Genomic DNA, 144,179 nt, shown 5'->3' with positions numbered 1-144,179 from the left:
AATTAATTTATTATTTACTATCTATAATGCCGCAGTTTTGTCCGCGTGAATTAGTAAGTACATAAGGTATCCTATGTACTAAGTTAGGATATAACCTACCCCTGTACCAAATCCCATTGCATACAAAGAGTAACAAACAAACATCCGTCTATCCGTCGTTACAAACTGGCGCATTTATCATATTAATAGGATTTCGTTGCTTGGTTAGTAAACTGTATAAATTCTCCTTGTATACATCTCTTTTGTGCATAATAAAGAGTTTATTATTATTATTATCATCCATATTTCATTATTTGCGCCTTGCTATTACTATATTCCTGACGACAAAGAGGCATTAGGAAAGAAGGATTATTAGTAACTGGTGTCTAATGACTTCATAATAAATTGCTGTAATAAATAAATAACTAGCAATAAACTCTATCGGACTACCTAGCAGTTTCCCCTGGAAAACATCATGGTTATATACCAGATGGAGACTTTGTACAAATGTCGTTTGTTTGGGCACCTTTGACCAATTCGTGTTTCTACCGTAGAGCAGTTGTGCTTGCATGGCTGTGTTTCAGTTTGAAGGGTGGGATATGTGGCAGTGAATTTACAGGGCGTGTGAAGTATCATGGACGGAACAGTATATTCTGTTATGTCCATGGAACTGCTCATGTCTATAGGCGACGGTTACCACTTACCATCAGGTGGGTTGTCAGTTTGCCATTTTATGTGTCATAAAAAAAACCCTACCCACCGGGTGGTCCATCAACTCGTTTACTATGTCAAATCACATAAAATACTTGTTTTTCTTACCCTTTTTACTCTCAAAGTGATGGACAACAGTAATTTACGAATGCAAACACAAAATAATTTAACAAAACCATAAACAATTTGTAAATTAATAACTATAATGTACTCGTTATACCTTTGTGAGCATACTTTCGCTCTCAAGTGCAAGGTACGGCTTTCACTGGTGGTCGGCGCCCGCGCATCGCTGTGGGCAATTTTACTTTCAATTTTATCCATACACACGTAGGTACAATACATGTATCGACTTCCTGATCGCGATGTGGTGTCAATAAACTGTTTAATAATACTCATTATGTTGTTGACGACCTTGGTTTAGTGGTAAAACTAAAGCGTATTCCGATGGTAACGGATTCGATGCTCACGCAATACACACGTTTATATATATATATATATATATTTATATTTATATATATATATAAATATATTAAATTAATAACAAAAATTACAGTCAACTTAGAGTCATCTCTTACCACAAACAACATATATATATACTCACTTACCAGAGGGAGACTTTGTACAAAAGTCGATTGCTTGGGTACCTCTGTCCCATTCATGTTTCGACCGCGAAGCAGCTGTGTTTGCATAGCTGTGTTTCAGTTTGAAGATCATCTCTCACTGGTGCCTCGCCAGTGTATACCGATAGCGCAGGCGGGGTTACTATTCCATTATTATTATTCCATTATTGGATAAGGCGTTTAATGGATAATTATCAATTAAAAAAAAACCAATATATATAACCCAAGATGACCTTTTTTCCACCATCAATGTTTTTTTCTTTTTTATACCACTGAGGTGGCAAACAAGCATACGGCCCACCTGATGGTAAGTGGTTACCGTAGCCTATGAACACCTGCAATACCAGAGGTATTACGCGTGCGTTGCCGACCCTGAAGAAACCTCTTTACCCCTCTTTTGAAGAACCCCATGCTATAGTCTCTTGGGAAAATCTCGGCAGGGAGCTCATTCCACAACCTGAGTGAACTCAACCTGAGAGAGCTCTATATATAGATATGGGATCGGTATCTACATGTATATTACCCATGCCTATATTGCATGCTCTAAAAAGAACGGATTCAGACCGTCATTTCGTCACGTATAATTTTCTTGGAATGATAAACAATACAATGCGAATACGTTCTTTTAATGACTTGTTCTAAAAATGCACCCTTTCTATTTACCAAAGAGAAACTTTGTACAAAACTACTCTGCATGGGTACCACTGTCCCATTCGTGTTTATATCGTGAAACAGCTGTACTAGGATGGAAAGGAATTGTTAGTAATGAAAATATGACAACCGAATAGCTAGTAATATACCCTATCAGGTCGACCTCCACGCGGTTCCCCTGGAGAACATCTTCCGAACTGGGCGGTACTTTCTTAATAGAGAATAAATATTAAAAAGTGCTTATTATTAAGTTTACTTGAACAAAAATATTATTATTATTATTCTGTTATGTCCATGGTACTGCTCATGTCTATAGGCGACGGTTACCACTTTCCATCAGGTGGGCCGTCAGCTTGTTTGCCATTCTAAGTTGTATAGAAAAATAATGCAAAAAATATTCTTTGAAATGTTAACATTTCCAATTAGCTTTCTCGCGACGTATTTATTAATTTTAATATACTGGTAAATATTAAAATATTATTTTACATATGTATGATTATAATTCTGTTCAAATCCGAACTATTTGCTTACCGATTACGGATGTGGCACGCAGAAACGTATCGAGAATAAATTAAAAAAACGCAGACTGATTAATTCACTGTCATTCGTTCCTAAAAAAGTGATAAATAGTCGACCTTCAACTGTGATATTTAGAGATAACTATGTATCCATCTTTCGTCTAATATAATGTACGTAATCTAGATATTTTAAAATAAAATATGCTCTGTTTGTGTAGAATGAACCGTCTCTTCCTTTCCTGTGGGTGTCGTAAGACTACTGGCAAAAACACCCCAAGGCTTATATTCAACAGATTTTATTTAAAAAAATATTTATTTATTTATATATATACATATTTCTGGTGAGTATTACAGGTTTAACAATGCACTCACCAAAAACTAAAATATTAAAAATTTTAATGATACAATATTGAAATAATAATAATAAAAAATAATAATAAAAAGAGAAAATATCTCGACCTGGCTCACGAGGTGACCGAAATGTGGGGGGTGGCGTCCACCGAAATCATTCCAATCGTTTTGTCGGTGAACGGTCTTATCCCAACCAGTCTGGAACAACATCTCAGACGGTTGGGATTCTGAGGCGGCTCACTCCCGGAAAAGATGCAGAAAGCGGTGCTCTTAGATTCTGCCCGCATTGGACACCGGTTTCTTTCCCTGGGGCCCTGAACCCCGGCCGACTGTGCTTCTGTCGGGGATTAGTTTGCCATCTCCTCTCCTTAAGAGGGGAGATGTGAATTTTCTAGAAATCTAATTATGTTATCACTACATATTATAAAACAAAGTCACTGTCGCTGTCTGTCCGTCCCTATGTTTGCTTAAATCTTTAAAACTACACAACGGATTTTGAAGCGGTTTTTTTTTAATAGATAGAGTGATTCAAGAGGAAGGTTTATATGTATAATACATGCATAATATAGTAGAGGAACACTGATAATTTTAGAGGTTTCTAATGTGATGTGATGTAATGTGCACCCGTGCGAAGCAGGGGCGGGTCGCTAGTATAAAATGAATATTAAAACATAAATATAGATAAATAAAATAAATATAAAAAAATATATACATATATATCAGTTACTAAATAACTAAATTTTGACCTATATTTGACAACTCGATGCTCTATCTACATAATCTAAGTACATACGCAGTATGCTCACTAATTTTAGTACAGTTTTTATTCTCATACGCTCTTATTCATAAAAAACTAAAATATTCTACACACCTACTTTAACTATCACATTGTTGTTTTTTTTCTCTTTTATTGTCTCTTTCTCTCTACTTAGTAAACAAAACTTTTTTTCTCTTTTCCTTATTTTAGCACACAAAAGGAAAAAACAAAACAGTTCAATAATTATACCACTGAGGTGGCAATCAAGCATGCGGCCCGCCTTATAGTAAGTGGTTACCTTAGCCTATGAACGCTTGCAATACCAGGAATATTACGCGCACGTTGCCGAAACCTCTTTCCCCCCTTTTGAAGAAGCCTATGCTGTAGTTTCTTGAAAAGTCCTTGGCAGGGAGCTCATTCCATAACCTGAGTGTACGTGGGAGAAAACATCACCGAAACCGCGTCCATTTAAGCCGTAGGATATGAGGGTAAATTCCCTGTCAATGGCGAGCCGTACGATGGTAGAAAGTGGCCGTAGGCATCATATTGAACAATTCCTCTGAGCACAATCCGTTGTACAAGCGGTAGAACACGCAGAGTGGGGCAAAATCTCTCCTAAGACTTGAGGGTTCGATACCGCTTGTAAGCCTGGGATCACTGACAATTCTCATAGCTCATCGTTGCACTGAGTCGAAGGGTTCCAGCTGATAATTAGGTGCTCCCGCCCATAACGAACACCGATACTTCATTTGGGGCCGGATTTGCGATAGACAAGGTTTACATGAGGCTTGATATTTTTGTTTTTTTTTTTTATACAACTTAGAATGGCAAACAAGCTGACGGGCCACCTGATGGAAAGTGGTAACCGTCGCCTATAGACATGAGCAGTACCATGGACATAACAGAGTATACTGTTTCGCCCGTGATACCCCCCATGCGTTGCCATTCCTGAGGACTCAGGTGTTATTCCTCTGTACCCAGTAAATTCACGCAGGTAAGATTTTTTATTTAATATAATATTAAATTTTGTTAAATTAATACATGAAAATATATAGATCCCTTAAGGTTGTCTTGAAAAGATTGCTCTCGGCAATAAGACCGCCTTACTGTACTTATACAATTGTATCGTTGTGTTTGTAAATTGTCTTGCTTATTTCCTATAATGCAAATAAAGTATACTCATTCATTCATTCATTCATTCAACGCGATATTATTATAATGTATTTGTTCATGCACTTTATCTCATACACACATCGCCCGCTTCACATGTTTCACATAACATTTTTTTTTTTAATTTGATATCGTTTGAAATAATAACAATGGTTTACTGTGTACTCTCTCCATTGTTGCGAAAACAATACGATAAGCGAAAGGCTTCAGATTGTAAAGCTGCATGATACATAGTTTCTTTTTAAAATAGAAAATCAGATATTTTAATGCAATTTAAAATAAGGCTTTGGTAATATGGATCCGATATCTATATATTGGGTTTATATATAAAGTCATCACCTATTTCTTTTTTTTTTATACAACTTAGAATGGCAAACAAGCTGACGGCCCACCTGATGGAAAGTGGTAACCGTCGCCTATAGACATGAGCAGTGCCATGGACATAACAGAGTATACTGATTCGCCCATGATACCCCCCACGCGTTGCCATTCCTGAGGACTCGGGTGTTATTCCTCTGTACCCTGTAAATTCACGCCATATCCCACCCTTCAAACCGAAACACAGCCATGCAAACACAGCTGCTTCACGGTTGAAACACGAATGGGACAGAGGTACCCAAGCAAAACGACTTTTGTACAAACCCTCCCTCTATTTCGATATCGCCCATATCTATCGGATATCTGTTATCGAATATATTAAGTCTGTTATTCAATATAATTTTTTGGATAACGCACTTTTTATTGGTTGACGTATTCATTATTGGACGAATACATAGATATTGTAACTGAAATATATAGATATTACTACACCCCTACTTGGAACGGCAGACGAGTATACGCACGAATCATAATAGTTTTTTTTTTTTCTATAACCCGTCGTTTTATATGTACTAGTCCGTTAATATGACGCCCTTAGCGCGAGAGGCCTATTAAACTCCGGTGGGTTATACAGAACAAATCCTATTGATTTGTAAACTGTTTATATTTATTTGTCTAAAACAAATATGGCCGTATAATAATTCTGAATGCTCTACTCGTGAATAGCTCTGACATTATCTCTGTTGTATAAACGTAATACGCACTAAAAGAAGATGGACAAAATTTTACATACATACATACATACATATCTGTCACACCTGTCTCCCATTAGGGTAGGCAGAAACAATGGAACGCCAAATGCTTCGATTCAAACGAACCTCTTTCGCTTCCTCCACATTCATCAATCTTTTCATACACGCTCGCCGGTTACGGGCACTTTTAATTTGGCCCTTCTTCAGCACGTCGCCTATTAAAAAATTTTACCAAATTAATAATTCCCTTTAAACCTGATTCATCGTTGTGAGCAATATTCTAATTTAATTCGCGGATTTAGGATTTTTTAAACATTTTTTTGGTATCGGTTGTTAATATAATACCGTTATACTTACAGCGTACATTACAAAAATATTTTGTATAAACCCCGGTTCAACCACCTTAAGCAATGAAAACTTTTTAGCTCCCCTGCTCAGTAGTGACAACTGTTACCTATAAACATGAACAGCGTCATGGACACCGTACGCAAAAGGCAAATTTACCTTTTCTAAAGACTAAAGTCCCTCTTTACTCTGTAATTTCAACCCACAGTTCCATATGGTCCCGGCATAGAATGGGCCATCCCTTCTTTTCTCGTAGCTGTTGTAAGAAGCAACTAAGGGAACTTAATGATAGCGGGATGAATTTTTTTTTATGCAACTTAGAATGACAAACAAGCCGACGGTCCACCTGATGGAAAGTGGTAACCGTCACCTATAGACATGAGCAGTACCATGGGCATAATAGAGTATACTGTTTCGCCCATGATACCCACTCATGCGTTGCCACTTCTGAGGACTAGGGTGTTATTCCTCTGTACCCAGTAAATTTACGCCAAACTAAATTATAAGTAAATTTCTTCAAACCGAAACACAGCCATCCAAACACAACTGCTTCACGGAAGAAACACGAATGGGACAGAGGTACCCAAGCAATCGACTTTTGTACAAAGTCTCCTCCCTAGCAACGTCCCTCGTAATACATTATCAAAGACTAATTGCAATTGCCAGTCCGCATGCCAAGTGTGGCAACTACTGGCAAAACCTTCCAAGCGGGAGGCTTATGTTCAGCAGTGGACAGTTAAAGGCTGATATGACGATGATGATTACCTGTATGATAATCAAAATACCCCATACATTAAAAGAAATTAAATTGACATTATAAAATTTTCCTAATTTCATTTATTAACCTGTATACTCTTGCCTTTATAGATCAAGTAAAATAGATGTCCTTTAGTTTGGGAGCCTGGTGATCTGTAAGTCGGGTAATCATAGTACCGACACCAGGCTCTCACAAAGATTCTTTTTTTAAATTGTAACCTATATATAGCTGTAAATTTTATTATGTTGTCATATTGTGTGAGAAATAAATAAAAAAATAAAACATTTACAATCAGAATAATTAAAGGCAGACAGCTTTCTAGAATCTATCTGCGTACGGAGTTTCACATGGTTCTCGAGAGCGCGATATCGACGTTTCCAATTCCCACTATTGTGATTCTAAAAACATAACTAGGCTATGTTTTTTTTTGCATGTTTAGAAACTAAACACATGTTTAGTTTCCAATACAATTAAACAATCGTTGGCTGTAATCCTCAATGTTTACACCATATGCAGTAAAAAACATGTGACATAACCAACCCAATATGCCAGTACAAGACGGATTTGCCATTAGTACATTTTTTTTATACAACTTAGAATGGCAAACAAGCTGACGGCCCACCTGATGGAAAGTGGTAACCGTCGCCTACAGACATGAGCAGTACCGTGGACATAACAAAGTATACTGTTTCGCCCATGAGACCCCCTATGCGTTGCCATTCCTGAGGGCTCAGGTGTTATTCCTCTGTACCCTGTAACTTCACGCCATATCCCACCCTTCAAACTGAAACACAGCCATGCAAACACAACTGCTTTACGGTTGAAACACGAATGGGACAGAGGTACCCAAGCAAACGACTTTAGTACAAATTATTAAGTACAGTGCCCTGATATGTCGCTTACGTTGCTTACGTCATTGCATTGCATGCGTGACACGTGTGAAATCAATGTGCACTGTTAAATTCCGCTGTTGAATGCAACGAAGAATCTTGAACTCTACTCCTTGACAATAAGGCCAGGTTGATAAAATTCAAGCCACTTTTCTTGTTAATTAAACGTACCATTATTTTCCAGTAACAACAATTTCCCAGACGCTAGATCGAGGAAATAAGTTTTTCCTTTCTAGAGTAACTTTATTCCGCGATTATACAGGCTTGATTATTTTTTTTATACATAAAAATAGAACGGCATCCCCACCTGCTCCCCTGTAGTACTTTTAATGGATGATAGTGGAATGGTAACCCCGCCAGCATATACCACAAGCGCAAGCGGGGTTATCATTCCACCAGGGAGGAATGATAGGTGAAAATGAAACGGCAGGTCAGTTAGACTACCATGATGAATGTACCTAAAATTCAGCTTAATGGTTTCCAGTGGGGACCACGTGAAAGTCGACCTGACAGTATATTGCTAGCAATTGGACTAGTAGAACGCATTACAAATAATTCCTTACCTTCCTTCCTTCACTCCTTAGGGGGAGGCCCTGTAGTACTTTTTTTTAATGGATGATAATGGAATGGCATCCCCACCCGCGCTATCTGTATACACCGGCGGGGCACCAGTGAGGGATGTGGTGAAGTGAAGATAGGTGAGGATGAAGCTAGTTAGTTAACCAATCGTGACGAACTCAACAAGAATTGTTCACGATGGTTTCCAAGGGGAACCACGTGGAGGCCGACCCATTAGGGCCCATTGCTAGCAATGGGGCTGTCAAACTCCATTGATAACAATCCCTTTTGGCCCTGTAGTACTCTAACGGGATACCAGTTACCTGCCAGACATCAGGCAGGGAAAAAAGTTTCTTAATTAAAACGTCCCCGTACGGGCAAATGCAGTGTAGTAGTTTACCATCAGACGGGCTGTATGCTTGTTTACCACCTTTGTGGTATAAAAAAAAATCAGTTAGCTCATTATAACGAACGAACCAGAAATTAACGTATTACACAACAGGTTCTTCATAGTTTCATTCCTGAAGGTATAACTTAAAATATGGTGTATTTTCTATCTTGATACACCATCTAGAAATGATCCATTACATTGATTTTCCTACTTACAAACTTTAAAATGTGGTGCTGGAGAAGGATGCAGAAAATTAGCTGGAGGGATCGAATTAGCAATGAGGAGGTCCTGCTTGGGGTTAAGGAAAAAAGACAAATTATTAGAACTATTGAGAACAGAAGGGGAAAAATGTTGGGACACTTGATATGACACGACGAACTTATGAACATTATAATAGAAGGTAAGATAGAAGGAAGAAGGGGAAGAGGGAGACCGAGACATAGTTACATCAGACAGATCAAGAAAGGAGTTGGTGTCGTGTCGTATCAAGAGGTGAAGAGACTCGCTGAAAATCGTAGTGAGTGGCAAGAGCTCCACCGACAAGAGCGCAGCTCTTAAATAGGATAGACAGATAGACAAACTTTGGTGCTAAGTAAATACATTAAAAAAATCTCCACAAATTACAATCCCCTGCACTTTACTAACGTAAATTATACCTCTGTATAATAATAATAATAATATAGCCAGAGGTATTTATTACTCTATTAAAGAAAGTCAACGAACCCATAAAAGATAACTGGACCAAAAAAAAATTTAATAAGTCAATCCGTAATGCGATAATTACGGCGAGTCCGCGTCAGCGTCACGACGCACGCGTTCACGTTTACGTTAAGCATTGCGTAACACGTTAATAACGGAACCGAACGCTTATGACAACGAAATAATATACGACGGTAGCACAACGAGAGCTATCAATTGTATCCTACAGCTATTTTAGACACGAATTTTTAAAAAGATGTATAAATATATGTGTGTATATATATATATATATATATATATATATATATATATATATATATATATATATATATATATATATATATGTATGTTTATTTTTTATGTAGTTTATATTTCAATATTCACATGTTTACAGGGTTATGTATTTTGTGTAATTTATATGTGTAGTTTGTATTATTCTTTGTGTATACATATCTTATGAACGTGTTTATACAATGTATGCAGATTGCATGACTACCTATTTTTATTTTAAAATAAAAATCGGTAAAAAAACTTTTAAGTTAAACGGTTTTATTTTATGTGCACTGAAAACTACAAAATAAATAAATAGTTACTTACCTATCAACCTACGTAGGTGATCTCGGTCATTAATATCTCTGATGGTAGTGGTTGTCATAACATGAACCATGTCAGCGGCCGAAAGGCAGTTCACGAGAGAACACTAACACCAGGGTTTGCTTGGTAGGTAAACTAAGCAGCCCGCACTATAACAAGTAGGTATTTTGACCTTCTAGTTCAGAAATATTTTAGTACTAGGCAGAATAGCTTTTAGGCATATTAGACTAAAATAAAAACGTGGGGCCCATTAACTATTTCTGTATTACTTTCTACTATACTAAGTGTGGATTGCATCGACTTATTATAATCGTCATCATCATCATCCTAGCAGTTTATCCCGGTCGCATCCGAAACCTCGTAGCTCCGGAGTCCAGGGTCCGCTGAATCGACTTACTATAATCGTAACTGGAGGTTTTGACCATCAATAACCAGCCGTTACGGCTTCACCAGCGAACGCCGAGCTCATGATCTACCAAAGTATAAGATATGCTCTGCTATAGGTATGATTTCAGAGGGGCCCCACGTTTTTATTTTAGTCTAATATGCCTAAAAGCTATTCTGCCTAGTACTAAAATATTTCTGAACTAGAAGGTCAAAATACCTACTTGTTATAGTGCGGGCTGCTTAGTTTACCTACCAAGCAAACCCTGGTGTTAGTGTTCTCTCATGAACTGCCTTTCGGCCGCTGACATGGTTCATGTTATGACAACCACTACCATCAGAGATATTAATGACCGAGATCACCTACGTAGGTTGATAGGTAAGTAACTATTTATTTATTTTGTAGTTTTCAGTGCACATAAAATAAAACCGTTTAACTTAAAAGTTTTTTTACCGATTTTTATTTTCTTGTTTTTAGTATTTAGTGAAATTGTTTACCGAAAATTCCTCATTTTATTTAATTCATTCAGTGCATCATTATTACATGGTTTCTTACCTGATAATTTAGTACAATCTAATTCCTCAATACATAGCCCTTCCAGAGACTTGACTCGACTTAGAGCCACGTATGCTTGTCCTTCCTCAAACCATTTTGAGCTCAAATATACTACTGCATGGTCGACGGTGCTGCCCTGCATTTTATGGACGGTGAATGCTCATGACAAAACTAAGGGCAACATCCTTTTTTCAGCCGTACCATAATTGAATTTTGCTGGAAACTGTATGGCTTTAGGGTAAATAACGTGCATGCCGTCTGTGCCAAAGTCAATTAAAACTGATGATATATCTGTTTCGTACATTTGGGTTCGACGGAACTGAGGCCAAAAAGGTGTCTGAGTGTCAAGTGTCTGAGAGTCTAGTGTCTGAGTGTCTTGTATCCGAGTGTCCAGTGTCTGAGTGTCTAGTGTCTAGTGTTTAGTATCTGAGTGTCGAGTGTCGAGTGTCTAGTGTCTGAGTGTCGAGTGTCTGGGTGTCTGAGTGTCAAGTGTCTGAGAGTCTAGTGTCTGAGTGTCTTGTATCCGAGTGTCCAGTGTCTGAGTGTCTAGTGTCTGGATGTCTGAGTGTCTAGTGTCTAGTGTTTAGTATCTGAGTGTCGAGTGTCGAGTGTCTAGTGTCTGAGTGTCGAGTGTCTGAGTGTCTAGTGTCTAGTGTCTAGTGTTTAGTGTCTGAGTGTCGAGTGTCGAGTGTCGAGTGTCGAGTGTCGAGTGTCGAGTGTCGAGTGTCGAGTGTCGAGTGTCTAGTGACGAGTGTCTAGTGTCTAGTGTCTGAGTGTCGAGTGTCTGAGTGTCTTGTGTCTAAGTGTCGAGTGTCGAGTGTCTGTCGAGTGTCGAGTGTCGAGTGTCGAGTGTCGAGTGTCGAGTGTCGAGTGTCGAGTGTCAAGTGTCGAGTGTCGAGTTTCGAGTGTCTAGTGTCAGAGTGTCTAGTGTCTGAGTGTCTAGTGTCTGGGTGTCTGAGTGTCAAGTGTCTGAGAGTCTAGTGTCTGAGTGTCTTATATCCGAGTGTCGGAGTGTCTAGTGTCTAGTGTTTAGTATTTGAGTGTCGAGTGTCGAGTGTCTAGTGTCTGAGTGTCGAGTGTCTGAGTGTCTAGTGTCTAGTGTCTAGTGTTTAGTGTTTAGTGTCGAGTGTCGAGTGTCGAGTGTCGGGTGTCGAGTGTCGAGTGTCGAGTGTCGAGTGTCGAGCGTCGAGTGTCGAGTGTCGAGTGTCGAGTGTCGAGTGTCGAGTGACGTCGAGTGTCGAGTGTCTGAGTGTCTAGTGTCTGGTGTTTAGTGTCTGAGTGTTGAGTGTCGAGTGTCAGAGTGTCTAGTGTCTGGGTGTCTGAGTGTCAAGTGTCTGAGAGTCTAGTGTCTGAGTGTCTTATATCCGAGTGTCCAGTGTCTGAGTGTCTAGTGTCTGGATGTCTGAGTGTCTAGTGTCTAGTGTTTAGTATCTGAGTGTCGAGTGTCGAGTGTCGAGTGTCTAGTGTCTGAGTGTCGAGTGTCTGAGTGTCTAGTGTTTAGTGTCTGAGTGTCGAGTGTCGAGTGTCGAGTGTCGAGTGTCGAGTGTCGAGTGTCGAGTGTCGAGTGTCTAGTGACGAGTGTCTAGTGTCTAGTGTCTGAGTGTCGAGTGTCTGAGTGTCTTGTGTCTAAGTGTCGAGTGTCGACTATCGAGTGTCGAGTGTCAAGTGTCGAGTGTCGAGTTTCGACTGTCTAGTCTCTAGTGTCTGAGTGTCTAGTGTCTAGGTGCCTGAGTGTCAAGTGTCTGAGAGTCTAGTGTCTGAGTGTCTTATATCCGAGTGTCGGAGTGTCTAGTGTCTAGTGTTTAGTATTTGAGTGTCGAGTGTCGAGTGTCGAGTGTCGCGTGTCGAGTGTCGAGTGTCTAGTGTCTGAGTGTCGAGTGTCTGAGTGTCTAGTGTCTAGTGTCTAGTGTCTAGTGTCTAGTGTTTAGTGTCGAGTGTCGAGTGTCGAGTGTCGGGTGTCGAATGTCGAGTGTCGAGTGTCAAGCGTCGAGTGTCGAGTGTCGAGTGTCGAGTGTCGAGTGACGTCGAGTGTCGAGTGTCTGAGTGTCTAGTGTCTGGTGTTTAGTGTCTGAGTGTCGAGTGTCGAGTGTCAGAGTGTCTAGTGTCTGGGTGTCTGAGTGTCAAGTGTCTGAGAGTCTAGTGTCTGAGTGTCTTATATCCGAGTGTCCAGTGTCTGAGTGTCTAGTGTCTGGATGTCTGAGTGTCTAGTGTCTAGTGTTTAGTATCTGAGTGTCGAGTGTCGAGTGTCGAGTGTCGAGTGTCTAGTGTCTGAGTGTCGAGTGTCTGAGTGTCTAGTGTCTAGTGTTTAGTGTCTGAGTGTCGAGTGTCGAGTGTCGAGTGTCGAGTGTCGAGTGTCGAGTGTCGAGTGTCGAGTGTCGAGTGTCTAGTGACGAGTGTCTAGTGTCTAGTGTCTGAGTGTCGAGTGTCTGAGTGTCTTGTGTCTAAGTGTCGAGTGTCGACTATCGAGTGTCGAGTGTCAAGTGTCGAGTGTCGAGTTTCGACTGTCTAGTCTCTAGTGTCTGAGTGTCTAGTGTCTAGGTGCCTGAGTGTCAAGTGTCTGAGAGTCTAGTGTCTGAGTGTCTTATATCCGAGTGTCGGAGTGTCTAGTGTCTAGTGTTTAGTATTTGAGTGTCGAGTGTCGAGTGTCGAGTGTCGAGTGTCGAGTGTCTAGTGTCTGAGTGTCGAGTGTCTGAGTGTCTAGTGTCTAGTGTCTAGTGTTTAGTGTCGAGTGTCGAGTGTCGTGTGTCGAGTGTCGGGTGTGTGTCGAGTGTCGAGTGTCGAGTGTCGAGTGTCGAGTGTCGAGTGTCGAGTGTCGAGTGACGTCGAGTGTCGAGTGTCTGAGTGTCTTGTGTCTGGTGTTTAGTGTCTGAGTGTCGAGTGTCGAGTGTCTAGTGTCTGAGTGTCTAGTGTCCGAGTGTCTAGTGTCGAGTGTCGAGTATCAAGTGTCGAGTGTCGAGTTTCGAGTGTCTAGTGTCTGAGTGTCTAGTGTCTGAGTGTCTAGTGTCTGGGTGTCTGAGTGTCAAGTGTCTGAGAGTCTAGTATCTGAGTGTCTTATATCCGAGTATCGGAGTGTCTAGTGTCTAGTGTTTAGTATTTGAGTGTCGAGTGTCGAGTGTCTAGTGTCTGAGTGTCGAGTGTCTGTCTAGTGTCTAGTGTCTAGTGTTTAGTGTCTGAGTGTCGAGTGTCAAGTGTCGAGTGTCGGGTGTCGAGTGTCGAGTGTCGAGTGTCGAGTGTCGAGTGTCGAGTGTCGAGTGTCGAGTGACGTCGAGTGTCGAGTGTCTGAGTGTCTAGTGTCTGGTGTTTAGTGTCTGAGTGTCGAGTGTCGAGTGTCAGAGTGTCTAGTGTCTGGGTGTCTGAGTGTCAAGTGTCTAAGAGTCTAGTGTCTGAGTGTCTTGTATCCGAGTGTCCAGTGTCTGAGTGTCTAGTGTCTGGATGTCTGAGTGTCTAGTGTCTAGTGTTTAGTATCTGAGTGTCGAGTGTCGAGTGTCGAGTGTCTAGTGTCTGAGTGTCGAGTGTCTGAGTGTCTAGTGTCTAGTGTCTAGTGTTTAGTGTCTGAGTGTCGAGTGTCGAGTGTCGAGTGTCGAGTGTCGAGTGTCGAGTGTCTAGTGACGAGTGTCTAGTGTCTAGTGTCTGAGTGTCGAGTGTCTGAGTGTCTTGTGTCTGGTGTTTAGTGTCTGAGTGTCGAGTGTCGAGTGTCTAGTGTCTGAGTGTCTAGTGTCCGAGTGTCTAGTGTCTGAGTGTCTTGTATCCGAGTGTCTAGTGTCTGTGTGTCTAGGGTCTGAGTGTCTGAGTGTCTAGTGTCTGAGGGTCTAGTGTCTGAGTGTCTAGTGTCCGAGTGTCTAGTGTCTGGGTGTCTCAGTGTAGTCCTATTATTTGATACCCATATTGTGGTGGTTGTGGAAAAATATGTACCTAGTCCGCCATATTGGAACGGCGTCCATCTTGAATTTTAAATTTTGACATAATCATCGTGTTTTACTAGTGTAGCCCTTTCATTTGGTACCCATATTGCGGGGGTTAAGGAAAAATATGTAATCCGCCATTTTGTATCGGCGGCCATCTTAGATTTATAATGTTATTGATTTTATTATATTGTATTGTCATCTAAATTAAATGTGTGTACCAAATTTCAAATCAATCTGACAACGGGAAGGTGCTTAAATTCCAATTTTTAATTTTGACCCAAATAAATAAATACCGTACAGGTCGAGCTAAATAAAACCGTTTAAAAACCCTCCCTATTTCACATGAAAAAACCTTTTCATGTGAAATAGGGGGGGTTTTTTTCTGTCTGGAAGAAATCTCTTATTAGAGATAAGCTCGCCTTTGTACATTATGTTTAAAATGAATTGTTTAACTTTATGTTTTGTGTACAACAAAGAATAAATTAAATGAATAAATTTATATTGTTAAACGTACTGAGTCTCCCATCCGAGAAATGGGTATTGGCGACCCGCACGCATGCTAAAGTTAAAAGAGTTAAGGGGCCGCCTAAAAATCAGCGCTGTAAAGGTACATCTCGCTGAAGGCGTGCATATGTAGCAACAGCTGAAGCGGCGCCAGCAACCAGCAAAATTAATTGTTTTTTTTTTTCTTTTTATTGTTTTTTTTTTAATATTATTAGTGGTAATAAAGATTATCTATCTATCTATCTAGCTAAATAGATAGATATGAAAATGAATGAATCGATGAACGAAAAACTCATTATCGTTCCCCTCAAAGAATAGTATGTTTCTTTAAAACCATTCTCTTCATCAAATATTTTAATTTGAATATTTCGTAAAATTACTGTTTTATAGACTTTTTATGCAACTTAGAATGGCAAACAAGCTGACGGCCCACTTGATGGAAAGCGGTAAACGTCGCCTATAGACATGAGCAGTACAATGGGCATAATAGAGTATACTGTTTGGCCCACGATACACCCCATGCGTTGCCATTACTGAGGACTCAAGTGTAATTCCTCTGTACCCTGTAAATTCACTGGCATATCCCACTCTTCAAACTGAAACACAGTCATGCGAACAGAACTGCTTCACGGTAGAAACATGAATGGGACAGAGGTGCTCAAGCAAACGACTTGTACTAAATCTCCCTCTGGTAATAATAATATACTATAAGACTATCGTAAACTAATTTTGCTTAAATCTGTTTAAAAAATTAGTTCAAATTGGTCCTTACAAGTAAGAACTCGCTGTGATAAGAAATTAAAATTTCAATTTTAGAAATAGGCTATTTTTTATAATACAGTGGGACAAATGAGCGTGCGGCTTACCTGATGGTAAGTGACTACAGCATCGACTACTACTAGGTTCAGAGAAATGGCGCCCCAGAGCCAAATTAATATTTTATTGCCGATCTAATTAATATGGAAAACAGAGAATGTTACAATTCGCTGTAATATATGCATATGGGCCATGTAAATAACATGCGTTTTACAACATCAATGGGTGTTACAAAAAAAGTTTTTATTGACAGTTCGAGATAGTCACGAATAATACGTACGTTTCCATAGATGTTAAGTTTTCTTCAGACGATATTATACGAACGTGACAACCCTAGTGTATTTATTATTTATTTATTTGGTGATACAAAAGAAACGAGCACTATATTACATTAGCTTTGTTTTTTTTTACAACACAGGGGGCAAACGAGCATGCGGCTCACCTGATGATAAGTGACTACCGCCGCCCATGATCGTCCACAACACCAGCGACATTGCAGGTGTGCTGCCGGCCTTTTAAAGGGGAATATGCTCTTTTCTTGAAGTTTATGATGTAGTATCGGTTCAGAAATATTGCTGCTGGAAGTTGATTCCAAAGAGTAGTTGTGCCTTGTGAAACGCACGGTGGAAAACCGCCACTCGTCTAGATGGTTGGGATAAAATTTTAGTTTATGACGGGTTGTACGGTGGTGAAAATCAGCAGCAAGTATCAAATTGCTTTATACTGCAATCGCCGCTCTGGGTGTGTTCCGTCTTTATGACATATCGCGTGTCGCAGTGAAAGTGTGCACTAGTAGGAATCTGTTAATTACTTACATACAATATTACATATTAGTTTCTTAGATTATACAGATAGAGCGTCGAGTGTATAAAAACGTGTCAACTTTTGGTCAGCCAAACATAGAATTAGCTGACACATTTGCGTTTTTAAACCAAAACAAACCCACTTGTTTTCAATGTCGTAATTAATTAGAATCCGTGTGGTCCCAGCATAGAATAGGCTACCCCTTCCTTTCCCGTAGTTGTAGTATTAGGCTTTTATTTTTAACTATTGATTGCTTGGGTACCTCTGTCCCATTCGTGTTTCAACCGTTAAGCAGATGTGTTTGCATGGCTGTGTTTCAGTTTGAAGGGTGGGATATGGCGTGAAATTACTGGGTACAGAGGAATAACACCTGAGTCCTCAGGAATGGCAACGCAAAGGGGGTATCATGGGCGAAATAGTATACTCTGTTATGTCCATGATACTGCACATGTCTATAGGCGACGGTTACCACTTTCCATCAGGTGGACCGTCAGCTTGTTTGCCATTCTAAGTTGTATAAAAAAAAAAAACAGAATTAGCTGACACATTTACTTTTTTAAATCAAAACAAACGCACTTGATTTTAGTATTGTAAGTAAACAGAATCTATGTGGTCCCAGCATAGAATAGCATAGCATAGAATAGGAAGGGGTAGCTTCCTTTCCCATAGGTGTCGTATTAGGCTTTTATTTTTAATTTGTTTTTTTTTTTATAATAATAATAAATTTATTTGCCAGAAACATACTGTATATGTTCCACTGTATCCAATGGCGTGTAAAACTTTTTAAGTTGTATTTATCAATTATCAGAATACATAGTTTACACATATTAATAAAACTAGGTTATAAATCTTATCTGATGACGTCATGTTAGCATTTTTTTAACGGGTGACAATAGAATAGTTACCGCGCCTGCGCTAACGGTATACGCTGGCGGAGCACCAGTGAAGGGTGATAGATGAGAATGAAAACAGGCCAGTTAGCCCATCATGATGAATTCATCAGGAATTAACCATGATAGTTTCAAGGGAGAACCGCGAGGAGGTCGACCTGTTTGGGTATATTGCTAGCAATGGGATTTTCAGTCTCCATTACTAACAATCCCTTCCCCCCCCATAGGTACGAGTATATGCGGTCATAAGTGAAGTGAAATTTTTAAGCTTCTCCTTTCTTGATGCCTTTGACCAGTTACGAAACAACGTAGTAAATGGTGAAATATAATGACTTTTACGATCCAGCCGGACGTATGAGCTTTTGTTTGGTGACTAATAGCGTGTTGTCGAAAGGTAAGGCTGTTCGTGCAATACAGTCGAGTACCAAATACGGAAATGAATTGTTTAAGTTTTACATAATATTACCTTATGAACTCATTAGAACAGTAGTAGATAGTCATTATCTTTTATATTATATGTATATTAAACATATATATACATATACATATACATATACATATATATATATGTATATGTACATCTTATGTTCAGCAGTGGACAGAGAATGGCTGAGATAATGATGATATATATACAACTCACCCCCCCCCCCCTCCACATGAAGGGTATCGTGGACGACACAGTATACTCTGTGTTCATGTTAATGTTCCTCTTAAAATGATCACCAAAAGCTTAACTGTGATTTCCAACCCACCTGCCAACCCTGACACCTACTGGCAAAACCTTCCTTATGGAGGAGGCTTGTTTCAACCGTGAAGCAGTTGTGTTTGCATGGCTGTGTTTCGGTTTGAAGGGTGGGGGATATGGCGTGAAGTTACAGGGTACAGAGGAATAACACCCGAGTCCTCAGGAATGGCAACGCATGGGGGGTATCATGGGCGAAACAGTATACTCTGTTATGTCCATGGCACTGTTCATGTCTATAGGCGACGGTTACTACTTTCTAACAAGTGAGTTATAAGTTTGTTTGCTTTTTTAAGTTGCATATAAAAATAAATTTAATATAGATACACTTAAAATATTATTTATTTATTTATTTACACATACACTGAACAATCTTTTCACTTAAATAATACCATTAATTAGATACAATCGCTCTTTAGGAAAAATAATATAAATTTTACATGTTACATATGACGAAACAACATAGGAATTAAGAATACACAATTATATTATACATAATTATATTAAAATATGATTAAAAAATGAAATTAAAACGTGAAAACTAAAAATAATAACTTCTTTATTCATTAATAAATTAATATGTGGCCAACACACTCTAACGAGTGAAAAAAGAATGATAAAAATCGATTTAGATAAGGCAAGGAATCGTCGTGTGGTCCCCGTATAGGATGGACCTTTCCCGTGGATGTCGAAAGAGGTGACTAAGGGAATTTGATATTCAAGGGATGGGCGGCAGCGTCCCTCTTAAAACAACACCAAGGTTTCAGATAATATAATAATATATAGTAGAACCAAAACATAACTGCGGTAGCTAACCCATTTGTCTACCAAGTGTGGAAACTGCTCGCAAAAGTCCTTTTTATATATATATGATATTGTTTCTAATTACTTCTCTCCATCCAAAGGTTGCCTGGAAGAGATCGCTCTTAGCGATAAGGTCGCCCATTGTTTTCTCATTGTGATTATATCTTGTAATTATTTATATTTATAATAAGTTTACTATTGTAATCTTTTGGAGGAAACAATAAAGAGTATCTATCTATCTATCTAAATAGACTCCTATGGGAGATCTGTGTTTAACAGTTAAATCTGATAGTAATTATTATATCTCTCTTTAAGAGATCTCTTTTAAAGATAAGACCACCCTTCTAACAAGTTGTTAAACAAATCCCTGTATCTTTTGTTCAAATGCAATAAAGAATATATGTATGACTAGCGGCCTGTCCCGGCTTCGCACTGATGGACTTTTTTACAACACTTTGAAAAAGTGGCTATTGTGACATAACGATAATAGTTAGATATAGTATCGCGAAGTTTTTTGTAGTTATTGATATTTTCTTCAATATTGTAGAACATACTTTTGTTCTATCACCAATAGTTTTCGCAGCGCACGCGACGAAAGATATTTTATAGCATTTTTTTTCACACCTTGAGTTACATTATTAAAGTTTTAGTAAGGATCCCTAATTTTATCTAGCAATAAATATAGTCTATGTTATACAGGGTGAATGTAGCTTTTCAATGGTGAAAGAATTTTTGATATCGACAAAGTAGTTTTTGAGTTTATTCATTACAAACATACATACACACAAAAATACAAATCTTTCCTCTTTAAAATATTAGTATAGATGTAGATTGGCGAGGATATCAAATATAAATCAATACAAATTCCTCCTTTTGTAAATCGCTTAAAAACTGCAATCAATGTACCGTACTGATATTCGATTCGCGAATTACAATTGTTACAAAGCGGGTATCAATAGTTAGTTCACAGCTGTACGCCCGTTACGAATTCGACATGATTACGCTGTTGAAGGCATATTTCATCACCATTATTAACCGACTTCAAAAATACGTAAGTCGATTGTATTTCTATCATGTTTGTTACCTCATACCTTCGTCAGTTTAAAACCGATTTAGAAAATTAATTATTATTTTTAACTGAAAATCGTAATGATCTAGACGCATACCTTTAATGGTATATTTTTTAACTAGCGGCCCGTCCCAGCGTCGCACGGATGGACATTTTTACGTATTAAAAAGTGGCCATTAAGGCTGCATGCGCAACGGAAGCTTAAAAATGGAGTAACTTCTCCCGTTTTCCTAGCATTTCCCTCTACTGCTTTGCTCCTATTGATCGTAGCGTGATGAAAAGTATACTATAACCTGCCCTCCTGGGCAGTTTATAGTTTAGTACAGTTTCTACTTACTGGGCATCGTTTGATTGGGCACCTCTGTCCCATTCATGTTTCTACCGTGAAGCAGTTGTGTTTGTATGGCTATGTTTCAGTTTGAAGGGTGGGATATGGCGTGAATTTACAGGGTACAGAGGAACACTTTAGTTCTCAGAAATGGCAACGCATATCATGGGCGAAACAGTATACTCTGTTATGTCCATGGTACTGCTCATGTCTATAGGCGACGGTAACAACTTTCCATCAGGTGGGCCGTCAGCTTGTTTGTCATTCTAAGTTGTATAAAAACACAGACACCTAGAGACCAATCTCCATCCAATATATAGAACCGTAAAAAATCCATAGAACTATCTCACACCATTATTCAACTTTCAATAAATTTAAATACATCAGAAACCAATTAAAATCCTGCGACTACCGGTAGAAAGTATTAACGACGTGTCGGTCTGTATGTGTAGATGTGTACACGGTGAGGGGCACGACTCTCACTTGATTGCAGTCCAAGTGCAGTGCTTTCATACACTTTCGCTGCAGCCGCTTTGCGCAAGAGTGCACTGACAAACTATTGATATTAACCCTTCTTTGCATAATTTTTTTTATTGGTGAAATAGGTGATATAATTCACGTTCAAAATTAAAGGAATAATGGTTAGAAAAATAAATTTGACAGCTATGTTCTTTTTTTCTAAAATGGACATTAAAAAGGTATCCAGACACGATCAACTTAAAGTGAACATGTTCTTTTATATAATTTTTGGGCATTCAATGTTATGATTGAAATTTCCACCATTATACAAAGAATAGTTAATTCCTATCACGTGCTTTTTGTTTTTATGAAAAAATATATAACCTGAAACTAGTTTTTGTTCCCAACTTCGTCTGTATGGTCTGTATTAATTAATTAATTTAGGAATGTATTCTATAAAAAAAAAAATTCAATTGTGGTAAACCCAATTATTTTAATTCAAAATAAAATTATTGTACCAATTTTGGCAGTTACGCTTTAGAGTTGTTTTATGAGGGACACTGCTGTCCATTTCTCGCCGTCCTTTAGTCGCCTTACGATACCCACGCATTCGTCAATACCCCTGAAATAGAGGGGGGAAAGGGATTGTTAGTAATAAGGTCAAATGGGATTACTAGCAATATACCCAGGTTAGGTTGACCTCCGTGTGGCTCCCCCTGGAAACCATTGTGGTTAATTCTAGTTGAATTTGTCACGATGGGCTAACTGACCTGCTTCATCCTCATCTATCATTTCTTACTGGTACCCCGCCGGTGTATATCGATAGCGCAGGTGGGGTTACCATACCATTATCACTCATTAAAAAAAACCCCTGAAATAGTTTTATTATAATTTTCATAATTAACAATTTGTGTCAAAAAAATCTTAGGCGAATCTTTTCTAAATAAAACAAAATTCTAATATTGTACGAACACCTCGAACTATGAACACTGTAGACCGGTTCCCCACCTACCTGCCTGACTGGATACATAATGGATGAATGGAAATCTTAAGTCTAAGATCTACCATAATGGCCACTGAACTGGACGAATATGAACTCTGACGGGTTCATTCTAGAAAATCATGTAGCTTTCACGCGTATTACATACCGGTTTTAATGTGATAATATCACTAGTTCCATCATGGGTAGGTAAATTCAGTTTTAGTAGGTAAATTCATTCATCAGTAAATTCACGCCATATCCTACCCTTCAAACCGAAACACAGCCATGCAAACACAACTGCTTCACGGTTGAACCACGAATGGGACAGAGGTACCCAAGCAATCGACTTTTGTACAAAGTCTCCCTCTGGTAAATTTTATTATATTAGTAATATTTGACTTAAGTTTCTTATCAATACATAATACTATCTTGTTTTGACTGTCTCCATAAAAACGTTTCGCCAAAAACAGCCATTAGGTACTCAGTATATAGAAAAAAATACATTTTAAGGTTGAAATAGAAAAATAAAAACAAAATTCCTTCGAATATATTTGAAAGAACATGATAAACAGTGCATAATGATTCGTAATGTTGTGATAAAATATGTTTTCGTTTCTAAATCAATAAAAATGGCGGCCATTTTAATTAATACATGTATATTAATTTGTAATCAATACAAACAGTATGTTAATATGTACATATATTATTATGTATATTTATCCGATATCAGAAATAATTGCCGTGTGGTCCCGTCATAGAATGGACCACCCCTTCCTTTCGAGTGCTGTAAGAGGCGACTTAAAAGTAGAGAGATGGTCAGCAGCGTCCTCCTATAAACATCTTTAAAGCCTAGCTGCGGTTGCCAATCCGCCCGCCAAGCATGACAACTACTGGCAACCCCCTCCCCCCCCCCCTTATGGAAAATGCCTATGTTCAGCAGTAAACAGTTAACCCTCTGACCGTGTATTTTTTTTTCACAACAATAAAACAGCTTTGACAACAAATAGCAGCCCGAGTATTTAACCATCTAGCGAGATTCTGAGAAACAATATCAATTTACCAAAACAAAAATCACAGGATAACAACGTGAATAAACATAAAAAATGCGAGCAGGTCGAAATCGCGGGTTGCGTAAAATTAAACTAGCAGATACTGCACGCGGAACTCGCGGAATGCGTAAAATTAAACTAGCAGATACTGCACGCGGAACTCGCGGAATGCGTAAAATTAAACTAGCAGATACTGCACGCGGAACTCGCGGAATGCGTAAAATTAAACTGGCAGATACTGCACGCGGAACTCGCGGAATGCGTAAAATTAAACTAGCAGATACTGCACGTGGAAATCGCGGGATGCTCGGCCAGACGGAAAATGGCTGATATGACAATGATGATTAGGCAAAAATAGTTCTCAATTTGAATTTAAAATTCAACGTGATCTGCGAAATTTGACAGCTATCAGCTGACTAAATTTTAACCCCTTTTTGACACTCAATGCTCACTCAATATAATTTGAAACCTAAGTTTTACACGCTCTAATTTTAGTGATGTTTTTCTCTTGAATTTTTACATAATATAATATTAAATTCTCATAACTCATTAGGACGTCCATATCCGCGTAAACAGCCCATATATTACACGAATTCTGTGACATTAAAACAGTTGATGACCTTCAGAGAAGGTTTAGACATCATAGGAATTATATAATCAGCTGATATATTTTTAGACTTAGAAACCTTGCTCGGTCAACTAACTATTCAGATGTCCTGTCTACAGCGTCATCAATAATACTGTCTATATCTGAAAATCTTTGCCGTGTGGTTCCAACATAGAGTAGGCCACCCCTTCTCTTTCCATGGATGTCATAAGAGACGACTTCTTCTAAAAGTGCCATCTACTGGGGGTTGGCGATCATCATGGCGATCTTTACCTTGTCCGCCGCCATCTTGAAAAGGGATCTAGTGCACATTCTGAACTCCTGCCTTAAATTTTTAACCAAGAGGTTCAGAGTCGTCCCGATCTTCGGCAACCTTGGATCCTTTCACTGATTTCTAAGCTGCAGAAGACTATATTTTCTATTCTGCATTACATACAACATATATACAAGGTACAGCTAAGGGAACTTAGTGATCGAGGAATGGTCTGCAGTATCCCTCTTTAAACATCACCAAAGTTTAACTGCGGTTGCCAACCCGCCTGCCAAGCATGGCAACTACTGACAAAATTATCCAAGAGAGAGGGAAGGGATTGTTAGTACTACCCTATTGGTAGAAATATACCCAACCAGGTCGACCTCCTCGTAATCCTCCCTGGGAATCATCGTGCTGATTTCCAAGTGTGGGCTAACTGACCTGCCTGTGGGGAAAGGGATTGTTAGCAATGGAGTTTCTCAGCCCCATTGCTAGCAATATGCCTTATTAGGTCGACCTCGACGTGGTTCCCCTGGAAACCATCGTGAACAATTCTTGTTGAATTCGTCACGATGGGCTAACACCTGCTTCATCCTCACCTATCATCCTTCACTGGTGCCCTGCCGGTGTATACCGATAGCGCGGGTGGGTTTACCATTTCATTATCATCCATTAAAAAAAACTAACCTGCCTTTTCTTTCTCACCTATCATCCTTCACTAGTGCCCTGCCGGTGTATACCGATAGCGCGGGTGGGGTTACCATTCCATTATCATCCATTAAAACAATCCTCCAAGAGGGAGGCCTATGTTCAGCGGTGGACAGTTAACGGCTAAAATCATCATACCTGAAAAGCAAACAAACAAACAAAACACGGAAGTTATATGTCAATAACGTTTACAATTTATAATTTGACCTTTTTGTAATAGTTGAGTGAATTTTAACTATTGGATATTGTTCTCGGAGTAGCACAATTTGATTGGTCACGGAGTAAACATAATTATATGATTTAGAAATATAATTTATTTTTTATCCATTTATTGTAAAATAATTATATTTGAAACAGCACAAATTAAATATAATACAAAATTTATTATTTATTTATTTCTTATTGCATTCCATAATATAATTAGTAGATAACATTTCAACTTCAATTATGGACCCTGTTGGGCACAGCAAGTACGAAAGACAAGGACAAAACTTTTTTTCACTATGCATGAAACACAGCCATGCAAACAGCTGCTTCACGATTGAAACACGAATAGGACAGAGGTACCCAAGCAATCGACTTTTGTACAAAGTCTCCCTCGATATTTTAAGTTTGATAAAAAAATCTAAATTGTTCTAAACTTGAATTTACTTTATAACTTACTTCGTAGATTCTAATTTACTTTTTCACTCGCAATTGGTACAGTAAAAAAATTATTACAATTCACAAGCGGCTATTCAACATGGAGGCGGTTGCGTCTCGTTCCACTAACGAAAGTGCTTACATATTATTATATTAAAAATGTTGACATAGAATAGAGAAAGTCCATTTTATTACACAAACACTTCATAGTGTTTTAATAGTGTTATATAATTCGAAATATACATATATACTTTATAGTAGTACTTTAAAATAAAGTCATTCAAATCAGTACAGTAATTATTTTTTTATTCTTTTCTTCTTTATTGTACACAAAATGTTATTGAAATGTAAAAACAAACATAATAGTGCACAAGGGCGAGCTTATCTCCAATAGAGATTTCTTCCAGTAAACCCAATATGAGAAAACTGACAGTTCATTAGTAGTTACAGTCATACATGTGTACCAATCGACTTAAATGTTATAGTAAAAATATATATAAGTAAATACATATAAATAGATAGATATATATTATATATAATACACAAATATAATAAGTACGTACATCAGCATTGTGAAAAGTAATAATTCTTCAGACGTGATTTGAAAATCCCAATGCTTGGGCTATTTCTAATTTCATGAGGAAGCGTGTTCCATAATCTAATTGCAGCCACAACAAAAGAGTCTGAATACGCTTGACCAGAATGAATCGGAGTTCGCAATAAAGAATGATTAAGAGTTCTAATATTGCTATCCGCTGAATACAAAAGGAGACTTTTACCAGAGGGAGACTTTGTACAAAAGTCGATTGCTCGGGTACCTCTGTCCCATTCGTGTTTCAACCGTAAAGCAGTTGTGTTTGCATAGCTGTGTTTCGGTTTGAAGGGTGGCATATGGCGTGAATTTACTGGGTACAGAGGAATAACACCTGAGTCCTCAGGAATGGCAACGCATGGGGGGTATCATGGGCGCAACAGTATATTCTGTTATGTCCATGGTACTGCTCATGTCTATAGGCGACGGTTACCACTTTCCATCAGGTGGGCCGTCAGCTTGTTTGCCATTTTAAGTTGTAAAAAAAAAAAAAAAACAGAAAGTTAAACCGCTCACGAAGATATGTTGGTGCAATGGGATTATGCAGGATATTATAAAGAAAAGAGAGTATATGTAGATTAAGTCGGAGCTGGAAAGGAAGCCATTTTAACTGTTTTCTGTAGTGAGAAACATGGTCGAATTTACGTAATCCAAATATAAAACGAATATAAAATAATATTATTATTAATAGTTATCATGCGTGACCTTACTTATGAAAACGTAAAAGATAAAATGTCTTTTACCAAAGCAGCTGTAGTTGCACAGCTGGGTTTCGATTTAATGAGTAAGATAACCAGAACCACCCTTCAAACCGAAACACAGCCATGCAAACACAATTCACTTCACGGTTAAAACACGAATAGGACAGAGGTGCCCAAGTAAAGGACTTTTGTACAAAGTCTCCCTCTGGTACAAAGTCTCCTTCTGGTGTTATTCTCCATTATCATCCATTAAAAAAAATATATACGTACTTATATTTTTCGTTAAAATTATGACTTGATTTGACACAATTTGGTGCGTTTGCTATAATTTTCAATAGTATTGTTTTTCTTTATGTTTCCTGCGCATATACTAAGTATCTATGTAAACTTTATTGGCTGATAAATTATTTAATTGTATAGTTTTCATATGTGTTCTTAAAGCTGTATGTTTGTTGAAATAAATGAATAAATAACACCATAATTCTCAAGAATGACGACATTGAAGGGCACCATGAACTCATACCAGCACGAGTACCATTTTATCATGTCCATGGTACTGTTGAAATCTATAAGCAGCGGTCACCATTTTCCATCAGGTAGGCCGTCCACATTTTCCATTTTATGTTGCATAAAAATCAATTTAAATGTAAGTAAATATTACCATATTATTTTAACCAACTGATTTAATAGAAATAACGTAATATATGTATAGATATGCCAAGGCAGTCGCCGGCTGCGACTGGACCATCTAGATTGGTTTATGTCAAGGTAACGTGGATGCCACTCGACGTAGATTGTACGCCGATATCTATTCGATATTTTCCGGTCCATAGCTATAAAATTTGATATCATATTTCATGTTTAACCGACTTCAAAATAGAAGGATTTTCTCAATTCGGTTGTATTTTTTTTATGTTTTTTACCTTATAACTCTGTCAGATCTAAACCGATTTGAAAAATTCGTTTTTTTTCTGAAAGGATATACTTACAAATTACTCTTATAGAAATTGTATCGAAATCGGTTCAGCAATTTAGTTTTTAGATCAAAATGACTAATTTTGTAACAATTGAAGACGGTTAATTTTTCTGGGACATAATCTTTAATTATTACAGGGCTACACAAAAAAAGTGGGGGAAATTCTTGATTTTTTTTATACAACTTAGAATGTCAAACAAGCTGACGGCCCACCTGATGGAAAGTGGTAACCGTCGCCTATAGACATGAGCAGTACCATGCACATAACAGAGTATACTGTTACACCCATGATATCCCCCATGCGTTGCCATCCCTAGGGACTCAGGTGTTATTCCTCTGTACCCAATAAATTCACGCCACATCCCACCCTTCAAACCGAAACAGTCATGCAAACACAGCTGCTTCACAGTTGAAACACGAAGGGGGCAAAGGTACCCAAGCAATCGACTTTTGTACAAAGTCTCCCTCTGATAAAGTCTAGTAAGGCCCTCTAATTTCTCCTTTATTAAATATGATGTAATTAATTATGTATAAACTTAAATTTGTCTAGTTCTTGTGTTTGAAAATTGTCCCTATATTGTACACCGCTCTATACGCTGACATTGATGCTCCTTTCCACTTTGGGTTCGCTGGAAGAGAACTCTTTTAGAGTTAAGCTCGCCTTTGTATATTTGATTACTTCTGTCATATTTTAGTGTGTACAATAAAGTATTAAAAAAATGTTGCTTCTGATTTTTGCCCTCCCGTCAATTCACTAAATGGTGCTTAATACATTTTAGTTTTCAGCGTCGACATTATATGCATTAGGAAGATGTGTGTGAACGCACACGCTAGCCTTGAATGCTACTGCATCTTTGCATTTCACTTGCAATCGAATCCTCGACCCAATTCTCAGTTTTTGCATTCGATTCTGTGTTCAAAAAAGACGGTTTTATAAATACAAAAAAAAAACTTTTTTCATAACTAATTCAATTATTTTTTTATTCCAAAATTAACACATAGATAGACACTCTTCATTGTTTCCTTCAAAAGATTACAATAGTAAACATATTATAAAATAAATATAAACAACTACAAGAAATAATCACAATGAGAAAACAATAGGCGACCTTATCGCTAAGAGCGATCTCTTCCAGGCAACCTTTGGATGGAGAGGAGTAGTTATAGACAGTTTGATCGGAGGCACGATGAAAACTCTATTATTTCTAAATATGGAGATGTGATACATGTAATAATGTAAACATATATTCCTACTCATTATTATGTACAGGTACAAATTAATTTACATTTGTTTTAAAAATTATTGCCTCAGTAATTCTACCTCTATTAATATTAAGGTGAAAGTTGGTGAAGACATTTGACAGATCAATCAAGCTGTTTAACGGCTGTTGGACGGATTCGAATTAAATTCGGCTCATAAATGGATAATATTCTAGATAAACTCATAAGATACTCTATATATATAAATAAATAAATGAAAATAAATAAATAAGTACAAATATATTCACCAACTTTTACGTGAACCGCACCATAACAATGTGGAATGTTCTTTCCTGAGACGTGTTTCCTTCATTCATAACCTCGGATCCCTCAAACGTAGCGTGAATCATTTAAAATTGTGTTTCAAAATAACAAAACCAGCTTCAATCATGGCAAAACATTGATTTTCATTAAACAGATTTCCATTAAATAGATTTCAAAACTAAACTACTAAATCGATTTTAATAATATTTCTATAGAACCAATATGTAAGTACATTTCAGATGAAAAAAAAATTTTTCAAATCGCTTTACACCTGGCAGAGTTTTTTTTAATGGGTAAAAATGGAATAGTAACCCCGCCGGAGCACCAGTGGAAGATGATAGGTGAGAACGAATGCAGGTCAGTTGGCCCTCCATAATGAATTCGACAAGAATAACTGTGATGGTTTCCAGGGGGAACCGCGTAAAGGTCGACCTGAGAGGGTATTAGACGTGGGACTATTAGACGTCATTACTAACAATCCCTTTCCCTCAACAGAGAGAGTTATGAGGTCACAAACATAAAAAGTAACACAATCGAATTAAGAACCTTCTTCTTTTTTTAAGTCGGTTAAAAAGCACTTAATGAGCCGCCATAGTTCGGCCAACCGTCGACAGTGGAACGCTCTTTTCAATTGATCGCATTCACGGATCATGTCGTCTCTGTAATCGCTCAGGATAGTGTAGTCACGTCATAGTGTAACAAATAAAAAAAAAGGTCACTCTGTATCCCATTTCATACGTATAAATCCAAGATTTACAGCTTCATACAATAGTTTGCACTCATACAATGTTAAATTTAGTTTAAATATAAAAAATGATTAGAAGACTGTCATCATTGTGTTCTCTTGTATTTGATATTTATATGTTGTATTTAACGTATGTATATTTATATGTGTGTATGTGTATGTATGTATGTGTATATATATAATTATTTATAATTTATGTAAATATTTATTTTAATTTCTGTCTTGCACTACTACTGCCCACTCACTACTTCCTATGCCACTGTGTTAGGTTGACTGGAAGAGATCTCTTTTAGAGATAAGTTCGCCTTTGCTAACATTGTTATTAACTTATTGTTGTTACTGTATGTTTTAGTGCAATAAAGAATATATAATAATGTTTAATCACCTTTTATAGAAGTTGTAAAATAAAAAAAAACACGAAAAGGGTATTTTAAACGCATAAACTAATGACCCATTGACAGCAGTGCAAAATGCAAGGTACACTGCTGATCAGATCAGATCGTACTCACGCGGTCACCCTTTTGCTTAATTCCCTGTGAATTCAAGATTATAGGCCAACTGACCTGATTTCATGCTCACCAATGAATCTTCACTGGCACCTTGCCAGCGTATACCGATAGCGAAGTCGAAATAATGTATTATTATTATTTATTTAAAAAAATAGCTCTAGATAGATAGATAGACAGATACTCTTTATTGTTTCCTCCAAAAGATTACAATAGTAAACTTATTATAAATATAAATACCTAATTACAAGAAATAATCACAATGAGAAAACAATGGGCGACCTTATCGCTAAGAGCGATCTCTTCCAGGCAACCTAGATAGGTTTTTTTTAATAGGTGAAGATGGAATGGTAACCCCGCCTACGCTATCGGTATACACCGACAAGACAGCAGTAATGGGTGACAAGTAAGAATGAAGACAGGTCAGTTGGCCCATAGTGACCAATTGAACAAGAATTAACCACTATGGTTTCCAGGGAAAACCGTGTGGAGGTAGACCTGACAGTGTCTACCTCCACGTTAGCAATGGAAATGGTAGGCCGCATTACTAACAATCCCTTCTCCCCTATAATTGGTTACATTAAACCAACATGGCGGACGGAACGTGTTCACTAACTGCGACGGAATATAAAGAAAGTAAACTTTACCGAATCAATTGCATAGCAACTAACAATAGATGCGTTATGTGTTTCGGTTTGAAGGGTGGGATATGGCGTCAATTTACAGGGTACAGAGGAATAACACCCGAGTCCTCAGTAATGGCAACGCATGGGGGTATCATGGGCGAAACAGTATACTCTGTTATATCCACGGTACTGCTCATGTCTATTGGCGACGGTTACCACTTTCCGTCAGCTTGTTTGCCATTCTAACCCCACGAGATAAATCAAAATAATGTACTACAGTATTGTACACCTTAAAAAGGTCAACAAAAAAGTCCGTGATGGTATATGTCTATCTCTTAAGGATAACCCACAATAACCATTTTTATCCTTTACATTTTACGGGAAAAAAATGGTTCATTTACGAAGTGATTATAAGCAATACAGCATTAATTTTTATCCAATTAAGTAACTTAATTACATTGTCCATTTAATATAGATTTATATGGCCCTTTACAGCATGTAATTTAAATGATTATTTCCGAAGCTATTACAGATTTAAAATGCAGAGACATAGCGGTGCGGCATTGCACCCGTGAGAAACTGGGGCAAAAAACTAGCGACCCTAGTTTTAGATAAAAAAAAAAGATTTTCCAAATGGGTTTACAATTCACGGAGTTATGAGGTAACAAACATAAAAAAAATACAACCAAATTCAGAAACTCCCATTAAAAATCAGTTAAAAATGGAGATTTTTACATTTTTCAGACCAATTTGTGCAATTCTTCTCCTTATAAGCACTATTCTCAGGCTTCATCAAATGTTTGAAAAAAAAAAGATAGTAAAATTGGTCCAGCCATTCTCGATTTTTACACTTAACAACACGACACGACAGGACACAAGACTTATGAAAGAAATACCTCATATTGCAATAAGTAAACGCAGGATGCACAAATATCCAACAGTATTATGCAGCAACTTTCAAATGGAACTTGTTGAGAAAACTTGGCTGGTTCGTAAATGCACCTTTTCGTTCTTATATCGTAGCTTATTCACAAGAACTTTCACGCGACCACTGTGTAGTATTAATTTCTTTTTATAACTACAACTTGGAACAGAAAATAACAAAGCAACAGCGGTCGTGCCTTCTGCCACGTTGGATTTTAAAACGATTTAGAAATGATTTCAGTGAAATCATTTTAAAATCCGTTATGTCCATGGTACTTGTCATGTGTATAGGCGACGGTTACTACTTTCCATCAGGTGGGCCGTCAGCTTGTTTGCCATTCTTAATTGTATAAAAAAAAAAAGAAAACAGTTAATCTAATATTTCATGGAAGTCTCAAGAAGGGTGCATTAAGCTGCCTTCAGGGTCGACAACGCGCACGTGACACCTATAGTGTTACAGGCAGCTACAATAACCATTTACCATCAGACGGGCTGTATGCTTCGTGGTATTAATAAAAATCCAACATATATTTAAAAATCGTCTATTACCTAAATTTCTATCCATTCTTTTTGGTTTTTTTCAACAAAAAAAATACATTATATAAATAATTACGACAGAATTTCAGAACACCAATATTTATACCAACATAATAATAAGTTTGTTTGTTTAAACACACTTATCTCTAAAACTAATAGTCGGATTTGAAAAAATCTTTTTTGTTTAATAGCTTTAATTCTTAAAGATAATTATAAGCTATTCAACATGACGATACGACCACAGGCAAAGCCGTAGGATGCAGCTAATAAATCTATAATGTTTCTCAACAGCTCTTCATCGTGAAGACTAAAACCTCGTTTCACATCCTTGTCACACCTACACCGGTTTTAGTTAAGAATAAACATCTAGAAAATGTCATGTCAACGCATATGAGTACATATGCCTGGAACAACTTGTCAGACTGGATTATTTTTGCTTCGAACGACAGTTGACGAGTCCAATGGATTGCAAAATCGTTTGGTAACTGTGACTTATCAGGGGAAAATGATAACCCTATCATTTTGCTATCCGTGTGGTGGTCGACCTGGTACAGTATTTTATTAGCAATAGAACTTTCAATAATTTCAAACAATAGAGAGAGACTTTGTACAAAAGTCGATTGCTTGGGTACCTCTGTTCTATTTGTGTTTCAACCGTAAAGCAGTTGTGTTTGCATGGCTGTGTTTCGGTTTGAAGGGTGGGATATGGCGTGAATTTACTGGGTACAGAGGAATAACACCTGAGTCCTCAGGAATGGCAACGCGTGGGGGGTATCATGGGCGAAACACTATACTCTGTTATGTCCATGGTACTGTTCATGTCTATAGGGGACGGTTACCACTTTCCATCAGGTGGACCGTCAGCTTGTTTGCCATTCTAAGTTGTATAATAAAAACAGATTAGGGAGTAACATCCCCATTACTACAATCCCCCCCCCTTTCCCCTCCGCCTAGTAATAATGGATTAAACACATAGCTGGAAGAACAATTGATGGGGAAGAAAGAATCTTGTGAGACTACCTTAAGCGTGCAAACATGCTAGGACGAGGGGAAGGGATTGTTAGTAACGGAGAGGTTTTTTTTTGATGGATGAAAATGGAACGGCAGACCCGCTTGCGCTAACGGTATACGCTGGCAGGGGACCAGTGATGGGAAGGAAAACAGGCCAGTTAGCCCATCAGGAATTAACCATGATAGTTTCCAGGGGGAACCGCGTGAAGGTCGACCTGGTTGAGTATATTGCTAGCACTGGGATTCTCAATCTCTATTACTAACAATCCCGTTCCCCGCAGTAGCGGAGAGGTTAGTTCATCTATCAGGTCGAACTACAGACGATTCCCCCTGGAAACCATCGTAACTAATTTATCGTTGAATTCGTCACGATGGGCCTTTTCATCCTCACCTATCACTTCTCACTGATGCCCCGCCAGTGTACACCGATAGCGCAGGCCATTTGCCATTCCATCATTATCCATTAAAAAAAACATACTAGGGCACGCCACCCAGATGGAGGGCGTCAATGAATGAAAGTGCGTGGGAGAGGTCTGTATGATGTATCATTGAATTAACTGGTGATGACGAAACAATAAGGTAGTACTTAAGATTAGAGGAATTGCGTCCATATTGCGATTATACGCGTGAATTACGTTGGATTTTCATTGAATTAGGTAAAAACTGAATACGCAATAAAGCTAAGTCGGCAATCGGCGACCACAGTTGCACTCTATTTCACTACACTAACAATTGTTATGAAGCCACAACCTATAACTATTGCGGAACGTATTAAAAATACATCACTTTTGCTAAAATTAACTTTAATTTGCAATACATTTTCTGCTACTGTCGGATAAGTTGGTTTTTTTTTTAATGGATGATAATGGAATGGTAACCCCACCCGCGCTAACTGTATACAGCGGCATACGTGCGTGCGTCCGTGCGTGCGTGCGTGCGTGCGTGCGTGTGTATGTGCGTAATACCATCATCATTTTAACAAATTAGCACTAAACTGTCCACTGCTGAAAATAGTTCTGCCCCATAAGGGGGATTTTGCCAGTAATTACCAGGTTTGGTAGGCGGGTTGGCAACCGCAGTTAGTTTTTGGTAATATTTTAAGAGGGACGCTGCTGCCCATTCCTCGCCAATTAAATTCCCTTAGTCACCTCTTACGACACCCACAAGAAAGAAAGATGTCCCATTCTATGCCGAGACCAAACGGGATTATATAAGTAAATAAATACAATAAATTAATGTTGCCCTAAAAAAATTGTAAAACATATTATAATTATATCTTATTTGTCTTTAAATGGGATAAAAATGGAATGGTAACCCTATCTACACTATTTACATACACTGATGGGTACCAGTAAAGGATAACAGATAAGGATAAAAGTAGGGGGAAAGGGATTGTTAGTAATGGAGACTGAGAATCCCATTGCTAGCAATATACCCAACCAGGTCGACCTCCTCGCGGTTCTCCCTAGAAACTATCATGGTTAATTCCTGATGAATTCATCATGATGGGCTAACTGGCTTCTCATCCATCACCCTCCATTAGTGCTCCGCCAGCGTAGCGCAGGCGGAATTACCATACCATTTTCACCCATCAAAAAAAAACAGTTAAGGATGAAGTCAACTTAGTTGGCCCATGATGATGAATTCATCAGGCACCAGGAACTAAGCTAGCGATTACTCCACTAGTTTCCGTTACTAACAATTCCACCTCCCCTCTACTTCTGTCTTGAGCCAGGGACATTATGAGTATTGCATTAGTAAAAACGGAAACAAAAATACAAAGCACTCACCTGTATTTACACGATAAATAAAGAAAGCAGGGTAATGTTTTTCGAGAATTGTATGTATTATGTAATTTCTTGTTTACAATGACGGAGTAATACAATGTGTCACTATCAGCAATATTTTTTTTATGCAACTTAGAATGGCAAAAAAGCTGACGGCACACCTGATGGAAAGTGGTAACCGTCGCCTATAGACATAAGCAGTACCATGGACATAACAGAGTATACTGTTTCGCCCATGATACCCCCCATGCGTTGCCATTCCTGAGGACTCAGGTGTTATTCCTCTGTACTCTGTAAATTCACGCCATATCCCACCCTTCAAACCGAAACACAGCCATGCAAACACAACTGCTTTACGGTTGAAACACGAATGGGACAGAGGTAACCAAGCAAACGACTTTTGTACAAAGTCTCCCTCTGGTGTAATAATACTTCTCATCCCCAGAATGTCGTAAGAGACACTAAGTTAATATAGCATAATACAGCAAAGCAAAGACAGTACTTGTACAAGTATATTTGAATAGAAATAATTTGAATTTGAAAGGAAATATAACTCTATAGCCTGCCGCCTTTTTAGCGAGGTAATACTTGTCGTTAACTGTCCACTGCTGAACATAGAGATAAGAGGGGGTTTTGCCCAGTAGTTGCCACGTTTGGCAGCCGGTTTGGCAACCGCAGTTAGGCTTTGGAAATGTTTTAAAAGGACGATGCTGTACGTCCTTCGATTTTTGAGTTACCTCAATTGCCTCTTACAACATTTACAAGAAAGGAAGGGCTGCCCCAATCTATACCGGGATCACACGATAATCATCATCATCATCATCATTTCAGCCATTATCCGTCCACTGCTGGACATATCCTATCAGGTCGGGGGGAAAGGGATTGTCAATAATGGAAACTGAGAATCCCATTGCTAGCAATATACCCAACCAGGTCGACATCCTCGCGGTTCCCCCTGGAAACTATCATGGTTAATTCCTGATGAATTCATCATGATGGGCTAACTGGCCTGTTTTCATTGTCATCTATCACCCTTCGCTCCCCTAACGTATCCCGTTAGCGCAAGCGGGGTTACCATACCATTTTCACCCATCAAAAAAAATACCCTATCAGGTCGACCTCCACGCGGTTCTCTCTGGAAAATATCGTGCCTAATTTATCGTTGAATTCGTCACGATGAGCTAACTGACCTGCTTTTTCATCCTTACCTATCATCTCTCACTGGTGCCCCTTATGTATACCCGGTGTATACTCTTAGCGCGGACGGGGTTACTGTGCCATTAAAAAAATCCATTAAAAAAAAACAAATTATACCAAGTCATAATTTTGAAACGTCAACGGATGAGTGGTCCACGTAATTTTGCATCAACTAATAGATTTACTGAGACAAATAAACCGAAATAAACTCACCATACCACGCTAACAAACGTCGTGACTCTTTAATCAGGTCAAACGCGCTGTTTTGGTGGTTTTTTTTTTTTTTTTTTTTTTTTTTTTTTTTTAAGAAATAATTATCTATTGTGGTATTCAGATTCTTGCCGTGATATTAACTTGCTATTTTTTAAGATGCAACATTACACAATGCGCCTCAAATTACATTTATTCACGTTTAGTACCGAGCGAGAATTTCCTTCCATAATAAATCCTATTAATAAATAATGATCCTATTAATTAATTAATATTTATAATATTGAGATTCATACTGTGATATTAAATAGTTTTTTTTTTTTACATACAACATTACACAATGCGCCTCAATTATATTTATTCACGTTTAGTACCGAACGAGAATTTCCTTCTATAATAAATCCTATTAATAAATAATGATCCTATTAATTAATTAATTTTAATAATTAATATTTATAATATTGTAACTCATACTGTGATATTAACATGCTGTTTTTTTTTAGATACAAGATTACACAATGTGCCTCGATTATATGTATTTACTTTTAGTACCGTCTGAGATATTTTTTCTATAATAAATCCTATTAATAAATAATGATCCTAATAAATAATTAATTTTAATAATTGATATTTATAATATAACAAATGCGAAAGTTTGTAACAATGGACGAATGAATAGATGTTTACTGAACGGATTCGATTAAAATTTGATACACGGATAAGTTATATCCTAACTTAGCACATAGAATACTTTGTATACTGATTTACGCGGACGAAGCCACATATACGGCTAGTTTAAAATAAATATAGTATAAATAGTTATGAAAATTTACAAGATGACATCATCAATTCAATATGGCGGAAAATTAGTGTGACCATAATTTAAAACTTCTTATTCTATCTCTTTCTTCATCTTTGATATTTATATATATATTATACCTTGGATTTTGTTGCTAAATTTCATGCGTGTTTCCATGGGACTTCATAAATAATTATCTCTATGTTTTAAAAATACTGTTATTGGCACTGTTAGGTCTACTGTTCTAAAACTGTAATGTATATTGTTGTTAATTATTTTGTAAATGACTGTTTCTTGCCATAAATAAATAAATAAAAAAAAAACATCAACGAGAAAGTAAATTTTACGCGGACTGTATTTTACATGAATATCGTCACCAATTCTTATGTATCTTATTGATTTGCCTCATTAATTAACTATTACAAAGAAAAAACGACTTTTCTTCTAGTTACTCGTAAAATAGGAGATTTTTCGAATCCTATCAGAAACGGTTTATAGATGACCTTTATAGATATCTAAAACTTCTTACTGTTTTCCTATTAATTCACTATTATTGTGCAATACTTGCATATTGTAATAAATTAACAAGTAATTGAAAAATACGCAATCATTAAGTAAATTAAATGACAACCCTTCAATGAGTCAAATCGATCTGTGCCGAGACAAATCAGCTAGTTTACAAGCTAAAGTCACTGCTTAGCCTTCCGTAGCACCCGGCATTTGTCAACACACGACTTTTCATTGCGACATATCGTGGAGAAGAAGTGGTAGTATTTGAACGTGCGCAACGCTCCCCCCACAACAGTATTGCGCGGACGCGATGGCGGCCCGACGCGCACTGGCGGCAACACGAGCGAAATTCAAACTCGCGTTCTAGTCATTCGGAATTCGAATTTTTATTTTTATTTACTTTTTAATTTCATAAGACTGATTCTGACAGCCATGTACCACCTTGTTTATGACTGACCAGTGACATAACTAGTGACGGTAACTGTGTACGACAAAATGACAGTGACGTGACATGACTTATGGATTGACTGACTTGACCGTCCGGGAGCGGTGCATCCAGGTTTGTATCATATTTGTATCATAATTTATTTTTATATTTATACAATTAGAAACTATTTTACTATCAGATAGAGAAGTGTGAGGAGTCATGGAAGCAGATAAAGCAAGAATTTACCTAATTTTTTTTAATGGGTGATAATGGAATGGTAATCCCACCTGCGCTATTGGTATACGCTAGCGGAGCACCAGTGAGGGATGATAGGTGATGATCAAAGCAGGTCTGTTAGCCCATCGTGACGAATTCCGCCAGAATTAACCACGATGGTTTCCAGGGGGAACCGTATAGACCCTATTACTAACAACCCCTTAAACGTACATATTACACGAGTGTTCTAGCCTAAATATACTTAACATAAAAATAACAATTAAAGTGCTTGTTAACAAGTTTTTTTTTACATACAACTTAGAATGGCAAGCAAGCTGACGGCCCACCTGATGGAAGGTGGTAACCGTCGCCTATAGACATGAGCAGTACCATGGACATAACAGATATACTGTTTCGCCCATGATACCCCCCATGTGTTGCTATTCCTGAGGACTCAGGTGTTATTCCTCTGTACCCAGTAAATTCACGCCATATCCCACCATTCAAACCGAAACACGGCCATGCAACACAACTACTTCACGGCAGAAATAATATAATAATAATATTTTAATAAAAATTATTTCATAGTGTAATAAATATTAACAATTATATTATAAGTAGTAATAAATATAGTACCATATCCCACACCATAACAATTTTGTTCAAGGGTTCCTCTCGCCCTATTAGAAGAGGATTAACCTCCCTTTCGGTATAATTATTATTGTTCATAATCATTCCTCTCCATCCAAAGGTTGCCTGGAAGAGATCGCTCTTAGCGATAAGGTCGCCCATTGTTTTCTCATTGTGATTATTTCTTGTAATTGTTTATATTTATAATAAGTTTACTGTTGTAATCTTTTGGAGGAAACAATAAAGAGTATCTATCTATCTATCTATCTGTTATTATGATGTTTGGATTAACCTACTATAATTGTTATGCAAATGAGCAATATACGATTTCATCGCCCTTCCCTTATGCTATTATTAGTATTGAGAGACGGACTTTTTCAGGCGGAAAACCCTGTGACACTGCGACCTTTCCACGATCTTTTGTGCTCACCCTTTTTTAAAGTTCGCTCCTAATTCCTATCAGTGATAGGAATTTTAAGATGTTTTTGTCTATTTCTCTCTGTTCATGTTATAAAATGTACTTTCCATAGCAGCTATATCGTTTATATATGAATGGGCTAAAGCCAGAAATTAAGTGCTGTGGCGTTTCTCTCTCACTGTGACAAAATCTGCAAACACTTTTTGGTCTTAAGCCTAGTTGGGCCATATGCTTGTTTTTTTTCTTACGCTATATATTTATATTATAATGACTGATCAGAAATTAGTATCCTATCTATATATCCTTTTTCCATCCCAAATACGACGCGTTTGACAAATTTTATAATGATCAATTGACCAGGTAAGGCGCCAAAAAGTATTAAACGAAGCCCCTTACACACACTATTATAATATTTTTAAGAATCATTATTATCATCGTCATCGTATATATTCTTTATTGCACTAAAACATACAGTAATAACAATAAGTTAATAACAATGTTAGCAAAGGCGAACTTATCTCTAATAGAAATTTCTTCCAGTCAACCTAACACAGTGGCATAGGAAGTAGTGAGTGGGCAGTAATAGTGCTAAACAGAAGTTAAAATAAATATTTACATAAATAATAAATCATTATATATATATATATATATATATATATATATATATATATATATATATATATATATATATATATATATATATATATTGAATCATCATATCATTTTTAAGAATACTTTGTAGTATTTCATCCGCGGAAATTACGATCTTAAATTTAATTATTCACGGACGCACGGAAATGTCTGGCATTTTCTAAAACTTTCTGTAAATTTTTTATACTCCAACCAGTTCCTGAGGTTTTTCTCGTGGTAATATCATTTTGTCTTATAGTGTTTAGACGTATAATTAATATATAGTAGGATCAGTGTCCCTTATACAACGACCGGTAACCGGTCGTTCTTCGAGCAGACTACCCGCAAAGAACAGGGGTTCTACGCTCAGAGGAAGATCACATACTCTTACTCTTATTAGCAGTTCCTGGTCGTTCTTTCTTAAAACATCATCATTATTATTATTATTATTATTATAGCTTTTTTATCCACTTCAGTGGTCCCCAAGGGTAAAAGCCTCCTCCATCTTTTTCCACTTCTCCTTATCTATAGCAATACTTGTCCAGTTTTTTCCTGCTGTCTTTATTATGTCACCTGCCCATCTCTTTCTTTGCCTACCAACATTTCTATTTCCTGCTGGACCTCGCCATTTTGTTGTTTGGAGAGTCCACCTTTTATCTTTGTACCTGATTATATGACCTGCCCATCTCCGCTTCTGTTTCATACTATACTGAAGAGCATCTGTTATTTTGGTTCTCTTCCTAATATCAGTGTTTCTTATTTCACCATCGACGATCACATACTCTTATTAGTAGTTCCTGGTCATCCTTTCTTAAAACATCATCATTATCATATCAGCCTTTAATTGTCCACTGCTGAACATAAGCCCACTATTGAAGGATTTTACCAGTAGTTAAACTGGCAACTGCAGTTAAGCTGTGAAGTTATTTAAAAGGGACGTTGCTACCCATTCCTCGATTATTAAGTTCCCTTCCCTTAGTTTGCCTTTTTTTTTAATACAACTAAGAATGGCAAACAAGCTGACGGCTCATCTGATGGAAAGTGGTAACCGTCGCCTATAGACATGAGCAGTACCATGAACATAACAGAGTATACTGTTTCGCCCATGATACCCCCAATGCGTTGCCATTCCTGAGGACTCAGGTGTTATTCCTCTGTACCCAGTAAATTCACGCCATATACGCCCACCCTTCAAACCGAAACACAGCCATGCAAACACAACTGCTTCACGGTTGACACACGAATGGGACAGACGTACCCAAGCAATCTACTTTTGTACAAAGTCTCCCTCTAGCTTCTTACGACACCTACAGGAAAGGAAGCTGTGGGTCATTCTATGCCGGGATCACACGGCCGGCTTCTATATAAATACACTTGTGTATAATATCATACAATCACAGTGTTATTTCACAACTGTATTATGTAAATTATGATTTAATTTGCACTCAGTCATCTAATTGCCGGATCCGAGGCCGTTGTATTATTTCACTTTTATCACCTTGTGAAAGGGAACACAATATGTGATTTCGAAATATATATAGTCTGACATTGGCATCCTTACAAATATTATAAATGTGAAAGTGAGTTCGTTTTTTAATAATAAGTAACTGGATGATCTAGCTCTGCTCGGTTAAAACGACATTTTCTAAAAATTAAACCTATCTAGTTAGATTAATCGCCCCCGAAACCCCCTGCATACTACATTTTATGAAAATCGTTGGAGCTGTTTCCAAGATTCAGATTATATATATATTGTATATATATATATATATATATATATATAATATATATATATATATATATATATATATATTTAATAAATATATATAAATTTAATTTTTTTTTATTATTTCACTATGTATATATATATATATATATATATATATATATATATATATATATAAAATTTAACATCAAATTGATAATTATCGCTGACAATTTGCTTTAATCGAAACACGCCCAAATTTAAATGACCGCATCACAACATAGCTTGTACACAACAGTGTAATAATTAAAAAAAAATATGTAAGAGGTATTTGTTTTTATGAATACGATATATTAAATAAAACATCAACTTAAAAGGTAGGATTAGAAAACGCCTAAATATTTTTTGGAGTAGACTTAAAAAGCGTCTTCTATCCTTATGAACATATATTTATTTATGTGTGTATATATTTATGTCTTTGTATATATGTATGCGTATGTATATACAATTACATACAGTATAATTAGTTATATATAGTCTTGTCTTTGTCTAGTTCTTTTTGTTTGAAATTTATCATAATATTGTACAGCGCTCTACTTGCTGACACTGATGCTCCTTTCCACTTTGGGTTTGCTAGAAGAGAACTCTTTTAGAGTTAAGCTCGCCTTTGTACATTTGCTTACTTCTGTCATATTTTTTATGTTTATTGGCGTGTACAATAAAATATTATATAAGGCTTATTTGTATAACAGATACTTACCACTGTTGCATGCTTGACAATAACAGCCGATCTTTTATGCGTACGCAACGACCTCGAGCGAAAGCTCGCACTTTCGCCTGGGGTCAGCCGCGAGCAATTATCATATCGATGCATGATTTTTATGCATACTATTAATAAATTCTCACCTTGTACAAGAGAAATCCAAATAATTACTGTACTAATCGAATAGTATTTACTTTCTTTCGTGTAGGTAGTTAATAGATATACGTGTCTAAAATAAAATGCCACAACATTTCTTTTTATTCGTATTTGTAGTAGAAACAATCATGATTCTAATAAATTTGATTACATTTTTTTTTTTGTATATTTTTTAAATGGTATATTTTTTGAGTAATTCCATATCAAGTATTGCTTCGTAATAGATCACTTAGAGTATTCAATACGAAATAATTCTTTTTAATCTTAGAAATTCGTAAACATAAAATAAAAGTAATGATTGTGTACCATACCACAAAAAACCGACCTCAATTAGTACTAAACTAGTTACTTTGACGTAAAACTTAACTACTGAACCGATTTTAATAAAATTTTCATGGAACTGTATCAGATTGACACTTACAGATACTATTTGGAAAATTATTTTTTTATCTGAAAGGATTTGAGAAGACTTTAGAATTGTCAATTAGAATCAATTTGTATATATATATATATATATATATATATATATATATATATATATATATATTACTATAAGCATCCTAATATTTTATACATAAATATAAGTACATGTATATAATATTAGGCTTTAAGAATATATATGTATCCTTAAATATGTATATTTATTCCAGTTTTCTAATTAAGCTATTAAGGATGTCGCGTTGCCGTGACATTATGGAGAAATGTTAACTAGAATTATGAACACGGATTCACACAGTTTTGTAAACTATTATGAGTCCACTCGGAGGCGCTTGGGCTACTTTACTGTCGGTGGTATACGTTACGTTTTGTTGAGTTACTTAATTTTATAATTGGACTAACGACCGGCTGCGGCTTTAGATTAAAAAATACTCATCAACCGTATAGATGAACCTTACAGATAAAAAATATGGTACTTCTATTTATTATTTCTTGTAGTTTTTTCCCGCGACTTCGTTCGCGTATCCCATTAATATTATAAATGCTAAAGTATGATAGAATGAATGGATAAATGTATAGATATTTGTTACTCATTCACGATAAAATTACTGAACGGATTTGAATGAAATTTTGTATACGGATAGGTTATATCCTAATGTAACATAGGATGGGACAGGACACACTATATGTACTGATTCACGCATGCAAATCTACGGGAAGTAGCTAATTTAAAATACGAAAATATTGATTAAAATAGAGCCTATATTCGTCCCTCGCCATTCCAAATAGACTTGCATAACAAATTTCTTAATAATAATGATTTATAAAGGTACCAGAACTTCATGTCACCTACAACGCCATCTGTTGAAAGTAATCCGAAGTAATGATTCTCATAAGAATTACCTATTTTTCAACTAAAGTTTAGACCGACTTTTTCTTTTCTTTTAAACCATATATTATATATTATACCCATATATATTATACCCAACAAAGAAATACCCAGTCAAGCTATTTTCGAGTTCTAGCAAGACTAACAAACAGCAATTGATTTATAAATAAATATAAATAGATATATATAAGAAAACTCATCGCAAATTACCGATTAATTGATTTTAAAGACGTTTAGCCTGTGTTTTCACATTTATTAATTATCTAGACTGTAAGTAATTCAATTTTTCTTAATTTTATGTGGTAGCTTATAATTAGCTTATTTTTGTCATGTACTTATAGTTAATTATTAAGTTATTACAACTGTAAGCTTCCTTGAAACAATAAATAAAATAAAATCTTATATATAAAATTCTCGTGTCACGGTGTTTGTTACCAAACTCCTCCGAAACGGCATAACCGATTTTTATGAAATTTTGTGTGCATATTGGATAGGTCTGAGAATCGGCCAACATCTATTTTTCATACCCCTCAATGATAAGGGTGACCCATCCCTAAATATATTTTTTTAATTTTTTTGACAAACTTTTTATTTTTATTTTATTATGACTAAGCATCGAAAAATACATACAGCTCTAAATTTTTACCCTTTTACGATCAATCCCTGTTTTTTAATCGCGATTTTTATATTCCGCAATAGGGTTGCAAGATGGCGATCGAATATAATAATTGTAGTAGGATAAATTTTCATGTATAGTTCTCGAAATAATGTATATAGTAAAACAACGTTTGCCGAGTCAGCTATTAATTAAATAAAAATTTAAAATCGAATATGCATACATTGAATAATTTTTATTCTCTTGTTAAAGTTAGAATTTTTTATAGAAACCATCTAAAATCACGATTTTAATATGTAAATATACAATTTTATTTGTCTGATTTGCATAAAACATTTTCACTTTCTCTCCAAAAGAGATCGATGCTTATGCAAAATAATTCCATTCGTTTCCATCGTGAGCAAGATCGAAATCGAAAGTGAGAGAGCTCTAGATATGCGTAGGCGCAATGTTATGTGAATCCTAAAGTAACCGTATGCAATAGCGATCCTTACTAATATTATAAACGTGAAAGTGAATTTGTTTGTTACATCTTGACGTCTTAACGACTCGTGTAATTATTGCAAAATTTGATTTGCATTCGAGGAGGACATAGAAGCTAGTTTTTACCCCAGTCAGTAGTAATGCCCGATAAAAAAATAAATAATAAAATAATGTATTACAACCATCATTACAGCCAGAGGGAGACTTTGTACAAAAGACGATTGCTTGGGTACCTCTGTCCCATTCGTGTTTCTACCGTGAAGCAGTTGTGTTTGCATGGCTGTGTTTCGGTTTGAAGGGTGCGATATGGCGTGAATTTACAATGGGTACAGAGGACTAACACCTGAGTCCTCAGGAATAGCAACGCATGGGGGGTATCATGGGCGAAACAGTATACTCTGTTATGTCCATGGTACTGCTCATGTCTGTAGACGACGGTTACCACTCTCCATCAGGTGGGCCGTCAGCTTGTTTGCCATTCTAAGTTGTATAAAAAAAATTATCGTCATCATATCTACTGCACTATAAAGGAAAGGGATTGTTAACAATGAAGTTTGACAGCCCCATTGCTAACTATATGCACTATTAGGTCGACCTCCACGTGGTTCCCCCTGGAAACAATCGTGAACAATTCTTGTTGAATTCGTCACGATGGGCTAACTGACCTGCTTCATCCTCACCTATCATCCTTCACTGGTGCCCCGCCGGTGTGTACCAATAGCACGGGTGGGGTTGTCATTCCATTATTACCTATTAAAAAAAAACTATGAAGGCCGTAATTTTATATGATCAATATTAATTGCAGCGCAGGCGAGGATGCCCTCGAGGGCCGCACGGAGGAAGCCCAGTTTCCCAGCGCAAGCGCACTCCGCCAATCACCACTTATGCGCCACTGTCCCTTACGAGCCCCAAAATGTCCGCCCGCGTCTAAAAGGTAAGTTATTTGCCAAAAAAAATCAAACATATTTTCTTAAAAATTAAGAAATTAAAATACCTAATGTTCCTAGAATCGTAATATATTTTAGACGATTTGCTTTGTCTGATTCTGGTATTTCCCTTGTATTTTTGTGTGGTTTTTTGTGTGACATTAAGAAATCATTTTAGCGGTTAGGTGGTGCAGTAGTCTCGTGTGTGCCGGCAAGATGACTTGACTCCAAAACACGAAGATATATTTAATCTGAAAGAAAAAAAATCTTGGCTCTGAAAGGGATATTAGCTTAATTGCCATAAGCAATGTAGGCACACAAATATTTATATTTTATAATAAAGCAAAAAAAAATAAATGATGGATGAAAATGATGATAATAAAATTATCCAACTCTAGACTATTACGATAGGAGTACAGATATGAATAGGTCAAAGTGCTCTTCGAAATTACAGTCAAATCTATTATCACACAGATACCGCACCCATGACGGCACATGCAACAATTTGAACAGACCCCGATGGGGGTCCACGATGACCCCCGTTCAACGCTTCCTCGCACCCTCGTACTCAGATGGCCTCCAAGCTCCCAGGAGATCAGTGTTCGGCGGGAAGCTCCCGTCGGCTCGCGAAATCAGCTCCCATATCCATGAGAGTAAGAACGTGGAATCGCCGGGCATAACTCACTTGCTAATGCAATGGGGGCAATTCGTTGATCATGATATCACATCGTCATCGCAAACTAGAGGCTTCAACGGATCCGTTCCGAGGTGCTGCAAAGATGGTGGAAGAGGCTTCGTGCCTAAGGAGTTATTAGTGAGTATTCTCAAAAGACCGTGGCCGTGTGGTCCCGGCATTGAATAGGCCACCCCTTCGTTTCCCGTGCGTATCGTAAGAGCCGACTTGGACGGGACAGCGTCCCTCTTAAACATCTCTCAAGTCTGACTGCGGTTGCCAATCTGTTTACCAAGCGTGGCAACTACAGGCAAAACTCCCCTTATAGAAGAGAGGGTATGTTCAGTAATGGACAGTTAAAGGCTGTTATGATGATGATGATGATTCTCAAGAGAACATTTTAAAAGTTTATTACAAAATATACTATATACATACCAGAGGGAGACTTTGTACGAAAGTCGATTGCGTGGGTACCTCTGTCCCATTCGTATTTCAACCGTGAAGCAGTTGTGTTTGCATGGCTGTGTTTCGGTTTGAAGGGTGGGATATGGCGTGAATTTACTGGGTACAGAGGAATAACACCTGAGTCCTCAGGAATGGCATCGCATAGGGGGTATCATGGGCGAAACAGTATACTCAGTTATGTCCATGATACTGCTCACGTTTATAGGCGACGGCTACCACTTTCCATCAGGTGGGCCGTCAGCTTGTTTGCCATTTTAAGTTGTATAAAAAAAAAAAAAAAAAAAAAAAAAAAAAAAAAAAAAAAATACTAACGACTACCTAGTCAATTATGGGATAGTCAGGGAAGTTCAAGGTCGGCAAAGCGCGCGTAATACCCCTGGTATTGCAGACGTTCATAATCAGTAAAAGCTATGATGCTTCAGTCAATTGCTTGGGTACCTCTGTCCCATTCGTGTTTCAACCATGAAGCAGTTGTATTTGCATGGCTGTGTTTCGGTTTGAAGGATGGGATATGGCGTGAATTTACAGGGTACAGAGGAATAACACCTGAATCCTCAGGAATGGCAACGAATGGAGAGTATTATGGGTGAAACAGTATACTCTGTTATGTCCATGTTACTGCTCATGTCTATAGGCGACGGTTACCACTTTCCATCAGGTGGGCCGTCAGCTTGTTTGCCATTCTAAGTTGTATAAAAAAAAAACACAGACACATCAAACTTTTAAACCCCTCTTTTCACACCGGGAGCTAAAATAGTTTCATGAGATGTTTGAAGTTTTATGGTTAAGGAGGTTTGGATACAAGACGGACAAACACAATTACTTAAGTAAACACCCGAAAAGTAGAAACTACTTATAAATATTACGCCAAAATAGTGAAAACACGAATCTTTGTGTTAAGTGGGACTCAAACCCGCAACTGTTTATTTAAAGACTCGAAGCAGACTCTATACTTTTAAAATCACTGCGAAAGTACTTTCACTTGGAGGCAGCAAATGTAATTCATCAGTACATGATTTTTTTTCTTTTTTGCCCACATGGGAAAACCACTGTACCGGATGCTGCTGTCTCGTTTTTTTTTTATTCGACTTAAAATGGTAAACAAGCTGACGGCCCACCTGATGAAAAATGGTCACCGTCGCCTATAGACAGGAGCAGTACCATGGACATAGCAAAGTACACTGAGTGGCCCATGAGACTATAAATCCTTCAAACAGAAACACAGCCATGCAAACGACTATTTCACAGCAGAAACACGAATGGGACAGAGATACCCAAGCAGATGAATTTTGTATAGACTCATTCTACCCATTTCATACATATAGTAGCAAAAACCAAAGCTAGGGTGGGAAAGGGATTATTAGTAATGGAGACTAAAAATCCCATTGCTAGCAGTATACCCAACCAGGTCGACCTCCTCGCGGTTCCCCCTGGAAACTATCATGGTTAATTCCTGATGAATTCATCATGGTAGGCTAACTGGCCTGTTTTCATTTTCATCTATCACCCTTCACTGGTGCTCCGCCAGCGTATTCCGTTAGCGCAGGCGGGGCTACCATACCATTTTCACGCATCAAAAAAAAACTAAAGCTAAGCAATATATTTGATGGCTACTTTTCTACGGGACTTCGTACGGATAAAATGAAGTGCTGGGAGGGATAGTTAGTAATGGAAACTAAAACCCCATTGCTACCAATATACCCTACCAAATCAAACATTGTGCAGGATTCCAGGTCTATTCACTAAATAACCGGCCTTTTCATCATCACCTACCATATGTCATCTCTCACTGGTGCCCCGCCAGCCTATACCGTTAGCGCGGGCAAGGTTACCATTCCATTATCATCCATTAAAAAATTGAAATGCTGAACTGTACTAAAAAAATGTAATTTCAGCATCCAGAATGTTTCCCTATCGAAGTGTCACCGTCAGACCCATTTTACGGTCCTCGCGGAGTAAGGTGCCTGGACTTCGTCAGGTCATCACCGGCGCCCCGCGATGACTGCTCTCTCGGATGGCGGGAACAACTGAACCAAGTGTCGGCTTACATTGATGGATCACCACTGTACGCTAGCTCAGCGAGGCAGTCCGACAAATTAAGGCTTTTCAGGAATGGTAAGTATTATATGTTAGACTGGTTGCTTTATTATGTTTTATGGAAGGAACTTTATCAGGTGATAAACATGTCAAAATATTTCGAAAAACATGATTTTCTACTGTATTTAATATAACAGTACAAGCCAATTAGTTCATAACACGACGGCACGTTAAACTTAAATAAACTCTAAGACTTTACCAGAGGGAGACTTTGTATAAAAGTCGATTGCTTGGGTACCTCTGTACCATTCGTGTTTCAACCGTAAAGCAGTTGTTTGCATGGCTGTGTTTCAGTTTGAAGGGTGGGATATGGCGTGAATTTACTGGGTACAGAGGAATAACACCTGAGTCCTCAGGAATGGCAACGCATGGGAAGTATAATGGACGAAACAGTGTACTCTGTTACGTCCATGGTACTGCTCATGTCTATAGGCGACGGTTACCACTTTCCATCAGGTGGGTCGTCAGCTTGTTTGCCATTATAAGTTGTATAAAAAAAAAGACTCGAGGCTGTGAAGACACTGATATAACTAAAAACCTTAACTCAGATAACTATTTGTTTGTTTGTAACACTTTACAGTACAGTTAACTTTACATACAGTTAAGTTTTATATTACAAGACACATAGTTCTTAAGAAAAGAATAAGTACACTGGCAGACTTATCTCATAAAAGGGATTTCTTCCAGTGAATCCTTAAATATCTCACAAAAATTGTGAATTGGTGGAGACAGAAAATTTATGTGCGTTCACAACACACAAAGCCTGTCGAAGCAAAACTATTGAGAAGAGAAAAAGAAATTTGATGACAAATATTTACTACTTTGCCGTGTGACCGTGTGGTCCCGGCATAGAAAAGGCCAGCTCTTCCTTTCCCGTGAGTGTCGTAAGAGGCGAGTAAGAGAGGGCGTGGGATGGGCAGCAGCGTTCCTCTTAAAATATCTCCAAAGCCTAACTGCGGTTGCCAATCCGCCTGCCAAGGGTGGCAACTACTGGCAAAACCCCCCTAAGGGAAGGCTTATGTTCAGCAGTGGACAGTTAAACACTGATATGATAATGATCATTTACTTTATTACTCGATATAATATCACAAAAAGCTTTATTTTCTGATCATCAATTGTTTCAAATTAGGAATGCTCCAATACGGTCGCGTACAGCAACGCCGACCGCTTCTACCACCCGAACGGCACGACGAGCTCTGTCGAGGTGGCGCAGTCTCCACGGATTGCTTCAAGTCCGGAGACGCCAGGGTCAATGAACAACCGGGACTGGTGGCTGCACATATTGTATGGCTGAGACAGCACAACAGGTTAGAGATCTTTTATTTATTGTGCTCAAAATGACAAACAAGCTGACGGCCCACCTGGTAGAAAGTGGATACGGTTGCCTATAGATAGGAACAATATCATTGACATTACAGAATACCCATGTTACCTCATGCGCAGCCATTTATTTTTTATTCAACTTAGAACGACAAACAAGCTGACGGTCCACCTGGTATCTGGTAACCGTCGGCTATAGACTTCACAAATACCATGGGCATAACAGAGTATAGGTACTGTATCACCCATGATACCTCCCATCCGTTGTCCTGAGAACTATGGCGTTTTGCCTTTATATCCAGTAATTCTACTCTCCTTCTAAACCGAAACTAAGTAATGTAAGCACAGCTAAATATAATAATAACAGGTACTTTATAAAGAAAGTTCTCAGTTCCAATTTTTTCGTCTTCCTTGCCCTCGCGCCTTGCCGCATGCTATTGGGCTTTCCTAAACACTTACAATTTTGAACTTTCGTGTTGTTGACACATATTTTAAATACATTATCGGGACGGAACTTTACACCACCTAAATTGCAAATAAATAGTACTAAATAGCAGGTATATCTAAATTTTTATTGCTGGCGTTTTGTCGTGACCACGACGTGGTGCAATCCAAGTCGGAACGGTGGCAATAAAAATCAGATATGTAGGTACGATTTACCTTCAATTCTTGTCGCGTTGAGCCCCAATAGTATATTTAGAACTTAATAAATGTTGATAAGTATTCCTATCATAACATGGACATTAATCTTCCAAATAACTGAAGGTCTAGCTCGTAATTTTTATCTCTTTGGATTCTACTATATTTCTTGCATATGTGTTATGTGCTATTCTTGCCAATTGCAAACCAATATTGAAGATTTTTTATTTAAAATCACGTAATTATATATCAAAATTGAAAGATATTTCATAATAATTCTAAACATTTTAACTCGCGTATAAAATTTAAAATCGGAGATGCTTGTCCATAGAATGGCACAAGAACTGGCCCATCTCAACCCTCATTGGAGCGACGAGAAGATCTACCAGGAGACACGGAAAATAGTGGGAGCAATGATCCAACATATCACCTATAGAGAATTCCTACCCATTATTCTAGGTAAGTACATGTATAATTACTTTATTTATTACGAAAGTGGAAAACAAGCTTACAGCCCATCTGATGATAAATGGCTTGCAAAACTAGGCCGAACCTGAAGAAACCTTAACACAGCCTCTTTAAAAAACCCCATAGTGTAATCTGTAAGGAAAACCTTTGCAAGGAGCTTATTTCAAAACCATACTACATACATACTACAGGATAAATTCAAAAACATCAGCATCTGCAATGCAGTGCAATTGTTCTGAAGTGATGCAGTTGCATACATTCGAAAATCGATTTTTATATTCATCTATTTTTATGTATACTTTTTTTTATATGTATCTTGATGTATCTATATTTAATTACTTAACAAGTGCGTTTTTTTTTCTCATTAAAGTATGCAAAAATTATAATACAAAATAAATACAAAAATTATAAATAAAATATAAATTTATAACTATTTATCATGCAAAATTGTGTGAAAAAGTTAACCCGCTTTTCTCGAAGTATTTGTATGGAGCTTTTGTATTTATATCTCTATCTATATAATCTAAGGAATGGAAGTACATATCTAAAAAGCTTTTTATTAAACATACTAAATTAAATACTGGATTATTGACTCGTTGATTATTATTTTTAAAACTTACGTTCTTAAGTCAAAACAATTATTAAAATCAGCAAATACAGTAAGTTCGTTAAATTAATTATGTATATTATATATTATATATATATATATATATATATATAATATATAATATATATAATTACCAAATTCCTTATAATTGTTTACTTCATTTCATACTGTATAGCTATGTTGAAGTAAATGCTTTGAATGTCTTCAATAGGCATGTGCATTAATATTGTACCATATTCTATTTAATGTATATAACGTTATAATACAATATGCTGTTGGTGTTCCTATAAATAAATATTATAGTCCTGATAATTTTCCAGGTACGGAGGTTATGCGTTTATTCGAACTGGAGTTACTGAAAAAGGGTTACTACAAAGACTACAACCCGAAAACCAACGCCAGTCCGGCGAGTTCGTTCGCCTCAGCCGCGTTCCGATTCGGTCATAGCTTAGTCCAGTCCTCTATGGTGCGGTATGATAGGTTTCACAGGCCTATGAACAACAGTAAGTAATTATAAACTTTGAATATATATTAATTCTTTTATATGCAACTTAGAATGGCAAGCAAGTTGACGACCTACCTGATGAAAAGTAATGCAATAACCGTCGCTTATAGACATGAGCAGTACCGTGTACATAATAGAATTTACTGTATCGTCCATGATATCTCCCATGCGTTGCCATTCCTGAGGACTCAGTTGTTATTCCTGTGTACCCTGTAAATTCACGCCATATCCCACCCATCAAACGGAAATACACCCATGCAAACACAACTGCTTCACGGTAGGAACACGAATGGAACAGAGATGGCCAAGCAAACGACTTTTGTACAAAGTCTCCCTCTGGTATTTCTATATGTGTTTTATATAACGAATCGTATGTATGTGTTCTTTATTGATATAAATATACAATACTAAAATATTTATTACAGACGTAAGTCTTCATAACGAAGTAACCAATCCGTCTAACATTTGGAGCATGGGCGCTGTGGACCGTCTTTTATTAGGCATGGTGAACCAACCGATTCAAAAACGCGATGAATTCATCACCGAGGAACTAACCAATCATCTATTCCAAACGCCCCAGTTCGATTTCGGTATGGATTTGGCTGCCATCAATATACAGAGGGGGAGAGATCATGGGGTACCCCCGTATACTTCTTGGAGGGAGCCGTGTGGGTTGTCGCCGATTTTGGAGTTTGAAGATCTTTTTAGAGTGATGCCAGCGAGAGCTATGAGGAAGTTAAAGAGTTTGTATAGGTAACGCTCATTATTGTCATTAAATAGTATTTACTTCGCCTGTGGGGAATTCCACGACGTGACATTTTCCATGTTTATCCTGTAACTTCAGGTTTATATCTCATTTTAGCTTTATATGTCTTATTAGTTCCCTCTTTCTATCAGATACACCGTCAAACTTTACAATTAGATAAAAAAAATCTTATTTCTTTACATCAGCAAAGACTTTTAAATGTCATTTAGTTATAAATTAATTTCTAAATTAGTTTTATCCAAGAATCAAATCTAATAATACACTAAACCAAATTATTATCATCATTCGAAAATCATCATTACCATATCAGCCGTTTTCGGCCCACTCCCTACAAGGGTTTTGTCAATAGTTGTTATGCTTAGCAAGCATGTTGGCAACCACGGTTAGGTTTTGGTGACATTTTAAAAGTGGCACTACTGTCCATCCTCCGACTATTATGTTCTCTTAGTCGCCTCTTACGACATCCACGGGAAAGAAAGGGGTAGCCCATTCTGTTCCGAAACCACATGGCATTCAAATATATTCAAAAATTCAATTCTAAAATGCAGTCAATCTACTAATAAAGGATGCTAATATCATATATTTCTTTCAGACATGTAGATGACATAGACTTATTCACCGGAGGCATGTCGGAAAGACCCGTAATCGGAGGACTTGTAGGACCAACATTCGCTTGTATCATCGCCCAACAATTTTCTAATCTTAGAAAAGGAGACCGATTTTGGTAAATACTAAAGAACTAATAATAAAGATGCTGCTTTTGAAGTTATAAAAATTCTCTAATGATAATTTTATTTTTAGGTACGAGAATGGAGGTTTCGAATCATCTTTCACACCAGCACAACTGCAGCAAATACGTAGAATATCATTCGCACAAGTTCTCTGTCACACATTAGACAATATCGACAGTATCCAACCGTTCGTTTTCCTTTCACCGGATAATCCCGACAATGACAGAATTTCGTGTCACAACGGTCTTCTCAACAACTTTGACTTATCCGCCTGGGTAGAATTAAGTTCGGATTCTAATGACATTAAAAAATCTGACGACGAACCAAGTACCCAAAAACCTAAACGTACTAAACCTACTACTACTACGCAAAAACCTACAACGACGAAGCCAAAAAAGACTCAACAACTAATATCAAGTGCCGGATCTACTCACATGTCACATAAGATACCATCGCTTAATTTGACTAGCTCTAATAAATTACAAAACATTACAGATAATAAACTGACTGATAAACTAAACAAAACAAATACAATGACAAAAGAAAAAGCTAATAATGCCACTTTGACGGTAGATAAGAATAATATGAAAGCTAACTTGACAGCCCAGAAGATAGATGACAAACTTGACTTTAAAAACAAAAGCAGACGTTACGATGATGAAAGAATTCACTTGCGACATGACATTAGACCACAAAGTAAACCGACAAATAAATATAATGACTACGACTACGAAGAGAGGGACCATGACATACAGAACGTACAGTCCGTCGTTATAAACAATTTACCACACAAACGACCATACAACAGACCTATTATAACTGTTACTGAAAACGTTAACAAATACACTTACCTTATCAACTATGTACCGAGACCAACTGAATCCTGGCGTAGGACCACAAAAAGGAATTATGACGGAGAAGACGTAGTTAAAGTGACTTATCAGACATACGACGACACATACAGGCGCCCAAACAAGCCCTACTATTACAACCGACGAGACGACCTAGTCGATGACAATTATTATGATAAACCTAAACACAAATCAAATCCACATTCAGCCCACTTAAGGGATAATTTACAGTCATCTGCGAGATCAAACGACGAAACAGTACGGACTACAGCAAAAACTACAACGACCACAGACAAATTTGATGATACTTTAGAATATAAGAGCACAACAGAAAATTTATATAAATTAGTAACTTTTGGATATGTAGGTAGTTATAAAGGTAGTGACACTAATACGAGACGCATAACTAATATTGACAAATCTGACAAAAATGAATTAAAACATGACATAATAAGTAAAGATTTTACCACTTACGTAACTAATAAACCAGAAACTTTGTATGACAATGACAAGACAAATATGAGACTTTCTACTTTCTTCATGTATGAAACAGCAACGAAACCGTACTTACAAAGACCGACGAGACGACATGACGAAAACCGTCCCGTTAAAACTAAGAACAAATATTATTACATCCAAAATGTTTTACATAAATATCCTGAACCTGACACGACTGGGACTGATAAACAATCTGAAATAAGGACAGACATTCTAAAAGAAAATCACAATTATTCAGGAGTTGGAGAAAATATAGAGGAAAGATCATCAGCTGATAAACTGGCTTTGTTACATGAGATTGAATCGAAATCAAACAACCATGTAAGACAAAGGGTGAAGGTAAAGAAACCGACAAGTCCAGCGAAGACACCATCTGTCGCTTTTCAAGTCATACCAAGTGAAAACAGGTAAAACTTATTTCTGTAAACATTAAGCTATTTTATATTAGCTATATTTTGCAACTTTGTCGCAGTCGTATACCAAATTTCCTTAAAATCTGTTAAGTAGTTTTTGAGTTTTAATGCAACAAACATCCATCCATTTGCAATAATAATAGGATTTAAATAAATTTACAAGATTAATTTTGTTAATGTATGAATTTTATTTCAGTCCTATGCAATGGGCTGTTTATGAAGAAATTGCTGAACTTTCCGAAGATTTCCCACATCGGATGCCACCAATAAAGACAGACCCCCATGCGTTGAAGGAAATACCAAGACCTATGAACCTAAAGAGCCTGAGAAGACGAAGACCTGGAATGTTTTGATGTTAAACCTTAAAATATTCTTGTACATAATGATCATTAATAATGATTAGTTCTCTCTAAACATAAAGAATGGAAGAAGAGCGTGTAATAGGGTCAATTAACATGTATGTAAAAATAACATTATAAAATTCAATTCATTATTCTAATAATTATTTTAATAAACAAAATTTAAATATTGAAAAATTAAGAAACAGACAGCTAAAAAGGAATTAATAGTTTTTTTTTTTTTTAATTTTTAACTAATAATGATTACAATCAAATAATATTTTTAAATGTCAATATAAATATTACAAAGAATAAAGTAAATTAATTAAAATAAATAAAACCGAAATCAATAAGACATAGCAAAATGTTCCAAAAATATCTTTATCAGTGGACATACAATTGATGGACAGACAAATTTTATCTAAAATTGAACTAGACAAATTTGACTAGATTAACGAAGACTGACTATCACTGACTACAACAAGCTGACTAACATAACTATGACACATGACTTAGACAACATGGACAGGAACTTATACTCTTAAGAAAGAAACGTACTGATACAAACATAAAAACAGTGACAAATACAGACTGCCTATTTGTTCTTAGTCGACTGACCTAATAATAGTAGACTATTTGTGAAACTGACAATTAAAAAACAATTGTAATCGTATTACGACGACTGACACTAAATAAATTACTAAAAGTACTTACACTCCATGACAGTCTATAATTACGACGGATAAAGTATGACAAAAAAATCTGTAAAAAAATTATATTAATAGCTTAATACATAATAACAGTAATACAAGTGTTACTTACACAAATTGACGATTTGATTAAAAGACATCTGATTCTATTTATAACTAAATTGAAAGCCATTATATATTACAGGACCAATGAATGACAGATACTTCAGGGATAAACACAATAATAACGGAATATGTAATAATAGAAGTTAAACTATATTATAATAGCCAATTTTATAAATATTAATGACTGTACTTGTACTAAACAAGACATGACAACGGCTTAGTAATAAAAAGCGACAATAGGGTCGGTCTAAGTCCATTTATCTACCACTTTTTTTTTATTAAAATTTTTTTTTGCTATCACAGCAAAATTTGTATTCCAAGAACCAATTTCTAATACATTTAAGTGAGAATTATTATAAATTTAGTTTAGAAAATTATTATTTGTAATCACTGTTTTATGGACTTATAGTGGTCCATTGTAATTTCGCAAAATGATCAATTTAAAATATTAGGTGAAGGGATAGGTTTAGAAAAATAACACCTCAATATCGACCCATACATTAAGGGCAGTATTTTCGAATCGACCCCGATGTCGACAAAACATGTAAGACTGATGACATGACAATTATAATAAATTATGTTGTTGTATTTATTTTACAACATCATAACTTATTATAAAACATTATGACAAGATACCTCGGAAATAAGTATAGCTTTGTTTACAATTAAAGACTACTAACGACTGACTTAGACAACTTAATAACTTATGACTGTACGACTTACGACATTGACATAGCTGAGAAGTAAATACCTACACTTTTATTAAGACTGACCATAAGAAGTAAAGATCTCGAATTTATCCTCAGACATAAATATAATTTGTGGCTAGAAATTAAAGACGGACGACACGACTCAGTAGCTAAATTTATTTCTAATTTCAAAAGTTCAGAATAAGATAACTTATGACAATGACATATGACAAATGGTGTAATTTTGATAAAACTGTCAATATGACATAAAGACCTCGAGTTTATTCTCAATAAATACAAATTTGGCAGAAATTATAAGACAAACGATACACACCTGACAGAATGACTAAATTTATTTCCAATTTCAAAACTTAAAACAAGACAGGACACGACAATGACATATCATAATAAATACAATTTTGACGACACTGACATAGTGACAAATTACAAATTTATCTGTAAGGATAAATTAAACTCCTGACTTAAATGTAAAACGACACGACATGATATAATAGCTAAATTTATATCCCTACTAATAATTTAAATGTGAAAGTAAATTTGTTTGTTTGTTACCTTACAGCGCCTTAACGACTTGACTAATCACTATGAAATTTGGTATACACATCGCACTATATGGGATGATGGGGAGAAAGATATAGGCTTTTTATAATATAACATAAAATCTGTAATTTATTCATGAAGGTAAATACTATGACCTACGAAATGTAGAACTAATGACAACGACACTGTACTTATTTCAAAATATATTCGAAGACTACAACAACGACGTATAAGTACAATTGTGACAGAATATATAAGACTGACTATACGACTTTATTATATTTACTTATACCTTCATAGTTTAATATAACACATACCTCGGGAATGAATATAACTTGGATAGACATGTAAGATCCATGACATGACATAAAAATGATCTATTCTTATCTATAATTTATTATGACATAACTCTTACATGACTCTAGAATAAATATAACTATGACATCGGACGAAAACTTGACGCTAATGACATATAATAAAAACATAATTATAATTCCTTAATTAATATTACAAGACAAAATATAGACATGACAAGGGACAAAATACAATTTTGACAGAATAATACAAGACTGACATGATATAAAGGTACTCAATTTCGTTTTTAATTTGATGATTTACAATGATTAACTATTAAACTCATCGAAAACAAAACAAACACAATCTGTAGGTTACCTAAAACGTGCGACATGACATAATATAATATTTGTTACTTCATAACCGGACATGACTTACAATAATGACATAACTAAGACCAAAATACACATTTGCCAGAATATGTAAACTGACAGAATATACAGACGAGACGACAATACAACACTTTATTAATATATTTGCAACTTGACTGATACCGACATAAGATATTTTTATCGTTCCTCCATAAATTAAGTTCCCTTATAAAAAATATACCGACTTCTACCTCCGGTATAATCATAAGTTCGCCAAAATATGTAAGACTAATGACATAACATGTAATTTTATTTATAACCTGATAACTTAGTACAAGACTTATGACAATAACATATTTATAGTACAGGTAGAACTTTGATAGGTTAAAAAGACCTTTATTATTTAACCGGTCACCTTAACTCATGACGTGTTCAGGATTACGATGACATACAATATTTATACAAATATTACTGACTGTGTTATCAATATGACGACTCAAAAACAACTGATTCTTTCATGACTGTATTTAGTTGAAAACCAATAACACATACCCCAGGGTCAGATATGACAATAATGACAGAATATATAAGACAGACTTAGATTATATAGATAGAGCATCAAGCCTCAAAAATGGGTCAACTAATTGTCAAATTAGATGACTCGGTTTTTTTCTATTAATATTCTATATATTTACGCATAAAATGTATCTTATCTAAATAAAATGCGTAATTATCCATTAAAAAGATGCAAAAATTATAAGATAAAATAAATATAGAAGTAATAAAGGAGTCATTCATAACTATTTATCACGTAAAATTGTATGAAAAATTTGACCCGTTTTCCTCGAATCATTTCTATGGAGACACTATATATATCTAAGAAGACAGACTACACCATTTCAACATACTACATTTTATTTGTAAATTTCATGACTGTACTTGTAAATTTAACTCATGACGGCTTACAATTACTTACTATTGACTTCCAAGACAGTGATCCCTGGTTTTTATACAACTTTGACGGATTTTACAAGACTGACGACACGACATCTACCTCAAAATACATTTTGAACTTGATAATTTAACATAAGACAATACATAACAACGACTGACATACTTTGAATTTCAATCTTTTATATTTTTCCAAAGATGTTAGGTACATCTTTGGCAGTATATATAAGATTTATTAGATTAATATAACTAGAAAAACTAATAAGAACACAATAATGAGATAATGACAGTATAGTTAACAACATGCCTCAGCGTTAGACATAATCCAGGTGACGTCTGCGACTCAAATAAAACGTCCATTTTAAGTAATTCAGTGACTAAAAATCGACGTCAATATAACGAATACTCGCTACCTGGGAAATTTTGGCAGAATATGTAAGACTGACGACAAGACATTAAGTATTTAATTTATTTATCATTTGATGATTTAAGTACAAGACTGTTACATACATACAAAATAGGTACAACTACTAGCAACAGGACACTTAGTACTAAATTCACTGTAAATTAATGTCATTGTACTAAATGACATTTAATTATATTTTTATAAGAAATGTTCTCACTTTTGTAAACAAGATGTGGAAAATTTTATAGATTTTTTTTTTTATTTATTAGTAGATAGTCAACCTGAAATAAAACTATTGTAGATCTCTTTAATGTGAAAGCCTTTATGGTACCACTTGTTTTGACTGTACCTACTAAGTATAAATAAAGGTGGTATTTGTTGCATGACTGTCACATACTTCTAAATTTAATGAAGCATACCACCGACCCTTTTAGATTTTGTAAATTACATAGTACATATAAGCACAAGATAATTCATTTTTTTTTTTGTAATTTATTTGTATTCGTAAATTTCGTACTAAGTTTTTTTTTTCAGTAATGAACCATAAAGTTTTTGTAGAATATGTCATTTGGACCTAAACTTTATATAAATTTAATTGAATTTATGAAACTTGTTATCTTCCATTCTCATTTGGGAATATATCCGACATTCCACAGGAATTATGTTTTACCATAATTGTTTTCTTGGCATTGTGTAGTATTTTATTAATGTAAATTTTTCTTTAAATCGCTTCTGTAACTTCAACAATTACTCTAAACAAATCTTACGACATTGTAACTGTATAAGATTTGTTTGATGTAATGCACTTCACAACAAGCTATAATTATATTATTCAATTAGTCTTAAAAGATCAGAACTACTCGCAATAAAACAACTAAGTAACCATAAAACAATGATAATGTAATTTAACCTTGAAAATTATAACTGCAAAACATTAGATAACACAATTACTACATAATTATACTAAATGTATATTAATGATAACTAAATCATGGTGAAAATGTTAAAAAACTGTAATAGAAAATTTTATTAGAAGTGCCTTAATTCTGGCTCTTAATATGGTATAACACAATGATTGTATTTCATATGTGATTAAACTAAAAAATACCACATTGTTATCAGGTTTAGAATATCCAAATCTTATATGAATGATGAAATTACATCTGTCTGTTTAATCATAAAAATAATGATGTATAGTGTACATATACATGTAGGTACATGTATGATGCAATAATAACATGTTATGTACTTTTATAACATTATATTTTGAATCATTTTACATTCCATAAACAATTTATAACAATTTTTTTTTAAACTTAAGAGAATAAATAAAGACGACAGAACACAAAAGCACTGTTTCATTTATGATTATACTTAATTATAATAAATATAAATCAACATGTAGTTATAGTAATAACCGCCATGCTATGCCCATGGGCATTGGCCACCCCTTTCTTTCCCGTGAATGTTGTAAGAGGCGACTGTGGGAACTAAATTGTCGAGAGATGGACAGTAGCTTCCTTTCAAGCATGCCACCAATGCTTATGGGGTAAACCCAAGTTCAGCCATGAATAGTTCACAACTTTAATCGATTTATCACAAATCCATTTGGTATTGGCCTTAAAAAGCTAGAACAACAATCAACATGAATAAACATTTTAAATGTTTTGCCAAACACTGAATAAATAGTTAACAGTAATAGTTATGTTATTTTCAATTATCTACAGGAATTTAACTTATTTAAATACAAATCTTTCACTGAGGTTATCTTATAAATTAGCTTATCATATAAATGGATCAATTTATCTCCAGTTATCAATAATGATGGTACAGATTCCTGTATTTGAATAAACCTGTATTTTGAATAAACTTTATTCAAAGTTTATTCAAAAACGTGAAAGTAACCCACTAAAAATAACTTTCCAATTCATTTCTACAAATCAAAACCATGTTACAATTATTGTTAAAATAGTTGAGCAAATCTGAGTTTATAAATTTTTTTTTTCACTGGATGTAATAGTACTAGCTAGACCCAAATTATTTAGAACTTGTTTTATAAGTACTAAATAATAAATTGCATACTGAAATATATTTCAAGGTTGGATTAAGAATCTTGCATCTGGTTTAGTAAGCAAGGTTAAAATCTAGGCAGGTATATTAAATATATATATATATATATATATATATATATATATATATATATATATATATATATATATATATATATATATATATATATATATATATATATATATATATATATATATATATACATACATAGATACCTTTCAGTATGGTCACTAAGCATTTAAAATTAGACATGGGCAATATGGATACAGATCCAAAATCTATATATTGGGTTTCTCTGGACATTGATAGCAGAATAAAGGTCAACACTTATTCGATATTGACGACATCAAAATATATAGATATTAATATATATTAAGAATGGGTAATATGTAACAATATATGTTCCATTCGTGTTTCTGTCGTGAAGCAGTTGTGTTTGCATGGCTGTGTTTCGGTTTTAAGGGTGGGATATGGCGTGAATTTACTGGGTACAGAGCAATAACACCTGAGTCCTTAGGAATGGCAACGCATGGGGGGTATCATGGGCGAAACAGTATACTCTGTTATGTTAATGATACTGCTCATACCTATAGGCGTTGATTACCACTTTCCATCAGGTGAACCGTCAGCTTGTTTGCCATTCTAAGTTGTATAAAAAATAATAATATGACACCTATAAAATCAAAAGCAGCTAAACACCATATATTCTATTTACAGATGGGCAAAGCACCGGGTTTAAACCCGGTGCTTTGGTAAAAACCCAATAAACACCCATAAACTCCCATAATCACCCAAAAAAATAGGTTTTTACGTATTTTTTTGAAAATATGTAAGTAATACCAATAAATTATTTTTATAAATTGTATTGATCAATTCTACAATATTAAATAAAACGTTAACTAATAATATTTCAGGAAATTTTAAAAATCTATATATAATAAAATGAAAGTAATTAATTTTCAGTGTTTTCATGTTGCAGTTGATCAACATGTTGGCCTTTTGCTTCCCGTAGATACTTTAAAATTTCTTCATAACACCTCGTTCGCACACATGGCCGTATATATTTAAATTCTTGAGCCACTAACAGTCCGAAATACTCATTTCTTTTATCCTCTTCTCCATAAATTAAGCATTTAGAACAGTTTGTTTCTTCTTTCAGTAAATTTTCTTTTACTTTATCCTCGTTTTTTTCTTTGTTGCGACGACGCTGGGTAAATCATCTGGACACTGGGTCTCACTATCGCCAAATATATTTGGAGATCGGCTTCGGCTACGGCTTGGCAGACATTTTTTTCTTTCTACAATTTTAAATTAAATTTATTAGAATAAATGCTTCGAACACACGCGATCTAAGTACCTTTTGTGTTTATTATACCTTACCTACCTAGGTATAAAAAGAGTACTTACGTAGATTTTTTTTTATTAACTGTTTTATACGAAGATCTTGATCTCTCAAATTAGCATCCATTTTACTTCCAGTGATTATCAACTAAATTAATAATCCACAAAGTATTAAATAACGTTTTTATGAAATATTTAGCACAAAAACAATACCCTTTAAATATCGATCGTCAGTAACTGTGGCTGACTTACCTATATTCTAGCAAGCAGGACTGCCAGATGTGAAGGGGAAATCCCCAATAAATTGTTGCATGTGACTGATGATGTGAGCATGTTCGTTTCATAATAAAAATGTTGCCAGGTAACCAAAAAGTCGTATGTTTTTGTGCGAATTACGATCATAATCTTTACGATCGTACATTAAAAAATAGACAAATAATAGTATGAGTACGATTTAAATCGTATATCTGTCAACCCTGCTAGCAAGACAGCGACAAAATCACGTTGCATAACAATGTAGCCCAAGCTTATATCTTATGAAATATACGGAAGAGATACGGACTTAGAAAAAACAGAAATGTTGTTCTTTGTGGAAGTCATTGATGAAATTCTATGTATTTTAGCCCGCAAACTTTCTTCAAACAAAAACAGCGCCATCTAGTATCGAGTTCTGTAATTATCTCTTTGTTTATGGATTTGAAGTAAGACCGCCACGCATGCAATACATTATGACTGGGGATTCCCCTATTCGTCGACGCTGAATATGAGGCGACGACAATCACTGTCAAACGTGTTCACTATTACTCTGACTCTGGTAACGTGACTTCCTGGTAACGTGTTAGGTAGGAAAAGCAGTAAAAAAGTGCATATTAAGGGAGCAGATTTGAAATAATATTTATACTTAACAAGAAATAATTAAAGGTAAGTGGATTTTTGAATGATACAATTATATCATGATCACTTAACAATTTTAACTTAAAATTAGATGTATTATTACAAGCTTTTATTTAGCTTGCGTTATGTAAATAAAAGTATGTAGGTATGTTCGTATGTTGATGCAATTATCCTCAATCCTCAACCGACTGGGATAAAATTTTCCATACACGTTTATTTTGGATGATAGTGCATAGTTAGCTGAGAGTCGTCATTGGATAATAATGGTGGATAGCCTAAGATGTGTACTAGATATTTATTTTTAACATAATATGCGTAAGTACCTAATCGAATTAAAGAAGTTGCTGAGAAAAATACAGAACAATACGATAATAAACTAGCGTCTGCGTTTAATCCTCCGAGGAGATGTAATTTTACAAAGGTTTTTTGTATTTATTTTATTATTTTTTTAATAAATTTATTGTAAATAACAAGAAATAATCATTGTAAAAAAATAGGCACTCTATTGTTGAATTTTCGTCAGACCAACTAATCATCGTTCATTTTTTTAGGTTCAATGGGGAGACCTAAAGATTTACGCATATGGGAGCACTACCGTACTTTACCAAACAAGTCTGTTTCTTGCAAGCTTTGTAATAAGGTCTACAAATTCAGTAATGCTGCCAAAATGCTTCAACATCTTATCACTTGTCCAAAATCTCCAGAAACATTAAAAGACTCTATGAAACTTATAAAAGATAGCTCGTCCAAAACCAAAATGTCTGGACTGTCAGAGATAGAGACAAATGATTCTTTTATAAGCCCCTCGTCGTCTGCTAACACTACAATAAATGCTGAGTTTCAAGACACCGATGATCATATAAAAACAGAATTAGCGAGAGCTATATTTGTAACAGGGACGCCATTATCGATGGTGCAACATCCTTTATGGATACAATTTTTCGAAAAATTGCAACCAAAATTTAAAATACCTTCACGTAAAGCTTTAGCGACAAAATACTTAGATAAAATATATAGAGAAATGCGTTTTGAGTTAAATGAGGAACTAAATGCTTGTAGTTACTTACACCTTCAGTGCGATGGCTGGTCTAATTTAAGAAATGAAGGAATAATAAACTTTCTTATATCAAAACCTCAACCTGCATACGTTAAAAGTTTGAATACAGAAAGTAATCCTCACACTAGTGAATACCTTAGCCAAGAAGTTGAAAAAGTAATGAAAGTGTATGGAGCAAATAAGTTTCTTGTACTTATTGGCGATAACGCTAGAAATATACAAAAGGCATTCGAATTAACAAAACTCAAATATCCACATGTTGTTCCTCTCGGTTGCTGTGCACATATCCTTAACTTGTTGTGCCAAGATATTGTAAAGATACAAGAAGTAACTGTGTTTATTATGCAAGCCATAAATATAATAAAAATTGTTAAAAGGAGTCAACGATTAAGTTCCTTGTTGATAAAATCAAGGCAGGGTGAAGATTCTACACAAACACTAAAATTGCCTTGTGCTACAAGATGGGGAAGTCATGTTACTTCGTTAAAAAGTTTGAAAGCAAATAAGATAGCTTTGCAAATATTAACAGTTAGAGAAGATGTGGTAATTTCAAGAGATATTAAAGATTTAATTCTAAGTGATGATTTCTGGACGAAGACAGGGGAATGTATAAGTATTTTGGAACCAGTCACTGAAAGCATATTTTACTTAGAGAGCGACCAGAATCGTTTGCATCGCACATACATTACATTTAGAGATGTACAAGCTAAGATACGTTTTGCATTAAATGAGATTTCGACATTGAGCGAAGAAAGCAAACAGCAGATTCTAACATCAGTATCTTCAAGATGCAATATGGCAATGAGGCCAATACATTTTGCAGCATATATTCTAGACCCCAGGACTCTAGGAGTCGAACTTACTCAAGAGGAAGAACTTAAGGGTATGGAGTTTATCTACAATTTAAGCCAACACTTAAGTTTGTCAAATGTAATGGCAGATTTGGCGTGTTATAAAGCTAAAGAAAACTTTTGGGCCAGAGGATTTGTATGGAGCTCATTAGATAGCATTGAGCCCCTAATATGGTGGAAAGGTATTTGTGGTTCCACTGAGTTAAGCAAAGTAGCGATTCGTATTCTATCAGCTCCCTGTACTTCGGCAGCCACTGAGCGTTCCTTTAGTATCCAAGGCTACATACATAATAACAAAAGAAATCGACTTACAACTGAAAGAACTGAAAAAATTTCATTCATTTGTTATAACTGGAATCTTAAACATAAAGCTGAATGCGAGGACATTCAGTTTAATGAAGAAAATACCTTAGAAGCTTTCATTGAGCAAGTAAATGAACATAACAGTTTAGACGAAATAGAGCCTATCGAACCTATACAATTCATCGCTTGTAATAACTCTGAATCTGACAGTGATTGACTGTAGTTTTACATTTTACTTTCATCTCTTTCTTAATAAACTCAAAATCAAATTAAAAGTTTTTTATTCTGTAGGCTGCATAATAATATTGTCTATGTCCAGTATAGTGGACGTCTTGCGGCTGAGATGACGATGATGAAGTACAAAATCATAAACACCCAAAAATTTGGGTGTTTATGGGGTTTAAACCCAATAAACCCAAAACACCCGGTTTTTACCCACCAGACTTTAAACCCACCCAGGTGGATTGCCCATCTCTAATTCTATTTCATTTTCACTCTGTACTCAAATATTTTTCTTAAATAAAAAATTCACATTATTACTAAATCATCTAATTTTCTTCAATCTGGTTTAAAATATATTGTTTCAAAACCACAACAAAATATTAGTTTTTGTAGTTTCTTGAAAATTTTACAGACTTGTATTTAGCTGTCTTTGATTTTATAGGCCTCATATATTTTATTTTAGTTAAATCAATGTCCAGAGGAATCCAATATACAGATATCAGATCAATATTCATACTTACATTACACATCCCTAATTACAATACTCAATACACGCTTTGTAAATATTATGAATGGCATCTTTTATTTCAATATAAGTAACAATCAGTGTGTTCATGATCTCGTATATAATGATTATGAATATGACAATTTCATCATTCCAACAGAAAATAGGTACGTTTGTTCACACAAGACTCTTATTCAATGCACAATATAAGAGAAGTATTAATAAACATATTTTATCTTACTATAAACTACATATATCCCATGGTTTTGTCCACATGAATTACAATCAAACATATCTTTTACATGACAGTAAAGTAAAATTATATTTTACTTAACCTAGTCATTATGACTAGCCAATTATATGCCACATTTAAACATAGAAATGCATTAATAATTAACTTGATCCATACTTTCTTTGAGGAACATTATTTTAATTAACATTTGTTTTTTAATTTACATACATTTATTTTTACAATATTGTCAAATTAAAATAGTACATAATCAATATTTTTAGAAATTTAATCCCTCTCTGGATAAAATTGTACTAGAGTCTGTGCTAGCTCCTGAGCTAGTTCTGTGGTGCCAGCAGCCAGCACTCTACGGGATAGGACATCAAGAGGCCCTCCAGCAGGGTCTATGCAAACTCCACCTGCCTCTCTAACTATCACAGCACCAGCAGCAATGTCCCAAGCATGAATACCAAACTCGAAGTAAGCATCAGCCCCACCCAGCGCTACCATACACATGTTCAAAGCTGCAGAACCCAATGATCTCACTCCATGACCCTTGTTGACAATTAATTGGAAATTTTCTAACATCGCCTTATACCTTTCTTCATCTCTGCTCGTACCCGTCTCGAATGTAATCAAAGCTTTCTTCAGTTCTGTCATTTGAGATACATGAATTGGCTTGCCATTTAAATAAGCCCCTTGACCTTTCTTTGCTGTAAACAACTGTTGGAGAATAGGGTTGTACACGATGCCCGCAACACCAACTTTGTTGATCATTAACCCAACTGATATACAACTATGGGGGAATCCATGCACGAAATTCATTGTACCGTCCACTGGGTCGATCACCCACGTCGGATCATCAGTCAACTCGCACTTGCCACCATCAGAAACTGTCTCTTCACCAATAAACTTGTGATCGGGGAATTTGTTCGATAGACCATTGATAAGAGTTTCTTCGACCTTTTTATCAATTTCTGTGACTAAATCGATATCTGACGACTTCAGTTCGAATAGTTTACAACCCTCTCTGTACTCCGTTATGAGGTTTCCGGCGGTCTTCACTAAAGATAGGGCGGCTTCGAAGAATTCATCAATATTGTCAGACATTATGAAAGAAAAGTCGAGGAAAAAAGTCGAACACAAGTGGCAATTGCTTGATTTATTATTGAACACACAATTCACTATAATTTTAGAAGTTTATTATTTTATAGACCATCCAATCAGGTAGAATAGAAGCCTTACAATTGCAGTCTAACTTTACAAATCGATGAACAAACAAAACACAAGGTCAAAAAATATTCCATAGGTAAATTTGACAGCATTAACTTTGACAGTGACATTTAGACACACTTGACATTGACAATTACAAAATTTCTCATTTTGTACAATTTTGTACATCATACTAGTCTTTTTTAATGGATGATAATGGAATGGTTACCCCGCCAGCGTCAACGGTATACACTGACGGGGCACCAATGAGCGATGGTATGTGAGAATGAAGCAGATCAGTTGATTTATCGTGACTAACAATTAATCAATCACAATAGTTTCCAGGGGAAACCGCGTGCCGGTCTACCTAATAGGGTATATTGTAAGCAATGAAATTGTTATTTTACTACCAAACCCCTTCCCCGCATCATACTAGCCCATATTATATATATTAAATATGGCATTTTGAACACAGACTAGAATAAAATGGTACAACGATGCGTTTGTACTATTTTATCCAGGAGCAAGTAATCACTACGTTATTAATTTACCTTAAAATATTAAAACCTTAGCTTTGATGTAACCGTAGACTTAGTTAAAAATTAAGAATAATACTGCTCATGTTTATAGGCAACGGTTACCACTTTCTATCGGGTGGGCCGTCAGCTTGTTTACCATTCGGTTAACAAACATAAAAAAGAAAAAAATTGTCACTATGATTATAGTTGCCATGTGAGAACAGGTTAGAAGAATGAAATATTATCAGTCTTCCACTTGAGTACGATGCTGTCTGTATGCGTAATGCATATGCGTAAAATAGGAGAAAAAGGGGTTGTTAATAATGTCTAATAGCCCCATTGCTAGTAATATACCCTCTCAGATCGACCTCCACGTGGTTTCCCCTGGAAACCATCACAGTTATTCTTGTCGAATTCATCATGGTGGGCCAACTGACCTGCTTCATTCTCACCTATCATCTTCCACTGGTGCCCCGTCGGTGTACACCGATAGCACAGGCGGGGTTACCATTCCATCTTCACCCACTAAAAAAATACAATAAAGTTGTAAGTAGACGATAGCTGTATGTGGAAAATATTCAAGAACAAGGTAGCTGCTGTCATCCATCATCAGATCTATTCCAGACCTTTATTAAATTGTAGTGCTTTAAATTAAAATACTTATTAAAAGTATCATGGGCGAAACAGTATACTCTGTTATGTCCATGGTACTGCTTATGTCTATAGGCGACAGTTACCACTTCCCATCAGGTGGGCCCTCAGATTGTTTACCATTCTAAGTTATATAAAAAAAAAATGAAAAACAAACGGGATAGCCGCCCTTACGATTTCTTCAAGTTCTCCTTGATTTCTCTGGTCTGCCATCATAAAGCCTGATTTCCTTATAATGGGACCATCTTTGAAATAAGTTCTTTCCAAAAAAAAAAGAATCTTCAAAATCGGTACATAAACGGCAAAGTTAAACGGCAAACATAAAAAAACATACCGGTATCAGACCGGTATATGAACGGTCTAATTGAGAATCCTCCTTTTTTTAAGTCAGTTAAAAACCTCCTTTTTTGAAGTCGTTTAAAAATGAAAGATAAGAGCCAAAATAATAATTTTTGAAAATTTTCTCTGTCCATGTTTGTTTCGGTATCACGCAAAAACTAGAGTGCCAAATAAGCTGCAGTTTTCACAATTGTGATCCTAAAGCTCTAATCTAAAATCTGGTATTAAAATATTTTGTCTTGATGCTAGTATTATAGAAATCACTCTATGAACTTAACAATTTTATTGCAATACATTGCTGGGTATTTGTTTGAATAAGAGAGTACACGAGTTTGAACTAACAACTAGACTATACCATGTACATAATTAATTTCTATACCAGCGCGATCGCCAATATTACTGCTAAAAATGACAAATTCTCTTCATGAGAGAGCGTTAATTGTGGAAGACACCAAAAGCACCAAATTACATCATCGTTTACTAAATAGACTAGCACTAAATATACTAATTTTTACCTCACGATGGCCATGTAATACTACAAAATTTCTTACTAGAGAAATTTAATTCCTGCCAAACACAGTTCATTTCCAACAAGGAGGGGGGAGTTAAAAATAAAACAAATCATAAAAAATCATGAAAAATTGTTTAATTGGCATACCACTTGTTACAACCTATGGCCAATTTTACAATTATCAATATTGTTAATAATTAAATAAAATATATATGTAATATAAGTTTGTTTCTGAATTGTTTACTTACATTTAAATTTCTATTATTATTCGGACAGAAGCTGTATAATTAAAAAATGGATCATTACAATAAGGGATCAAGTAAATAAATCGTAAAAATGCAAGATACAAATGACAAAGTCTATAGCGGGGCGCCGCGGCTCGAGTGCGACACGAGGCGCGGCACGCCTCTTAACGCATAGTCCATAATAAAAAACTTAAGGCCACAATTTATTACTATGAATCTTATCTAATTCTAGAATAAGCAAGCCGTATTCTAGCGCCAACTTTCGCCAGACAATAATACCGTTTGATATGAAAACAAATTTACATTTGCCACCGTCTAGATGTATTTACATTGTAACATGTTAAAATATTATTAGGGTACAAAAATTGGTAAGGGAAATTAATAAAATGGTCTCGATTAAAACACCTATGGAGCCACGTCGACGTGTTCGCCGTTCACAATAAAGTGGAGCTACAAAAATTTGTACTGAGCAAACGGATAGACAGTCGTCGAGAATAAGCCTCGACGCCACAAAAATTACCTTCGAAAATGGATCGAATACGGCGACGAGCCTCCACAGCCAAAGCGTACATGACCTTACTTATTAACTATCATTAATTGTATGGCAACTAAGCGCTCAGTGAATACACACTGATATTATTTACATCATGTATAGTGCCGTGTCCGAGCATGTCCGAGCATGTCCGAGCATGCTCAGCGGGCGCGCGGCCAGCGGAGGGTACCAATGGGCTCCTGTGTATTGTCGCAACAGTCTTTCCTATTCAGTCGCGTTAAATGCATACAAAAAAAAAAAAGAAGAAGAAGAAATTTAGCTTTGCCACAATTATTAATACTTTTAAATTTCATTACATATCACCCAATGAGTAATTTGTCATTCTACCGATTACGACTATGTTTCGGTAAAACAGAACCCTCGGTTGTCAGGAATGTTTTGTTTTGTCATTAATACTGGCGTGTTCTTCCAATTGATACACAATAGAGATTCAACGACTGTTTAATGCTTCCAGGGACGTATGAGCACCCGCGGTCACTAATGTGCACTCGAAACTTCTACAATACGAACAGACAGACGCGTTATATAAATATAGATATAAAATACAAAAGCTTGCGTATACTACGTCTGATGTATCATACGTAGTAATCAAGTTATGACGGGAGATTGTGGGACAAACTGTTTTAAGGGGCTTACTGCACTGTCAAATTATCAAAAAATATACCTAATAAAAAGTCAACGATGTCACTAGGTCATTCCTAACTTAATGACTCTTCACTGACTTTAAAAACAGGGTCAATTCTAGACATTGTTCTATATTTGATAGTACAATAAAACCCTTTCAGAACTAGCGACAGATCCGCAGAAATCGCTCTGTGAAAGTATTGTTTACACCATTATTTCGTATACAATATTAATTTTGCCCTAAACACATGACATCTGCAAATGGGTCACCATGTAATATTGCACTGTCTGTCACACATAAAATACAAAATGGGTGTAAATCTTATAACCATAATGTTAATAAATAAGAATGCGTAACAACAGGTTTCACAGAATGTCTGTCAATATTATTCCAATAGAAATATGCGGGCCCACCGTTGGTGGACGAAAAGACGAGACACTTAGCTACATTTATTATATAATACTACAGATTCTAAGGAAGCGTTCACACTGAACGTACAGTCAGCCACCAGTTGGCAGTCCGGTTTCTTTACAGCCTTCGAATCACACCGAACCGACGGTCAATTATTGTTCTACTTTTATTGTAATGCAAAATGACCCTTGTCTTGTCTACTCTAAGATCTTAGAGTCCGCTCACTGTGAACCACTGTACGTTTGGTGTGAACGCACCCTACAACCAATGTCAGAAAAAAATCTCATTTAAAAATACATGATTTTTCATAAGCATGCAAAACGTAACTACAATAACAATGTTAAGTATCACCTCAATTTTGTCTCAAAAAAAATTAAGTTCCGTTTCTAAATGTACAATCGACTTCGTATAGACCAAAATGTAAAAATAATAGAAGAATCCATAAAGGAAACAAATCCGAGTTTACACATACTGTCTGTCTGTCTGTCTATATATATATATATATATATATATATATATATATATATATATATATATATATATATATATATGCATACTCTTAACATATTTGAACCTACCTAAGATTTTTTATACCTTTAATTCATAAATATATGGTACGGTTTCATATATGATTTAACCATTATTGCGTTGGAAATTTAATGTAAAATTTTTGTCTCTATGTAACATAGGAGATAGGTAAGTTATAAAAAAAAACTCTACAAGTGTTCTATACCAGTTATGTTGATTAACCGTCACGTAAATACGAAGCCGATTGTACTACTGTCAGCCTTTCCGTCCACACAGGGCGTCGCCGGCGGGGTCGCGGGGAGGCGGGGGTGTGGGGAGGGCGGGTGCGTTCACTCGACGCTGTTGGCGGTGTCGTTGACGTCGTCGAAGGACTCGTCGCCGGAGCCGGCGCCGGGCGCGAGGCTGGTGCGCTTCATGCGGGAGGACGACGACCCGCTCGACAGGCCGATCGCGCCGCCCTGCCGTCTGTGTCGGGGATAGAAAATAAAAAAAAAAAAATTATACGATACAACGAATAGATATTTAGATTGATCTTTATTTTCGATGGGTATTGGCTACCCGCACGCATGCTAAAGTAGTTAAGGGGCCGCCTGAAAATAAATTAAAAAAAATTCAAACGTTCAAAAAAAAATTATGGGTGGGTACCCATAAATACAAAAATAAGTTCATATTATGCAAGATTAAGTCCCTAGGCCCATCATCAATCATTTTCACTAGCTAATTTACGATATTTATTACATTTTACATTGAGCACTGCTTATGCTTTTTTTTTTTTAATACAATTTAGAATGGCAAACAAGCTGACGGCCCACCTGATGTAAAGTGTTATCTGTCGCCTATAGACATGAGCAGTACCATGGACATAACAGACTATACCGTTTCGCCCATGATACCCCCCATGCGTTGCCATTCCTGAGGACTCAGGTGTTATTCCTCTGTACCCAGTAAATACAGGCCATATCCCACCCTTCAAACCGAAACACAGCCATACAAACACAACTGCTTCACGGTAGAAACACGAATGGGACAGAGGTACCCAAGCAATCGACTTTTGTACAGTCTCCCTCTGGCTTATCCTAAAGTGCAGGATTTATCTATTTAGGGAGCAGGGTTTCACCTATGTTTAAAAATGTTTGTAACATTTATTTTGAAATTAAATTATTATTATTATTATTATTATTTATAAAAAAGAAATTGTTTAAAACTGACAACACAATATTAGTTGAAGCTAAAAAATCTAGTACCCAACATCACAGACAAGAAAACAGACGTTTCAAAGTTAGCATTCCTATTTCAGAGATTGTTTGAAATTATGTTAAAACACAAATTGTAGAGCGTACAAAATTCAACAATACAGATGTGACGACAATATTCAAATCATCATAGTCGTAGAATACCGACGGATCTGACAAATATAATATAATATAGATCCGTCAGTATTCTACGACTACGACGAAATAGTGATTAATACTGCAAACGAATTAATACAAAAAAAAAAGAGCAATATAGTCATAGTGGTAGAATACTGACGGATCTGACAAAGATTACATATAAAGATCCGTCAGTATTCTACGACTATGACGGTATGCCCACTGATGGTTACATGGATGTATGATTAAATCGGATATTAAACCAAACTAGAACCTGTTTACCATCATCTCAGCCTTTAGCTGTCCACTGCTGAACATAAGCCTCCTTCATAGAGGATTTTGCCAATAGTTGCCACACTTGGCAGTAGGATTGGCAACCGCAGTTAGGCTTTGGAGATGTTTTACGAGGGACTCTGCTGCCCATCCCTCGCCCTCCCTTAGTTGCCTCTTACGACACCCACGGTAAAGGAAAGCGTGGCCTATTCTATGCAGGGGCAACACGACGACAATGACAAATGAATCCATTTGCAAATACGTTGACGGCATGAGAAAGAATGAGACGACAGACATGCTGCCTCACTCTATCTCACGCATTGTTATTTGCCCGTAAATGTGAGATGAGAAGCGAAGACGCAGTCACAGGTATCAAACTGGTACGACTGAACAAGAATGGCACTGTAAGTAAGAATTATTTTGAAAAAAAAAACTAATAAAACTATATATACGAATAGATTTGTAAGTTTTTTTTTTCTATACCACAAAGGTGTCAAACAGCCCGTCTGATGGTAAACGGTCACTGTAGCCTATGGACGCCTGCAACACTAGTGGTGTCATGTGCACGTCGCCGATTATTTTAGATTCTTATTAATATTACTTGAATATTCATAACATTTGAATTTAACCTCTCGAGGATAAGGCGTAAAGTGAAAAAGGTTTTACCACTAAAAACCAGTCCTGACCAGTGCAGAATGCCTTGAAGGATATTATATGTCACTACATGTAAAAAATAGAAAAAAAATATACGTAATCAACGTTTTTTTTACTGTTTACTTAATGACTAGTAAATTAACTTCATTTGACTAGTACTAAAAGACAATACGGTCAAATTTAGTCACTCGCAGTTTGGGCACTGAACGCTTAACAATAGACTCCGAACAGTGATCTTTTTTATATACAATTTAGAATGGCAAACAAGCTGACGGTACACCTAATAAAAAGTGCTAACCGTCGCCTATAGACATGAGCAGTATCATGGACATAACAGAGTACACTGTTTCACCCATGATACCCCCCATGCGTTGCCATTCCTGAGAACTCAGGTGTTAATCTTCTGTACCCTGTAAATTCACTGCCATATCCCACCTTTCAAACCAAAACACAGCCATGCAAACACAACTGTTTCATGGTAGAAGCATGAATGGGACAGAAGTGCCCAAGCAAACGACTTTTGTGCAAAGCCTCCCTCTGATCTAATAATTCGCCTAAAGATGTCTCGTTTAGGGACGAACCACATGTCGCCTCATTGCTTTTCTTTTTATTTAAATTCCAATGTTATCGTTCATTGTTTAGATTACAAAACTTATATACAGTGCCACCCTTGCGTCCACCGGACCTGTACGCATAAAGCAAGGTTACCTCGCACGCTTCACGTATCTTCTAATCACTATCCTCCCAATCGGATAACGTTGGCCTACTGACAACATAACATATGGTCGTTACATTTCACATGATTATTCTCTTCGAATTATAGAATAAGATATTTCTTAAATTTCAAAAATACCACATAGTACTCGATACTGTTGATTATTTTACCTAATTAATGCAATTAAATTATAAATAATGTGAGGGGTTTTAACCAATAGATGCCGGGGAGAAAGGGATTGTTAGTAATGGAGACTAAAAATCCCATTGCTAGCAATATACCCAAACAGATCGACCTCCTCGCGGTTCTCCCTTGAAACTATCATGGTTAATTCCTGATGAATTCATCATGATGGGCTAATTGGCCTGTTTTCATTCTCATCTATCACCCTTCACTGGTGCTCCGCCAGCGTATACCGTTAGCGCAGGCGGGGTAACCATACCATTTTCACCCATCAAAAAAAAAACCACATATTTGAAAGCCACTCTCGTAATGTAAATATCTGAATCAGTATCAGTATATTGAGTTCAATAGTTTTATATTTGACTAGCTGTTCACCCGTTACTTCGTTCTAGGCATGGGTAATATCGATACCGATCCGATATCTATATATTGGGTATCGATAGATATTTATTTATTTATTTAAAAGGGTGATAGATGAGAATGAAAACAGGCCAGTTAGCCCATCATCATGAATTCATCAGGAATTAACCATGATAGTTTCCAGGGGGAACCGCGTGGAGGTCGACCTGGTTGGGTATATTGCTAGCAATGGGATTCTCAGTCTCCATTACTAACAATAATATATGTGGTTATCAACACTAATAAATATTTGCGATATCATAGGCATTACTCGAATATTACCGATCTTTGTAACTGGATTGTATATAACCGTACTTAGTAATTTCATTGCCATACCGCCTGCCAAAACCTTTCAAAAAAAAAAATAGGGGAAAAGAAATGAAAAGAAATTCCGAATTTTCGAACTTAATTCCGTTGTTTTGTTCATATCAATATATGGGGTCGAATACCCCATAAATGGAATCTAACATTTCATTCATCATAAATCCTACTATAAGTCCAAAGGAACGATACTTTGATATTTTTTTAACATGTATAAAACGGTATGTATCATGTAATTTTAATACCAAATTTGTGTTGATTTCTGCTCCAAAATTTCGGAAAACACTTCACAGTACGCCCTCAGTATGTATGCGAGACCTTTGGCAGCAAAATCAGTAAGTGGAAACGATATACTGATGTGTAATAACTTTCAATTAGCGTGTAACGATTTATCTGTTTCTTTGTCTGTGTGAGTTTATACTTGACATATTTAGCATATCAACGGTTGAGCATTAAAACGTTTCAACATTTATAAAACAGTTGTAGAAATAACTTAAAAATTATTTGTTCACTTTTCTATAAGATAGAAAAGTAGTTTTTACAATACATTAAAAACATTATTTTAAATATGAAACTTTTTTTTATACAACTTAAAATGGCAAACAAGCTGACGGCCCACCTGATGAAAAGTGATAAACGTCGCCTATAGACATGAGCAGTACCATGGACATAACAGAGTATACTGTTTCGCACATGATAACCCCTATACGTTGCCATTCCTGAGGACTCAGGTGTTATTCCTCTATACCCAGTAAATTCACGCCGTATCCCACCCTTCAAACCGAAACACAGCCATGCAAACACAACTGCTCTACGGTTGAAACACGAATGGGACAGAGGTTGGGTACCTCGACAATCGACTTTTATACAAAGTCTCCCACTTGGATTAAATTTCAAAATAATTTATGTCTCCTGTAAAATATTGCCCTTATTAGAACATATCGAAACACCATTGATATATTCGTATATTTGGGTATATCTTTTTGTTAAAATATATCTATAAAATTACTAACTAATAAAGTTCTTGTGTTTATTGAACATAGTGTATAACGTTTATGTAACATGGTGCGTGTGTGTGCGTGCGTGCGTGCGTGCGTGCGTGGTCGCGTGGTCGCGTGGTCGTGCGTGGTCACCTGAGCTTGTTGCGCAGGTTGTTGCACTCGCGCGTGAGCGTCTCGTGCGTCTCGAGCAGGTCCTCGAGCTCGCGCTGCGCCTTGCGCTTGCCGACCTTCTCGCGCTGCACCTCCTCCTCCGACTCGTCTAGCTGCCGCTTCAGCGCCTTCACGCGCACGTTCATCTGTACACCACCACATAAGCTAATTAATCAATCACTGAAAAACAATCATTGCAAACAGCAACTGAACTACGGAAGACTCATCGGGGGAGAAAGGGATGATTAGTAATGGGTTCTAACAGCCACATTGCTAACAATATACCCTATTAGATCAACCTCCATACCGTTCCCCTAGTGGTTAATCCTTATTGAATTCTTTACGATGGGCCAACTGACCTGCCTTCATCTTTACCTATTTATCATTCCTTACTGGTGCCCCGCCAGCGTATACCGATAGCGAAGGCGGGGTATACCATTGCATTTTCACCCATTAAAAAAAAAGCTAAACTCGTCACACTTTTGTGCACAAAATACCAATCTCATGATTGCTGAAATGGCCACACGACATATAGCAAATTAAATGATTACATTTTCTTTGCCACCAGAATGGAAACTGATGGTCTAAGCTAGGCTAATAACCCTCTCATACACAGTAGCACAAACAAGTTGGTGGTGAAATAGCCGGATAAAACAACTAATCTTAGTTAATCCGTCTCGTCAAATATGACAGTAGTAAACTTTTGTCTGTGTACACAAATTGTTCGCGCGTTCCCTTAATTTTCTATTCTATTTTATTCTTTATTGTACACAAAACATAATGTTAATCACAATTCATTTGAAACATAATGTACAAAGGCGAGCTTATCTCTAATAAGAGATTTCGTCCAGCAAAACCTTTCCATGTTAATTGTGTTATTTTAAAAATAAAAATAGCCAGTCATACGATCTGCATATATTGTATAAACACATAAGATATGTATACACAAAGAATAATACAAACTATTTATATATTTTATTTATTTTTAAATAATATTATTATAAATTTATTCTTATTAATAACGATTTGTATGTATAATAATCGGCACCTAGTGCTAAATTCGTTTCCCTTGATCCTATCTATATCAACCACCGTCATCGTCTTTACCTCCGAGTTACAACAACCAATGAGGACGCTGGAAGATTATAAGAAACTTCAGAGCTGTCTTCAATCTTAACCGTCAATGTGACCTCTGCAATCGACGTATAAAAAATATTAAAACATTGTTGTGCAGTAAATGTGGTTACCGCTTTCATAATTTGAAGTGCTGTGTTTGTAGACAATATTTTGTGTGTACATTGGTGATAAAGTGACGGAAGGAATCAATGCACAGGACATCATATGATAGCCCACGACAAGACGGTGAGTCCTTATATCCTTTCCTTATCCTTGTCACACCTACATTTGTCTCCTATAAAACCCACCACAAATCACTATATAACTGAATCGCCACAAGTGTTACCTTCTCTATCTGTTCCTTGTACTGGTCGGCGTGGCGACGCTCCTCGTCAAGTTGGAGAGCTAGCTCCTTCATCTTCTTGTCGAGTTTACGCGACGCCTTCTGTTGCGCGAGCCGCTCCCTCGACTCCGCCTCCAGCTGCTCCTCCAGGTTGGCAACCTTCAGCTCTAGAGATGTGATCACGCTCTGCAAGAAACCAAACAGTTTTAACGTCACAGTGTTCATTATAATGAAAATAAAGCTATAACGGTCATGTCTACAGACAATAGTGACTTTTTTCGACAGCTTGTTTGCCATTTCCAATCGCATATAAAAACGTTACTTCTAATATTTTTTTTTTTACAAAAAATAGTAAAGGCGAATATTTTTCTTTGGTGTTACTAGCAATAATTACTATATAATAAGCAATGCTAGTAACACCAGAGGTAATATTTGCGCATTGCCAATCTTAGAGAGATCTTGAGACAAAAGTACCCAATTTTTTCACTGCCATATTCCACCTTTAGAGCCAAAACAACTAAATCAGAATTTTTAGACATTACTTGGTGATAGAAACATATAATGAATAAAAAAATCTTCAAGCAAGCAAATTACGTAATTTTTTTTTCCAATTATTCTAAGTAATTGTTTTAATAAAGCGTCAAATGCTAGAATCTGAAGTCTATCTCTTGTCTATGCTAGGATGTTTGACCTTCGTCTTGGTGCGTGCGGCGGTCTCCAGCTCAGCGAGTTTGGCCTTCAGCTCCTTGTTTTGCCGTTCGAGCACCAGCTTGCTGCTCTCCAGCTTCTGCGTCGCCGACTTCTCTGTGCCGAGCTCCATCGTCACTTGGTCGATCTGCATCTGTTTACAATCATGTACACGACCATCAATATCTCTGATCTTACCAATTGTTCAGTGTATTATATGGATTAATCAAGGATGACCATTAATTTTTTTCTTTATACAACTTAGAATGGCAAACAAGCTAACAACCCACCTGATGGAAAGTGGTAACCGTCGCCTATAGACATGAGCAGTACCATGGACATAACAGAGTATACTGTTTCGCCCATGATACACCCCCCATGCGTTGCCATTCCTGAGGACTCAGGTGTTATTCCTCTTATATATATATATATATATATATATATATATATATATATATATATATATATATATATATATAAGTTGACATTGTTTATTGTTATATTTATTATTATTGTTATTCAATAATTGTTATATTCAATTGAATGTAATGCTTTTTGTATGATTATCCCTTATTTTAGACACAATGTACATTGTTTTTTTAATAAATGACTATTGACTCAATTTGTGATAATCAGGAACAGATAAAGAACAAATAGTATTATCTAAAAGTACTAAAAATAAACTTGCAGTATTCCCATAATGTAACCTTACCTGCGCCTTCCTGAGCCTGTCGTTTAGTATTTCATTGTTGGACTGCTCCTCGTCCAGGTCCTCTTCTAACGCCGCTATCCTCGCCTCTAAGCGCTTCTTCTCGTCCACGAGAAGTGTGCCCTGTCACGTGCATCAATAAGACATTAGGAACTTGTTACAAATATAGGGGAGTAACTGAATAAATATTGATAAATTTTTATTAGTAAAAAACTACCCTAGAAATTTATCTCTTCTTTGCATGATTTTTTTATTGGTGAAATAAACCAAGGTGATATAATTCGTGTTCAAAATTAAAAGAAAAATGTTTAAAAAAATATATTTGACAGCTATGTTTTTTTTTTCCTGCAATGTATATTAAAAAGGTATACTAGACACGATCAACTTAAAGTGAACATGTTCTTTTATATAATTTTTGGGCATTCAATGTTATGATGTAAATTTCCACCATTATGCAAAGAAGGGTTTTACTGTATTTTAATATTCATATGAATGTTCTATCCGTATGGGCGAGATTCATGAATTAGCAAAAAATGGAATAAGTATGATTTAGCACAGTGTTTTTCAACCTTTTTCATGACACGAACCCCTAATTGGAAAAAATATTTCGTGACCTCCTCGACTCTTTTTTTCATGTATTTTATAAAATTACTAGTTGACCCCGTAAACGTTGTTTTACCACTTATTACGAAATATAAAAATCGCAATTAAAATACAGGGATTGATCATAAAACGATGAAAATTTAAAGTTGTATGTATTTTTCAATGCTAAATCATAATAAAAATGGAAAAATTTGCCAAAAAAATAAAAAAAAAATTTTGGGGAGGGTCACCCTTATCATTGATAGGTATGAAAAATAGATGTTGGCCGATTCTCAGACCTACCCAATATGCACACAAAATTTCAAAAAAATCGGTAAAGTTTCGGAGGTGTTTGGTAACAAACACCGTGACACGAGAATTTTATATATAAAATAAAGATGTTGTAGGGACTGAATACTTTATTTTTCATTTACATAATTAGATTTCGGCTAAATACAGAATCAAGTATAGAAGTACCTATATTTGATACTTTGTTTCTTTTTGATTGAGGTAGTTTTTAGGAGGCCGGGGAGCCGTACCTTGGCGGAGGAGTTGTTGAGCTCGTCGAGCAGGTCGTCGCGCTCGACCTCGGCCTGGCGCCGCGCGCGCTCGGCCGCCGCCAGCTCCTCCGCGTGCTGCAGCGCCTCCGCCTCCAGCGCCTGCGCACGCAAACAATACCTGTACTTACACTACCTACAACTAACTATAATCAAAATCAGATGCAGGTAACTAGAGCGTGTATGCGGTAGTGGGAGTACGTGGTAATGTAAACACGGGCGTAATAGTAATTAATATTAATATTAATATTAATATTTTCTTTATTTACGGATTACTAAGATCCATTTTTGTTAGTAACAATTGACTTAAACTATGTTAGTAGAGAAAAAAATACAAAATTCATTTTATAGCCCCTATAATAATTTTGACCCACAATGAGAGGATCGGGCTATCGTATTTATTACATAATGCCCTCAGAATGCCGTTACTGCTGCCACGCAATCGGTATAAAAGAGATGCAATCCGTTTGCGTCTGATGGCATAGAAGTCATCTGTCCATGCCGCTGCAAACATTGTGGATGCACTACAAAAACGTGGCAGCCGTAACAACACCCTGAAAACATTATTGTATTGAACACGCAGAGCACTGTATGCCCGCTGTGTATAGTCAACCCACAGGCTGCTCGTGTAAAAAGATTGGCAATATGCCTTGAACAATATTATTTTGACTTCAGTCGAGCAACGAGCAAACCTGCGAGCCAACATATTACCCCTTACAGCCAGCGCCCTGCGTTCACGTTCAATGTCAGCGTTATCTTTCAAGTCATCGGTAATAATATGTCCTAGATATTTAAACTGAGTCACTCTATTGAGAGGAACACCGTTTAGAAGAATTGGCGGGATTTGTGGATTCTTACTACCTAGACCGAAATACATAAATTCACTTTTTTGTGTATTATATTTCAGACCATGTTTTTCAGCATACTTTTCACACACGCTTAGCAATTTACGTATAGCTCTGATTGATGGACTCAGCAGCACCATGTCGTCAGCGTAACTCAAGTTATTCACAGCAATCCCGTCTATGTAACAGCCCGCATGCATACTGCTGAGCTCAGCGATCAGGCTATTCATATATATATATTAAAAAGTGTAGGCGAGGATATACCACCCTGTCTCACCCCACACTCCAATCCATACTCTTCAGATATTTTATCCGCCCATTTAACAACGTTAATTTGATTATCATACCAATACTTAAAAATACCAATCAGTTCAGTAGGAATATTCAGCTTTTGAAGTTTGTTCCACAGGATCTCATAAGACACCAGGTCGAAGGCTTTTGACAAGTCCAAAAAGCACGCGAGGACTGGTGTCTTTCGTTCTAAATAATACTTGACAGTCTGCTTTACACTGTATATAGCACTCTCAGTAGAAAGTCCAGGCTGGAAACCAAACTGTGCCTCATGTATTTTAACATTTCCCCTGAGATGCGCATTAAGCAGACTGTCAAGTACTTTCGCCAAGATAGTGGCTAATGAAATGGGGCGGTAGTTACTTTTGTCACAAATATCACCAGTCCTACACTTGACAATTGGCACAACAACAGTTCTCATGAGATGTATGGCATTACTATGCAAGTACATGTGCAGTGTGTATGATAGAACAAATGCATGTGAGGTTGTATTACTGAGTGTATGCACGTGAGCGATACAGTAAGTACGTATGTGTGATAGTGGAATGCGTGTATACAATAATGCGAGTGCGTATACACAGTAGTGCGAGTGCATGTGTGTGATAATGCGACTGCGTGTGTACGAGTGCATGTTTACAGTAGTGTAACTACATTTATGCGGCAGTTTGAATGCATATATACAGTAGTGAAAATGATGTGTGCAGTAGGTGCATTTGCGAGAGCGTGTGTATGATAGTGTGAGTGCATGTGTGCGATAGTGCGAGTGCATGTGTGCGGTAGTGCGAGTGCATGTCTGCGGTACCGCTTGTGCGTGTGTGTGGTAGTGCGAGTGCGTGTCCGCAGGTCACCTTGAGACGGCGGTCGGCGTCGCGTGCGGCAGCGGCTGCATCGTCACGGGCGGCACGTGCCTCCTCGGCCTCGCGCGCCGCCTCCTTCAGTTGCTGCTGCAGCTTTTTCACTTGCTTCGTGCCATCCTCCTTCAGCTGCACCGTACCAGAACAGAGAGAACTTGGTTAATTTAATATGACAAAATAAAAAAAATAAATTAAAAACAAGAAATATGAATTATGCCAAATAACTAAACATGTTTGATTTCCATAATTTCAATTGAATAAAATTAAAAACCGGTACTAAAGTTATTGAAAAAATTTAAAGTTAAACTATACAGGTTGTTTGAACAGACTGGATTATATTTTTATGCTAATAGCGGGTAGCAATTTGCCATATTAACAGTTTCTATTTATCCTTTATTATAATGTAAATGCAGGCCTTTAAATTACTGAGATTAAAAAACCAATACAAACATCCTGTAAAAGCATCGTGTGTAAACTATAAAACAAGTTTTTGAACAATATTTGCAAAATTGTTCAAAATACACTAGATTTATTTCTGCCAATTTATTTTTATACCACTGAGGTGGCAAACAAGCATACGGCCCACCTGATGTAAAGTGGTTACCGTAGCCTATGAACGCCTGCAATACCAGAGGTATTACGCATGCATTGCCGTCCCTCAAGAAACCTCTACGCCTCCCTTTTGAAGAACCCCATGCTGTAATCTCTTGGGAAAACCTCGGCAGGGAGCTCATTCCATAACCCGAGGATGTTTGTGGGAGAAAAAATCTCTGAAACCGCTGAGTATGTGACCACTTAAAATTCTTCCAATTCTTCTAAACGTATCATTTAATAATTAATCGCTTAAGTGCTAGCAGTTTAGAAAATGAAGTTAATAATGGTTTGCACATGGAGCATATAGGAGAGGTGATGTTGAGGTGGTGTGGAGGCGCACCTTGTTGGCGAGGTGCAGCGCCTGCTCGGCGTCCTTGAGGTCTGCGTCGAGCTTCTTGCGCTGCGCGGCGGCGGCGGCGCGCTGCTTGCGCTCCTCCTCCAGCTCGGCCTCCAGGTCGCGCAGCTGCTTCACGATGCCGCGCCGCTTCTCCTCGCCCTGCTCCTCTTTGGCCTGCGCATGTACGTACATTATTTGCATCATTTACACCATACAAATTGCAATACAAACATACACGTAATACACAGTTAAAGGGGGGATAATGGATTGTTCAAAATGGGAATTAGTAGCCTCACTGTTAGCAATGCACCCTGTCAGGTCGACCTCCTCGCGGTTCCCCCTAAAAACTATCGTGTTCTATTCCAAGTGAGTTCATCACGATAGGCTAACTGACCTGCCTTTTCATTGTCACCTATCATCCCTCACTGGTACCCCGCCAGCGTATACCGATAGCGCAAGCGGGGTTACCATTTCATTATCATCCATTTTAAAAAAAAACCAGTAAAAAAGATAAAGGAATGAAAAACAAAAAAAGCAAATTATATAAAACAAGTACGTACATGAAGGTACAGTTGCAAGCGGTAACTCATTAAAATTATAAACTATTTTATTATACTGCGTAGATTCTACTACTCTCAGAAGCACAGTCTGCCGGGGTTCAGGGCCCCAGGGAGAGAAACCGGCGTACAGAATGCGGGCAGAATCTAAGAGCAACGCTTTCTGCATCTTTCCCGAGAGTGAGCCGCCTCGGAATCCCAACCGTCTGAGATGTTGTTCCAGACTGGTTGGGATAAGACCGTTCAGCGACAAAACGATTGGAATGATTTCGGTGGACGTCACCCCCCACATTTCGGTCACATCGTGAGCCAGGTCGAGATATTTTCTCTTTTTCTCAGTTTATTATTATTATTATTCATTCCACAATATCTTACTTACTTATTGCTAGTATAATAAATTTATGAAATTAGACAATATACAGGCATTGAAGATGTTTGAGAAAAATAAATATGAAAGGTCTTAATCAATGCAATTAAACGCAAAACAATATTTTTAAAAAAGTTTGTCTATCTATCTATTTGTATAATTTTCCGGCATCTATTGCACTAAATTGGATGCGATTTTCTCAATTGTATTTCCAAAAATCAGGTATATGTTTGATATACCATCTAAAAGTGGTTAAATTAATTGATTTTTCTATTTTAAACATCCATGCGTTTGAGGTAACGGGAAAAGAGCTAGTGAACAATATCAACTGGTACCTGTAGGTCGCGTTCGAACTGCGCTCGCATGGCCTGCATGTTGACTTCGAGGCGCAGCTTGGCGTCTTCAGTGAGCTGCAGGTCGTCCTCGATCTCCTCATTCTGCGCCTTCAGCTCGGCCAGCTGCGACTCGAGCGCACGCTTCGCCTTTTCAAGTTCGTGTACGTTCTTGTCGGCGGTGCCTTGCGTGTTCGCTAACTCGTCCAGTTCGGACTGGAGGAGGCGCTTGGTGCGCTCCAACTCCTCGATCTGGGGGCATATGTTGCAGATGTAATGTATGGGATCCAATTAGGGATAGGAATGACTTTCGGACATATTTATTTATTTATTTAACTCTTTATTGCACCATAAATAAAAATATACAATGACAAGTGAATAATTCAAGTGAAATACAGTAACATAAATACAGATTAAAATATACACACAAAGGTACAAAAGGCAGTGTTATCGCTAGGGCAATCTCTTACAGACAACCTTTGGTTAAAGGAGAACAGATAGAAAAGGGCAGGTGGCGCAAGAGTGAATTAATAATTTTTCGTGCATAAAATACAAAAACATGTAATGAACAAAAATATCAAATACATATTATATATACAATTAAACTATATACTGTGACGTCATATTGTGACGTCATCACTGTAAGAACAGCAGTGTAACTTTAATTTGCAATTTCTTTCATTTTTTTTTAGATAACTGATCCATTTTTGTTAGTAAGTGTTGTTTGTAAAGACTATGTTAATACTTAATCACTAATAATGATCTAAACCTCTCGGCAAGTATTCTCACTAGAGAACTATCTATTTTATTTACCAACATAATTGAAAAATTAACTAAAATTATAAGCATTTCTGAATCATTTTTTTTTTATAAAAGTCCTGTTTGGAATGGAATAATATTAAATAGTTGGCTGAATGACCGGTAAGGGTGATTGAGTGGTAGTAAAGGGGCGACAGTACCTTCTCGGCGGCCTCGTCGAGGTCCCGCGTGAGCGACAGCACCCTGGTCTCCTTGTCGCGGGCGTCCCTCTCGGCCGCGTCGCGCTCGGCAGCATACCGCTCGGCCACCGCACGTTCCTCCGACACCACCTGCGGAATACTCCTCAGTTCACGTCCGCACGTTCGGACGCGTTCGCATGCGAACTCACGCGGCCACGTGCGAAAGTATATGTACATATGCTTTCATGTACACTAAAAAAATATACACTATTTTTTTTTTACACTACTTAAAATGGAAAACAAGCTGACAACCCACCTGATTGCAAGTGATAACCGTCGCCTATAGACATAAGCAGTACCATGGACATAACAGAGTATACTGTTTCACCCGTGATACTAATGTATTATAAGGTATTATATAAAGGTTTACGTTATTAAATGAAAAAATCATTCAATTTATCAATTATCAGAAATTAAAACCCATTGTAGCTTCAATTATAAAGTAGTAAGATTTTTTTTTTACAAAACAAATTAATATTGAGCCCAAAAATACATAACTATGATCTTATGTATTTTTCAATTCGTTTCTTAAAGTTGTTATAAATTCAACATGAATTTGAAATAATTTGACAACCCAATTATAACTATACAAGAATTTTTTTTTTTATAAAAGCAAGTTAAATAGAAATTACCTTATCAAAGTTCTTCTGCTTCTTCTCCAACTCCATAACTTTGCCGCGTTGCGCTTCCAACTCGATGTTCGTATCCTCCAGTTCCGCCTGGATCTTCTTTTTACCTGTAATTAAAGAAATTGTGCCACAATTAAAAACCTGATCATAATATTTATTAATGACATATTATTTCATAAAATATGAGGCCGACGATGGAATGTAGTGTGAAATACGAATATCTATGCAAATTACCAGAGGGTGACTTTATACAAAAGTCGAAGGCTTGAGTACCTCTGTCCCATTCGTGTTTCTACCGTGAAGCAGTTGTGTTTGCATGGCTGTGTTTCGGTTTGAAGTGTGGGATATGGCGTAAATTTACAGAGTATAGAGGAATAACACCCGAGTCCTCAGGAATGGCAACGCATGGGGGGTATCATGGGCGACTTTTTTTGTAACTTATATACGTCACATCTGATTTCATATTGATATGTACTTTTTTTATGATACTTAGAACAAGAAATATGCTAACAGCTCACGTGACGGAAACCCTAAAAACATGGAATTACATAGAAGGAATGATAAAATAAAATCTGTAAATCATATGGTTGCCTCCTTTCTTCTTATGCAAATATGATTAGTAAAAAGGGGACGAAAGGTACACCATCAGTTGCTATTTTTCTCATTTCATAGCAGGCTAGTGTATAGAAATTTTTGATGTGTCAATCATTTGTCAATGACAAATTTTACATTACTAGATTATATATTCGACACAGTTTATGTACAAAGTATGCAAGCAGGTTGTATCTGAATTTGGTAGGGTTATACGGCCGTATAACATTTTCTATACACTAGCCTGCTACGAACTGACAATTTTATCATTCCTTCTATGTAATTCTTTGTTCTTAGCGGAAAATGGTAACTGTCGTCTACAAACATGAGCAGTACCATAGACAAACACATAATTGACATTATTTTACCACATGATTGGTTCTGGTACCGGCTCCCTGTCAGCACTGGTAGATGCAGTAGCCACAGACCTCCTTCTACACTACCATAGACAACATGAAATACGCTATGATAACCAATATACTTACTTTTATCTAGTTTGTCGTTGGCCTGCTGCAGCTCGTCGATCTGTCGGTACAGCGCCTCCACATCTTTGCTAAGCTTCTTGCGCTGTTCCTCGAGTGCGGCGGCCACCTCTGCTTCCTCTTCTGCCTTCTTCTTTGCATCGGCCACTTGTTGAGTCAGGGCCGTTACCTAGTATGCGATATATTATTTAGACATATTGTTTATAAATTTATCTTATATATAACTGAACAAAGTAATTGAAATTAAAATGAGTTTTAAAAATAATGCTTTAATCTCTGTCAATTATTACTACTACCATGTGAAGGTGTCGCCATCTGGGTTCAAGTTTCTAGGCCACACGTTTTACATAAAGACTTTTGACATAATCGTATTATCCTATGTCCTTTATGGACATAGTACAATACATATTTTGACCATATTTTCTTTCTTTTTTAAATGACAGCGTTTGTAGAAAAGAAATGTTCTAGATTCCAAATGTACATACATACATAACATAATGTATACACTCAGAAAGAAATCCCTTTTATGGGATAAGTCCGCTATTGTACATATTCTTTTCTTAAGAACTTTGTTACCTATAATTTAAGACTTTACTGTACAATAAAGTGTTACAAACAAACAAACATCCTTTAAAATATCCAATCACATCTGTGCGAACAAGAAAAATAATGCACGTAGAATACTGGATTGCCCAACCCAGTAAAATGAACTGTACCTGTTTCTCAAAGTTCCTCTTAGCCTCCTCCACTTCTTCGAGCTGGTCGCGCGCTTGCTCTAACTGCTGTTCCACGTTGCGGAGCTTCGTCTGCAGAGACAGCTTCTGTTTCGTCTCCTCTTCGAGGAGAGCCTGTGGGAAACACGAGTTTATTAGTACAGTTCCAATATAGGGCGAATAACAATAATTTTCACCAGAGGGAGACTTTGTACAAAAGTCGATTGCTTCGGTACCTCTGTCCCATTTGTGTTTCTACCGTGAAGCAGTTGTGTTTGCATGGCTGTGTTTCGGTTTGAAGGGTGGGATATGGCGTGAATTTACAGGGTACAGAGGAATAACACCCGAGTCCTCAGGAATGGCAACGCATGGGGGGTATCATGGGCGAAACAGTATACTCTGTTATGTCCACGGTACTGCTCATGTCTATAGACGACGGTTACCACTTTCCATTAGGTAGGCCATCAGCTTGTTTGCCTTTCTAAGTTGTATAAAAAAAAACCTGTGGCTTATGACCGTCTGATATAGAATAGGCCACCTCTTCCTTTCCCGTGGGTGTCATAAGAGGCGACTAAGGGAGGGCGAAGATAGGGCAGTAGCATTCCTCTTAAAACATCTCTAAAGCCTGACTGCAGTTGCCAAGCGCGGCAACTACTGCCAAAACCTGCCAAGGGAGAGGCTTATGTTCAGCTGTTATGACGAGGAGGTACCTGGGCCTCAGCGTGCTGTGCGCCGGCGGTGGCGGCCTGCTTGTGCGCGGCGGAGGCCTTCAGCTCGGCGCGCTCCAGCTGCTGCAGCGCCTGCTCCGCCTCCGCCTGCAGCCGCGTGCACTTCTCCTGCGCCTCCGCCCTGCGCAGTCGCCACATACAGTCTTATACACCAGCTGATCGCATAGCTCCAACAAAACTTCCCCAGTGACGGCCGGTGATCGGTACTCCCTCGAATTGAGGACCGGTAGACAGCAGAGGTTGCCAGTTCGGGGGCCGACCACATACTCATTTGTCGCAGTATCCGGCCGTAGTACCTTCCTAATGCTCCTCAAATATTGCGTCTAAACTGCGCCCACCATGTACCTTCTTGTATAGGCATTCCATCACCCGTATCCAATAACGAGGACGGGATGGCTTAAATACTGTACAGCAAACCATAAAAAAAACCCATACGTGACGCAATGTGCGACGACTCCCCACTAGATAGAGTGACAACCTCAAATCCTCAAAAAATACATTGAAGGGAGTCAGCGAATGCAGGTGGCTCAAGACCGTTCTTTATAGCAGTCTATGGGGGAGACCTATGTTCAACAGTGAACAGATAATGGCTGAGTTGACGATGATAAGGAACTCGCCGCAAAGGTTCGCGGCGAGCTTGACCAACTACGTTTAAGCTTATTGGAGTATGTAGTGCGAGGATGTGGCGTGAGGGTGGGGGAGGGCAGGGTACATGGTGCGGTCCACGTCCTGCAGCTTGGCAGCGAGCTCGATCAACTGCGCTTAAGCTTATTGGAGTGTAGCGGAAATATCGTGAAATATATTGTAATAATATATTATTCCGCTCCGCCTATGAACATTGCGGCAACACCAAAATGAAGTTGCATGAAGATAGCGGCCGACTGCGGCCGCAGCACTTTCGCAACGCGGCTAGCTTCGTGGTGACATCTTATGCGCTTATTACGTACGCACCGTGCTTACTCATTTTAAAAATCTTATTTGTATATTTTTACTTTAATCATCTTATAATATATCATTGTGTGTGCTTGCAAACAACTTAAATAAATCATCTTTTAACCCTTTTACTGGTAGTGGCAACATGTGTGCCGCCACCAACATTTTTATGATTTTTTTCCACTTTGTAGCACCAATACCATACTGGTGTTGGCAAGAACATTGCCACCATGTTTTTTTCTTCCACTAAATATGATTTTTTTTTTCTCTAATAAAAGTTATTAAAGTACCCACAATAAACCCAAAAAACTAGTTTATAATTTTCCGAGACACAAAATTGCTTCTACCAGTTAAAGGGTTAATAAGTAAACAGCGTTCATTCCGTGTACATCGCACAAATTCATTAGCTACTGTGTATCTACCCTCAGTAAATATCAGTGTGCCTAGGAGGGAGGGCCTAGGAGTCATGAGAGGGCCGTACAGCACAGCAGTATGTAGTATGTAGTAGGTAGTAGGTGGTAGGTAGTGTTCACCTGGTGCGGTCGACGTCCTGCAGCTTGGCGGCGAGGTCGGCCAGCTGCGCCTCGGCCTGCTTGCGGCGCCGCTCGCCGTCGGCGCGCGCCGCGCCCGCCGCCTTCAGCTCCGTCGCCAGGTCCGCGTTCTCCGCCTCCAGGCTCGCCTTCGCCTTCTCCAGCGCTGCGCACCGCAAACAAGGACCCTCAGTCACTGACAAACTGGCACATGCCTGCCAAGCTATTACTACTAGCTTCCCTTTGTCAATTATATATTCTGATAATCATATGAACGATTTATTTGCTGGTACATAATATTTAAATATTGTTCACACTTTTCACCAGAATCTGCTGGTCTACCATGAAACGAAAGTCCGAATTTTCGAGCTCAATTTCGTGTTTTTGTTCGTACCAAAATCGACCCAGTAAATGGAGCTTAACATTTCGTTCATCATAAATCCTATCCTAATTGTCCAGAGGAATGATATTTTAATATTTTTAATAATTTTAAACGGCATGTATTATGTAATTTTAACAACGGATTTCTGTTTCGTTCGCGCCCGAAATTTCGGAAAATATTTCATGGTAGGCCTTCTGGTTTACAAAATTTATTTAATTGTGCTACGAACACAAAACAAAACCGAATATCACTTTTTACTTATATCGTCATATTATATACATGTCAACATATTTACATATTAATAATAAATCATTTACCTATCACCCCTCAACTAACTTAAGAATTTAAATAAAATTGCAACGAAAAACAAACAAAGAACAAACGAAGAACAGTTCTGGCCCCATTTTTCGTCAATCAAAGTACAACATTACCAAACCTAACGGAGAATTAAATCCTCTATAGTCTTGTTTTGTCTATACAGGCCCTAAATTAACAGAGAAACATTGTTTTCTCGTATCAAGCTATCCCCGGCACTAACAGCAGAACGAGGCGTCCCGAACGCTGCCGCCGCCAAAGCGGCAGACGTGCTGCCAGTAGTCGCGCGCCGAGTGGAAGGCGCTACCCTCCTGCAAGAACCCAGCGCCCTCCACCTCGAAGTTATCGTCCTTCGACAGACCAAACTTCACGTTCTTCTGCCTACGCTCCGTCGCGTTACACATCATATGTATACCCGCTTAGTACATAATAAAATTAAAAAACAAATACACAAAAATTCAACGAAAATTCAACTAAAAATCGCAGACTATATATATATATTCTGAAAATTTGATGTTTGAATGACTTTCTATTTTCGAATTTGGAGTTAGCGGATTTTTTTTTTACTACGATACGTCAAAAGTTTTTATTCCTCTAATTCTGAAATTAAAATATACAATGCACAGATAAAAGATAAGTATCTATGGTTGCATTCTCTATCTATGATTTAATATAATGAGGCACATACAGTACGTTGACCTATATCTATGATGCGAATCATATAGACAAACACTGTTACTATACGACTTATGTTCCTATCTATCGTTGTATACAAAATATATCTACATCTACTGAATCTTATAATTTATCATAGATCTGTACAAAACTCTTAACAGTATTGAACCTTACTGGCCAGCTTCAGCATTCAAAATCTCTTTATACTCATTCCACAGCCAGAGCGTTTACAAGAGGAAACTATTCTAAAACCGCACTGTAAACGACTATTTAAATAGATAGATAGATAGATAATTTATTGACATCACTTACAGCACACAAATTACAATACAAACATACACATAATATAGACATATAAGTAAAAAAAAAAAATAAAAGAATGAAAAAAAAAAGCATAATATATAAAATAACAATTTTCTTCTTTCATGCGTGTAGGTGCCATAGTAACACAAAATGGTCACAACTCAGTTTAGTTTATTGCTTTGCCCTCAAAAGAGCAAAACACTGATATTCTGTTGCGGCCAAGAGTCAGTCGCGAAATTCCTTATTAAAAATAATAATAAAAAGTAATATAAATAAAATGCATTGTGTGTGTCCATTACATTATTTAGATTCTAACGTGTAATATTAGAACAAAACTATTTTTTTTATACCACTGAGGTGGCAAACATGCACACGGCCCACCTGATGGTAAGCGGAACGAAACTATGACTAGTACTGACCGGCTTTGGCCTTCTTGATCTGCTCGTGCTGCTCGTTGAGCTGCTGCAGCTCCTGCGAGTGCTTGTGCCGCTGGTCGGCGAGCGTGGCCTCGTGGGCGGCCGCCTCCTCCTCTAAGCTGCGCTTCAGCACCGCCACCTCTTGTTCCCGCTTCGATCTTAGCTCTTGCTGAGCTGTTGTATGGATTTTTTTTTTATATATTATTAATTTGAAATGTATTTTGTATGTAACCTATAACGTGTGGGGGGGAAAGGGGTTGTTATCAATGGAGTTTGACAGCTCCATTGTTAGCAATATGCCCTATCAGGTCGACCTCTACGTGGTTCCCCTTGGAAACCATCGTGAACAATTCTCGTTGAATTCTTCACGATGGGCTAACTGACCTACTTCATCCTCACTTATCATCTTTCACTGGTGCCCCGCCGGTGTATACCGATAGCGCGGGTACCATTCCATTATCACCCATAAAAAAAAACCTATATCGTGTGTGTCGAGTAAGGGGGGTGATTGTTAGTGATGCGTACTAACCAGTCCTATTACTAGTAATATGTCTTGTCAGGTCGACCCTCACGTTGTCCCCCCTGGAAACCATTGTGCTGAATCCCAGATGTATTATCATCACGATAGGCTAACTGACCTGCTTTTTCATTCTCGCCTATCATCCTTCGCTAGTGGTCTGCTAGCATATACCGAGGTTACCATTCCATTGTCATCCATGAAAAAGAATCCTGTGACGTGTGAATCTGAGTCTAAGTGATATGTATAACTAATGTAATTATATTTATTAGTTACTTTTTGTACGTACGTGTAAATTATGAAAACTAAATAATAAAACAAACATTTCGAGTTAAATTTTTAAGAATACATATGCAAAAATTGCATTCACTTTGTTGCAGTGATTTTTTCGTGATGCTAAAATAAATATAAAGATAGAGAGATAAAAAATATTGTTTTTATTTCTATTAGTAAAAGTTAATAAAAAATTCATATGAAAGCTCTTAATTACGAGCTTTCATATGATTTTTTTTTAATATCTTTGTATGTACAGTGTATGTAGTGTGCGCAGTATGCTGTTATACCCTAGCACTGGTGGGCTTAATGCTGCGTTGGCACTCTACCCACTTGAGACAGCATTTCTGCTCCTCTTGACGATCAATAGCCATTTTCAAGTCAGTCTCTCTTGATCTTTCAAAGTGAACGGTTGTCTAAGGACATACTTGTCCCAAGGTCTTTATTTAATTAAAACTTCTTATTTTATTTTTTATACTACTTAGAATGGCAAACAGTCTGACGGTCCACCTGATGGAAAGTGGTAATCGTCGCGTATAGACATGAGCAGTACTATGGACATAACAGAGTATACTGTTTCGCCCATGATAGCCCCCATGCGTTGCCATTCCTGAGGACTCAGGTGTTATTCCTCTATACCCTGTAAATTCACGCCATATGAAGTAAACATAATAAAATTGCCGCGAATGTTCGAACAAAGAGTTCCTTTTCTAAAAGTTTGGTGGAAGAGATCCGCATAATTTTCATTATTACCAATAGGTATAATTAGATAAATTAACCTTATATAAAATCAACATTCTATATGTGGTAGTAAAAATTTAGCTGAACTAATATTATACTATGTAATGAGGGTTGAACGCTGTTGTCTGAGATACAGGTTCTATAACCTAGTTCAGACACAGATGTTTAAGCTGATCCAAATGTACAAACGGATTCGTGCTTACCTTTACTGTAATTTCCAGTGGTGAGTTTGTTACAATCGTGGTTAGGGGGCATCCATTAATTACGTGAGCTCTTTTTCGATCAGTTTAGACTCCTCCCCCCCCTTAGGTAAGATTTAGTGAGATTTGCCTTGACCCCCCCTCCCCTTACGTGAGATTGACGCAAAAAATATTTTAATCTTAATTTATATTTATTATTCGGGAAAATAATAAATCGTTCAGGTATACTATAATTAATTTATTTAAATTAAATAAAATTCAAAGTAAAAACATAAAAAACAACACTTTAAAAATTTTTACTAAATCCACGGAGACTCGTGTACTTTTTCAATCGAAATAATTGGACACATATCATCTGGGATTTCTAGTAGTGCAGGAAGACAATCACTGGAAACGTCCACGTTTATCTTTAATATTTTAGTAATATCTTTCATATTTTATATTTTTTGAAGTTGACGTGAGATTTTTAATTATCCCCCTCCCCCTCTCTCGGTTTAAATGAGATTTGGTGAGAATTCATTAGACCCCTCCCCCCTCCCCCCCGCTATTGTGAGCTCACGTAATGAATGTATGCCCCCTTACGCAATAAAGTGATTGTTATTACAATGCGAGCCGCGTACCGGCGGTGGTGTCGAGCGAGTCGAGCAGCTCGGACTTGAGCGCCTCGAGCTCCTCGTTGAGGTCGCGGCGCAGCTTCTCGGCCTTGGTGCGCGCGGCGCGCTCGGCGTCCAGGTCGTCGTGCGCGTCCGCCAGCGCCGACTGCGCCTCGCGCGCCGCCTTGCCCGCCGCCGCGCGCAGCGCCGCCTCCTCGTCCGCGCGCGCCGCCGCCGCCGCCAGCTCCTCCTCGCGCTTGCCTGCCGCCCGCCGCAACCACACCGCGTTAGCACGCAAACAAACCTTCAGCCCCACCTACTCGGGTACTCAGCCCACACACCAGTATATATAACACACTCGCAAGCGCCACTAAATATTTAATTCTAAATTTTTCTTAAACATCCATTGGACATTGAATGGAACTTAAAAAAATATCATCACTTATCCATATTGTTACATTATGATTAAAACGTTATAAACAAAGAGATACAAAAACAGACACTATATATATATAATATATATCTAATAAATAAAATTCTCGTGTCACGGTGTTTGTTACCAAACTCCTCCGGAACGACTTTCTCGATTTTTATAAAACTTTGTGTGCATATCTGGTAGGTCTGAGAATCGGCCAACATCTATTTTTTATACCCCTCAATGATGAGTAACCCACCCATATTTTTTATTTTTTTGAATTTTTTTTTATTTTTATTTTATTATGATTTACCAGAAAAAAATTATTCGAAAAAAGTAAGCACAACTTAAAGAAAAACTTAAAATCAAATCACATAGTCAGTATGGCAGCAATAGACTTTAGCCTCCTCTTTAAAAAAAAAAAAAAAAGATACGTGCCCAACCATAGAATTTACAGCCCATCTGACAATAAACAGTCACTACAGCCTATGGACGTATACAAACCTAGGGATCTCGATAGCATGTTGTCTACCCTAAAAACCTTTTTTTTATACAACTTAGTATGGCGTCCATCTGATAGAAAGTGGTAACCGTCGCCTATAGACAGGAGCAGTACCATGGATATAACAGAGTATACTATTTCGCCCATGATACCCCCCAAGCGTTGCGATTCCTGAGGACTCAGTTGTTATTCCTCTGTACCCTGTAAATTCACACCATATCCCACCCTTCAAACCGAAACACAGCCATGCAAACACAACTGCTTCACGGTTGAAACACGAATGGGACAGAGGTACCCAAGCAAACGACTTTTGTACAAAGTCTTCCTCTAGTACATTTTTCGAAGAACTCCATACTACAGTATCTCAGAAAGACGAGGTAAAGCTACAAACGTAGTTGATTCCTCAAACTCACTGAGCACGATCTGCAACTCCTCCAGCTGGGCCTTCCTCTCGCCGAGCTGTTCCTTCACGTCCTGCAACTCTGTCTCCAGCTTCCTCTTCGCCCTGTCCACCTCTTGTCGCAGTTGGTGGTCCTGGCGAGATTAATGTAATTTATTTAGACAATACTCATTAGCAATAATTCTTGAAAAATAAATAACTATTTTAAGATAAAATCGTCTTTTTTATTATTATAAATGTGAGTTTACTATATAATGCCTTAACGGCATAACCAATCATTATGGAATTTGATGTACACGTACTATATGAAATGGACAATGGATATAGGCTACTTTTTATCACGATCACGCGGACGAAGCCGAAGATAAAAGCTAGTATATATAAAGGCAACTAAGGGAGGGCTGGGGGGAAAGGAGTGTTAGGATATAGGATATAGGAAACTATCATGGTTAATTCCTGATGAATTCATCATGATGGGCTAACTGGCCTGTTTTCATTCTCATCTATCACCCTTCACTGGTGCTCCACCAGCGTATCCCGTTAACACAGACGGGTTTACCATACCATTTTCACCCATCAAAAAAAAATCACCCAATTACTAGCAAATATACCCAGTTAGGTCGAAAACCATTGTGGTTAATTCTTATTTAATTCGACACAATGTGCCAACTGACCTGATTTCATCCTCACCTATCACCCCTCACCAGTTCTCCGCCAGCATATACCTATAGCGCGGTCAGGGTTACCATTCCATTATCATCCATTAAAAAAGCCACACAAGCTCGGCCTATATTAAAATGGCAGTATGATGATCATTCACCTTGAGCAGTTTCTCTTCCAGCTCGGCGATGGCGGACTCCTGTTTCGCCTTCAGCTTGCTCAAGTGCTTCGCTTTCTCCTCCTCTTCAGCCAGTGCTTGTGATAGATCGTTTGCTCGCTCTTCCAAGATCTGTAGAAAATTAAGTTTTAACAATTAGTCTTACTGTACTGACATAGAATGGGCCATCCCTTCCTTTCCCGTGGGTGTCGTAAGACGCAACTAAAGAAATTTAATAGACGAGGAACGCTCCCCTTAATACGTGATCGAAAGCCAAACTGCAGTTGCCATTTTTTTTATGCAACTTAGAATGGCAAACAAGCTGACGGTCCACCTGATGGAAAGTGGTAACCGTCGCCTATAGACATGAGCAGTACCATGGACATAACAGAGTATACTGTTTCGCCCTTGATACCTCCCATGCGTTGCCATTCCTGAGGACTCAGGTGTTATTCCTCTGTACCCAGTAAATTCACGCCATATCCCACCCTTCAAACTGACACACAGCCATGCAAACACGACTTTACGGTTGAAACACGAATGGCACAGAGGTGCCCAATTAAACGACTTTTGTACAAAGTCTCCCTCTGGTAATTTCGACTGCCAAGCGTGGCAATACTGGCAAACTGACTGTTAACGGTTGATGCAAAAACAAGAGAATGAATGAATGTGAAATTTAAAAATGTCTAATTGTCTTCAAAATTTGTAAATTTATTTAATATTTTATGTTATTTAAATGTTGAAGGGCATGTAAAAAATTAAATATATCGTGTGACAGTGATGGATGATTGATGTTTAGTAAAGGGAGAAGTACATACTTTATATTATTCTATCTATAATTTCGTGTATAATATAGTATATGTCATATATGTGTAAGTATATTTGTTATTTATATATATTTATTCATTTATATATGTAATTTTAGTATGTATGTATATCAACAATTACTAGTACAACATTCGAGTATTCTGACACTTCCCTATAGTTGACAGGGAGAGAATGCTTTTAGCATTAAATCCACCATGTACACATGTTTGTACTAATGAATAAATAAATAAAAAAAAGTGAGCGTGCGAGCAAGATATAAATAGACGTAATCATAAGGTGTAAATGAGAAAGCGCAATAAAAGGGATTCTAAAAAAATACTGTCTATTCTTACAAACTAAAATTACGACGTCCAATTAATGTGAAAAAAAAAAGCATGTAATCCATAAGTAAATCTAATCAAAACCACAGTGTACCTTCTTCTCCTTGACGAGTTTCTGGTTGGTGTCGTCGCTGAGCGCGAGGTCCTCCTCCAACTTCTTGAGCTTGGAGTCGCACTGCACACGCTCCAGCTGCAGCTTCTGTCGCGCTGCCTCCTCCTCCTCTAGTTGCTCCTCCAAATCCTGCATCACACCATTTTGGACACATTGAACAAATACAATATGTAGTTTTTATATATTATTATATGCATATTTTACACATGTCTCTGAAACTCTTAAGAGTCTTAGGAACGGATTTTTTTATGTAACTTAGAATGATAAACAAGTTGACGGTCCACCTGATGGAAAGTGGTAAGCGTCGCCTACAGACATGAGCAGTACCATGGATATAACAGAATATACTGTTTCACCCTCATGGGTGAAACACATAAAGGGTATCATTACCCTCCATGCGTTGCCATTCCTGAGGACTCAGGTGTTATTATTCTGTACCCTGAAACTTCACTGCCATATCCCACCCTTCAAACCGAAACACAGCCATGCAAACACAATTGCTTCACTGTAGAAACACGAATGGGACAGAGGTGTCCAAGCAAACGACTTTTGTACAAAGTCTCCCTCTGATATAGGTGTACGTATGAAACTAGTTATTAAAGTGCATGAAGCAAAAGGTGTATTGTAAGGTTGAACATCTTTGATGTTCACTCTGCCTACCTCACAAGAAACTTGAAGATATATATTTAATACATTTCATAAACACAATTGTAACTAAGTTTTGAATAAACCAAAAATAATTATGAAATATATCTAACATACATAATTTTATTAACAATAAACAAATATGTATTTTTTTTTAATTTATGGACCTATTGTAGACTTCTGTGGCAGAGTGATAAATACATTGCATAAATAACATTCGATTATCAACCGAGCAATTCAGACAATAAACTTCATATTTGGTTACTACAGGAGTATGCCGACCTGTATGTTGAGCTGCAACCGCTTCTTGTCCTGCTGCAGCGCGTTGCAGCGCTCCTCCTCCTCCTCGATGCGGCCCTCCAGGTCGTGCAGCAGCTCCTCCAGCTCCTGCTTGCGGGCCGCGGCGCGCGCCCGGCTCTCCTCCGCCTCCGCACACAGCTCCAACTCGGCCTGCAACACAATTTACATACATTTATTACTACATTTTTTTACAACTTAACAAACAAGTTTGGCTGATGACATAACAAAATCGGGGGTTCCAATCCCGATTCGATATATCGAAAGATCGATCTTTTAGATCTCGATCTTCTATACTTATATCGATGTATCGATATTTTAAGGTAAATCAATCCAAAATTTGACACAGAAATAAACAAGATAGAAAATCAATATTGATGACCGCCCATAGAAGACATTACATTGTTAATTTTTGATTAAAAAAATGATTTGAAAATTTCAAAATCTAGAACACCGCAGCTAAATTGCACGACTCGCTTCTATAGGATATATTTTGAAGAGTGTACTCAAGAACTGCATGACCTGATTCCTCTTTCACACTTTCAGCATCGAACTACCCAACGGGGCGAGAGGCTCCATCCTTCATCCAGCCGAGATTTTCCCAAGAGACTACAGCATGGGGTTCTTCAAAAGGGGGTAATGAGGTTTCTTCAGGGTCGGCAACGCACGCGTAATGCATCTAGTATTGAAGGTGTTCATAGGCTACGGTAACCACTTACCATCAGGTGGACCGTATGCTTGTTTGCCACCTCAGTGGTATAAAAAAAAATCCTTATGTCGTAGACATACCATTGACACACACGAAGCGCTTTGCGTCTTCCTTCATAATGCATACAGATAAGAAGTGGAACTATCTCCCTGCTTATGTTTTTCCATCAAAATATAATCTATGCCAATTTAAGGCATATGTGAATAAGCTATTCGTGGGCCTGCGAGGTCCATCTTAGACCCCTTACCATCAGGTGAGATCGTAACCAATCGCAGAACACTTCATTAGTAAAAAAAAAAAATGCAATATGTTACACCTTTGTATAGAGTAATCACTTTACACACCTGTAACTGCTCGGCCAGCTGTGTCTTCTCTGCGTTGGCTTGTTGGTACTTCTGCTCGTACTCCTGGCACCGCTTCATCTGCGTGTCCAACTTGTCGCGGATCTGACGCAGCTCGTCTTCCTTCTGAGTCAACTTCTCCTCTTGCTTCGTCACCTCCAGCAGTGGTTTCACCTAGAACATAATAATTTCTTATTATTAACACATTTTACGTTATTTATGTATGGAGTTGATATTGCTTTATAAGTTTAATAATTTTAAATTAATTAAAAATGTAAAATTATGTTTAAAGATCGCGTCTCACAAAAAAAATCTACTTAAATTATGACAAAACCAGTTATTTTGATCTATAAACTAAACAACTGTCTCGATTTTGATAAAATTTCTGTAGAACCAATTTGTAAGTATGCCCTTTCAAATAAAAAATAATTATCCAAATCGGTTCAGAACTGACAGAGTTATGAGGTAACAAACACAAAAAAAATTACAATCGAGTTGAGAACCTTCTTATATCTTTTGAAAGTCAGTTAAAAATCAAAGTTCTATTTCTCTAATTAGAAATTATGTATTTTTTATTTACAGTACATATTCGCGACTTCGCGACCCTAGTTCTTTCTCTGTCGTTTAACACTTAAATCTCTGAAGTTTCAAATTTGATACCGGGGTTATAAATCGCATTGGGCGCCTACAATCGATTTTATTTTAATATTTGGCTGTTTACATGTTAACATTTTTTTTTTTCAAAATAAATATATAAAAATATCGTTTTGATTTTTTTTTTTACTATTTTTCCCCATTAGTAAACAGAGTAAAGGGTACACTTATATATTTTTCAATTTGATTTAAAAATTCAGGCTTTTAACTATCGTTTTGAAATATACTTTTTTGGAATTATTTGGAATACTTTTGGAATAATTTTCAATTATTCCAAATCCTATTCTTATAAGATAGGTTTAATTTCATTGAAATTAGGATCCAAATATTTAGTTTTGAATACCTGTAGACATATTATTTTCGATGGCCAATTCGTAATACAACATAAATTTTACATAAACCAATTCGTGTCAGCGGAATCTTTAACAATTGATTATAATATCCAGTATATACAGAGTGATGACAATTCAAATATAACAACAGTCTATTCAACACGTGGATACGAACTATTTACATAACATATTAATAGCCAGGGAACTCGTGTTTTCAAAACACGTCCATTATCAAGCTATCTACGAATACACACGTGTGATTTTCTAATAACCTACTAGAGAGAATGGTATGTAAGACGTCGAGAACGTCGGATAGACTTCTTCCATGTTCCTTTGAGAAGAATAGAGCTAGCAAAACATGCTCCTCTTCCACTGGCTTTGATTCTGCTCAAGTGTCTTGAGCCAGTATCCGAACTTTGATATATTGATTTATAAACTTGTCGAGTTTCGCTGAATGGCAATAAATTATTTAGAAAGCGTCCACTATTTAAATTTTATCACGTTTCATATATTGTGATCGATAAGGGAGCAAATTGGGAAACTGTCAAGTTCTCTTAGTTGGTCAGTATAAATAAATAAATAATAATACACATACCTTGATATACAGTCTCCACCACTGCCAATTCCTCAGCTTTAAGTACGCAGCGCAATTTCTTTGGATGATTCTAATAGCGTTCAACTGTTGCAGTCTCTTCTGGTAGTTTCTCCTTGCGAGGAAGCCCCGGCAGAATGCCTGGAAGTTCACGATCAGGTCTGTAATCTTGTAGTCTCGCTCTTCTTCAAGATGCGCAAGCACTCCAGCTCGGAAGAAGATCTTCGACTGTCCCACGCGATACAGGTTGTGATCCAGTTCCAAAGCCTCGATCATCTGTTCGCAAGCTTTCTTTCCATCCATAAAACCTTTGGGTATAATGTTGGGAGTCAGCAACTCGTATCGTTGTCTGAACTCTTGGAATGGAATACGGTTGGGGAAACCTTGCCTGCATATCCTGATACCCTCGAGTACACCATTGCATCTCAGCTGATCCAAAACCAGAGGTGCTTCGATTTTGCCTGCCTTCTTTTCGTGGTTAGGTATAATACACCTCACGAAGTTGGGGTTCGTATTTCTGAGGGTAGCCATCAGCTTTGTCAACTGTTCTTTGTATAACTGTGACACTGTTCTGAACATGCCCTTTCTCGTTCGCGCACCGAACTGTGTGTCGGTCATCGCTTGTTGCGCCATGCCCACGATCTCGGCATCCTTCCAGATGTGGCACACGAAGGGATCCTGCGAGTTTTGCAAGAGCGACACAACATTTTCGTTAAGAGGGTCCATGTTCTTCATAAGCCAGAGGGCGGCGGAGTAGTCCACTTTGCCGGCGTAGTGGATAACGGCGAAATCGGCAACACCACGGAAGTCCGTCTTCATAAATTTCGGATGGACAGAGTGAGCCGATACCAACTTCTCGACAAAAGATTTGTCCGTGGCTTTGGGGAACCAACACTCCTCGTCCAGCAGGGCCATGATGCCCATAGGCTTCTCGATGAGGTCGATGGTCGGTTGAAGATCCAAACCGAAATCGATAAATTTCCACTCGATGCCTTCACGTTGGTATTCTTCCTGTTCCAGGATGAACATGGTGTGGTTGAAGAGCTGCTGGAGCTTCTCGTTCGTGTAGTTGATGCAGAGCTGCTCGAACGAGTTGAGCTCAAAGATTTCGAAACCGGCCATATCGAGGATGCCGATGAATGAAGCCCCTTGCCTCTTCGTTCTGTCTAAGGATCTATTGATCCTGTTGACTAGCCATCTGAACAGGCGCTCGTAGCACGCCTTGCCAATAGCCTCAACTGAGAATTCCACTTGTTCTTTTGTCTGTGCTTTCGTTACAAAATCGCGGCCCACTTTGATTCTTGGTTTGAGGAAAGCTTTCGTCATTTCAGTCACCGAAAGACCTGAAAAGAATAGGAACCGTGAATGTCGTATTAAATTTTAGAGTACTCATACAAAATATGTATAAATTAACACTTACCTAATAAATGTGCGATTTTTTGAGCAACAGTGTTGTCTGGTAAAGTAGCCTGATCCGAGTTTCTTTCCTGTTTGAACTGCATAGATCCAAACAGAAGTACGGCTGAGACTATTCTGAATATGGAGTTGAAGTCCTCCATATTCATGCCCATAATATTCATCGATTTGATAGTCGCTTGGAACTCTGCAGCGTCATCGATACCTGGTACAGGCAACGCTGCATTTGACAAGAATGGATAACTCTTGGGATCTTCTAGAATGTACTCCGCCTTCTGTTGAGGTGTAGCGCCGACTAGAAGCTGATAGAAGATGTGGAATGTCCTTTCATCTTTCGCTTGTCTTATTGCTCTTGACTTTTCTAATAGGTACGTTTCGATATTCGCGCCCGCAATGAAGCCCGACGCGTCGAAGTTTATTCTAATAAATTTACCCTGAAATAATATTCATTATTATTATCATGTATTCTTTATTCATTTTCATCATTAACATCATCATCACATACGCCTCCTCCTTGGGGGGTTTTGTTAGTAGTTGCCATGCTTGGCAGGCGGATTGGCAACTGCATTTAGGCTTTAGAGATGTTTTATGAGAGATGCTACTGCCCATCCCTCGCCCTTCCTTAGTTCTATCCTATTCTTTATTGCATAATAAAAATTTGTACAAGAAGCCAACTTTATACCGTATGGAATTTTCTACCAGCTAATCATTAGGTAAAATGGAAGATAATGGAATGGTAACCTCGCCTGCGTTAACGCTGGCGGGGCACCGGTGAGAGATGATAGGTAAGAATGAAATGGCTAGTCAGTTGGTCCATCGTGACGAATAATACATCGAATTCGATCGACCTGACAGGCTATATTGTTAGGAATAGGACTGATAGTACGCAGTATTAACCCCCCCCCCCCCCTCCATTGTTTTTCATTTAAATTATACATTAAATTTTACATTTATTTTTTTACTTTTTATACTACTTAAAATGGCAAACAAGCTGACGGCCCACCTGATGGAAAGTGGTAACCGTCGCCTATAGATATGAGCAGTACCATGGACATAACAGACTGTTTCGCCCATGATACCCCCCATGCGTTGTCATTCCTGAAGACTCAGGTGTTATTCCTCCGTACCCAGTAAATTCACGCCATATCCCACCATTCAAACCGAAACACAGCCATGCAAACACAACTGCTTCACGGTAGAAACACGAATGGGACAGAGGTAGCCAAGCAATCGACTTTTGTACAAAGTCTCCCTCTGGTACATAACAAAGTACTGAAAGCAATAAATAAAAATATATACAATATACTTACAAATCTTGAGGAGTTGTCGTTTTTCACTGTTTTCGCATTACCGAACGCTTCTAGGATTGGATTAGCCTGCAACAGTTGTTGCTCCAATTCGCCCTGGAAACGAAACGATATCGTCACATCGCAGTCACCTCGCACAATTTGAACTTGATCATAAAAAAATATAAGCTATGGTTTACAGTTAAACAGAAGATAAGGCAATGAAATATTAGTGACTCCGTTACACGATATGTTAGTAGGATAATGATTTATAATATGTATACAGATGTGTGTGTGTGTGTGTGTGTGTGTGTGTGAAGGATGGCCAATGTATATATATATATATATATATATATATATATATATATATATATATATATATATATATATATGAGTGACGTCACTGATGATGTTAGCATTACCTCGAATGTAGGTCCGTTTGTCTACGGGAGGGGCGGCGTGAAATTTTAAAATGATGTTTGTGAGTACAACACACATATGAACAGACAAGCATATTATTCATATAGCAGTTAACTAGTAAAATGAGTTTGTTAGCAAATGTCCACTATTTTTAAAGTAATGTCTTCTAAATATTAATGTTAAACTTAATTCTAAGTAGCTTTATGAATATTTTTTCTGTTTATTCAAATATAAAAAAATCAATGTAATGTAGCTATCGAATATCTTGCGTTAGTACAAGCGATTGCAATATATGATTAAAATGGTACATGGGGGCATTCGAGTATTACGTAAGGCAATTTTTTAACATATCTGACCCTCCATCCTTCCCCCCGTGTAAAGCGCCGTAGCATTTTTCTGTATCCCCCCCCCCCCCTCTAAACGCTACATAACACCCAATTGACCAATTTTACCAAAAAGTCACAACACAACACACTCACTCGACATACAATCGAGGGATTCCCCGTAAAACATAAACGAAAAGGGGTTACCAACTTGGGAGATTTTAATTCCCTAGTTTTTTATTTAAATAAAAGAAAAATGTTACGTAACGCGTTGTTCGAATAACCCTCCCGCTCCTGTAATGAATCGTAATGTTTTACCACCCTCCCCCCTGGGGGGAAGGGATTGCTAGTAATGAGGAGGTTAGTTCCCATTGCTAACAATATACCGTATCAGGTCGACCTCCACGCGGTTCCCCCTGGAAACCATCGTTACTAATTCATCATTGAATTCGACACGATGGGCTGATTGACCTGCTTCTTTCATTATTCATCTATCATCCCTCACTGGTGCCCCGCCAGCGCTAACGGGTTACCCGTTAGCGCAGGCGGGGTTACCATTCTATTAATCACCATTAACCTTACCATTAACCCCCCCCTCCCCATTCAGTTACGTAATACTTGAACACCACCCATGTAATGAGTACATAGGTAAAATCCTCAATTATGTATGAGTACCTATTAGTATATAAAAAGTATAGTTTTAATACATATATACATAACATAAAAATATTAATACTGTACATAAAAAATAAACCGAAAAACATTTTCTTCTTGTAAATTGTTATAAATACAAAATATATTTCAAGTAAAATGCAATAATATAATATGTCCTTTTATATAATGTAGGAAAAGCAATTATGCATCTTATTTTAAACAGAAAACAGTATAATTTCAAACATCCAATAAGTCCCGTGTCATGCAAACATGCTAGAATCATCCAATAACCAAAAGGAACCGAAAGCGGTTGGTGGAAGGTGATAAATTGTCCTCGTAACGAAATAAATAATAATATATAAGAAATATGCGCTTTCCTCTAATGCATCACTTGTTCTAACATGTAGTTAGTATTATTCATAAAATTATATCTACACCTACACTAATAATAAAAATATATTTTTTTTTGTTTGTATTATAGAACATAAGGTAATAATTACTGTGCTATCTTGCAAAGTAAAAAAAAAAAGATTATTATCCTTTTAAAATGGGGATTGAATTGAAATCTTGACCTTTATCGTTATTACTAGCGAGTCCATGAGTTGGAATAAGACAGCGCAAGTTGCTATCTCGTTCTATCTCATGGACTCTCACTCGGTAGCGGTGACGATTCCATCGATGGATTCGCTTGCCACTTGTCTAGAAGTTCTAATCTACTTGCGAAGCTGATTATTGTTTCCAAAGAGACGAAAGTTCAAAACCGAAAATATTTTGATCCCACGTACTAACTTGACAGCTGGATGTGGTGAGTCAGTAACGAAAAAAATAATTTTTTTAGTTTTTTTTTATTTAACTCTTTATCGTACACACCAATTATAAGAATATGATCAAATGCACAAGGGCGGGCTTAACTCTAAAAGAGTTCTCTTCCAGCAAACACAAAGTGGAAAGGAGCATCAATTGTCAGCGGGTAGAGCGGTGTACAATATTGTGACAAATTTTCAACCAAACTAGACAAGTCATTTTCACATTTAAATCACATTTTACTCCTTCGTGAAATGAAATGTTTTTTTTTTTATTTTTATTTACCTGTCGAATTTCAACTATTACTAAAAAATCTCTTTAAATTATTTTGTAAACTACTAAATCGTTTCCACGTTACAGTAGGTAATGATGTAATTTATGCATACTATTAAACTGTATATCAGTATTAATTGTTTGTGATAATGATACAAAATATTTCATTTGCAACCGGTAAAACAAGTGGAAATATCAAATTCGGGTACATTAAAAAACGAGGTCACCTCAAGTCAAATTTTAAAAAGTGATAAAAATACAGCCACCATTTATGTAATTCACAATTACATTGTAACTACTGGCTGATATTTTGGCTGCTTTAATTAAAAACCTTTTCATAAACATAAAACTGATCACGAAGCGAAAACGGCATAAAATTTTGCATACCGGTACAGATATAAAAAAAAAATTAAGTACTTTAATTGAATTTTCAACTTTACCTATCTAATTTAGCTAAATTCACACACTAATAGCTTTATTCATAAAAATTAAAACATTATACTGACCTATTATTTTGTCACTGTCTTTCTAATTAAAAAATTAGCATAACAGATAAAGAAAAGACACTTTAATAGTTAAAATAGATATATAAGTTATATATATAAGTTTGACGAATTTATGAATAAAGCGATAAGTCATTTAATATCTTATATACCTACCTACTTATAAAATCGTCAATACAGAGCAGGGATCTGACCGTAATAAATTAATATTAACATTACTGTTTTATGAATTTGTAAAACTCTATAAAAATATTAAAGTATTAATCAAACAGAACTAATTTTTTGTTCGTATAAATTAAAAGTTATAAAATTTTGAAGGAAATATGACATATTCAAATTTAAAATGCTTAAATTATTTAATGGGAATAAAATGATGGACAATTTGCTTGGCAAACAATATCGACCAGCACCATGGAAATCACAGTATATACTGTCCCACCATCAGTACCCCACGTGCATTAAAATAAGGAAGCGCATATATCTTATGTACTAGGACAATGTACCACTAGCCCGTGGAAGCGTTCTCATCATTCGGTCCATCACTTACTATGATCAACTGTGGCGACGGCCCCTGTCGTAGTCGCCGCATGGTCGGAGGGGAGAGAAAGAAAAAATATACATCAGTGTGATAGTAGCTATACTATAGTATTTTTTTTGGTATAAACACTGCTAAATTTTAGACCTATTACACCTATCTATAGCTCGACAACTTCGTGCGCGGTACGCCCTAGCGCATCTAAGCCACTTACAATGAAAAACGACCGCAAAAATTACGTGTAAATAGCTCAGCGGCAGATTAGCGCGCGCCACCTACGTCTCACATCATACGCCCCCCCGCATGTCTGTTACCCCGTAGGAGCGCCGAGCACAAAGTTGGCAGGCTATAGTATCAGCAATAAAAACACATAACATTCACAATCGGGTATATACATAGTAAAAAGGATAATGTAACATGGGAGGTAATAATTTAAAACACCCAAACCTTAATTTAGAAAAATTAGTTTCCCAAAGTAACCCAATAGATATGTTCAAATCCGGGACCATTTATACTATACAACACCATACTGTACTACAGCACTAAGGAGGTAACATTAAACCGTGCTGAGACTGCTTGACAGACTGTTAAAATCGTTTCTCTTAGACCTAAATAAGAATCTAAATAAATGAGCGTCAACGACATCCAACGCCGAGCATGCCTGTGTCTTCGAGTAGTACTAGGCCTACGATGGAGATAAAATGAAAGAGATAGAACGACTACCACTAGAGGTCACTAGTAACTATTGACGCATTGACGGCTGAATCTTCTAACGAGGATGTTTCAATTTCAAATTGGCGTGTTTACTGCAGGCAATAGCTGTATTGTGGTTAACATTATTCTGAGATAAGTTTTTTTTTTTATAAAACTTAGAATAGCAAACAAGCTGACGGACCACCTGATGGAAAGTGGTAACCATTGCACATAGACATGAACAGTACCATGGACATAACAGAGTGTACTGTTTCGCCCACAATACCCCCCATGCGTTGCCATTCCTGAGGACTCAAATGTTATTCCTCTGTACCCTGTAAATTCACGCCATATCCCACCCTTCAAACCGAAACACAGCCATGCAAACACAACTGCTTCACGGTAGAAACACGAATGGGACAGAGGTACCCAAGCAATCGACTTTTGTACAAAGTCTCCCTCTGGTGCTCATAGGTGACATTAGAACGGCTGCCATAGAGTCGTTGACACGGTGACGGTTTAAGGCTGTGAAAGGCGACATCGATGTTTATTTTAAACTGTCGTTGACACTCATCTGTTACCTCGTTAATTTTAAATTTTAAAGAAATAATCTTAGATTACATATATAGAGCATCGAACCTTAAAAACGGGTCAACTTTTTGTCAGCTCATTGCCAAATTAGCTGACTCGTTTTTTTATCAATGTTTTATACACTTACTCATAAAATGTATCCTAATGTATTTTTTAATAAATAAAATGAGTGTTTACGCATTAAAATGATGCAGAAATTATAAAACAAAATAAATATAGAAGTTATAAAGGAAACATCCATAACTATTTATCACGCAAAATTGTATGAAAAAGTTGACCCGATTTCTCGAAGCATTTCTATGGAGACACTCTATCTACCATATATAATCTAAGGAAATATCCAAATAATTATCTTTGGATACTTATTGTACACATATCTAGATAGTAAGGTGTAACAGGCCTAAAACCTTATTTGTATGGGTATAGAGTTTATTTAGCAGCGTCATTTTTATAGGGAAATATCAACAAGTAAGTCTAGCAACATTGCAATACAGTGCTGTTCATATTACGTCGCATGCCACCTCCGTATCATGCCAAGTGCCGACTGTGGATAGTACCAATCATACTTGCAAATAATTACAAAACTTACAGAACAGTACTACACAATTATTGTGATTACATTATAAACTCAAACTCATTGGTAATAGGATCAATATTCGCAGTTCATCATTTGACAGTTTTCTACGTTATTATGAGATTACAAGAGCGTTCATAACGAAGAAATCTGGCAATATCTATAATAATTATCTTTTAATATATATATATATATATATATATATATATATATATATATATATATATATATATATATATATATATATATATATATATATCAGATCGTTATCCATATTACCCATACCTACTAGTGAATGATAGAAAGACCTTAAAAAAATACATTCGGAAATATGTAAATTACTTTTTCATAAGTTGGAATTTTTTTTTTTTACTTTAATTGAACACTCTTAAAATAGATCTGTTGATATAAATTAGAGAATTATTAATTTTTTCGAGGAATTCGTTGTTAAATGAACTTCAATTGCTTAATCCTACTATTAAAAAAAATGACAATTAGATTAACTGCAAATATAAACCAATTATGTCACGATACTATCATCACATTTCATTCGTGGTCATTAAAGTGGTCGAAAGTCTACTGACAGTCCCATATGAGGTTATAGTCGTGAACATTTTACATTCCTAGCAATCATTACTATCCTAGCAAACATAATCAAGCATACTTAATTACCTCATATCTTACGTACTATAAAGGGGAAAAATTTATACTTTTATCCACTAGTTTTTGAGTATATTTATAATAAATAAACTCAAAAACTAGTGGATCAATTTTAAAAACCATTGGAATGCTACGTTATTCCTGAGTAACTTAGGCTATAACTCTTTTCGAAGTTTCCATCTACCCGTGTAAAGCCGGGCCGGATCGCTAGCGAATCATAGTGGAAAGCCAATGGCGTTTCATTTGTATAAATACATTTCGATAACCCATACATTTTTTCAATCAATTCTAATTTTTATGATATATATAAACATTTATAAATAATTACCTAATTATAATAATGTATACTTAACTGGTTTATGAATGGTAATAAACGGCAGGGACTATAAAATGAATTATAATATTACGTGACCAATAGGATGCAAATAATAGACTTGTTTTATATTTTATTGAATTTGATGGCTTTTTTACCATAGTCGTTATAACTAGTTATTTGATCACAACTAAAATAAATTAAAAAGTAACTAAATTAATGTAAAAATATTTTTTTATATTATTTTTAAGAACGTTCACATGTTCAAAATATGGCAACATCGCGTTTATCGGTTAAACTTCAAAAACAATTGAAAATTTTTCATTGAAAAATGCATCGTTAATCAAATGATATGTTGTGTATAAACCTACTATCAGAATCTTTGTACCTACTTCATATTTAGTTTTGAATTTTTTCAAATACTTTTTCTTCTATCAAAATCCACAATTTTCAATGATAGCTTTCTAAGTATATTCTTGTATGATTTACATTTTAGTTGATAGATAGAGCACTTTTTAAATAATCAGTCAGAAATATTAAAAATGCTTAAATTATTTTTTAAAACTGACAGATAACTGCGACATTGCAACACTTCGTCAAGCCAGAGTTACGAACGCACCCAAATTTTTATTTTGAAAAAAATAAATCATTGATTCGTCACTCCATATTCCTTATTGAACATGATTCCAATTTGTGATCACCACGATTACCAAACATTTGGCGAACGTTAGGATAATGGCAAACGTCCAATATTTGTAACTAACCAAATGACAAATAAGCTATTACTTTGAATTGTATATACTTTATAGTTCCAAGAATACATATATTAACATAAACTGTATTGTAATTCGGAACACAATCGTGCAGTCGTGTATGTCCGGGCATACTGATGATTATTCCGCTATAATATTATTTAATTGAAACAGCCCTCAGTAGGTCAATGCAATTCTTGAAATGGAATAATACTTGCAAGATATCGACTTTAAAATAGACATGGGTAATATGGATACAGAGTTGAGAGTAAGTTGTATAAAAAAAAAACCTAAGCGTGTGCGACATCTTATATTTGTTCAGTAGTTTTTATGTGAAAGAGTAACAAACATACGTCTGTACTCATAAATACTATGAAATATATAATGAATGAATGAATGAATGAATATATGAATAAAAATTGTAGGATTTTTAACATTCTATTCAAACAATTCCTAATGTTTTAATTATAATTTATAATCAGTGATTATACATTATTATAGATGTGTCGATTACCAGTGACAATCGATAAAAGTGCATTCTCAAACATATGGGCCATCGAAATGTATTAAAACTTCTAGCAGATATTATCTGTATTAAACCTTACCCGAGTACGGTAGTCGAACCAATAGATATGGGATCGCTAACCGTAAACATAATATTTCAATAAGTAAATAAAGTCATTAAATTAAAAAAAAAATTAAAAATTTAATATAAAATTACTAATACATGTACTATTATTAAAAACATAAAAATTGTATAGTCTAAACCTAGGAATAGCAAGAGACAAAATCATGACGCCATTATCTATCATACATTATAAGACACGAGTCGAGATAATGTCGAGTTAATTGACATTTGGGTAAAATTAACAGTGTTGGTCGACAAAAACAATCGTACTGTTGCTACACGGTTCCCTATATGGTCGATGAAGGTAATTAGTTAAGCGGACCTCGTCAAGTCGTCACATTAGAGAAGCAAACGTAGCAATTAGGTGCGCAAGTGTGGTTCGCACTCAATTTTATTTTTTTTTCATGAAGCTTGACGCCTGTCCGCGGCGTAATATACAATCAGCTAAACTAGTTGTAACGACATAGATAGAGAACGTGCTGTATTTGTTAAACCATTAATTTTATAAATCGATTTTTTCAGTAGAATCTCGATTATTTGAACATCGATTAACCGAATATTTAATTATCCGGACTTATTATACACTGTTCTCATAACTAATTTAGAAATGGTATTATGTATTAATTGGATAAATAGGTATTATGTAATTAATTATCATCATAGCTCGTAATTTTTTTTACATCGTATTGTCTAAATGTAAAACCATTTACTTACATAATAAAAAAGAATTAAATATTAATTATTATTTGATTCGAATTTGAAATCTATTATCCGGATTTTCGATCAACAGAATACCCCTGGTTTTATTTCATTCGAATAATCGAGATTGTACTGTTCTACAAATTACAATGTAAGTAAATTAAAATTTAATTTATGCAAACGTATTAAAAATTGGCGACACGACAACATGACATGTTTATCTTAACAAGAACTTTTGCAAAACTTCAACTTTTTAATTGGCACCAAATAAAGCAATCACTTTCCAGGTCAAGTGTACTATAATCGTAAACCATATTGGGGACACAATAAAACCTAATATTTATAGGTGACCGAAATGTTACTTACTTTTATTTATCTGTTTATTTTTGCCACTCGACTACCAAATGGCTTGCGATAAGATTTTGTCTTTTGCAAATTCCAATAATAAAATACCGCAACTTATACGTATAAATTTCTGTGTCCTTAGCTGTAAATTCCAATTGAAAAAAAAAAACATTATTACGCGCCAGAATAAAACCAATGTACTGTTCCATTTTTAAAAATCTGACATCCTTACTACTTTTCTGTAGCCATGCTAACATTCGGGCAAAGGCATTTATTCAAACATCCGTAAAAAGCGTTGTCACAACACTGAACGTAAGATTCTAAATAGTAATAACTCTTAAAAAAAACATATTTTCAAATGCATTCCAGTGTAACGTTTCTAGACAGTATTAAATACTTCATTTACCATAAACCTAACCTAACCAACCAGTCTACCTTACAGGCTATTAAGTGTATGGAAATGAAGAAATGATCTTACCGCTCCAGATCCTTTGGGTTTCGACGCGGCAACGTACGCTAGGTACTGTATCACCTTTTTTGTGTTCTCCGTCTTGCCAGCACCAGACTCGCCTGTGCATAGAATAGACTGATCCTCCCGATCTGCAGACAATTAATACAATTGTAAATTATTTTCAAATAATTGTTTTCAGTTACATAAGAAAGAAATGCCGCGTGGTTCTGGCATAGAATAATCCAACCATCCCTTTTCCGTGAATCTCGTAACTTAAGAAGGTAGAAAAATGGGCAGCAGCATTCCTCTTAAAACGTCACCAAAGCCTAACAGCGGTTGCCAACCCACCTGCCAAACATAGCAACTACTGACAAAACCTTCCTTATGAGGAAGGCTTATGTCCAGCAGTGGGCAGTTAACGGCTGATATGATGATGATGATGATATTAAAAAAAAGAAAGAATCACTCAAACATTGATTTTGATTATGGCACTAACAGTTTTAATTTTTTTTTATTGCAGCACGACATGTATGTATGTGTATCTATATATCTGTATATATTTGGATGTGTGTTTATTTATGTATGTGTATATGACTATGCTGTCACAGATATTATTTTCTACAGATATATTTCTTTTAACACGCCACCTACCTATTTATGCTTTAATTCCTTCTACCCAAAGGTTGTCTGGAAGAGATTGCTTAGCAATAAGACCGCCTTTTGTACTACACTATATGTATTGAAAATTGTTCAACACATCCTGTTATGTTGGTGCAATAAAGTGTTAAATAAATAAATAAATAAATATCCCTCTACCTTTACGTCAATGTCACTGTCTGTGTGAGACACTCAGCCAAATGAACAAACATCAATAACCACAGTACCCACAGTAATTACTCTGTGCATATCACTCCAGTGTGAAGAGAACACGAGTACATCTCTGTTTCCCGTAGCCCTTACTGCATAATGACCGAGAGTGGGTGTTTCTCTTGTACTTGCAACTCATTAGACGCCTCTTCGTAATGTCTTGAGACTTTGTACTCGTCATTTCTTTTCGTACTTTTATTTTCGACGTTCAAAAATTGAAATACTAAAATTTTTCGATTCTTTTGGTAATTTGAAATGTTTTTAATGAGGTCCAATGCAACTTTTTATTGCCAACTTGTAAGCTTCGTGTGTAAATAAATAAAACAATTTGAAGTCGAAAGTTAGCGAATGTTTTTTAATGGAGCCCCCATAAATAGTTTTTTTTAATGGGGCTGTTTCCGGGGGGAAGGGATTGTTAATAATGGGGTCTAATGAACCCATTGCTAGTAATATACCATATCAGGCCGACCTCCACGCGGTTCCCCCTGGAAACCATCGTGGTTAATTCTAGTGAAAAAAAATCGTCCAGTTATAATATAATGGTAAAATACAACCTGCCCGTTTATTCATGTACATAACTATTCACATTACATTCCGTTGTCAAGTATTCAGTTCTCAAGCAAAATAGTGTACAGTCGCTTGCGTACATCCTAACAATTCAACCTTCAACAATTTGTACTTGTAACTTATAGATAAGCTATCGCTAGAGTAGACGTAGTGTGTTGTTAGTATCGAGAACTAACGACGCCAGTGGGGTACGTAACTACGTACCAGAGTTATTTCCTTTATTTCATCACAAAAGACTAAAGGATTTGCGTCCATCCTCCATTATCTTTGCAGATGAGTAATATACAGCAATATCTGTATATTTTTGTTACTTTGTACAAAAGTCGATTGCTCGGATACCTCTGTCCCATTCGTGTTTCAATCGTAAAGCAGTTATATTTGCATGGCTGTGTTTCAGTTTGAAGGGTGGGATATGGCGTGAATTTACTGGGTACGGAGGAATAACACCTGAGTCCTCAGGAATGGCAACGCATCGGGGGTATCATGGGCGAAAGAGTATACTCTGTTATGTCCATGGTACTGCTCGTGTCTATAGGCGACGGTTACCACTTTTCATCAGGTGGGCCGTCAGCTTGTTTGCCATTCTAAGTTGTATAAAAAAAATATTGGTTCAATAACGAATATGCTAAAAGACTGTTATTCAAAAAATAATATTGGATAAGAGACTTTTATCCTATTCGAAAATAGATATCCGACCGATATGGACGATATACTGATGTCCTTTTCTTTTGACCTTTTCTCCGCCATCAAAGTCCAGAGGAACCCAATATATAAATATCGGATCGGTCTTCATATTTCCTTCACTGATACCCCATCAGCGTAAAACAATAGCAGTTCATTCCATCATCTTCCTACCCTCAAGTCAATCATTTGGGGTCGGCGTAATATGATTTTATCCATATTACAAAAAGATTTGGTTTTTAGTATTACGACCAGCCACCTGTCTGACGTCAACCCTCTTTGGGAATGCATTTGTTGGTGGTTCCCGCGATCTACGGTATGGAGGAAAGGATTGAGGAAAAAGGGAACGTTGGAAATGCGTAAAGGAAATTGGTGAATGAGAGGAATAAGGGACTAATGTGGGAAAGGAAAGGGAGGGGACACTGCAGTTGCGGAAAGGACTGGGACACTGCAGCGGCTCCGGAGGCCGGGGTCGCATACCCGTATACCCTTATTCTAAAATCGGACAGATTTCTAGAGAAGAACACCTCTGACATTCAAATTCATTAAAAAAAAAAGCTTAATAACAATGGTCTTTGTTAGTATTACCAATAAATATGTGGTAATCAAGCCTGTAACTGTAAGGGAAAAAGGATTGTTAGTAATGGGGTCTAACTGCCCCACTGCTACCAATAGGATAGGATTATCAGGTCGATCTCAACGCAGTTCCCCCTGGAAACCATCGTGGTTAATTCTTGTTGATTTCGTCACGATGGGCTAACTGACCTGCTTTCAGCCTCATCTATCAACCCTCACTGATGCCCCGTCAGCGTATACCGATATCGCAGATCGGGTTACCATTCCATTATCATCTAATAAGCCAGTTACTGTTTAAACTAGTCATTGTTTACTATTACAACTCAAACAGACTGTGGGTGTCAATCTGATAACTACTTATTTTTAGACCACTTCCTTATAAATTAAGATTGCCTTCACAAAAAATCCGACTTCAATTATGGTATAACCAGTATTTTGATTTAAACACAAAAATACTACACCGATTTTGATAAAATTTCAAAAGAACCAATCTGTGAGTATATCCTTTCAGATAAAAAAGAAATTTTTCAAATCGGTTTACATCGGTTTAAAAATATTATAAAAGTTAAAATATCGTTCCTTTGGACTATTACGATTGGATTTATAACAAACGAAAGGTAAGCTCTATTTACTGGGCCGATTTCGGTATGAATAAAAACACGAAATTGAGCCCGAAAATTCGGAATTTCATTTCATGGTTAACCCCCTGGCCTTTATCGACGTATCGTCGATCCCATTCCCAATCTCTATCTGTATATTTACTTATTTATTCATTTAACTCTTTATTGCACCAAAAACATAAAAATATACAGTGACAATTAGAAAATTCAAGTGAAATACAGTAAAATTTTTAGGTAAAACCTAAAAAATATACATAAAGATACAAAAGGCTGTCTTATCGCTTAGGCAATATTACAGGAAACCTTTTATATTTACCTCATTAGACAACTATTAGTGACGATACTTGTATGTCATATATATAGATATATGTATATATGTAAAATTCTTTTGTTCTATTTTACATTATATACATATTTACAAGGCTGCCTTATCGCGTTCACTATTAGTAATTAGTACATGTATATCGATTAACCCGACTGCACCTTGCTTGTTTAATCACTTGAACGATTCCCTCATTAGGCCTCTCTATATGTTTGTAAAACTTCAGATATGTTCATTAAAATATGTTATTTAAATTCAAATTAAAATCATCTTTATTTAAATACGCTTGTTTAAAAACACTTTTAAATCGTCATTTTTTTTAAATCTACTGTAGGGAGAAGAATCTGTTAAGAAGCGGCCGCAAGAAACTCAACAGTGACTCTCAGTTACTGTACTGTCAGATCGACGGCTTCGCGGTCCAGGCTGAAAACCATGCTGTGTAATACCAACTGAATTCATCACAACAGGCAAACTGACCTGTTACTTGTCACCTATCACGCCTTACTGGTACTTCCTTTGCGTATAAATGATAGAACAGACGGGATTAACATTCCATTATCGTTTATTAAAAACCAAAATCGGTTGACATATTTCCAAAAAAGTACAGACAAATTGTAAACCTCCTGTTTGAAGAAGTCGCTTAAAAACTCCACAATAACAAAGAGCCTTTGTGGTACTCCTTCGGTATCGGGCGCGGCGCACAGATAACCGACTGGTTTCTAGCCCATTTGTCTAATTGTTCACTAATGGCGCGCGACGAGATATGAACGCTTTAAAACTCGTCTCCGAGTTATGTGGTCGCGCTCGGGACCCAGCCAACAGCTCTAACTATTCGACGATAATATTCCAAATAGCTATTGCTCATTACTTACTATATCATTTGAAATGTTATCAGAGAATGTTAAAATAATTAAATACCTTAGGCCAAAACGTATTAATTAATCAATTTCTTATTTGTATCTTAATAGATATGGCAATACAAGCATAATTAGCTTTCGGATTTTTAACTCTTCTTTGCATAATGGTGGAAATTTCCATCGTAACATTGAATGCCCAAAAATTATATAAAAGAGCAAGTTCACTTTAAGTTGATCGTGTCTGGATACCTTTTTAATGTCCATTGCAGAAAACAAAAACATATCTGTCAAATTTATTTTTTTAACCATTTTTCCTTTAACTTTGAAGATGAATTATATCACCTTGATTTATTTCACCAAAGAAGGGTTACCATGTAATTTAACTACCATGTAGGTACTTTACCTTTCAAATCCAAATACCCAGGGGGAGAGAAGGATTCTTAGTAATAAGGACGTTGATCTCCTTTGCTAGCAATATAACCTGTAAGGTCGACTTCCACACGGTTGCCCCTGGAACCATCTTGATTAATTATTGTCAAATTCGTCGTGATGGCCCAACTGATCTAACTTCATTCTCACTGATCATCCATCACGGATGCCGGGCCAGTGTATACCGTAAGTGCACGAGGTTGGGGGGGGGATACCATTTCATTATCATCCATTAAAAAAGTCGAAATAGCCATGCAAGTACAGTTACATTTTCTAAAAAAAACAATAGTAGATCTTTTAAAAACGTACTAAAAACAACACCATCTCGTACTTACCATAGGGCTAGTCGTATCATGTTCTTTACTAACCTTGTAACATAGAACGGTAGGCTGTGTCGGTGATGGCGAACACGTGTGGCGGCACCTCGTGTCGTTTGATGCCCTTATACCTCTCCATTATCTTCTCCGTGTATATCGGCAGCCTCTTGTACGGGTTCACCACCACGCAGAAGAGGCCCGAATATGTCTGGAAAAGAACAAAAATATAAATATTAGATAATGCCAAAGAACACAATACATTATAGACCTTCAAATAGTTTACTCTGGAAACCATTGTGGTTGATTCATTATTGCTAAATTCTCCGTGCCCTATCAGGGTCTATCAGGTCGACCTCCACGTGGTTCCCCTGGAATCTATCGTGGTTTTTTTTTAATGGATGATAATGGAATGGAATTGAATGGAGCGGGGCACCAGTGAAGGATGATAGATGAGAATGACAAGTAGGTGTCAGTTAGCCCATCGTGATAAATTTATCTGGAATTCAGCACGATGGTTTCCAGGGGAGACCACGAGGAGGTCGACCTGGTTGGGTATATTGCTAGCAATGGGATTCTCAGTCTCCATTACTAACAATCCCTTTCCCCCTAATAATAATCCAAACCTAGTTTGAATATCTGTTACTATTGATTAAATATATAACGCTTAAAATAATGATATTCATTGACATATTTGCATAATTACACTATGGATAAATCCACATTAATTTGTAGATAAAACACACTTTCCCTTTGATGTTACCGCAATTATTTATTACATACACACATCAATACTATCTAATCAAATAAAATCGTAACTGGTCGCTGTTTGTACATGGAAGATATATAAGAAAAACTATTACCGAACTTCTACCGAATTTATCATGGGGAGTGTTCTGAGGAATTGTTCGGATTGATACCTGCTGCTGATTTTCACCACCGTACAACCCGCCACAAACTAAAGTTTCATCCCAATCATCTGGACGAGTGGCGGTCTTCCACCGTGCGTTTTTCAAGGCACTTCCTTCCACGCACAACCATTCTTTGGAATCAACTTCCAGCAGCAGTATTTCCGAACCGATACGACAACATAACCTTCAAGAAAAGAGTATATTCCTTTTTAAAAGGCCGGCAGCACACCTGCAATGCCGCTGGTGTTGTGGGTGATCATGGGCGGCGGTAGTCACTTACCATCAGGTGAGCCGCATGCTCGTTTGCCCCCTGTGTTGTATTGTATTATAGGAGGCTTTATGAACGCAATAGAACACAAAACAATTATTTTTAGAATTTTTCTCTGTATGTCTGTACGTTTGTGCCCGCTAATCTCAGAAACGGCTTAACCGATTTAAATACGGTTTCCACTAATGCGTTGCGGTTTGCTCCACTTAACATTAAGTGTTAGTTTTATTTCTATCGATTCATAAATAAAAAAATATATCAATCTAAAAAAATCACATATAAAATGCTAAAAAATAACAAATCAATTGAATTGGTTGAAACTTTTTTTTATTATATGTAGTATTAATTTTCGAAAATTCTGTGTACTCGCGCGAAGCCGGGTCGGATCACTAGTCTCAAGTTAAAATCAAACATTATAACTAAAATAATTAGTATTAAAATTAAAAAAAAATATATAGTGGTACCTATATAAATAATTTATCGACCGGATATGCACATAAACTCGTATTATAATCGTTTTGTAACCAAAACTGTTTATTTCTTGAGCTAATACATCTTCACTACTTAACAACCGATAAACAATTATCCCATAACTATGGTATACAAATGCGAGCATTCTTGGCGAATCAATGGAAATGTACTATTCTAACGGCTCTATTGCAACACAGTAAGGTTCAATTTGGTAAGTATGCGCATGCGCATTAAATTAGAATTTCGTCACATTCAATGACACTTGATTGTTTGGACAACGGGCGGTTGATGGAAATTTGATACGGACTATGTTAACAGCCCATCACTGGGTGTCTGGATAACTTTTGGGTATATATTAGGTTACCACTTTCCATCAGGTGGGCCGTCAGCTTGTTTGTCATTCTAAGCTGCATAAAAAAAAAAACTAAAAATCATTGTTTTAGTAATGTATAATTTGGTATGAAAAGGACATATTTTAATCCGGTCAATTAATATTTTTTTTTTACAACACATGGGGCAAACGAGTATGCGGCTCACCTGATGGTAAGTGACTACCACCGCCCATGGTCACCCACAACACCTACGGCATTGCAGTTGTGCTGCCGGCCTTTTAAAAATACATACATATCACGGTATTAGCGGTCAATGAGCGCTGCTTATATCACTATTGCTCGTATGAGAGTGGCGCCCTCTTGTGTCAAAAATTACTAGCCTTCATTGTAGACAAAGACCTCTGACGAGGTTTACTGGAGACGGCTTTACTTGTCCTCCAAAGTATGATGAAGTCTATACATTTTTGAAAGGACTGACAGATCAAATATGCAATATTAGTTTTAATAATAAAACAAAAGCTTCTAACTCAATTTCACATGATATTTTATAAATGATGTTGTAAACACATCTCGCAATAAATTTCAATACACATGCGGATGCGCAAAATCGGCCGCGTGATTCACTCTTGCGCAGCTAGCGGGCGGATACGGATATCGTCTTTGTTTTCTGATACCTTTACTTTCGAAGGGTTACGCCATTACTCAATGACGCTAGCACGACATGTTCAACGAGGAAGTCATGTATGTTACAAATATTAATTTTAGTTGCAAAATATGTTATTAGAACGTTTGATACGTCCAGTATATCACAAGACTCGTTCCGCAAAGAAAAATTCAACGTTGATCATCATCGATTCATCATCACCGTCATATCAGCTGTTATTTGTCCACTGTTGAACATAGGCCTTCACCTATTGGGGTGTTTTACCAGTAGTTACCACGCTTGGCTAGTCCCAACGTAGAATGGATTACCTCTTCCTTTTCCGGGGAAAGGGATTGTCAGCAATGGATTTTGACAGCAATATTATTTATTATGTCGACTTCTACGTGGTTCCCCCTGGAAACCATCGTGAACAATTCTTGTCACGATGAGCTAACTGACCTGCTTCATCCTCACCTATTATCCTTCACCGGTGCCCCGTCGGTGTATACCGATAGCGCAGGTGGGGTTACCATTCCATTATCATTCATAAAAAAAAATCCTATCAAGTCGACCTTCACACAGTTCCTCCTGGAAACCATCGTGGTTAATTCTAGTGGAATTCGTCACAGAGGGCTAACTGACCTACTTTCATCGTCACCTATCTTTCATTTCTGACTGGTGCCCCGCCAACGTATATCGATAGCGTAGGCGGGGTTACCATTGCATTATCACCCATTGAAAAAATCTTTCTTTCCCGTGAGTGTCGTAAGAGACGACTAAGCGAGGACGAAAGATGGGCAGCAACGTTCCTCTCAAAATATCATCAAAAGCCTAACTGTAATTTCCAACCCACCTGCCAACTCTGACAACTACTGGCAAAACCTTCCTTATGGAGGAGGCCTGTCTCAACCGTGAAGCAGTTGTATTTGCATGGCTATGTTTCGGTTTGAAGGGTGGGATATGGCGTGAATTTACTGGGTACAGAGGAATAACACCCGAGTCCTTAGAAATAGCAACGCATGGGGGGTATCATGGGCGAAACAGTATACTCTGTTATGTTCATGGTACTGCTCATGTCTAAAGCCGACGGTTACCACTTTCCATCAGGTGGGCCGTCAGCTTGTTTGCCATTCTAAGTTGTATAAAAAAAAATGTTCAGCAGTGGACAGTTAACGGCTGATATGACGATGACGACAATAAAGGTAAAACATATTGCGCATAAAGCATCTAACAATCCAGGTCAAGTAAAGTGCACCGAGACATCTATAATGAGGGCGCAAACAGCCAATTAACATGAGAATTATTAGTTTCCACTAATTGGGACGTATCGTAAAGAGTAAATCGCCGAGTACAGCGCTCGCGTTATAACAAAGACATATTTAAATTTATTAAATCTAATTTTCCTACGATTACGACCTCAATCACCAATGATGTCGCCGAGGATTAAACGGAAAAATAATGCTGTTTTTTTATGCAATTTAGATTGGCAAACAAGCTGACGGCCCACCTGATGGAAAGTGGTAACTGTCACCTATAGATGTGACCAGTACCATGGACATAACAGAGTATACTGTTTCGCCCATGATACCCCCATGCGTTGCCATTCCTGAGGACTAAGGTGTTATTTCTCTGTACCCTGTAAATTCACCGCCATATCCCACCCTTCAAACCGAAACACAGCCATGCAACATAACTAACTGCATCATGGTAGAAACACGAATGGGACAGAGGTGCCTAAGCAAACGACTTTTCTCCAAAGTCTCGTTCTGGTAAAGTGACTTTATAAAGATTTTCAATTTGCTTTTATTTGTATTTATTGTAATGTATATTGTAGTCATGTAGATCCCGTGATAGAATAGGTCACCCCTTCCTTTCCCGTGGCGTAAGAGGCGACTAAGGGAGCTTCATGTGGAGTAATCCATAAGTTATGTTTTTTCTAATTATTATTTATTTATTTATACTTTATTGTACACAAGAATTACATAATTATAGTATATATTAAATAAAGATGTACAACAGGTGAGCTTAACTCTGTAAGAGTTCTCTTCCAGCAAACCCTGAGTGGAAAGGCGCATAAATTACCCGTGCGTACAATAATAAATGGAAACATTGTTTATTGTTAATTTTAGTGGCCTATAACCATCATTTTTTTAGTTTTTTTTTTATTACTTTTCCATCTCAATGGAATAAAAAAAAAAAACATGACATAAGGCACAAAATACAATTACCGTATCAAAATTTCAAATAAACATTTCAAATAATTATTTGTTTATTTTAAAACCAATACCTTATCTGTAGACTGCAAGGAAATCTTTAATAATTACAAAGAAAGAAAGAAAACTAATTTATTCAGTGACAACAGACTATAATTAACGAAACAATGAGAAAACAAAATTATCATCATTATTACAAAATCATTACCAAAGGTTGACTGAAAGAGAATGCTATATAGTATCCGCCTTTTGTACCAGACATTTTTTTTTGTAATGTGGTCAATAAAAAATAAATAAATAAAAATGTATCTAAGAACAGACGATGCACCGCAAAAAAAAACAAACAACATACCAAAACAAACCGACTAATGATGAGACACGCAAAAATACAAATTAAATTCTCATCCTTGTGGGAGTCCTTTAGAAATATTAAAACTTGGATATATGCTGCCTTATCTCTGTTATCGCAGAGCCAATTTACATACGTCGGCTGCGGTTACATCAAACGGCACATGATACCGATAGCCGCGGTGCACAGGGCATCCGTGTGAATCAATTTGCGATCTGACCCCTTGTTTATGATTGTACTCTGTGCATATATAATTATTAATTAGATTATAATGTAATAGAGAATTAATTGCACATATACACCATTCTATTTGTTGATGCACTTTTAGGTCTTTTTTTACTTTTACTGATTTCTAAGAAATATCAATAATATTATTATGAATCCAAGTTGTGCTTTGTACATACTGTTTTACCAGAGGGAGACTTTGTACAAAAGTCGATTGCTTGAGTACCTCTTTACCATTCGTGTTTCAACCGTGAAGGAGTTGTATTTGCATAGCTATGTTTCAGTTTGAAGGGTGGGATATGGCGTGAATTTACAGGGTACAGAGGAATAACACCTGAGTACTCTGGAATGGCAACGCATGGGGGGTATCATGGGTGAAACAGTATACTCTGTTATGTCCATGGTACTGCTTATGTATATAGGCGACGGCTACCAGTTTCCATCAGGTGGACCGTCAGCTTGTTTGCCATTCTAAGTTGTATAAAAAAAAAAGGTCGTATCGTTTGAAAATGGAACAAAAAGAACTAGTCTATGCAAAAAGTGCATGACTGATGCACTGCCGCACTAAAACTATGATTCTATGTAAATAAACATTCCTTACCAATATGAATTTATTTATTTATCAATATAAGTTTATTTATTTATTTATTTATTTATTCTTTATTGTACACAAAAAAAAAATATTACATATAATATATATAAAATAAAGGTGTACAATAGGCGAGCTTAACTCTGTAAGAGTTCTCTTCCAGCAAACCCTGAGTGGAAAGGAGCATTAATTATTTATTAGCGGGCAGTATGCGTACAATAATAGAAGGAAACATTATTGATGTTTCTATTAAAACATATGAAATATGTTGACTACATAAATAACTCATACAATTAAATTAATTTAATTTATTATTACAATTTAATTATTTTTGTTACCTTTTAGCGTATTAACAGCTTAAACCAATCACTATGGTGGGGTGGGGCAAGTAACGGAGTCTAACCGCTCCATTGCTAGCAATATACCTTTATAAGATCGTTCTCCATGCGGTTCCTCGTGGAAACCATCATGATTAATTCTCGTGAAATTCGTCAAGATAGTCTAACTGATTGGCTTTTATCCTCACCTATCATCACTCACTGGAGCCTCGCCAGCGTATACCGATAGCACAGAAGGGGTTGCCACACCATTATTACCCATTAAAAAAATATGTACTATAAAATTTGATGTACATACGAGTATACACGTAAATTATATGGAATGAAGAAGGTCATAGATTACTTTTTGCCGCGATCAGTAAAAATATCCTGCTCACGCGAGCGAAGTCACGGTAATTCTACTATTGTGTTTATATACATGCTAATTATAATAATATCAAGGGAGGGAGGGGGGAAAGGATTGTTAGTAATGCGTACTACCAACCCCATTGCTAGCAATATACCCTGTTAGGTCGACCTCCACGCGGTTCCTCCTGGAAACCATCACACTTGTATTCATCACGATAGGTGATGAAAACACCTAGTGATAAATAATAATCTGTATTCCAATCTCCCCCCCCCCCCCCTCCATCCCGTATAATACGTGTATACCAAACTCTATGACGACTTATTGAGCCGTTAAGATATAACAAACTCACTTTCGCATTCATATTACTAACTACAAACTCATAAAGGAAAAGATTAACATTCTATGGAGGATGGAGAACAGCACCATATATGCAAAACAGACGTAAAACCTTTAGAACTAAGCGCCACATACATACAGACTGCACTTTTAATGAATTAGTCACCATCGTCGGCAATAAACATTACAAAGGCATCTCTTGTAGAACAATGGCTATGGATTACAACATATTGCAAATATATACACATATAAATAATAAGAAGTTATATTATCCTTAAGACTGACGCTGCATGGTCATCTTTTATAAATCATAAAGGGTCCAAAGGTTTATAAAAAAAATAAAAAAATACCTCATGCTATCGTGGATCATTTACGGTTCATGCGGCTAGACTATGGAACTATCTTCCAATGCATATTCGTGAAAGTCAATCGCTGAATATATTCAAGAGCAGATTAAAAAAGCCTCTTCTGTCCTCATAAACTTATTATGTCTATGTATGTAAATGTACGTATTTTGTATGTGAAGAGATATTTTATGTTTATGTATATATGTATATGTATTATTATATACAAATATGTATGTGTTTTGATTTTAATTATATGAGTTACTTTGTATATATGTCAACATATTTATTATTTCTTAACAGAAATAACTATACCGTCTCCTCCTATTATTGTACGCACACTGCCCGTTGGTAATTAATGCTCCTTTCCACTAAGGGTTTGCCGGAAGAGAACTCTTACAGAGTTAAGCTCGCCTCTTGTACATCTTTATTTCATATAAAATATATGTTTGTAATTTTTTGTGTACAATAAAGAATAAAAAAAAATGTTCTTAAGAACGTGTTTTTTTGCAACTTAGAATGGCAACAAACAGACGACCCACATGATGGAAAGTGGTAACCATCGCCTGTAGATATGAACAGTACTATGGACATAACAGAGTATACTGTGTCGCCAATACGTTGCCATTCCTGAGGACTAAGGTGTTATGCCTCTGTACCTTGTAATTTCATGTTTTTATTTTCATTACAAAAATAACCTGCAATTTCATATACTTTAAATACGGTACAATTTTAACTATTTAGTCTAACGCAACGCCCGATAGATTGTATATCTTCACACAGCAGGAAACCGAACGATAACCAAGTCGTTTCACCCATTTTAAATAGTAAAATTAACATTGATCACGAGTTTCAATACTAGTGACAGTTTATCACTCAATTAATATGCTGTTTAATTGCCACTTTAAACTACTTATAAGTTAGAACACAAAGATAAAATGAGGTAATGGAAAACGGAGGCTTGAATAAAACCGCTTTAAGCGATTAATTTTGTATAACTCGCTCAGTTTACTAGATCCCACAACTTGCCCGTGTAAAGCAGTGCATAATCTTTTTTTTTTTAATACCACTTGTCAAACATGCACACGGCCTACCTCATGGTAAACGGTTATTGTAGCCTATGGACGCCCACAATGCAAGGGACGTTACAAGCGCGTTGCCGACCCTGAGGAAACCTCTTTGCCCCTTTTTGAAAAAGTACCGAAACGAAAACAATTTATTACTTTTGGAAACCGCAGTGTGTTGTCGTGGCAACTTGTGCCTTCATATTACCATAGTTGTGCACATATAGATTTCAAAGAAGCTTCCTTTAGCGGACAGACAATTTGTAAAATGACCATCCTAACGAAGTTTTCCCTAAAGATAACAGTATGAGGTTCTTCAGAAGCAAAGTAATAAGGTTCCTTAGGGATCGGCAACATCCCTGAGCGGACGGAGCGAATGACATCCCTGTTGTTGATGGTGTCCATAGATTAACCCCCTTATTCATAAAAACACCAAACCTCCCATAAACCTTAGCTATTAATTATTAAAGTGTTTTGTCCTTTTCTTTTTCGCTAAATTGTCAATTTAAAATACAATAACTAAACGCTCTATCAATAGTTAAAATAAATTGGTAGAACATTTTTGTTTTCATGAATAAGGGGATAACGGTTTACCATCAGACAGGTCGTATGTTTGTTTGCCACCATAGTAGTACAAAAATGGTGCTACCATCTGCGGATTTAAGCGCACAAAAAAAGCCCATTGTACTTTTACAGTTAGACTTACACATCATTACGGTCATCGAATCACTGTTCATTTTTTACATACAAACCTCTATTACGTTAGTAATGAACAATGTCGCAACCGGCCGTATGCGAAAGGAGCAAAAACGTATGCGACACGGTTTCCACGAGGGGCACACCTTATATGGTCGTGTCAATCCACTGCCATATAAGAAACTTAGGCATTAGTCGACTAATATGAGTTTTGAACGACACTAGTGTATTAAAGATATTTCACAACTAGGGTTCGCGCTCGCACATTTATTAAACTATATATTATTTTGGGTATAAAACTTCACATATTTTCTGAGTTGCCGAATCAAGAATATGTACACGTTTGTGATGATGTATAGAAATATAAGGGGGATATTCAGCATTTGCGACCCCTGACCAACTTTGGTGAACCTTTTAACTGTGCTTTCAACTTTTAGCCCCTGGAAAAGGCAATGTATCTAAAAAATAAGTAAAAACATTTTATAAAATACTTTTTGGGGCCAACATCTTTACTGAAGACTCGAAACCAAAAAAGTTCACCGAAATTAGACACAAATCGCAAATACTTAAAATAACCCACATATAAAAGTGGACAATATGAAAAATATGCAACGATAGAAGTCAATAAATAGATCTAATACAAGAAGTAGAATAGTCCATTCTGTAAAGAGCCCGTAAATGGCGTTAAAAATATAACACATAATTATCTCAAATATAGGCTGCTGTTGCGAAATATACGAAATACAAAAAGTTTTTTTTAAGCAACTTACATTCTAAGTTATCTAGTAAACTTACAGCAAACAAGCTGACGGGCCAACTGATGAAAAGCGGTAACCGTGACCCATAACAAAGCATACTGTTTCACCCATGATACTCTCAATGCGTTGCCATTCCTGAGGACTCAGGTATTATGTAAAAGTAATACACAAATTTTGCAGAACAAAATAATAATTCTCCATTTCATCGAAGGTGCAAACCCTAATTGACAACTGTTGCATGGTTTACAGCTTTATTTTTCTAGCCATAACAGCCATAGCCAATAGTACAACCATCTGTTGTAAATAACATTCTATTTGGCTACGAGCAGAATTCTATTGACCTAAAATAATTTATTTCACATTACTAATTCCGGATTATGGATTTATTGCTCAATGACAAATTATAACGCGCTAAGAAATTATTAATAAATAATCACAATATGTGTATTCATGAATGTAACAATACATAAATAACTGCAAATTAATTACTATATGAACAGAAAATAATTCATACTGTAAGAATTATATCAAGCGCTGAGTATTTGCTTAAAATTAATACATACTGGCTATCGAATTTGTAGACTTTGCTTAATAAACAATCAAAGCAGCATTGTTCTTAATTTATATAATATATAATAATCTCCAAATATACTACACTTTATGCGACTATAGTTACTACAAATCATAATTTTCTTATGCCAAATTATGGTCCTTCAAGCCGGATACTTTTGCTTTTAAATACTATTACACTATAATTATTTGTGATGCAAGTAAAACTTACTATGTAAATACGTCCAAAATATGTCTATACGTCCAAAATGGTGTCACTTATTGTCATATCCATATTTGAACTTCAGGCTAATTTAACCGTGGAAACGTAACAGACGTTACTTTCTCATTCTATAATATTACACGGTTCTAAACAACCTGACCTACTAAAATCAATCAAAACGCGGACTGGCCATTATCGTATTAATTTGTAATGACGTCTACTCAATTATACATACATACCAAAAATGGATGACTATGTCGAAACGCACACATCCGAAGGCTACAGTCGAGTCAGTCGGTATTGTACGTAAAATTCAAACACCACAATTTACAAAAAAAAAAAAAATTGTAACTTCTTGTGTGTGAATACAATATAGTATCGAATGACAAATCTGAGGAATTATACAAACTGACAGCAATTTACGTAAACAAAAATCAAATAACTGAAATATATATATATATATATATATATATATATATATATATATATATATATATATATATATATATATATATAATTAAAATATTTATTATTTTATTTTTATAATAAAACAAGCTTTTACCCGCAACTTCGTCCGAATGACTGGGATATGGTCGGGATAAAAAGTAATCAATATCCTTCTTGATCCCTTAACAAATTTCATAATGATTGCTTAAGCCGTTAAGACGGACTCAGTCTCGACAACTCGGGGGGAAGGGATTGTTAGTAATGGAGAGATTAGTCCCCAATGTACCCTATCAGGTTGACCTCCACACGGTTCCCCCTGAAAACTATCATAACTAATTTATCATTAAATTCGTCATAATAGGCTAACTGACTTGCCTCTTCATCCTCATCATTCATCCATCACTGGCACTCCGCTAGTGTATATCAATAGCGCAGGCAGGGTTACCATGTCATTTTAACCCATTAAATAAAGTCTCGAAGACTCAGTTTCCCATTTATTATATTAATATCCTCACTGAATTATGACACATAACGTCCAAACTGGTGAACCAAAGTCAAATTCCATGTAAATTGTCATACAAACAATGGAAACCGCAGAGACAATGGCAGTAAACTTATAATTCCTATAAATCGAGGGTTCATGCGCATGAATATTTTTATTTATTTATTTTTGGTACAGGACATGTGTACAAGGCGGACTTAATGCTAAAAGCATTCTCGCCCTTAAAGCTTATTACAAATTGATCAAGTCAAGTCACAAACGCATCGTGATCTTGAGGAATGATATCGATTGCATCTATGATACTTGGAAATATCGGATAGCATCGGGCGATGACACCGTGTCCTTCTTCATTTAGGTGAACCAACTGGCCGTCAGATATGCATTTACCATATTCAAGTGTTATTACGTGGAAATCTATTTCTATATGTATCAGAATACTATATCATTATCACTATTATATCAGGCGTTATCTGTCCACTGTTGAACATAGCCCTCCCCCATAGACTGTCATAAGGAACGGTCCCGAGCCACCTGCACGATTGTCAATATTGAATGTATAATTCAAACATATGTAATCATTTATTAAAGTGACTCAGAGTCGGATATCACAAACTTTAGCATTTTTAGGCCAGTCGCACATGGTATTATTAATGTTAAAAAATTTCCAACACGCAACGAATCACTCTAATCTGCACAGTTGCTAAAAATTCGCACTGAGGGTGAAAACAAAAGGAAAAATGCAACGTCGATAGAATCATTTTCTTAATTGTAAAGAACACCGAAATAAATTTCTGATAATTTGTGGACTCTAGTACAAATTGGACAACGGACCCCCTTTACATTCTAATCAAACAAATTTCTAACGACGGTCGGTTAGCACCCGCGTACATCAGAAATAGACATATCTTCGGGATCTACGAAATCTAATACAAGTAATAAATGTAAAACCTACAGAACATTCTAACAATATGCAGCCATACAAGTGGAAGGAAAGGGATTATTAGCAATGGGTTCTAACAGTCCCATTGCTTGCAATACCCCATCAGGTGGACCTCCAAGCGGTTCCCCTTAGAAACCATCGTGATTAATTCTTATTGAATTCTTCACGATGGACCAACTGACCATCATTCTCACTACCCGCCAGCATATACCGATAGTGCAGGGGGAGTCATCATTCCATTTTCATCTATAAAAAAAAAATATCTATGTGATTATTGAAAAATCTGGATTTACTAACAGAAATCTTACAATATGCGGCCAGCCTAATTAATCGACGTTACCTTTTCATGTACTGGACTGTAGGTATGCAACAAACGTGTGTGGCCACAAAGAAAAGCAGTGTCAGAGTTACACTGGCACGCGGTGACTCACATCATTAGTATTTCACGTACGAGATATGCCCGCTCGTGATATTTTATGGTCGATTTTATGTGATCTTGAGTTATTTGTGGGTCTTCAAAATTTAACAATCTTCTCTTGAAATTTAAGCGAAGACAAACTTATTACATTACGTTAACATATTTACGTATATTCTCCAAATAATATAACGGAATGATAAAAATATACCTATTATGTAAATTAATATCAAAAAAATATAAATCAACTTAATATTGGAGCTAAACAATCTGAAAGTTAACTCTTAAGAAAAAATACCATTAAAATTTATAAACAGCGAAGACAATTCAGAACAGACAAATAATACAGCAAAATTAGAAGCTTCCCCATTTTAGTAACCAGTAAAAAGTGATGCCAAACTTCTGCCCGAAACTACTGTAGACCCATAACTGGTAACAATTTTACTCTAACTACCGCTCATAATAAATATAGAAAACGATCTTAGAACAAACATAATAAGATTATGCACAAAAAAAAAAACAAAGTCTAATCCGTTAACGTAATCGCTACAAAGAGGAGAGCTTCAAGACAAAAAACGAGGCATGAAAAAAACAGTATAAACATTACGAAGGCCAAAGTCAAACACTCTTTTAATAGACGATGACAAACGATACGAGTCTATAGGAATGTGTGCTCGTTTATTGAACGTAGCAACGTAGACCACAAACACTAATGATGTCGCAATCATTGTTATGATATCTGTATGGGGTCGAAAATTCATACTCATAAAGACACAGTCTGTGTATAAGAGATATTTTTTAACTCTCATAAGAAGAGTTGTTAATGTTTTTACATCTTAATGTTAACAAAACAAATCTGCTACCAAATATACCTGTAACATACATATTTTGATAGGAACTACTCCACTTTTAACATTTTCAATCGTCTTCTATTGCCCAAATTTAAATTAACATAAGTTATACAATAAAAGAGTCTTAGACTTTACTTTGTAGTTTCTGTCTTAATTTTATCCATATAGATTAGTTGTTATTATTAATCAAAAAAACTTTCTCATGTTCCCTAATGAAGAAGAACGCAAAGATCTCAGAAGGACTTGTTTCTAAGTTCACGCCATAATTGCGTTTTATATTCCCATTTGTACCAGGGACTGCTACTACGTAATGCAGTACCTTTGGATGGATATAGAATTGTGGTTTATTCTATTATAGTACAGGTTTTTGAATCAAACAAGAATTATAGTTTTTCTTTGCCATTATAAATATTATCAATATGTTCCAAATTTATAAAATGCCACAATGATGTTTCTTCCTAAATTTTATATAAGTTACTGTAAATACCATAATGGCATACACGTTGACAAAAGCAGAAATTAGTAGTGCCTCAAGTCAAGATGAAATACTAAATTATAAATCATCTTAACACGAATTTGCTAGAAGAATTTCTTCTAAAGATACGATCATCATTGTGTACGATTCTCATAATTTTTTCGATATACTTCATTGAGTCTTCTTAACAATAATAAACCAAGAAAAATGAACAACTTCTCATATCAGATATTATCAGTAGGCCAAGTGATCATTAGTTGATACAGACCGAAACAATTATAAATTCTAGGCGAGCATAGTAATTGCAACGACTTATAATAGTACCCCTTTGATTGCTTATCGCCATACACCACCAAGACCTCTATTCAGTGTTAATTAACGTGTTTTCAGCATGCTTCATAGCGTACGCAAACATTTTTTCCCGCCATGTCGTGAGGTGAGTCACGCGCGAGTGGCGGCGCCCGCGCATCTGTGCAAACGGTGGCCAAGGCCGGCCGAGGCCGTAACTTAATTAATGCACTACTAAATACCATTTTTCTAGTTCATACTAGTCTAGGGAAAGCACTGCCTACCTATGAATATCTAGTATTATATTAACATTGGTATTTCGAATCCGTTATAAAAATGATTTGATCGTAATGTTCGAGTCAAATCTCCATTAACTAAAACACATGCACTAAAACTATTTATTTAGTATTAAAATAATTTATTAAAAACAGACAAAAAGCCAAGAAGGATCTTATTACACAGAATTTATTGAAGTAGACATATATTCAAAGGTGGATTACAAAATGTTAATGATAATTCATAACCGTATCTATACTGTAAACATATGGTTCAAAATATATTCATTTTATTAGGTAATGTATGAATATATTGTCTAAGATTTTAAACTATTGCTAAATAAGAGCTAAAATTAAAGCAAGAGAAGTGCCTGCTTGTGACTGAAAGACACTAAGTATAAATTCAGTGGATGGGGCAAGCTGGACAAAATATTTATAATATTTATATATAGAAGAGCAACTCCTTACACCACACTGAAATGCTAATACGACACAATATTGGTAATGATATTAAAAAAAAGCCTTTGAAGAACTAGTTGTAGACGAATTTGGGATAATTGAAAACAATACTACATACTGTAGAAAAAATCAAGCGCCTATTAAAATAAAATCGATTTTAAAATAGAAAACCAGGCCAAAAACGAATACTATCACCCACACAATCTTACATGGACGTGTAATTTAAGAAACTTATAATACAATGCAACAAAGTTAACTTTCCCATCAATAAATTATATGCATGTGAGTCAGAAGAACCTAACGTTTATGGTTAAAGGTACGTACATTCACACCGTAAGATCTAAGAACCCTATTTGGGCATTGACCATTTTGATAAAATCTAAACTGTACATATTAGGCGTGTTGTAATGGAATACTCACACGGAATGATGTGAGTATCAATGATAAATGGACTTTTTATAGAAGTACATTTATTTGCAGTACATAATTAATGTCAAGTTGCAACCACCAGCTGTGGTAAAACAAAAAACACAAATAAATTTTATTATTTAACAACGAAGTAAAACATTAATGGGTAATGCACAAGATTCTTATTAATTTTGGTGTTTAAACCAAAAAATTCGAAATTTAATGGCAAAGTATTTAGAAACTTCAAAAGCATAATTGTTTAATCAAAACAATTCAATTATGCAAAAGTTTAAAGTGAAGAGACAGAACAAAGATTCTCTTCGTTTATATCCAACTTTATGGCTCGAACGCTATACCATACACCATATATTTCTCTTAAGAACAGGTGGTCCATTTATAATGAGCTAAAGACGTTTAATTCGCAAAGGCAATATTATCTCGGCAACGTCAAATTACAAACGCCAACAGAGATCACCCACGCGTCTCCCGAACGGGCAATGCAAACATACCGACAACAAGATTTATTTTTATAGTCACGACTGCAATAGACATGGTATTACACGATTGAGATATACATTGTCTTCAAAATGAGGTTACAGATGAGGCGATAAGAGTACATGTACATATACTTGGGAGATTAATTGAGTCATCATAAATCGCTTTCAAATCTTCGCTTACAGTAAAGATTAAATCCGTCTAAATATTGCACATAAAGTCACTGACCTAAAGAAAGTAGTAATTAGTTATTTATCTCAGTTGGACAGATTAGATTTAGAAGGATTAAGTTAAAAAGAATTCTAATTTACTGGGTAATTTTAACATCTAAATGGTGGAAATTTAATTCGCTTGTATTTTTTTTCTAAACCGAATTTGCAACAATAGTTTAGTCCAGCCCCGTATGTTGGTTTTTGGATGACAATTCCGCATTTTAAATTCAAAAAGGAATTTTAAATCTAATACGTTAGTGTATATGAAACAACTTGTCGCTAACTGGTGTAAATAATTCGTTATTTAAATAAAATTTAATGAGATTAAAGTCGCTAATATTTTACAATGCAAAATCTAATTGTTTGTATAAAATTATTTAAAGATCAGAAGTATTAGGAAAATATCAGAAACAATTGAATTTAATAAATATACCAAGTTCTTAAGGAACACAGAAAGAATTTATTTAAATTTGTTAAAGAGATGAGGGGACATTATATACATGAATATCCTACATTTGTGAGAAAAAGACCTCAATGTCTTAGATGACTTATGAAAATTACCAAATACTTTTAAAATATGGTAACGGCGACTTACATAGCAACACAGAACAATAGTAATGATTACCATTAACAATCTTTATTGATAAATCGTATAAGACAACTGTATGATACTTCAAAATTGAGCTACAACAATTATTTTTAACAATTATGGTCGATAATTTCTCCATTATCGCACTACTTTAGCGTACTTCCGCGCGGGTCGTTCAACTGCGCACGCGCAGGATACAGGCTCGTTTCACGTATCGTACACCATCCGTCGCGATAGTACGCCAAATGTCCTATATGTTACGTTATATTTTACATCAAACTAGTCTAAACAATGAATCATAAGAAACTCCGCTATTTTGATCATATTTCTTTGTGGGACACGCCCAGAACACTCATTTAGACTGGAGCTATTATTTTAGAAGCACATGTTAAGTTTTATTAAATGTATTACCAAAGTGATTAAGTTTCTTATATCTGATGAACAATTACTCTATATTTTAACAGTTTAATTCAAGCAACGTAATCCGTTTTAAAAATAAAATATTAATTATGTACGTAACACAGTGGATAGCTTTTCATTTGACCCCAATAAATGACGAAACCATAAACAATTTTTGTGGAAAGTTACGTATCTTCTTTATTTATACAGAAATATATATAGTAAGTTACTCAGATCACTTGATGCAAATGATAATTGTTCCTTTTTAACTTATGTTTAATTAACATGATTTTAATTTAATTACATAAACATTTTAACTATTTTAACAAATTACATAAATGCAAACGAATACATTCCAACGTGTAGATACCAGTAAATTAAAATACCTGCATGAAAAAAAATTAGTAAGTACTTATAATGTGAAAAACAGCAAAGTAGATTTATAATAAGGTACATAAACAAACCTAAAGCCTGGTTTATGGCTCTATCCGGTCGAACTCAAGGTCCACGCTGTTTGACGCTCTAATCCCTGGCTCATGTAACCTGAACAGGCCTTCTAGGGTTGACACATTTAGAAATCTAATTCTAATTCAGATTTAATGCTAACAACAGATGCATCAGAGGATGATTTTAAAGAAAGTTATTTGGAATGTCTGCCTCGACCATTTTTGCCGCCTAACAGACATCATTGCATAAATGAGTACCAATAAAATTAGAAGATAGAAGGACCGTCGAAGAAGTGCCATGTTCGCAGACACTCATAGTATTGCAAACGTCTGTAGCCTACCTAAATGTTTACCATCAAGTCGCCTTTAAAATAATTAATACAAAGCTAGATAATATACTTGTAATTAACATTCCTAATTCGTCCATCTGACAGCCCTGCATCTTGACGAGATGACGTAAACAGATAATCGCGGAACACATGCCTGGTGACGTCACGGCTTCTATAGATTTCAGATACGAACGTGTTACCAATAAATTGCTGCAGATCCAGCTCTACGCCAATTCATTCAGTGTGGAAAACGTAACGAAAATACATTTTATTACTATTATGTTTAGACAATAACGTTTAAATGTTTTGAATTGTAATTGTTGTTAAAATTTATAATGACTTAAATACTATCTATAATAAACTATACTATTACTATTTGGACTTAAAATTTTACTTATCACGACTTCAATTCCTCTCCAAAAGCAAAATATATAGAATCTACTAATATTATACTGCATTACGCTTGGCAACAAATTAGAAACGAAAACAAAGGTACCAAATACAGAGAAATATACAATTTCTGCCTTTAATAGCATTGACCATTAATAGATCACACATAGTCAATGGTCACATAAAGCGATACATACAGAGAATTGATAAAAAAAAACTCGAATGCACAACGGACTATTCATCGGGTGAACTTTAAACTCGGTAATCGAAACTTTCTCGAGTCGATATCTCGTGTTTTCAACAGGGTCCGGAGGGCGTTGCACCTGCCGAGGGGAGGGCCGACGAGCAGACACCTGTTTCGAAAAGGGCTTGTGTTTTGGGCATAAATTATGGAGACATTGTGCCGTTCGATGGAATAGATGATGCGCTTCGAATAGTCCGTAATTGGTAATAAACATTTTGACAAATTGAAGCAGGATTTAAATTTGTAACAGATCTTGTAGTAATTTTAAATAAACATTTATTGATTGAAAACAGTAAAGTTAATACTATGGTCCTAACTTTTATTCACCTATAGAATGTTGTAAGACGATACTGGCTAGGGAAACTAGTATTGGCGTTTATTGTTCTTGGTGTATTGGTGAAGGAACATTTGGAACAAAAACCACCTGCATGTCAAGCCACCTGACCTTTGTAAAAGTAGGTTCTAATTATTTGGAAGGAGACCAGTCAGTGGCCAGTAATAGTAATAAAAATTAAAATAATTTATATAATAAATAATAAATTAAAGTAACATACATATCCAAATTTGCATGAACACCTTTTTCCTCAAACGATTAATAAATTCTTCACAATTTATCGTACCTTTGCGGATTACATATTAAAATTGCACATAAACGAGATCGTTTCAAGCGATTACAATAATGTTATGTACAATAATGACCATTTGTGGGTATATTCTAAAAGAAGTATGAAATGTTGTACAGTTTTGAGCGCGCATTTGGGTCAAGGGCCAGTTAGTACCGAACTGACCACATATGGAGTCAGTCAAGCTGTGCAGTGACGTCATTAAATAATTGTGCATTAAAAATATTTAATTCCAGTATTTTTTAATAATGGAATGGTACATTATCAACCATTAAAAGAAACTACTCAAGCGTTGCCATTTCTGAGGACTATGGTGGTATGTCACCAACTGAAACACAGCCATATCAACACAACTACGTCTTGGCAGAAAACTCGGTGGTACTGTGGTATTTATTAGATTTTCATACAAGGTTTCCATCTGATAAATGTTATGATAATGGTATTCTTTTAATGGAAAGTTCTACAACTCTGATATATACACATTCATGAGAAACTGAAGATTTTTAAAGTACTCTGTCTGAATAGTAAGGGAGGCAAAAAAAAAAACTGGTATAGTTCGATGTTTTTTGACAAAAAAAGATCAGTTTCACTGATACAACACCCTTTTAAGAGGATATTAGTGATTCACCCAGTATATTAATGCATGTCTGCATGCACTGTGCTAGGAACTCCATAAAGACATGGAAACGTTGTATGTTTGTGGACGTAATAAAATGCGGCGCAGTCGGGGCGTGGCGTCGCCAATTTTCCGGTCTGACGCCAGACCGGTCTCGTCTGCCCTTGTGCCCTTAGGTGCATTAGATGTCTCGTCAATCGCACTTAAACTTGTTAGAGCCTTTTGTAGTACAGCTTTGTTATTATTGTCAGGAATAATTTCGTAATCGCTTTGATTAAATTTTCACAGAATTTCTATGATGATTTTTACTAGACCCACCCACAATGTATTCCGTAATGTCCATTTCGACGTTTATATGTATACACGGTAGTTACCATTTCCTATAAGGAGGTCCGTCTGCTTGTTTGTCATTTTAAGTATTACATTAAGAAATCCTTAGTAGAAAACATTGATAAATATATTTCGACAGTAAAAACAATATTGATTGAAGATGTAAATGTAATCTAAAAGGTTAAGCAATCTGAAATTCACAGCTGTAAATTTATTGTTTAATTTGTTTGTTGTTGAATCCGTTTTCTCTCTAAAGACTCCGCAATGATTCAAATGCAAATAAGGTAAAAAATTGGAAATATGATAATTTTTTAACTTTGCGAAATAACAATTTTTATTAAATATTTAAATAATATTTATTAATGTATTTAATTTTATATATCTCGACTTATAAATTTTCTTCGGGGAAACTTGATTAAGTTAACAGTCGACTAACTACATTGTTATTGTAACTTTATAGACTTGACAACTTTATTTGAAAACTGAAGAACTGATCAGAATCAAACAATCAGTACAAAGATGCAGTTGATGCAGTTACATACAAACCTAGAATGTATTAATACCAAGCTTATTTCATCTACGGCCCGACCACAAAGTAGCAGTGACTGTTACCACCAACCGCACGGTCGTGACCAGAAGCCGAGCACCAGATCGAAACTGTTTCATGTAATTTAAAGGAAAGCAATAATGTGTATGATCTATTAATAAGACGGAAACGGAAGGCGTACAAACTATAAATTAGTCATGTTCTTTAGCCGATATACATAGTAACTGATACGGGGCGTTGACCACAGCGATATCCAAGACTCTCCAAGTTTGATATCATCTACATATTTAATAAAACTCTTGACACTGTGTAACAAACAAAACACAGGGGAAACCAGTGCATATAAAATAGAAAGCCAAAAATCCCGCATATATATAATAAAAAAGAAATACAAAATTTCATCCTGCAATACAGTAAAATATTTGTAAAACTTGCTAACGAAACATTGCTACTTAGACATAAAAAAAAATTATTTTAAAACACACTATGGCAATGTGATAAAAAAAGCAAATAAGACTAAAATCTAATATAAGCTGATGATAATGATTACAAATGAAGCTTTTTTTTTAATTATCTGAAATCTATATAATCTGCAGCGATCTAGTAGATAATCACTAGGTTTTCAAATCAAAATTGGCATCGATTAATGTTTTTCAACTTTAAAAATACTCATTACTTCACTGTACATTCAAGTGAGATGTTCAGGTTACGCAGAAATATCTCCGAAACCGATATGCGTCACGAGATGTCTGTGGTTTGGTTATCTACATTACCATTACGTGAGTCACAAAATTACGACTTTCGGAAATTCCAGTAATGTATAAGAAAGAACCTCATAGTAGAAAAAGGTGTTCATGAAACAAGTTTCAAGGAAGAGAATATATTTGAACACAAGTAGAAGACTTGATACAAAGTCATCGGGATGAGTATCTCTGCTTTTGAAGCATGAGTTCTCCAGCCTGAACGGAGCGACATACCGCATCCTTATTGCACAATCATAACTGTGCAATAACTGGGTGTTAAGGATTCAAAATCTTCAAGTCACAAAAGTAAAAAATGAATAAATTATGCCCGTGCAGTATAGTAGAATAGAATAGCAAAATTTTATTGCTAGGAAAACACAATTACAACAGAAAATACAAAAATATTACATAATTATAAAAGAAATACATATTAGGCAAAAGGTACTGGCTTAGCTGATGCTGTAAGTGTCCCAGTGCAGTGTTCATTAGTATGCAGTAATTTTTACAATGATTACTATCTGTGGGACGTTTTACTATAATTATTTGATTTTTAAAGAGCTTTTCTTTATTTAGGCAAATAAATTTTATAGAACTCAGGGTTAATTGCCCAAATTAATACGTAATGATCATATAATAGTTGTATAAAAGAATATTCCTATACTCGTATGTGTTCTACCATACAAGATGTGTGATCATTAAAAAGATGCAATTAGTTTCAAAATTAAAAATAGTAAAGATGTAGTTCCAAGTGTTCCTTTTTACTATTGAAGGGTCCGGCGATTGATCACTATATCACCTGATATATCATCTCGCGGACCCACAAATAACCTATTCAAATTTGTCTTAATTTGGTGCTGATTACATCTGGATGGAAAGCATAAGCAGGGAGGGTTCCACTCCTTGGGTACGCCCATGCATGATAAAGGAAGTTAGAGATCAAAAATTAATATAATAAAAACTATTTAATATATAAACATATTTATGTTGTGTCCTGTATAAAAAACCTTTTATGTACTACAGAAATATGCACAGAGCTGTATTTACGTCTGAAGTTATTATATTACCGATTAATAGAATTAAATTTTAGGTCTAAATAT

At 36.3% G+C, this 144,179-nt stretch overlaps 4 protein-coding genes across 5 annotated transcripts; 2 read left to right on the top strand and 2 right to left on the bottom strand.

Moving 5' to 3' along the window:
* Positions 1-38,503: 38,503 nt before the first annotated feature.
* LOC113510343 (chorion peroxidase-like) lies at positions 38,504-62,301 on the top strand. Its single transcript, XM_031909373.2, has 11 exons — positions 38,504-38,767; positions 46,385-46,513; positions 46,980-47,319; positions 49,539-49,758; positions 50,870-51,047; positions 52,031-52,158; positions 53,095-53,277; positions 53,705-54,032; positions 54,638-54,769; positions 54,847-56,532; positions 56,735-62,301. Exons 2-11 carry the CDS (start codon positions 46,464-46,466, stop codon positions 56,889-56,891), a joined length of 3,402 nt encoding a protein of 1,133 aa, XP_031765233.2. The 5' UTR covers positions 38,504-38,767; positions 46,385-46,463; the 3' UTR covers positions 56,892-62,301.
* Positions 62,302-63,577: 1,276 nt separating this feature from the next.
* On the top strand, positions 63,578-67,965 carry LOC128202567 (uncharacterized). The gene is made up of 2 exons (XM_052903319.1): positions 63,578-65,295; positions 65,820-67,965. The coding sequence occupies exon 2, from the start codon at positions 65,825-65,827 to the stop codon at positions 67,694-67,696; it is 1,872 nt and encodes a 623-aa protein (XP_052759279.1). The 5' UTR covers positions 63,578-65,295; positions 65,820-65,824; the 3' UTR covers positions 67,697-67,965.
* A 680-nt stretch (positions 67,966-68,645) lies between these two features.
* On the bottom strand, positions 68,646-69,740 carry LOC113510354 (inositol monophosphatase 1). Its single transcript, XM_026893808.3, has one exon. The coding sequence runs from the start codon at positions 69,543-69,545 to the stop codon at positions 68,724-68,726; it is 822 nt and encodes a 273-aa protein (XP_026749609.2). The 5' UTR covers positions 69,546-69,740; the 3' UTR covers positions 68,646-68,723.
* A 2,039-nt stretch (positions 69,741-71,779) lies between these two features.
* LOC113510363 (myosin heavy chain, non-muscle) lies at positions 71,780-121,714 on the bottom strand. Of its 2 annotated transcripts, XM_052903483.1 has the most exons (28): positions 121,456-121,714; positions 116,196-116,317; positions 110,475-110,498; positions 106,975-107,067; positions 105,669-106,098; positions 104,252-105,591; positions 102,674-102,844; positions 101,606-101,773; positions 100,661-100,807; positions 99,422-99,550; positions 98,615-98,735; positions 97,312-97,545; positions 94,964-95,134; positions 92,873-93,035; positions 91,389-91,527; positions 90,682-90,813; positions 89,969-90,134; positions 88,896-88,999; positions 88,225-88,353; positions 87,269-87,517; positions 86,013-86,183; positions 85,073-85,207; positions 83,071-83,190; positions 81,953-82,072; positions 81,245-81,394; positions 80,557-80,739; positions 79,077-79,240; positions 71,780-74,493 (listed from the first exon to the last, which is right to left on the bottom strand). In XM_052903483.1, exons 1-28 carry the CDS (start codon positions 121,697-121,699, stop codon positions 74,358-74,360), a joined length of 5,655 nt encoding a protein of 1,884 aa, XP_052759443.1. In that variant the 5' UTR covers positions 121,700-121,714; the 3' UTR covers positions 71,780-74,357. The 2 variants fall into 2 exon arrangements, with proteins under 2 accessions (XP_052759443.1, XP_052759444.1); XM_052903484.1 differs by lacking the exon at positions 110,475-110,498.
* Positions 121,715-144,179: the final 22,465 nt, after the last annotated feature.

This window comes from Galleria mellonella, unplaced genomic scaffold (assembly GCF_026898425.1).
Source record: "Galleria mellonella isolate WM207_F2 unplaced genomic scaffold, CSIRO_AGI_GalMel_v1 utg139, whole genome shotgun sequence".
Lineage (NCBI taxonomy): Eukaryota > Metazoa > Arthropoda > Insecta > Lepidoptera > Pyralidae > Galleria > Galleria mellonella.
This window is presented reverse-complemented; position numbering and strand designations above follow the sequence as displayed.

Bases quoted from the DNA above. Each gene is read 5' to 3' on its own strand.
- LOC113510343 (XM_031909373.2), top strand. From the start codon at position 46,464: ATGCGCCACTGTCCCTTACGAGCCCCAAAATGTCCGCCCGCGTCTAAA. The intron at 49,759-50,869 runs GTAAGTATTATA...GTTTCAAATTAG, and splicing joins ATTAAGGCTTTTCAGGAATG to GAATGCTCCAATACGGTCGC. The intron at 54,033-54,637 runs GTAACGCTCATT...TATTTCTTTCAG, and splicing joins AAGTTAAAGAGTTTGTATAG to ACATGTAGATGACATAGACT.
- LOC128202567 (XM_052903319.1), top strand. From the start codon at position 65,825: ATGGGGAGACCTAAAGATTTACGCATATGGGAGCACTACCGTACTTTA.
- LOC113510354 (XM_026893808.3), bottom strand. From the start codon at position 69,545: ATGTCTGACAATATTGATGAATTCTTCGAAGCCGCCCTATCTTTAGTG.
- LOC113510363 (XM_052903483.1), bottom strand. From the start codon at position 121,699: ATGGTTTCCAGAGTAAACTATTTGAAGGTCTATAATGTATTGTGTTCT. The intron at 101,774-102,673 runs GTGTGTAAAGTG...ATTGTGTTGCAG, and splicing joins AGCTGGCCGAGCAGTTACAG to GCCGAGTTGGAGCTGTGTGC. The intron at 98,736-99,421 runs GTGAATGATCAT...TAATCTCGCCAG, and splicing joins TGGAAGAGAAACTGCTCAAG to GACCACCAACTGCGACAAGA.